This window comes from Perissodus microlepis, chromosome 4 (assembly GCF_051167445.1).
Source record: "Perissodus microlepis isolate ML-2025 ecotype Zambia chromosome 4, ASM5116744v1, whole genome shotgun sequence".
Lineage (NCBI taxonomy): Eukaryota > Metazoa > Chordata > Actinopteri > Cichliformes > Cichlidae > Perissodus > Perissodus microlepis.
Window position 1 is genome coordinate 22,946,118 of NC_140464.1, and position 139,541 is coordinate 23,085,658.

Sequence of the window (139,541 nt, forward strand, 5' to 3'; positions counted from 1 at the left end):
AAATTTACACATGATCCGGTAGATTTCTTTTAAAAAAAAAGGTAATTTACAAAAGTATTTTAAGCACTTTGGCAAAATTTGCTTTTACATATGAAACGACCTGTGTGTGTGTGTGTGTGTGTGTGTGTGTGTGTGTGTGTGTGTGTGTGTGTGTGTGTGTGTGTGTGTGTGTGTGAATGTCCGATTATTAAAAAAAAAAGCACGTGTGTGTGAATGGGTTGTAAGAAAGTGTTTTAAGTGCTCAAATTGAGTAGAGAAGCACCATTCTGATGTCACTGTGTTACAACAGGAGACCCCCGGGGCCGCCATCCCCCAGAGCGCAGATTGCTGCTCCTCGGGGGTCCACGGTCCGGTAAGACCTCCACTGCCAACAGCATCCTGGGAGATGAAGTCTTTGATGGTGGGACGGAGACTACACACAGCAACGTGGGCCACACTGAGATCTACGGCCGCCGCGTCACCGTGGTCGACACCCCGCCGTGGGCCATCCCCGCCAACCCGGGTGACGACGCCGAAGCTGACAACAACGACAACGCGGGGGCCGAGTCAGACAGCCCACACCGACCGCCGCCGAGCCTGGACAGCGAGGGCCCGTGCATGGGTGCCATTCTCTGCCCTCCGGGGCCGCACGCTATCCTTCTGGTGGTGTCGGTCACCCAGCCCTTCACCGAGACTGAGCGGAGGGCTGCAGAGGAGCAGCTCGGCGCCCTCGGGGGAGGGACCTGGAGGTACTCCATGGTCCTGTTCACCGGGATAGACAAGCTGCCCAAGGGGGTTTTTATTGAGGAGCACATAGCAAACACTGGAGAGGCCCTGCAATGGCTGGTGGAGAGATGTGGAAGCAGGTATAACGTCAGTTTGCTATCTTCCTGTTTTTCCCAGTGTCTCCTCTGGTTTCTCAAAAGATACTCAATGTTTAGACTGTGCAGCAGGAGTTTGATAGATAACCTAAAGGGAAACGGCTGCAGATGTTGTGCTTCAAACCTGATTTACGCTGAACATGCTGCCTATGGAAAAAACAGTTGTGCAAATCTGATAACATCTCCAGCAGTATCATTTCAGTCAACTTTGGCTGCAAGCTTCAATAACAATAAAACTGAGTGTATGAAGCTTCAGAGTGGATTAGTCACTACTTCAGGGTGGATTTTTAACTCTCCACATAGAAGAGTACCATGCTAAAACGTCTGCATCTGTTCACACCGGATTGCTTAGTTGGTGTTAAACATCAAACTGGCAGCACCAGAGACTGCTTAGCTTATAGTGAATGTAAGGTTCAAGATCTAAAGGTTCCTGATTTTCAGTTCAGTTATGTCACCAACCAACAGCAACGCTGTCAGTAAGACAACAATTCTGACATTTTTGAAAACTGTGGAAAGTTTCTTTCAGGGCAAAAGGAAACTGTATGCTGCAGTTGTTGTTATGTAGTTCTAAATAAATTTAATGTCATGCCCCTTTTAAAGCTGGTTTCCCCCCTGCAGGTACCACGCCTTTGATAACACTCGAAAAGAAACAGAAGAAAACACACAAGTACCCGAGCTGATGGAAAAAGTGGAGGAAATGATCACTGACAACCAAGGTTTGGCAGGATTTATTAAAGTAAAGACCATGTAAAGTTCATGAGTTGAGAAGCGTTTTAATTCTAGTTTTAATTAAAAACAGTAGGGAAACATCTCAAATGCTAGAAATGAAACACGTTTATGTTTTGTTTTTTCATGAATTTATATTAATGTTGAAGCCAGCGACACAAATAAAAGACGACACAGATTATTTCACCAGTATCCTGTGGTGTTTATGTTTGAGGAAGGAACTGCCGTCGTTTTATTGTTCAGAGTTTCCTTTGTTGTATTTTGTTCACAATACCACAAATGTTTGTGGTCAGAACTGCAGTCGGGTTCATTTAACACCGGTCTCTGCCTGCAGCATTCTGGGATGTTGCTGAAAATAAACATGGACTTCCCATGAAAAGGCTTGAATGGCTTTATATGTGGCTTCAAACCCTGAATATAATCGTAACAGAGCCAGATGTGCAATGTGCATTAATATTCCCCCCTCCTCACTCATGCTTGTTTATTTAATGTGTTCTGATAGCAAGCTGTGCAGTCCCTCTTCACTTTAGCCCATAATACAGAATGACGATGTCTGGATCCTCTAAATCTTTTATTAACATTGTGCACCATAGATGATAAAATCACCAAATTCTCAAAAGTTTTACATTGCTCTTATTTGTCTCACAGAGTGCTGACAATCTCATTTTGACCTGCTGCTTATTACGTGATGTATTTTTGCATTATACAGCTTTCTTGATAAAATTTCAGTCGAGAGATGTAAGTAAATAACTGTCATTTGATATGTAAATAATTTTTAAAAGATGCTTTTTTTGTAAAACAGTACATTTGAAAATGTATGGATAGCAACTATGATTATATTTTGATTTTAAAAATATCATTCAGATGAAAGAGCAGGCATGTACTGGTGCATGAACTATTACAGAGACATAAAAAATATTTTTTTATAAGTACCGGTGATGTTACTTTGTGACAGCTGTGGCATAAACGTTACACTGGCTAATCAGGTTTTTGACAGATTTCTGAAATATTTGTGTATTCTTGTTTTTATGATCCTATTTTCAGTTAAACACAGGTAGGTGTTTAACTGAAAATAATACTTTTTTAAACATTTAGAGCTGTGACACAGTAAATAATTACACTTCATGTGCTTCTCTAGCTCATGATTAATACTCCAGTTGTGTTAAAGAGCTGACACACAACAGTTCGGTGAATAATTTATGGGTGCTTTCATGCAGGATGGTACTTTGAGGTGAATGAGCTGATTTTACTGGAGGAAGAACAGGCCCGGAGAGCTCTGGAGGAAGAAAGGATGAGGATGGAGGAGCACGCTCGACAGAGGGAGCAGATGATCGGAGGACCTCCCAGAGGTATGAGCGTTTGTGTGTGCTGAAGTGTGTAATTGAGTGAGTCATGTGGTGAAGGAGAGTTGAATTCACATGTGTCACGGTTCTACCCTAGGGAAAACAACCCCCCCACCCCACGAAATGGTGTTGTAGCAAATTGCTTACTCATTCCTGTTGAGCTTGCATTGCTTTTTATTCAGAGTGTTTTCATTCTCTCCGCTTTGTTTATCTGATTACTCTTTCTCATCCTGTCCTCGTCATTCTGTTTAGAACTGAGGTTGCTGTTGCTGGGTTGGAAGGGTGTTGGAAAAAGCTCTGTGGGGAACTGCATCCTGGGCCGCCGCTACTTTGAATCAGGACAAGAGACAGAGCTGTGCCTCAGGCGGCAGGCGCTCGTGTCTGGTCGTCGGGTCACTATTGTAGACACGCCGGGCTGGGACTGGTTCTCGGTGAGGCGAACCCCTAAGCGAATCCGCCAGGAGTCCCAGCGCGGGGCTGCCCTCCTGCGGCCCGGACCCCACACCCTGCTGCTGGTCCTCCCCGTCGTCTCGTCCCTCACCGCCAGGAAGCGGCGAACGCTTGTGGCGCACATAGAGACTCTGTTTGGCGACAGCGCGTGCCTCCACACCATGGTGCTGTTCAGCTGTGGTGACTGGCTGGGACGCACGCCCATTGAGGAGCACATCCTCAGAGGCGGACGCGAGTTGCAGAGACTGTTGGAATACTGCGGGAACTATTACCACGTACTGGACAGTAAGACGCCTGGCAAAGACAGGAGTGTGTCGGTCCTGCTGGATAAGATTGAAGAGATGATCAGAGAGAACGGCGACAAGGCCTTCCTTCCCATACAGACAGAGTGGTGTAAGTCCTTTTTTTCTATATATTTTGCAACGATAGCTAATGTTCAATGGCTTTTGTCTCGTGTTGCAGTTGAAAAACACATATGCACACAGCTGATCTGCTTATGAAAATTATGCACACTAATAAAATGCTGTTGCATTTGACAGTGAGCGAGGAGAGCTCCTACTCCTCTGACAACACCGAACCAGAGGACGACTGCCGGGGATGCCAGCTACAGTGACACAATCAAACTAAAGGAAAAAGTCTTTTTCCTCCTTGTGAGCCTTTTAACGGGGGATGAACATCACCTCATAAAACTAAAACCTCATTGAGATATCCCTCTCTAACTCTCAAGAGTTTCAAGGACAACAAAGGGTTCAGATGAGTAGGTCTGGAGAGTGAGACGTTTAAGACGAGCTCCTCATGCCGAACAGCAGGAGAGATGTCCTGCTTCGAGCGACCTGAGCTCAAAAACACACCCCGACCCTGCGAGCATGTCCACAGAAGTCAGCTGCTGCTAATCTTTGTAAATCTTTATTCCGTCCGCACTGATCAACTTTGTATTACGTGTTGCAAAAAAAGGGCAAAATCCAAACCAAAAAAGCTACACGTTTAAAAAAAAACAAAAAACTGCAATGTCCGGTCAGATTTGAGGGTGGGATCACATGTGTCATTAGCAAGTTTTGGAAGATTGTTCCCTCTGATGTCAATCAGTTTGAATCAGAAAGGATTTACAAGCAAAAGAAAAAAGCTCAAGTGAAAGCAAGCTACTTAATACCAAATCCAAACATGGACAAAGTGTGCTGGAAATGCACGCACAACCTTCAGATGTTAAAAACAGGAGGTAACGCTTGCCTCTCACATTAGTGAGACTGAACTGATCTCCGTTAAAAATGCATTCGTCTCTGCTGCTCAGGGAGTCTGAGTTGGATTAATTTAAAAAGGGGCAAAATCTGGCACAGCCACAGAGACGCAGATTAATGTTGATTGCTTAAGTGTGGATGTGAGTCACATGTTAATCCAAATTTGGGCCTTTCTCCGAGTGTTTGTTTTAGTTTACCGGGAGCTTAAAGGGAGTGAGTCTTTAAGAACCAACTAAAAAGCGTAAGTCATTTTTATCACACCTCTGCATTCATGCTCAAGAGGAGCTGGGAAGACAGTTTAAAGAAGGCTGTGTCAAAACTTAGCGCAGCCTCAGATCCCCATGGAGCACCCGGGCCGGCTCTGCTTGGCTGCTTATGGTCATGCACTCAGTGCGTGTATTGACAAGGCAGATTCAGCTACGTGCCTCAGCATCAAAGCGAGACAGCAGGAGCACACCCTGCAGCAGTAGCAGCAGGGCAGTATCCTATAGGCTACATCAAGCTTTCGCATGCTACAGAAACAGCATAACCTCATGAACCACTCAAGCTCTCATAGGGCTCTTAATACCTTGTAACTTTTTCTACATCCTTGAGCTATCAAACATCAGTAGTTAAAAAAAATACATATATATATATAAATATATACAGCCATCAGAGGCATGTTAAGACATAGCATGTGGCAAAATGAGTGCCTATAGAGCTGAAGGCAACCTCACTTCGTTCTTCTTGCTTGAATAAGCAATTTCTTTGGTATCACATCACATCCTTCCACCTTTACAACTGCAAAAAAAAAGAAAAGAAGAAAAAGGAGGGGATAAAATAGAATTCACCCTCTGAAATAAAAACAAATACATAATATGTGACCGATAGCACTGCCATGCTGTAAAATGGAATTTTCTACAAATGATGTAGCCTGTAAATGAATCCGCAGCACTGCTCCCTCTCAACGCTTCAGCAACCTCTGTGCTTCATCTAGCCACATAGGCCACCGGCAGCACTTAAGTGTGACACGCATGACTTTCACATTTTAATACGAGGACGTCCCGCGAGTCCTAAACCACCTCAGTATATCAAAAGTGTAGTAAACAGTGTAAAATAATGTACCATTTTAGGCTCTTAGTGAAGCATTTTTGCACCGTGTAAGTTCTACCACTTTACTGTAGCCAAAGTGATGTCCCTTTCTGTGGTCCCTCTTTATGTGGAGATTGGAACATCAGTACTTTGTTCATCCTGAGACAATGATAATAAAAGATATGGATATATTGTTGTGTATTTTTGGCTTTCGTCTTATTATTTAACTGTCATTTCAATTTGAATGCAATTCCTGTCTTTGAAGACAAAAGATCTCACTGTTTTACCTCTGAGAGGATCTGGTAGTGTGGTGATAGCATCACTAGGTGGCAGTGTAGCAAGAAAAATACTGCATGTGAAGATGAAGGCAGATAAAAATGAGCTCTGGAACGGTTTGTTTCAACTTGAGCAATATTTGCATTACTGGGAAAGGAGATTATTCCAAAAATAATGCAAAAAAGGTCATTTCAGATCTGTTTTGCATTGGCAGACAAAAAGAGAGCCTAATAATTCTTGCTTCACTCTTGAAAAATGAGGGCATTTACACAAAGTTAGCAAAGGTTTTTGCCTGTAAGGAATATTTTGCCTATTAGTGCTGAACTGTTGTGACTTTGGCGCTTGTCCAGAGAGGTATGGTAAATAGTCCCTGAGCTATCTGGAAACGAGCCCAGGCCAATTACAGAGCGCACACCTAGGTCCCGTCGTAGGATGAATGCACACATTTCTGTTGGGTAACATTATTCGAGTTGTGCCTAGGTCAGCACTCTCACTTTTTTTCTCCCCCTCTCCTGTACACTAGCACAAATAAAAATATGCTCAATTACATGACCAGCATAAACTTTTGAACCACCTTAATGAGCTGCAGAGGGACTGAACATACTATTACATCTTTTGGGGTTGTATCATTAAGAGTATCCAGTGTAGAAAAATCTGCCCAATCAAACGTGTTGTTATCCACTGGGAAATAAAGCAGCACCCAGATGTTTTTCGGGTTTTTTTGTGAATGTGAAACTGTCTTACCGTGTACTTATAAATAGAATTAACTTCACATGACTGTCACTTGAATAATCATGCGTTTGACAACATGACCATCAGGCGGGCCCCATTATCTTCAGTTCTGCTTCAAAGAAAACCCTGAGATAGCGACCAGCCTTGTTTGGAGTTAATAATTTACAGTAAAGCTCATATTTGTAGTATTCATCCACATTACTTTCATGCTTCTGACTCAGGTCAAACTCATTAAACACTAACGAAGGAATTCTCAGAAACCAACACCAGTTCCTACTCAACATCTGGTTTATGTTAAAGCATTCTCTTGTCAACATAATGCAAAAAGAAAGAAACTGCCACAATTCATTTAAGCACTTTATTACTCTTTATTGAGAGAATACATGTAGTCTGGTTGTGATATAATATAGACAAGTTGAAAGGTTAAAAAGTCAGTACCGAGGTCCAAATATACGCAAATACATACAATAAAATATGTTTATACTGGGAGAAGATTACTTAATTTTCAACTACTTGCTTCTACTTCTACATGAGTATTCAATATTTAATACCAGTGTTGGATACATAAAAGGTGATCATCTGACAAACACTTTTCTTGTGCATCCTAGTCATGCAGTGCAGATGCAGCTTCAACTATACTGATATTCATTTTCAAAAAAATAAAAAATAAAACCCACGGAGCCCACTTTCTAGTCATCACTTCCTATCACGCATGATCAGTCACTGCTAGGTCCTGCCACTAGGGGTCAGCACTCAGACCCTTCTTGAGCCTTGCCATTCGAACTTCCTCCATCAGTTCTTTGAGATACTCGATCTCTCTGGCCATAGATTCGGCCTTCTCTGCCAGCTCTAGGTTCTTCCTCTCCAACAGCACGTGCTCGTCAGCGAGGGCGTCCTTCTCCGCTCTCTTCTTTTGTCTGTAGCGCGTGGCAGCAGTTTTGTTCTGCTCCATCTTCTTCTGCTTTTTGTCTTTTGGAGGCCTCAAAGCTGCACGTTCAGGTCCACCTGCACCGCGTGGGGACTTGACCTTGACACTGGTGGTGCTAGGAGAGGGCGGACTAGCTTTGTAATTTGGTTCCGGGTAGGGTCTGCTTCTGGAGGGTGTTTTTGGAGGGGAGGATGGTGGGAAGCAACAAATGACCTTTGACGTGGTGGCCGTGGTGATCCCGACTTCCTTTTTCGGGGCAAGCACGAGGACGATGCGAGTTGGTGAGAGTGAGAGTACAAGCTTTGGGACCTGAGGGACCACAGTGGCTACCACTGGCTTCACCTCACTCTCTGACACATCCACTTCACTGCCAAGGTCCAGGGTAAAGGTAGGGGAGGAAGGAGGCTCTACTACGGGGGATTCAGGGTCTGGGGAAGTAGGCTCTGATTTGATTTCGAGCTCCTCTTGAGGCTCTGGGATACAAAGTGGAGAAGAAGGAACCTCCTGCCCATCGATGCAGGATTCAGGATCATCCACAGTGATGACAGCAGTATCTGAACAGACAGTGGAAGATGAAGGGGGCGGTGTACTTGAAAGAGAAGCAGAGGGAGGATCCATGAGCACAGGAGTTGAGAGAGCTGGCAGGGGGAGGGAGTCGAGCTCCATGGGGCAATCAAAGGAGGCCAGGAGGTCTTCTGGAGAGCTGTGAGACTCTTCAGCAGGACTGCAGGAGCCAATCAGTGAGTCCAGGTCAAGGTCACTAAGATCCACCTTCTCAGCCATCCAGTCCAAGTCAGTGAGCGCATCCTCTGTGGAGGCAGAGCAAGCAAAACATGAATGATCTATTAATTTATACTTCGTTACACTCCGACATCAGGTGTCTGAACTTTTAGGTGTTACTCAGCAGTAAGTCGTTACCTTTGCCGTCACCTGAGAGTGCCTGGCTACACGTCAGCTGACCTGGGTGGGCCAATAAAGGGAAGAGCAGATCAGACTCCATCCCGACTTTGTCCCCATGGAGGAGGGGGGCCGGCGGAGAGGGAGGAGGGGAGTAGAAGGGCGGAGGAGAAGAGGAAGACGACAGCGATGAGGAGGTGAGGGGGGAAGCAGGTTCAGCATCCCCCTCCAAGCTTCCTCCTCCTTTCTGTTGTTCTTTGTCAGGGCGGAAAAACGGCGAGTCCATGGCGTCAGCCATGGGAGAGGAAGGCCCCCAGAGAAGGGCCTCCATGTCTTCCTGGCCAAACTGTGAGCTGGTCATCATCATGGTCATAATGGCTGTTGTTGGTCACAAATGGGGAGCGTGATAATGCTAGGGTAGCTTCGAATTCTATTATGCTGACGAATGCAGCAGTGCTGAGGGTTTCCACGTAGGACCTGAAGACAGAAAGATGAACAAATGTTTTTGAATGCCTGAACACCATTTTAGACACACACACCCTTCACATTTATTACAAAAAAGTATGTTCCAAGTACAAACAAAATCATCCTGAGTCAAATTCTTTTAATTTTTACCAACACTGCCCCCAAGACTGCAATACCAGTGATCTACATCACGTGTTTCCGCGCAGCTCCCAGTCTTATGACTCTGACGTAAGTCTGCTAGCAAGCGAGGTCAAAGAGTCCGTCTCCCTCCCCACAAAAAAAACAAAACAGCTACACTTTTGTTCTCAGTCCGCCTGCAGCGAGCCACCATTTTGACACAGAGGAAACGAACCATTTTCTGAGTGCCACGTTGGCGCTCGGAGGCCGGCATGAGAACAAAAGTTTGATTAATCAGTGTGAGAGAGGGTTTAGCGTTTTCACAGATACAATGTTAGGAGCTTATTTGCGAAAACTGCGTCAAATGTTACAAATCGTGACAGTAACACGTGTTGCGTCACTTCAGTTTTGTCGTCATTTGATTTAATATAGTTTCAAATAAAAGGTGTTTAGCGTTCTATTAAATAACTGTATGGCGTATTATATATATATATATAAAAAAGATAACAGCAGACTCGTCAGACCGGCTCCCAGGCCACACGGTTGTCCCCGACAGCTGGTATGTTAAAAATAATACTTACGACATTTTTGCTGAATTAGAAGTGACTCAGTGCACTGGCTGGATGCACTGTTTTGCTGGCTGCTGCTGGGTCGCGGCACAATTTCACACTGCCATTTCGGCAAATAGCGCGGTGTCCAACAATGTCTGCTCGTTGTCTGTTCCGCAGGAGGGAAAATGGCGATGCTTGTGAGCAGTTCGCGATACAGAGCTGATGCAAGGAGTGGCAATATCCATCCGCCGTGCCCACATTATCAATCCGCGTCACACCCACTGTCTGCTGGCTGTCTGAAAAAGTAGTCACTGAAAATAAACTTCTGCAAGTGACGCAGTATTTATTAATACCACATCTTCCAGTATATATAAGCGTAACTGCCATTTATCTGTATAGCTAGTGACTAACTGAGTAATTGTTATAATAACATGTTTAGCAATAGCTTTATTATAAAGGTTCCTCTAACAGCCCTGTAGGAAGGTTTTTTCAAAGAACTACTTTTGGGTGGTTAATTTTTTTAACAGAATTGAAAAGGATGAACTGTGCTGTTGTTACACAAGTGCCACTGGCATCCCTCCTATACCCATCAAAAAAGAATAAATAGTAACAAAAAAACCAAAACAAATAAATAAAAACATCATTATGCCAGAGGGTGTGATTATAGAGTGTAATAACAGTCCTGACAGTTATTATAGTGTATGTGGGATTGGGTGAGGGTTGCTGGAGGCCACAGCTCAGTGGAAAAGCAGTTCCTCACTCTGTTTGTGTTAGATTGCATTAGTCTGTATCTGTGTGTCTATGTGGTTGCAAAAAAGTTCAGATAGATAGTGTTTGAGGTGTCTGAAATGATGCTGCTGACCTTCTTCCTCAGATGTTTGTTGTAAATATCTAGGTGTGAGAGCTCCAACCATTCCACACAGTGTTCACCACAAGGTGTAGGTCCCACAGGTGGGACGTTTATGATCAATTATCTGGTTCACTGGTGTTAATGACAATGCTTTTCTTCTCATAACATTCAACTAAGTGTGCCACCTAAAGCTAGTAAGCTGTTATGTATTATGTCAGCATAAAAGGTACTCTATATTGCCAAAAGTATTTACTCATCTGTAGGGTTCCTTGTGACAGACTGGTGACCTGTGCAGGATGTACCCTACTTCTTATCCTATGGCAGCTGGGATAGGCTCGAGCCCTCCCACAAAAACTTGCTCATCCGTGTCTCTGTGGGCCTTGCTTTGTACACTGGTGCGCAGTTATGGAAAGGAGCATCCCCAAACTGTTCCCACAAAGTCGGAGTATGAAATTGTCAAAAATCTCTTGGTATGCTGAAACATTAAGGGTTCCTTTCACTGGAACTAAGGGGCTGAACCCAACTTCTGAAAAACGACCCAACACCATAATTACATTTGCAAACAGAGCAAATGTTTGAAGAAGCAGTCTGCATGCCTGGGTGCTTGATTTTATACACCTATGAAAATGAGAGTGACTGGATCACCTGAATTCAGTGATCCAATGGATAAGTGAATGCTTTTGGCACTATAATGCACATATGATCTATATTATGAAAATATTGAGATTTGAAATTGTTATATTTTGAATGATTACAACTATACAACTATCAGCCTCTTCAGCATCAGTTAGTCCTGCACTGAACTTTATAAAAGGATCTTGATGGAAGCATTTTAATAAGGTTCCTGCAGGAGCCCCTCAAGCATTAATGGAAGTTCCTCCAGTAACCTTTTTATTTTTCCTAAATTGAGCTATTAAAGGTTCCTTAAGAAAACTACAAGGTGAACAAGGTTCTTTGAATAACCCCAAGTTCCTTGAGATTATCCAAATTCTGAGTGAGTGCAGCGCTTAATGAGTCAAACATTCATCTTTTTTCCAGTTATACCATAACACAGGTGTAGCGAGGAGAAGAAAACAAGGTGTATGTTGTGAAGCTAAAGCTAAAGCTAAAGCAAGGAGTGTGATATCCTTCTGCAGCATATCTTTATGATTTCTGCCATTGTTTCTATTCTGCATTGCAGCCACTGTCACTGACTGGTGTCCTAAAAAAAATAAAAAGTAATTACTGATACTCAACTTTGCAGGTGATGCAGTACTGTTTATTGATACCACACTGTGATGGCATGCCACACATGGTAAGCTCCACACCTCACCACCAGTTGATTCACCTTAGTTTAATTTACAGTCACTACTTTAAAATATTCTACTTATTGTTCAATATTGTTTCTTTATTAAATTTATTTATTTTTCCATCACACCTTCCAATGTTTATATGGCGTGCACACATATTAACCTTGCAAGGTCAAAGTTCTGTTTTATGTTATACTAATACATCTTTCTTGGTTTGAGTTACCTGGGGGTTAGCTTCTCCTCCTGTCTGGCAAAAGGTGTGGCAAAGGGCTGGGAGACCTGAAGTACCACTGACAGCCTAATTGGATAGCACCACATGCTTCATTGCCTGGGGGGTGTTTCATATTTGTTTAATCGTTTTGTATTAGTTGCTTATATGGCAGCCATTTTGTTTTCCCCCATGTGTGTCATTTGGTTTAGCTAAACCAGTATTTAAGTTCCCCTGTGTGTCATTTCAGCAGGTCAGTTTATCTTATGTTTGTTTGAGGTTTTGTTAGTTATTATCTTAAGTTTAGTCTATTGAGTTGACCTCTTTTATTGGTCTGCCTGTTTAAGTTTTGGCTTTGTTAAATATATTTTCATATTTTTGGGTCAATAAAACCCCTTTTTGAATTAAAACACCTGTGTCCTTTATGCTTTACTGCTTGGTCCCTGACACGCACGATTAAATGCATACAAGAGTAACTTTTGTTAATTTATATAATTTAATCATAATTGTTATCAGGACTTCAGTAGTGACTCCAACATAAGCATTTCCATTTTTACAGTGACGTAAATGTACAGGAACTTTCAAATCAATCAAAAAGGAGTCAAGTCAAACACACTTCACATCTCTGTCACACTAACACACGCACACACACACGCACACACACAGGACAAACACAGTGTTCTTTGATTCAAGATAACTTTTTCCACATGTCAATCAGATAATCCAGTCCTTCCTGTAGACCATCAACCAGCAGGCAAACTTTACCCGAAAAAATGCTCTTATTTGACTTCAGCTTCTGACCGTTCTTTTCTGTAAAATAAAGATCCATTTCCTTGGTAAAAGCTTGAAGTAATTTCTCAGATGACGTCCCACCTGGTTGTGCAGCTCTCCCCCCATGAATGTCTGTGTTGCTTTTTCCATCACATAATATGTATAACATCCTCACCGCATCCAGATGAGCGCCTGCACTCTCTAACCTAGCAATGCCGTGCCTTCGCAGCTCCATCACTGTGAAGATAATATAATCTAGACAGCGTTCCAGATCAGCGACGCCTTCCATGTAGTCATTTACCTCGTCACCGTCTTCTTGCTGACTATAGCGGCATGAGCGCCCATACCTCCAGCAGATGCAATCATGCCAGCACCGACAGCTGTCGCAATCAGCGAGGCACCCATGGTCACCGGAGCTAGGACGATCCCCACCACTGCAGCTACCCCTCCCACAGAAGCCGTGGTCCCTCCGGCAATACCCATGTTTTTGTTGTTCTTCTTGATCTTGTTTAGCTTCTCACAGATGGAATGGAAATCTGTGATGATCTTCTGCAGGTCTTCTTTTCGTTTACTCATTAGAAGATTGTAGAGACGCCAAGCCTTTGCAACATTCATGGATCTCTGACTGATTGAGCTTCAAAGAGCAGTGACAGAAGAGACAAAAAGTTGTAGCTCATGTAATTAGGTACGCAACAGTTTATCTCGCTGACTTCCATCATCACGCTTATGCAGATTTTCATGTTTTTGGTTACCTCATTTCATCCTCTTTGCTGACACCATAGAGTGACAAAGACGAATCAGAGGACGCTGAAATGATTGCACAGAAATGAAAACGATAAACTGGACGTAACAATATAATAATGCTCTGTGTTACCAAGGATCATTTTTCACAAATCTTTTTCATGTTTTTTACATTAATTACTACTTCTTGGAATAAAAGAAAGAATAAAAATGCCTTTTTTCAAGGCAATTATGAAACAAATTTTTTCCTTACTTATCATTCTGTTGAACCAGGTCAATAGCCCGCTGAGGTCCTGAGGAAAACAGATCATTTTTATATGAAAATCACTCACTGACGAGGGAAAGATCACATTGTACTAAATCACAGTTAGATAAAAGATCAAGTAGACTTTACAAGAAAACCCTGATCTTTGTCATGCATTTGTCTGCAAACACCAACTTGTCATTTGTAAAAACAATGAACTGACTTACATCCATGTCCTTTTTACCGTAACAGTAACCAAAAGACAACTTTAATACATGTGTATATTATGAAGTGTGTGTGTCGCATAACTGCAGAGTGCGCTGTCTCTCTCACCAACTCATCTGAATCATCCTGAAGGATCTCGAGGTACCAAGGTGTCTCAGAGTGCACTGATCCTCCAGACACTGAATGTGATGATGGTGGGTTCAGTGGAAGCTGAAGTTGGTTGTCAGCTTTCCTATAACAGGAATACTCCAGTTCAGGTAAATAAAATAAGCCATTTCCATAGCTGGAAATTGTTATAATCAACTTCAAGATCATTATTATTCCCATGAGTTTCACAGGTGACTCTGCTGTGGAAATTTTGCAGCCGTGAAAGCCGCTTGGCTCTCGCAGTTGTGTTATTGCTAGTCACAGACATGGTACACAGAGGAGAAATCCAATTCAACTGATTTTTCCTCTTATGTCAGGGTTTATACATTTATGTCACTGATGTTATACAATGGGTCCAGATTAGGGAGATAAGTCTGTGTAGTCCCAAAAAGGTTGATTCTGTTCATCTGGACTTAGCGTGGGAGAAACCTTTTGTTTTTAAGAAGAATTTATATATACTACTAGATATAAAATCCAAGTGCCTTAGTTTTAAAATGACTTGGTGTTCAGGACTGGCAGGCCTTTCAACAGTACAGATCATGAAAGAAAACCCACTTCTTCAAAGAGGCCAGTTGCCTTGAATGTAAATGCTTGAAAAAGAATTTGTGGCTTATGAAATTCAATAAAAAACTGTGACTTTATAGCGTGATGAAACACAGAGATATTTTTTAAAAGTGATCAGCTGGTAGCTCAACGTACAGACTTGAAACTTGGACAAGTTAATCAGTGGACCGTCACCAGCTGTTGTGACAAATTTCAGAAATTTTAACTCACAAAAAAATTTGTGAGCTGCTATGGACCTGCATGGTAGAGCAGGAGGGAGATAATGTAAAAACATATAAACACTGTGTAGCATTAGTTTGTGAAACCCGAGAGAAGTCTGTATCCATATTGCATGACTTTTAATTTGCAGTTTACCCGTGTACTGTAGTTGTTTCCAGTGACGTTCAGTGATTCTTGAGAAGGAGCCTGTGAGACAGGAGTTAGATGCGTGGAGCCTGCAGGGGAAGGTGGGGACTGACATTCTGGCTTGTTCTAGTCACACACAAAAAGTTAACATAAGACAAATATTTCATATAATACTATTTTAACTAGAGAGAGTCAGGTCCTATTTATGTCCTCTTATTGTAATACTTATTTAGCTCCAGCTTAGAAAATATTACAATTCACATTCAGATGTCTCAGAGACGTCTGTCTTTACATTTATGACCTGAGGGAAATATCTTGTTGAGCATGGAGCACTTACCTCGTATCTCTGACTCGCTGAAGACTGTGTTTCATAATATTGGGGGGGACTTTGAAAACGATGAGGCCGAGGAGGGGGAGGAGGAGGCTGTTTAATATGCAGATCTGGATTCTGTGGCAAAAAAAATAAAGTGCAAATTACACATTTATTTAGCATTTAGCCAGAAGCAGATCTTTCAACAGATTAATCCTCCAAAGACAAAACCAAATCCAGAAAAGGGAATAAAAACAGAACTAATGGAAATAAAAAAGCATTTTTCAAAAGGAATAAATGGAACAGGTTGGATCAGGAAGTCATTTCTGGAACCAGTGGTATATTAGGTTTTTTACAGACAAGAAATATTTTATTACTAATCTTAATGCTTAAAAATAATCCCAAAAATTCCCTTTGTGGGTTGACCTTGATATAGTGTGCTTGTCAGTGCTCGACACGTAATATAAGTGTAGTGTAAAGCCTTTATTATCTGTCATTCCATCTCTTAATGATGAGCACATGCTTTTCTGCACTGTTAATCGCTGTGATGGCGTGCATCCAAGTACCAACTCTCATACTCGTAAAGGCGAAGAGTTTCTCCCTGAGATAGTGCTGCTGCTGGGGGATTCCTGGAGATGAGATGAAAAGAAAAGTTTGTTAGTCCGGTTTGTGGTCTGAGAATCAATGACCTACTTCCTCTCAAGTTGTAGTTGCATGATGTGCTTGAGTATGAACAAAAATCTGAGTGTAGTCCAACATTTTATAGAGCTGAGTATTCCTGCTGTTTACTGCTGGGTTGGACCAACATTACCACAATATTACTAAAACTCTGGTAAAATATTATCTCGACTATAGTTGCAAGCAACAGTGAATAGCCAGGCAGTTTAGCCGGTCAAAGTTGACGTGGCAACTGTAGCCAGTGATCAAGAAACAAAGTTTTGTGGCAAGAGATGTAAACAGTTGCTGAAATATAATCTCATTTCCTGTGTGAGGGTGTCTCCACCTTATTCATTCGAATTTAGTCAAACTGAAACTCGTTTGCTTCAAAAGGGATGTGCATAAATACAGGTCCAGCTTTGACCAGCTTTGGCTGGTAGCTCAAGATACTGACACGAAACTTGGAGAAATTAATCAGGGGACGGTCGCCAGCTGTTGTGCCAAATTTCAAAAATGTTCCCATACATTTAATGGGCTGCCGTAGAGTTGCATGGGGGAGCAGGAGGGAGATGAAGAACAGATCTATAAACCGGTGAAAACGCTATGTTTGCTTGTATAGGTTCAGAGAAGCTCAGAGAAGAAGCTTTCTCTGTAGTGCATCACTTTAAGTTTGCGGTTTAGTTTGCTTACTTACGTTTGGTGATTCCTGAGAAAGAGCTGGCAAAACAGGAGTTAGATGTGTGGAGCCTGCAGAGGAAGGTGATTGATGATCTGATGTGTTCTTAAAAAAAAAGAAAGAAAGAAAGAAAGAAAGAAAGAAAGAAAGAAAGAAAGAAAGAAAGAAAATGAAAATGCATAATACTATTTGATTCAACAAAGATTCAGGTTCCATGTATGTATTTTTGTTCTAATAACAATTTAACTCCAGCTTAGAAAATAATATATTGCACATTCAGATGTTGAAGAGAAGTCTGACTCTACGTTTATGACCTGAGGGAAATATCTTGATGAGGATGGAGCCCTTACCTCGTATCTTTGACTCGCTGATGAACACGTCTGGCCATAACTGCTGTGGGAAGCTGGAAAACGATGAGGCTGAGGAGGGGGAGGAGGAGCCTGTTCAATGTGTAGATCTGGAGTCTGTGGCAGAAAAATAAATTATACATTATGCAAATTATACATGTAGCATTTAGCAATAAAATTCAAAAATTTTCTGGACTGGCAGGAATATCAAAGTCAGTCAGATCATTTGAATTAAAAAGATACACTCTCCACAAACTCCAAATTTCATCACAGGATACATCTGTGATTATGTGGGAATGCTGTGGAAAAGCCATCGCTAGTGGGAAGAGCATTAGGAAAAACTTTCAGGTTAAAAAATTAAGCTTCCAGTCATTGAGTCAGCTGTGGATCATATCAGAGACGTATTGAAGAAGAGGACCTTTGAACAGGATAAACATTCAAAGACATTACCAAATTCACAAAGGAATAGCGAGAAAAGGACTAAATGGAACAAAGGTTTGGCCTGATCAAATGCAGATTGTGTTCTCCATTAGTTATTCCTGCGACTTTCTGGATTCTTGTAACTAGCACAGAATGAATGTAAAAGTTAGGCTTGGCCATGAGTTTGAAAAGTGAATACAACACATGGTATCTTAAACTTTCAGTCTTTCTAGGAGCCTGCATGTGGTGACTAATGTGGTTCCAAAAAGGCATGAAAATGTACAGAAATAGATGCTTGCTTGTTCAGTGACCTCATTAAACACCTCCCAGCTGAGTTTTTGGTCTTTACCAGTACTGCATGATATCTATCTTGATCAATTCTGGCACCAGCTGGAGTAAAATAAAACTAATGATTGATGTCACAATGGCTACACCTTTTCTTCTATATGGTCTGTGGTTTTAACACTGACCTGTTATATATAATACGTCAGCACAACTCTGAGAAGTTCACATTTAGTTTGTGTTTTTGTCTTATGTTCACGGAGCTTGTCTAACAACCATGAAAAGGCATTAGCTTCCTTGTCACAAAACCCACAAGGACGCATAGTTCCCCAAGTATTCTTTCTAACGATAAAAGTACTTTTCTACCATCACGGGTGAATGAGCATTTGAAGCTTGACCGTTTTCTGCGATTGCTGCTTTTTCAGCATGTTTTTTAGTATCGGTTGGTGGTTTGGGAGCAGGACGAGCAGGCTGAGGCCTCTTATAGCCCGCAGGGGATCCACTGGAAGTCTGGTCACAAAAAAGAGGAAATGAATCAATACATACTTATTAGTATCTGCTATCTTTATGAGCCAATATGTGATTAAGTGAAAAAAAAGAGCTCAACTTACCGCAGTAGGTGCTGTGCTTCCAGCCTTATTGGAGGACTCAGCTTTGTCACTGGTGCTATTGGTTTGTTGATATATTTTCATCCTGGGCGCTGGTACAGGCTTGACTTTAATTTCTGGTTGAGCTTCATGTGTGTAATCAGGCTGTCAAAAATAGCAGGCAATTAGCATTTTGTTATCTGCTACCCCAGTGCCAAACAAGCAGGGACGCTGTGTAAAATGCAAATAAAAGCAGAACACAATGATTGAGAAATCTCATAAAGTCAAATTGTTTTCAAACTGTTTAAAACTGTTTAAACAGAGAAATATACCATTTTTAAGAAAAAAATTGCGCCGTGTTTTTTACCAGCTCCTCTTCTTCATAAACGTCTGCTAGACTTTTGGGAACGAAATGTTGTCTGACTGTAGGCAGGCAAGTTCACAACCAGGACTCTTCTACTACTAAGTCATGGTACACTATTAGATGCAGTGCAATGTTGCTCTAAAACCTGTGCATCCCGTTCAGCATCGACGCTGTCCTTCTAAATGTGCAGACTGCCAAATCCATAGGCACTAATGCAACCCATTAGAAATGCAGACTGTTGAACTGAGTGCTGATAACAAGGCGGATGCTTCTGTTCCTCTTTAGTCTGGGGAACACGGCATCCACGTTATCCATAAAGAATTCCAAATTTCTATTCGTCTGACCACAAAAAGGTTTTCCACTTTGCCTCAGAGAAGACAGCAGCATGATAGTTTGCCCTCTTGTGAATAAAATATGGGTTCACAGGATTTGTGAATCATTGCATTCTGTACAAGCAACAGTTTAATTACAAAAATATTGAGTTTAATTAAAGGAAAGCTGAAAGATTTGTTTATTCACATACAAGGCCTAAAATTCAATTTTTTTATACCGCTATAAATGTTCAGAATTCTTCTAGTGAATAGATACAATGTTTAAATTAGAAGTGTGAACACCCAAAAAATAAAGACTCAGCAGTTCATGGACTCAGGAGGTTAATGTGAATCAGTTTTTACCAGTAAAGCATCCGGGTCTTCGTAGATGGGCTGTTGGATTTCATCTGAGCTGGCTGACTCCATTGTGTCATTTGTCCTTCAGGGACTGGATGACTTTGGGGTTTAAAGTGTGACAGAAATGGAAAAAAAAAACCTCATTCTTTTTGATAAGGGAAAAACACAACTCATAATTAGATATTACAAGAAATTCTTCTGTTAACCAGGAACTGCTAGGAAGGGATAAACCTACACATGTGCATATGATAGTATGTGGCTGTCTATGGATTGGATTTTAGCAGCCATCATGGGCCAGTTATGCACTTATGGCCCTCTCCAGGATTATTGGTTAGTTGATATCTCAGGAAAACACACTTATAAGAACAGCAGTGAACCACTGAAGGCCTTCATTCTAGATTTAGCGAGAATCTTAAAGACACGTGTCAAGATTAGAGATGAAAAAGTTTGTTATGTCATATTTTTAAGGACCTGATGTTCAGCCACACCTGACACTGCCGTTAATAATGGCATTAGACATTATTTTAGATGATTTTCTCTGACTTTATTAGCTCTGTTTCAGGCAAAGCTATTTTCAAGTCCAGTCTACTTGCAACTGGCCATCTTTACAGACAAATTGCAGCAAACCGCGGCTTTCCTGTAATTATTTTATACTTTTATACTGTCTTCCTCAGCTAGACTATAAATACTTGTTTTGTTTTCTCATGGGTTATAGCAGAAAAGTTGGGTTATGCAGTTAAATGATCAGATTCATGCAAGGAAAAAACAATACATGCCTAGAATGCAATGACAAGTTAGCTTATGTGTGACTTGCATCGCTGATAAGAACTAATGTGTCTTTCCTAACAGAAGCCTTTACAGGAAGCGTGCGACACCTGTAAACACATCTGCAGTCTGGTTAAAAAGATGTGTGAAATCTTCTTTGAATGAACAATTATGTTCCAAAACATAATTGGAACATGGGATCCAGTTATGTTTTACTATATCTATTATATCTTACACTAAACTGAGTATTTAACTGTATAAGCTACAGCATATAGGTGATAGCTCTTCAACTCATGCTCAAACTCTTGGTGATGGTGACATTTTCTTTGTAACATTATGTAGCTTTTAGGCCTTTTAATATTCTATAATATTAATATTTTCTATAGAATATTCTTTTAATTCTATAAAAATAAAATAAATAAACACAAGAAAAGGCCATTCTTACCACCGTGGTCCCGTTTAGAAGGTAACTTTATCTGCTAGTCCTTGTATTTTCCTTCATGACTCCAGTGTGTTAAAGGATTTTAACACACTGGATGCTGTACCGGTAGCACCTGTCGCGCCACAGTGCCTGCTCCTCCCACCAGCGTCATGATGGAGGCACAAATATGTGGGTGGATCCAGTTTCTAGACAGATGAAAAATTGGATAGTAACCTAAAGACAACTTTCAAACCTGTGTGTGTGTGTGTGTGTGTGTGTGTGTGTGTGTGTGTGTGTGTGTGTGTGTGTGTGTGTGTGTGTGTGTGAGTTTTCCATGTCTGTATACCTGACAGTCGATAAGACACTTGTCTGTGCAGGGGATTTAATCTAAAACTTGTTTGACAGGCCAGGTTATGCACCTGCTTTGACAGCAACTGCTTCTCATGCTTCATCGTGGGATCTCTCAGATTTCTGCCAGTTTGGAGAATGACCGACCTAAGATCCTGTGGGACTTTCAGATACAGACGGACAAAATGGTGGTAGACAAACAGAAGAAGACGGCCGTGGTGATCGATGTAGCGGTTCCAAATGACAGCAACATCAGGAAGAAGGAACACGAGAAGCTCGAGAAGTACCAAGGCTCAGAGAAGAGTGTGAAAAAATGTGGAGGGTGGTAATCGGAGCACTAGGTGCGGTAACTCCCAAACTAGGCGAGTGGCTCCGGCAGATCCCAGGAACAACATCAGAGATCTCTGTCCCGAAGAGCGCAGTCCTAGGAACAGCTAAGATACTACGCAGGACCCTCAAGCTCCCACAACTCTGGTGAGGACCTGAGCTTGAAGGACAGACCGCCCGCCGGGGCGAGCGGGGAATCATATATATATAAATTCCCCGCTCGCCCCTGTGGGCGGTTTAGCCTTCAAGCTCGGTGGTTTACCTTTTGACATTGGGGATATTTTCTTGGCACACTTTGAGTCCCACAACACCAACTGAGCATCAGTTAACCTGAACAGCCTGAGTAGTGTGCTGACCATGTCCATCCCTTCTTCAACACAGTCTATCGATCATCTGATGTCTGCTTCCAGCTGAATATCTATGTCATGGAGCTCAAATCAAATCATCACAAACTGGTTTCTTGAACATGACAATGAATTCACTGTACTTAAATGGCCTCAGCTGTCACTAAATATTAATCCAATAGCACATCTTTGGTATATAGTGGAATGGGAAATTCACATCACGGACATACAGCTGGTAAATCTGCAGCAACTGTGTGATGCTGTCATGTTAATATAGACCAAAATCTCTGAGGAAGGTTTCCAGCACCTTGTTGAATGCATGAAAAATTAAGTTAACGCAAAAGGGGGTCCAAACTGATACTAGTGAGGTGTACCTAATAAAGTGGTTGGTGTTCTGTGTTTCACTTTCTATATTGAGTTGTCTCTGGATGAGGTCTCTTTGTCTCCTGCACATTTCCCTGCCTCCCCTGGTTTTTGGACTGTTCACCTTTTGGACTTTGTGATTCAGGTTTAGATCACAGATCACAGCTACTTCCATTTTGTTATATAATTATCTGTCATATGACGTGCTGTTGGGCACTCTACACCACACATCATCACATCCCTGCCTATATAAGCAGTAGGGATACGTGTCTAATGCTACCCTTTTACTCCAATAATTACATGGATGTTTAATATATTTGAACATACCTAAAACAGTGTATCCAACCAACAATTTCAACTGTGAGGTAACAGTCTTAAGTGAAAACAAGCCAAAAGTGCAAATGTGCATATTCATATTTGAGTAGGGCTTTATATGGTGAGCTTCTAAAAGCAGCGGTCAGTCAGTTGGACACTGTGGAATTACTTTCTAAAAGCAGCAGAAGAAAAAAAAATAGAGTCCTTGTGGCTTGGGTACTTCCGTTTTTTTATCAAAAACCACAGGCTGAATACTACTCGCCATGTCAAGCATTTGTAAAAACCAACTATCTTATAAACACCAGTGCCTTTACCAAAGATGCAACTGCAGCAGGAGCCCATGTTTTTGAAACTCAATTGACACACACATCTCTCTAACTCTATTTAGTCAGGTCTGTGTTTGAGGAGCCTCATCAAAAGTAGCCTTTCACCAACAGCCAGTAACAAACTGCATGTTTACAGATTATTCACCGAGCTCTTTGTGGGACGTTTTCCATTATTTTAACACATCTGTGTAATGCGCAGTGACCAGAGTAGGACTCGTGACCCGTCACACACACCTAGTGAGCCTGTTTGTAGCTCTGAGTGACGGCCACACTCTTCAACCAATGGCAGCTTCCTTTTCATTATTGCCCTCCAACCGCGGAGCCGCAGAGCGGACAAAGCCGAGTGAGAGCGGATGTTATCGAAGTACTTTCACTCAGCTTTAGTGCGTCAGTTGAAGTAGATGGTTCCGCGTTTCTGCGTCCGCTAGCCTCGGAAATTAAGTGGACTTTTACTCTGGAGGTCAGAAATGAGTCGACTGCAGATACTTTGTGTGGCCGGGGTGCTGCTGCTAGCACAATGCACCGCCATCCTGAGGTAAATAACATTTATCTGCCAGTAGTGATGTAACTTGCGCGTGCTACTATTGCCGTCCGTCCCTCTGACTTTAAATAAGGATTCATGAATGCTCGCGTGCTGTTGTCCTTTCCGGTCTGAGGCAGCACCTGTCGCAGGTGTACTTAAAAATATTATTTACTGACAGTTTTGTCCACTTGAGAGGCTTCAGTGTGAGAAGGGTTTCCGTGTGGACGGCACCAGGAAGCTGCATCTTTGCGCGCGTGACTAAGGCGCGCATCCTTTAATTAAATCTCGTTTTGTTATGGCAGAGTTCCTCTTTATAAAACAAGGAGCCTGCGCCGCCTGATGAGCGATAATGGGTTGTCCGTGGATGAGCTGCGGGCTTTGGCGAAGAGCACCGGATCACCGGACAGCGCTCCATCCCCACAGCTGCCCGTGGAAAGGCTGACCAACTTCTTTGATGTATGTGTCACTTGCAGGACACTTCAGTTAAAAGTTACAAATTAACAGTTCATGCATGAGCGTAAATACACCTAATGTTAGTGTGCAGGTCTTATTCAAGGGTCAGTCGCATATTTTAACCTGTGAGAGAGAGATTTTAAATTAAGTAAATATTAGACTTAAGCACCTGTGATAACACATGTTTTCCCCCTTTTCTTCTTTGCCCTGTATTTGAAATAACTTGGGGGATGGAAAAAAAAAGTCTGAGATTAATGCTAAGATTAATTTTGTGCTGAGAACTAGTACAGCTGACAGGCAAACTGTTATATTGTCAGTAACTCCTGCACGATCCTGCTTAACTTTGTCGGTACTGCATTGTTTCCCGGTTTTGTCTCCTCAGTCTCAGTACTATGGGATTATAAGTATTGGCACCCCACCACAGAACTTCACTGTGCTGTTTGACACTGGCTCCTCCAACCTGTGGGTCCCCTCCATTCACTGCTCCTTGTTGGATATTGCCTGCTGTGAGTTTGAATATTTATTTATTTGTTATTTTTGGAAAAATGGACTTCAGATTCAAAAGCTTTTAGTAACTTCTTTAATGCCAAAGTTTGATGGGTTCTTTCTCTGCCCTGTGCACCACCTTTCCACAAGATGTTATGAAAATACACTGTGTGTTTTATCATAGCACTCAGAGACAGAGTGCTATTGACTTACTGGAACCACATCCTCATTTAGATTTGACAGCATATGTGGTGGATAATGGCAGGGGCCTCTCAGGGGCCTGGAAGCAGCTCCCTGGGCAGCTCCCCATGTATGCAGGAGTATGAAGTCCAACAAATCCATGAATTTTAAGTACGATTGATGGTTTTCTCTTATCAGGGTTTCATCACCGCTACAACTCAAAGAAGTCGAGCACATATGTCAAGAATGGCACAGAGTTCTCCATCCAGTATGGCAGGGGCAGCTTGTCTGGCTTCATCAGCGGGGACACTGTCACTGTGAGTTTGAGAAACACTCAGTCACTCTATCACTAAGCTCTTTGTTTGACTGCATTTCTCAGTTTTGGTGATCACACCATTCCTGGCATTCCTTCGAAGCATTTATTGTGTATTGACCATTCCCTCTTATTCCTTTGGCATGGATTGCAGGTTGCAGGTCTGTCTGTGCCTGGGCAGCAGTTTGGAGAAGCGGTGAAGCAGCCCGGGATCACGTTTGCCCTTGCGCGATTCGATGGGGTGCTGGGCATGGGCTACCCCTCAATATCTGTAGCTGATGTCGTGCCAGTGTTTGACACGGCCATGGCTGCCAAGCTACTCCCCCAGAACATTTTCTCTTTCTACATTAGCAGGTTGGTATGCAATTGACAGTTTAGCCTTACACTGCTGTATTATTTAAACTGTGTGGAGAAGTCAGCTGTGAAAATGTGTTTGGTGTTTTTTGCTAACACGATGGCTTCTTTTTACTTTTACCTTCCACCAGAGACCCGACCGCAGAAGTAGGAGGGGAGCTGACGCTGGGAGGGACAAATCCGCAGTACTACACTGGAGACCTGCACTATGTTAATGTGACACGAAAGGCCTACTGGCAGATCGGGATGAACAGGTGAAAAGGAACCTGAGTGGCTTTGTTCTTAAAAGCTGAATAGTCCACATGACACATGACAGACTTTCTGTTCCCTCTTTTCTGTTTGTCATGGATACTATCCGTGATGTCAAAGTGAGCGTGCATGCAAGAAAAAGCCATTTCAGATTAGATTTGGTTAGATTGTTATTATTCCTGCCTATAGAAATATATGTTTCCATAGTGTGGATCTGAGCACATTAAATGCATCAATGAAAAGTGGTATTCATTAAGTCAAAAGCAGCATAAAAGGGAGTAGAAGGGTGCAGGTGGGTAGCAACACAGCTTGCAGAGGGGCAGCAGCTGTGCGTGGGTTAAAGCAGTATAAGCAGTGTGACATATGTGAGATTTGTCAGTTGGATGTGTAGGCGAATGAAAGTTGGGTTTAAATGTGTGGTGAACAGCAGGTAGCGAACATAAGCTCATGCCCCTTCTTTCTTGGTCCCACTATGCTCGTTCCTTCTTACCGTCCCCACAGAGTTGATGTTGGCAACCAGCTGACTCTTTGCAAAGCCGGTTGCCAGGCTATCGTTGACACAGGGACGTCCCTAATTGTGGGTCCTAAGGAGGAAATCAAGGCACTGCAGAAAGCCATTGGAGCGATCCCCCTGCTCATGGGAGAGGTAAAGATGAGTGTGTAATTACAAGCCACCCACTGCATCTTTCCACCTTGATTTTTAACTTAATTTTGACATACATTTTCTGTCCCCTTCAGGCCTTGATCGAGTGTAATAAGATTCCAACGCTCCCCGTTATCTCTTTCGACATTGGAGGAAAGACGTTCAACTTGACCGGAGAGGATTATGTCGTGAAGGTATTGACTTAAACCAATAAGAATTGGTGTTTTTAAGTCATAATAAAATCTAATGACAGTTTTTGTAATTATTGCCCAAAAACTGTAAGGAAACAATCATCAGTTGTCACATGTCCTTTAGTGGTAGTGAGGTCAAAGATGATGATTGCTGAGGGTAAGGAGTAAAATCTTTCCCCTTGTTTGCAGGAGTCTCAGCTGGGTGTGACTATCTGTCTGTCAGGCTTTATGGCCATGGATATCCCGCCTCCTGCAGGACCCCTCTGGATCCTGGGAGATGTATTCATTGGGAAGTACTACACAGTGTTCGACAGGAATGCTGATCGCGTGGGGTTCGCCCCTACCAAGTAGACAATTAAACAGTGTAAGATATACTGCACTTCTCCTTTTTAGCAGTAATTTCACTTTAAAAGTCCCGCAATGCAACATTTCATCGACAGTCTTGCTTTATTTGATTTGCAGAGATACCTGACATTTGCATGCAGAAATGAGGTTTTCATGAATCACCAAATGATTTGCAGTGAGCTGATAGGGACGCTACATTAATGACCACAAATCAAAGGAGTGATGTGAACAAAGGGACTACTACAACCCATTTCTTACACTTGTCTGTTTAAATACTTTTGATTTTTTTTAGCTTTAACATATCATATTTTATAGAATACTATGCAAACCTGTGCATTTCAATGTCTTTGGATGGTTTAAATTTGTGTGATTTGAAGTGTGCGACACCTTTTGTACACAAAAAGCACAATAATATGAACAAAAGTACTGGGCTACCTACACATTACTCCTGCAGGAGCGGCTGGAAATCCATGCCATGAAGCTCCCAACATACAATTTTGGTGCCCATGTTAACACCAGCAGAGGTTTGGACCTCTACAGTTACAGAGCCAGGAGAGCAATGGCAACTTTAATGCTGTCAGTGACCCCATCCTATAATTTTATATGGTTTGACTCTTTGTGGCTTGTTTTCTGAGGTATCTAAACATTTCCACTTTGCAATACCGCTTATAACTGATTGTAGAATATTTAGGAGGAAAGAATTCCCCAGGCTGCCTTGTTGCAATGGTAGCCATCCTATTACAGCACCATGCTTTAAGGTGGGGCCTACTACTGTTGTCCATACAGTGTATATGAGGATTTGTGTAACATGCATTTTTGAATTTGATTACTGACTTTTGACAAAATAAAACTTTAAAATAAATAAATAAATATTTTGTCACTTTTTTTGGGAGACATGTTTATTAGTTTGTAACCCATCAGTGTGGAACCACAATATGCTTTAAGTCAAAAACAACAAGGTGCAGAATGTCATTTTCATTTTTAATGTAGTATACAAAGAGCTGCACTGTTCAATGTTCAGCTTGGGGGAAAAAAAAAAACAGCTGGGAAAAGTACATCGCATGCAACATGGTTTATGGCTAATATGCACTCCACAAGGTAGAGGTAGTGATCTACTTTGGGTTTTGTTTACGACATTACAAATGTGGCACAGTGACTCCCCTAGTTGTTTATAGCATAAACTAGGTCAGCAAAGGAAGACACTTAATTTGCAGAGAAAGATCTACTGTAGTCATTTTTTTTGTCCACACATCCAGATCAAAGCACTTAATGAAGCACAACAAGGAGTACATTACATGTTGAACCTGCATCAGTGCAAATAAATATGAAGCTCTTTTTGGTTACAAATGTACAATAAATACAAAAATATTTATTTTTTCCCCCCCTGTTACTGTTATCATCATCATCACCATGTAAGTGGTTATTAACTCGACGCATAACGGAACTATAAACGACCCCTCCATTATGTACACAATACAAATAGTGGGATGGGGACTGAGGGGACACTTACTCCATATCACTGCATTTTCTTCACTCTAAGGCTAAAAGTGACGGCAGACAGCGGTCATGTGATTATTTGGATGACATATTTTGAATACTGTTTTTGAGAGACACTACTTGCCAGTGAGGCAGCTATAATAGTTACTCTACCATTCACCTGACCATGAACTGGTAGAATAATTTCACTTTAGAAACCCTGGCTATTACAGTTGCTGTTACACAACTGAAGATCTATGGGTAGATCCCTGTGCATCAGATCATGAGCCAAAACATTAGCACCTGTAATCTAGTCAAATATAGGACGATCTGACAGGCACACAGATCTGTTATGTGTCACAGCGGCAGTACTGATAAACAGTAGTCGTCCTCTTGACCTGCTTGATGTGGACTTGCGCTGCTCTAATCTGTGTCTGGCAACTTACACAACAGACTGGCACCGACAAGTTAATCAGGGTTTATATGCAAGCACACAAAGACAACAGGCTCTACTCTGACTGTGATCTGAGGCTTCAGTTAATACTGAGACTAATACACCAAAAGGACAAACAAAACCCCCTGCGGGTTAAAACCATGTTTGTTGTTCTTTAACTCTCAAATTGCACGGGGACAAGGGCGGAAAAACTGCCAACACAAAAGAACCATCTCGCTACTAAAGACACGGAGGCCCAGATGGAGCAAGTGAATGCAACACATACTGGATATAGTTTAGAGCAATAGCAGGAAATTAAAGCAAAGGCCAAGAGATACTGCGCTTTCAGTCCTCCTGAATGCCTAACGTTGTTCCAAATTTACAGCAGGACACTACACATTTTTATAGTAATGAGAGAAAATGAACAAAATTAGGATTAAAGCATATCAGACCTGTGGATTAAAGAAGCAAACATGAGTCTGGAGATGAGCAAAAGCAAACAAAGAGCAACTTTGTATTCAATCATCACATGAATCCTCTTTTTTACTTCTCCTTTTGGGGAATTTCATCAACCAGCGACTACCCAGAAATGTCCCCTTTCTATTTATAGTAAACTTTAAATCAGTTACCTTGGTTGAACGGTGTGGAGCAAGACATGGACATACAACTCTGTGTATTTAAACCTGTTCCATATTAACACATGCAAGCAGCAGACGTTCCAAACACACACTTAATGACTGTTTTCACATACCCGAGGTAACGTAAAGCATACAATAAAAAAGCAGCCACTGTATTAATGAAGATTCCTCGCAGATGTCATTCAGGATGATTAACGATTTATTAACTTTTGAGTTGGCATACACACACGCAGCATTACACTCTGTTCTTTGAATCAAATCCCAAAAACTGAGTTAGCAATCGGTTCATGTAACCCTGACCTGCATCGGACACGTCTGTATTCCTAAAACACTGGACTTCAAGTGTAACACATTTCAAGTCTTCTGCAGGAACTCAACACTCGACCATAATGGTGTATCCATTCTTAACTTCATTAATACAATGGCCTTAGTGAGAGCCATCAGCACCAAAAAACCACCTCTGTTCTCTGAGATTAAAATAATATTTGGATCACAACGATACGTCTTTAATTTTAACATATCCCCAACATTTGAGTAACTGCTACTGTGTGTACGGGCCTCTGCATGTAGAGGAGGCCATGACTAATCAAGAGAGCATGTGTTGCACAAGAGAGGATTATTCCATGCACATGTTTTTATTCCCTCAACCTCGTCACAGCTCAGCGTTACCATTCAGAGGTGTGGTGGCTGTGTTGCAGCAGTTCTCAGCAGCCCCCCGGGATCAGACAGCGCACAGTAGAGGGTATACCCTAGCTCGTCCACTTCTTGATCAGTCAGCTCACAAAACAAGTTCACTTTAGGGCTAAGGGCACACGGCAGCTTCCCAGCCTCCAAGTGCCCCACTAGCGCTCGTAGCAGCTGAAGGAAGCGGTCGGCCAGCGCTTCCTGAGTCCAGTCACCTTCTTTTTCACTGAGCAACAGGATGGCATTAGTGAGCTGGCTGGAGTTGAGCTTGTGAAGGGCAGGGTTGAGCTTGCACACAGCCTTTGCCACTTTGAGGCAGGTGCAGCGGCAGCCGCCATCCTCCTGATCTAGTGCCCTGAGCCGCGCGGTCTCGGCCACGCGGAAGCTCTGCCGCCACAGGTTTTCGTGGCGCTCTGCAGCAAACCGGTGCGGTTTGGCAATCAGTGAGGTTCCATCCTCCATCACGAGCAAAGGCAAGAAGTCCACATACAGCTTCCTGTCCGTCTCGTACTGTACCTCCAGAGTCAGCGTTTCGGCGGGAACCACGGGACGGATGATATAGTCGAGGACACTCCCTATAGCTGGCCAGTTAATAGAACCTGCAACAAGCTTCTCAAAGACTTCAAGCACTGATTTCGGGGAGAGATAACCTCCGACCATGCATCGGTCCCAATAGCTGCTACTCCGAGGGAAATATTCCAAATTCTCCCTACGGACAAGCCAGAAACCTGGGACATTCATGATCGTGTCCTCTCCGGGGATGGACGACCACAGATTCTTCTCCAAGACAAGAGGCACCATGAGCTGGGCGTGGTCAGCTGTTACAACCTTGGAGGCAGAACAGGGGAGAATGGTTTCCAATTAAATGAATGTGTCATTATGAAAAAAACAATCCCCAAAAATAAGCGCTCTTACCTGAAGGTCATCGTACAGACTGCCACTGAGGTACATCTCTCTGAGCGGCATGTCAGGCAGTTTGGCATGAAGAAACACTCTGAGCTCAGCGCAGATGTCCAGCGCCGCCCTCCTGGCCATGGCCTGCTCCTCAGCAGGGATGTTGACATTATTTTGGTAGAGTTCCCACAGGTGTTCTTGCAAGGACAGACGCATCCGGGCCCGCATCATATCTGACCGGGTGGCATCGCTTCTTCCCACAGCAGCTCGACCCACAGCCCTTCGCAGACAGTCTGGGAAGAAAACAAGTTACAGATGCATTGTTTTAATAAGTGCAGCAGGATTTTGTGAGCTTTCCTCATCTGCGCTTTCAGGAGGAAGCGATGGGTAAAAGTGTAATAGGATGGGAGTGGCATGGTTATGTTCCCTAAATATTTGAATATGACAGAACTAAATCTATGAAGACTAACTGAAGGGGCTTCTACAGTTTCTATAATATTACAATTAAAGATTAGTATAAAACAGCTGGGTATCTAAACTTAAACGAGCCAGCACCCACTGTAAAGGAAGAGCAAGAATCCTCCAAACAGGCTGTCTGTCAGCAGATTAAACAAAAACATTTAAAAAAAAGATGAGAGCTGGCCGATAGTCTACCTCATATATAAGTTATAAATTAAAGGACAATTTGCTTCCCCTCACCTGGTTCAAAAGCATGTGAAGAAGTGGGCAGAGACTGCAGCGACCTGCTAACTGTGGACTTCATGTCATGGTTTAAAACCCTCGGGGACGACCCCATCCAGGCAGGCTCCTCCCAGCTTCTCTTTCCTGTCTGCTCCATCTTTGTGGGGCTGGTGGGAGCACTTATGGCACGATCATACATCTGCACATAAAATTCATTGTATTGGTATTAGTTATTCCCCCCCCACACACACACACACTTTTCATGATAGTACTCACTCTTTTGACGGCTAGTGTTGCAATGCCAAGCATGGCTGCCCCTCCCACCCCCAGCACAAGTTTGGCATTTGAAAGCATGAAGTCAATAGCTGTTCCAATCCCATTATCATCCTTCTTTCCTTTTCGGTCTCCGTTCACCCCCGCCATCCTGGCACTGGGAAAACAATTTTAAAAAAAGAAGTGGAGTCAGGATGCCTAGGGTGGGAAGAGCCGAGAAATCAGTGGATAGCTCATCACCATGTGATCTTGTTTACATCACTTCCTAAAAACTAAACCATTACAAAGAATGTCTGTTTACTCCTGACGTTTTACGTGTAAACCCACCTGGAAGATGGACCTTCGGACAACCTTTAACCCACCACCTGATGGCCCCTGATCCCCTTCCTCCTACATAAGCCCACCCAGTCGGCTGCTGAGAAAGAACCGGCCCCTTTTCAGGGCCTCCTCCTTATCTTCTGGGACCGTCAGTGCCTGGCAGCGGCGAAACTCGCGAGCCACGGCGCGGCGATAGTAATTCCGGTCTGTGTACTGAAGGTGTCGGCCTGCCCGGAGCAGCGCCCTGTAGAGCTCCAGCACGGCACTGCGAGACCAGCTGCCCATCAGGGATCACACATGGAGAGGAGGGGGATACCCTTGCTCCTGTGCAAAGGGTGAGCACAGGGTAGACGATTAGAGGACTGAAGTGACAGTTAGAAATGGCTTCATCCGTGTAAAAATCCAACCTTTAAAGTGGAAAACCAAACATGCCACACGCTGTAAAAACACAGCTGCAGTGTCAGCTCAGACTGCCACGTTAGCCTCTGTGTAAACCTAACCAAGTAAACACTAAAGCTCGCAGTCTGTTTTCTGGCACAGGTTATGGGATCGTTTCATCAGCGAAAAGAAAGCGTTGCCGTGTTACATACCGAGGCTCACTAGTCTTTAGAAAATGGCTGGATCAAGTCACATCTCTTTGTAGCACAACACGCTAACTAGCTGCCGAAGCAAGCGCTGACCTTACTTTCAGCCAGCTTTATGGACAAAATATGGTCATTGAAACGTTTGTGCGAGCGAGGATAAACGAGCCACACAAAGACACAACAAAACAAATCTAAGCCACCTACTTTTCAGGAAAAAAGGACCAAAGGTAGTTTGTCTTCTGGGGGAAGCAGACCTCTGCTCTAGCCGGGGGTCAGACTCGATAGTTGAAACCGGAAACAAATAGTCTGCTATTCATACAGTATATCCGGGTCAGTTTTTAGTGTTTTTACGCTTTTATTTTGAATTAATGACATTGTCCGTCAAATTATATTTTTAAGAAATTGTGCCTTAATTTCAATTCAGTTTTATTTTATTAAAATAGCGCCAAATCACAAAGACACAACATTTATTTATTTATTTATTTTTAATTTATTTATTTAATAATAATAACTAATTTAATACTATGTATCTATATTGAAATAAGGTTATGGCTGATACCTGTGTAGTACTGAGGTCTTAAAGTTCAAAAAGGTGATGTTTTTCAATTTTGTGTTTTCACTATTTTGCTGTGGTAACAGCAATCTCCAGACAAAGAACTTTTTCTTAAACTTGATTTGGAAAAGGGTTATATATAGGTCTGTTGTATCTAAACACGGGTAATGTAATGCACTGTACACCGGAGCTAGTCAATCATTTCTTATCCAAAATGCTGCAGCCACATTACTGACTGGGACAAAAAAAAAGAGAGCTCACATCACTCCGGTGTTGGAAGGCTTTTTGTGCGTTACAGAATCAGGTATAAATTGGCACTGTTTGTGTTTCAAGCCTTAAATGGTCTCGCACCTGCAAATGTGGTGGATATGCATCCCACATTTAAAGCTTATTTCAAATGGAGCTCATGCATTTGCTATCATTGCACTAAAACTCTGGAATTACCCTCCAGAGAGACCCTGGACAAGCATCAGCTGTGGCTGTTTTTCAAAAATCTAAGCCAAAGATATACTTTTTCTTTCATACTTTTCTTTCTTTCATACTAAACTGCTGATTCTGGAATTCTGTCTGGAGGATTGGTTGCTGTTTCATGTTAAAATTGTGAATGCATGTAGCATAATTTTTTGTCCAAGTGTCACTTATAGTTCTAATGCATTTTATTGGAAGGATGGATTAAAATTGACAAACAAATAAACATTTAATTAATATTAAAAGATGAAAACTGATGCACTCAATTTTAATGCAATCAAGAAAGAACTTTCTGTAATTTTTCTCTACTGTGGAGAACAGTGTGTGTGTATATATATATATATATATATATATATATATATATATATATATATATATATATATATATATATATATATATATATAAATATATATATATATATATATATGTACATATATAATATGTATGTGTATATAAGACTTTATAAGAACATCAAAGTCATGATCTTTTTAGTTGCATCAACAAATGTTTATTAAATCAACAATAAACCAAATAGCTCTGAGCAATGTGAGACTATTTGGAGAATCGGTGAATCCAACCAACTTTGCCAAATGACACTGAGGCAGCTGACACTGTTATCATTTTAAACAGTTGATATATATCATTAAGCTATCTTAAACGGGATTATTAACGTATTCTGATTTTGATTCTGATAAACTCCAATGGCATGAAAACATATATCTCTTAGTCTCAAGAATGTAGATCTCTTATGAAAAGGGTCAATTGGATACATCAGTAATCCATACAAATCTGTCACTGATATTTATTTTGGATCCAATAGTTCTTTTGAATATCGATAATACTGAGTGCAAACATCAGTGAGTCACGATCCATTTGACCTCGGCAAAAACATTTACATAAAAAGGTAATGTGATAGAAACAACAACAAAAAACACGACATCATGGAAAAAATATAAAGAGGTGACACTTAAAATAGTATACAACGTTTATGTAAAGTCATCAAATTATCACTCAATTAAAATGTATTTACTTACTACAATTTAAACCCAGTAAATAATGATTTTGTCAATAGTGAGAATCAGTCTTATTACAAGAACATGTATACATAATTCAAAATTGATTAACGGTTCATGCATTTCCACACACATTAATGCTGTGATCTTACCACTCTACATTTAAATGCATATTTTTTCTTTTACAGCTTCTGCTGGAGTTGTAAAAATTTGCACAGTGTCAATGACCAGGTTGCACTAAGGGAGCTCTAAGAGATTTCTTCTGTCCAAGACATATGAGGAAAATTCTAGTAATCTAGGGATTACTGAAACATTTTCATGGTACAATTCCACATGCATTATAGCCATTTTTCAAGTCAATTTCAATGGCTTGAAAAATGTGGAAAACTCATAATCAAGGCATGTACTTAACCCCTTTCATCCTGGGGATGATATGTATATCCCTGATATCATCATGCTGGAGCAACCAACACAAGTAGCGCTCGGTCCCCATACCCCATCCACTGGTGAGGAGTGGTTTCACTTGGCGCATGTCAATGTACCATTTATAAGATTGCTCTGACACTCCATGATGCCTCAGAGCCTCTTGTACGATCTCAGGAGTTGAATGGCGTTCACCAAGACCTACAGTCTCACCCAGCCCCAGCAAAAGGTCGGCAGCTTTGGCTTTGCATTGCCCAGTGCCCTCCACATATGCTTGGTAGAATGGAACTGCCAGATGGTCCATCTCGGTCAGCCAAACAGCTCCACCATATTTCTCAATTAAAACCCGCTCTCCTTTACGTGTTAACTTTCTGCCAAAATTCGGCTGACCATCTTGGACCCACTCTAAACAGTCAGCAGAGGGCATCATGGGGATGGCCTGGTCTAGAGAGACTCTTGAAAGTCTGGATTTCCCCTCCAGCTTACTGAGCAGAGCTGTGACATGTGCAAGGGTCCCAGCAGTGTTCAGGATTATATCTGAGTGTTTCTTCAACATGGACTTGGTGAGATGAACCAAGTATCCCTCTGCTATGGACATTGCATTGTCCATGTCACCCTGCAGTTCACACTCCACATGATAGAACTGGTTTAAGTGTGTGGCATCAGGATCTTCCCCTCTGAAGCTGGGAGATATGTAGTAGGTCCCTGGCAGGTTTTCCTGGAAGCGAAGGAAGTATTCCAGTACAAATTGCATTGAGTCAGCAAGGTACACACCCTGGCCCAGGAGATTGACAGAAACTGGCTCTGAGTCAGAACCCAAGCCCATTGGTGAGGAGATGGTGTCAGTGGTGAGAGGTGTCAGAGCATATGAGTACTGGCAGGAACTGTTGAAGTATTCCACTGTGCTGTGGAAAAGAGTGTTTTGGATCTTGAAAAGGTTTCGATACCACTGGCTCTTGATGGCTGCCATGGAGTGAGACTCAGGATCTGTCCAGGAACGAGCAGGCTTGCACTGGGTAATTTTCAAGTGGATGGTTTTGAGGGTTTCAGAGTCAGCGGGTGGGCCATTCAGTGATGAAACATATCCAGGGTAGCTTTGGAAGCATTCTGTTTGCAGCTCAGCAGGTTTAGTGCCATCTGGTGAAGGTAACAGAGGGATCAACTTGGCATGAGCATAGTCGATCTCAAATCCCTCAAAGATCAGTGCAACACTTGGAGCTTTCATCCCCTCTTCCAGCAGTCGAGCAACTTTGTAAGTGGCCAAGATCAGTGCTGTGTAGTCAGGTTCCTTCAGTTTGAAGATGTCACTGGACAGAGGTTTGCGTGGCACCACAACAGTTAGACCAGGACTGTTTGGATAAGGTGTCAGAAAGGCAACAAACTCACTGTCTTCCCACACTCTCCACTGTTGCTGCTCCCCACGAACAATGCGACTGAACAGGTTGTCATTGGATAGGTCCCCCAAAAAATCATAGCAAAAAGGTGCATTTGGTGTTGGCAGTGCACTTCTAATCTTATCTTGAACCCGAGCCAGTGTTTCATTATCCCAGCGTGGACCACTTTTTGAGGTGCAATAGCCAGGATTATAAGCGTGGAAGTCTTCTTCACTAGCAAGATGGGGCTGCCATTTTGGCTCTAAGCCATGAAGAGGGAGGAGTCTGATTTGTGCTGGCTCACCAGGACTTGGATTGAATACCAAGGCACAACGTTGCACTCCCAGTCGCTCACATAGCAAGTTTGAGACAACTCTTGCTCCTTGTAGCATAGCAACAAAATCAGCTGTAGCTAAGTGGAAGATGCTGCTTGCCCCACTAAGAGTTTTTCTAGTCAGAATCGTTGCTCCAGGGATCCAGGGTTTGGGATTTAGATAAGCAACAAGCTCATCTGTTTCCCAGATAACATTAGGGGGATCTCTCAGGGGTCTGAGGACCTCTACTCGTGAAATGCCGCAAATCATTGAGGCCACAAAGATCACACCAGCATTTGTCTCAATGACGGCATCACCTTTAGCGTCCAGAGCAATGATTCCAGCACAGATCTCCTTCAGATCTTCAGCTATCACTTCTCTGCACGCTTCCCTAAGGCTGTGGCCTTTATGATGGTATAGACTTGCTATTTTCTGAGCAACTGTGTTCCTCAAAAAAACATCCCCATCTCCAGAGCAGGTAATGGCTAACTTGTCATCAGCATATATACCTGCTCCTACTACTGCTGTGTCCCCAACTCGCCCTTTCAGCTTTCCTACCAACCCGCCTGTAGAGGTTGCAGCAGCCAATCTATTCCAGCGATCCAAGGCCACAGCACCAACTGTCTGTGGATGATTGTTTTTGGAGTTTTTTCCACTACTGAGTTTTGCAGTTAACTCTCTGTGACGTACATCAGTGTAGAAATACTCAGGGCCAACGGGCTTCTGCTTTTCCTCAAGCTCTTCAAGAAACTCTTCAACTCCGTCTCCCACGATCAGTGCATGTGAGCTTTTATCCATTACACACCTGGCTGCTTTTATTGGGTTCTTTAGACTTTGCACACAGGCAACAGATCCTGACTTCTTTGTACTGCCATCCACAATGGTTGCTTCCATTTCATTTTTGCCATTTTTGTTAAATACAGAACCTTTACCTGCATTGAACAGAAAGCAGTCTTCCAGAGCTTCCACTGACCTCTGAACTGCATCCAGACTACTACCACCTTGTTGAAGCACTTGGGATCCGAGAGTTAAGGCTGTTTGTAGAGCAAACTCAATGACCCCTATTACTTGGGAGTTCAGCATTATCTCTTCTCCAGCACCCCCATGAATCACTAGAGTGTAGTCTGGACTCATGCCAAGGGTACTACCAGCAGTGCGTTTGTCTGTGCTCTCTGGATAATGAATTTTCTCTCCATTAAGTTTCTCTCTTTGACCCTGCTGAAGTAGACACTCAAGGGCTCCCATTTCACTTGCAATGGCATATCTAACAGCTAGAAGCATCAATAACCTCAGGTTCATCTTGAGGTTTTGTTGGAGCTTGTCTAGTGCAAGAGCAAAGCTACCTTTCCCATTAAGCACAATGCGAACCTTGTCCCTCTTCCCAAGGTAGGTTACAGCTAACTGATCTTGAGCATAGACATTTCCTACTCCGCACTCTACTCCTTCCATGAGATCTGTACCTGTCAGATACACAGATGGACACCCAAAGGGGTCCAGGAACCTTTTCAAGGGATTTTCAGATGGCAAAGCTCGGCGCAGAGCAGCTAGGTGGGGGCCAACACCTTGACCACTTTTGGTGTTTTTTATTAGCTTCTTATGCTCCAGAAATGCAACATGGAACAACTGCAGTAGGTCAGTAGTGTATTGGATGGCGTTATCTGGACCAATGCAGGATGCCAGGGCACCTACTAACTGACGAGAATGCGTGGTGATTGAGTATGTAGGATCACAACGACCATGTTTGTAGTGGCGCATATGGGAAGGTGTGACAAGTATGTGATTTGAAGCAGCTTCCCCAAAGGTCTGCCTCATGGAGAGCTGCAAAGAGAAGTTGATCCAGGCATCATATAGACCTCTGTGCCCTCTGAGAGTAGAGAAGACATCAGGATAGGAGGAGATGTCAAAGGTGAGAACTGGGTGGTTTGTTTTTAAATCGAGGCTCTGTTGGGGGGTATTTACACCCTTTAAAGGGAATGTTAGAGGATGGGGACAAACAGAATTAATATTGTTTACTGCAACAGATCCAGTCATGTTTTCAGTGCCAGTATGCAGTGGGTTTAAGTCAACAGTCTCCGACAGATCATACACATGTTCAGTCACAAGCCCAGCCACCATCCCATCCACAGCACTGTGCTCAAACACCATTCCAGCTGTGCAGTTTTTGAACACAACCAGGTTCAACACCTGTCAAAAAACACAGAAAAGAAAGGGATTATTTTGGGTTTCTTTGCCCTCCTTGACCCTGAATTGGATAAGTAGTATAAAATGGATGGATGGATGTACTCTACAAATCAGCAAGCAATAAATAAATTATTTAATTATAACTCTTAATTACTACTCTGAGGCTTTAAATCTTTTAACAGTTGTTAAAACTATAATAAAGTTTCGCAGTAAAGAGCTGATACAGCTGAACTAAGCTTGTTTTAGTTTCCCTCCATTACCTTGTCATAGTATCGCAGAGATGGATTGTGTCCTCCTCCTCCCAGCCTCACTGCATTGAGGATATCAGCCAGTTCAGAGGGTGCATCATAGTCTTCCAGACAGAGCGTAAGTATAGCACTCTCCATCAGCCTTAGTGATGTCAGTGCTGTTCCTCCTTCCTCAAGGATCTTTTCCCTTCTCGCAGCCCAGGTCTTTCGCTCCAGAGCTGTGAGATTGCAAATGGATGAAGGATCATTTTGTTTCCCTGCCCTGGGTTGATCCATCACCTGAGCAAGCTGGTTATAGATGTCAATAAATGACCGCGCAGAAACTGGCCCACCAGTGCTCGGTCGCCACAGTATGTCAACAGGGAACACTCCGGCAACACAGGTAATGACAGCATGGAGGCTGTCAGGGAAGATCTGCAATTACAAAGACTACAGATTAGAAAATATTTGATATACATTCAGTAGGTTAGTACATCAATAGATAAAGAATAAAGTCTTTTAGGATTCATCAAGATAGTTGTACTGCTATTAATCTCACCTTAATTTCATCTTGAACCCCCCCAGGAATACGGGTGGCAGCGAATACTTCAGCCTGCTGGGTGTGCTCCATTGGAATATTGCCTTCCAATAAGACGGGCTCACTGTAAAGCTTTGCTGCTGCCCAGAGCAGAGCAGCTGCTCTACTAAGCTGGTTACATTTCTTTGCTTTAGATGGAAGAAGAACTACAGGGAGTGCTGTGGAGATGGGGAGAGGGTCAGCACAAGACAACAGACCTCTTTTGAACTGCTTTGTCACCCAGTTCTCTTGGCCTGCAGCACTGGTTGCTAATTTCTGCTGGGCTTCTTCAAGGAGCTCTCTTTGATGTTGCAACGTACTTTTGAACTCTGGGTAAAGATCGGGACCTAAAGTAAGCTGCAGAACACGGCTCACTTCTTGCAAGGTAACATCCAGATCTGGAATGGGGTAGTCGAGAAGGGTCATCCTGTTAATACAGAGGAGGCTTGACAAAAAGAAAGAAAAAGAGAGAAAGTCCATGACCGTTTCAGGTACTTTGTGAGATTTTCCAAGCATGCAAAGAACCAAGACAAACAGAACCAGATACCAATACTTGTGCACATTTATCAAGTCAGAAGACTGATGGATTTAGTTTAAACAAATGGGGCTGACGTAAAAGCTGTAGAACACTATTCTTGCAGCACAGTTACTTTGTAATACAGTATGTCTAAGTAATATGACAGTCAAAAGTCAAAAGCAGTTTTTAAATCACATTTTGTAAGGATCTAGAGGTTTGGTTTATAACTAGATATTTGTAAAAGTAACTAAACTATGCACTTTCTGGAGAACCTGTAGGGGAATTGTTGCTACTGCTGGACTTCTCCAGCAACACACAGCAGACCTTCAGTATGTGTGTTTAAAAAATTGGCAGATTAACACAATTTAAAACTGGGAACAGCAGCTTAAATACTTGAAGCTGTGATGATTTGTTTAAGCTGGAGTATGACCTGACCTGGGATAACTGTCCTAAAAGTATGTTTTTGTTCCCATACTGTAACCTCAAATGCAAAATCTCAGACAGTTCAGGATAATGACATGCAGATGGATGAACTGGTTTAAAGAGGGTGAAAATGTGTGTAGATTCATTTCAAGGAGGGCTCTATAATCATATTCAACTGTCAGTCTAAGAGAGAAGGACAAGTTGTAAAAGTATCCATCAATCAGATACAGAAAGAGAAGATTCAGATCCACCAAAATGTTAAAAATGTGGTCATAGGAGCAAGACAGGAAGAGAGGTCATTTCTGCTTTTCTCCAAAAAACATTGAATATCTTATAATTGGTCTCAGAGAGGCAGTTGGATAACATATTGATGCATGCTCAATCATCCAGGTAAGTAAATCCCCAAAAGTTGATTCTGTTCATCTGGACGTAGCGTTTTGTGGGCGAAGCGTGTCATCACTCATCCTTTTTTTTTTTTTTTTTTTTTTTTTTTTTGCCTGTCCCGTTTGGCTCTTTTGCCATCAGAATTATTGTCTAAAGGCAAAGAAAGATGCCCAACGGATTTACTTTACCAAATTGACCATCCCAGCCTTGCCGTAATGGTCCATTTGATTCACCTTTTATTGTTTATTTTATTTTCACTTGCTGAATACGGGACAGACTTGACTGGGGGAAAGAAGGGGAGAAAGAAAGAGGGAAAGAGAAACAGCTGAGAAGAGGGACAAGGGCAAAAAACAAAAACCAACAGAATGGGCAGAAAAAAAAAAAATGCATCCAGGTGATCGATTGATAGGTGTCATCACTCATCCAAGTGACTTCTTCAGTCTCAGCTGACTGCAGGTTTCCCCAATCTTATAAACTGTACATTTGCATAATGACTGAAACCAGCACCACTGAGGGAACAATGGACTGGGAGGTCAGTTCCTTGGGTCCTGGCCTTGCAGTCAGCTGAGACTGAAGACGTGAGGTAATACCACCTTAAATATGTAATCAGGTAAGGTTTTCTAACATAACATTTAACTACATACACATGTGGTATTAAAACTTTTGTAGATCAATGTATTTATAATTATTAATTACCAGTTACCAGTTCTGTCTCTCTATATTCACATGTTCCTATTTTCTGCTAAGCACTCCAGGGAACTATCTACATGAACCACGTGACCACCCCTGACATAACTCTTACCATTCGAGGGCCCTGCTATGGATGTAACTTCTATCAAAGCTAGCTAACATCCATAATGGTAAAATTAGGAACTTTAAACAGAGCTTGACAAACAAATATGTGACATTGCATCTTTTGTATAGAGCTTGTACCCTAAGCTGTGCCTTTTGTGTTTGTACTGATTAGAAAATGTTAGCTTATCAACATAGAATGATGAATATTCCAAAATATTACTCTATATATTATAATATTCCAATATATTACTATATTACTGCTGTTGTTAAAGTGAATTGTTAAATGTTGTCATTTTTATGCTTACCATCTCTACATTGTTTTAACTCTGTGATGAAACAATGTAGAGATGGTAAGCATAAAAATGACAACATTTAACAATTCACTTTAACAGCTGTTTTGTTCCACAGTTTTTATTGGCAAACTACACCTCAGATCTCACATGTAACACAAACCACACAAACCGGCACACCGCAGTGTATTTGTCCATATAGCTACTGTATAACAGAACATTTTCCCTTTACGGTTTCCTCACATGATGTCCAACCATTCTCACATTAGCGGAGCCTGTAAGTGAATTATCTGATTTATGTTTAAGAGCCTGCTGAGTGAAACACAGATTTCTTTGTGCTTCAATGAGGTGAACATGAATGGAATGCATCCAGATTTTACTTCTGTATTAGACAATACCCCCAGCACTCTACAGCTATACACACCCTTGTAATGGCTCATAACTAAGCTCATCTGCTCACACGTGAAAGCAGTTACTCCCTTTCCCTAACTTAAGTTGGCCAGGGTTTTTTGTTGCTGGTCGTCAAGGAAACATGTCCCTCGCCAAATGACTTTTTGGGAAATTAGATTTCTCCTGATTGGTCCCATCAGTTTGAATCACCCACACAATGCTGGCTGTCTGTCCTTTATCCGAATCTTGTGTTCCATCTGATGGATTTGGGTTCTGCAGGGAAGCAGGTCTTGTGATTCCAAAAGCTCAGCTACCAGAACTACTACTGTGTGTTACAGCATAGAGTAGAAATAGCCAACTGATGGGCAATAAAGCAACAGTAACATTATTTTTGAAAAAATCTAAACGAATTAAGAATAAAAAAATCTGTTATTTTAACCTCATCACATACTGGGTCACCAGCAAAGCTCTTAGAGGCAGGGCCTGGATTTCAGTTGAACCACAGTTTAGTTTAGTTTAAGAAACTAGAAAATGTTGCTTTTCAGATCAACTCACTTACAGACATTTTGGCCTTATAATTCATCTCTTATAAGATTTTCATTTGGGTATGCCAAATGGTGGGTGTTATTTTGTTAATATTTCTGCAGAGGAAACCAAAATATAACAAAGGTTATTGTAATTGTGTTAAAAAGATATTTTTTAAGCCTCTGCAGTACTATTTATTTCCAAAAACGTACAAAACTCATGCCACAGAAATAGTTGTCAAAAGCTTATCTGAAGAAAATCATCCACAAAAAATTGATTTTATAACATTTCTTAATATTGAAGTCTGTGCATTAAGATCACAGACACTGTGCCAGGGTCAGTACTTCAGAAATATCTTCAATTCACCTTAGACGTTAGTATGCTGTATGCTGTACATGTAACCGCATCAATACAAATCAAATCATTATCTCCTCATCATATTTGAAGGGCTTTGAGTGCAGTAACAGTAGAAAACTGCTCCATAAACACCAGAACATGAACCCTTTACCTTTATTCACCTGTACGTTTTATTTAGAATAAAATAAACTTACCTCACTATGAAGATGTCTCGAGATCTGGCCAGCTGGTAGGGTGGAAGACCACTCAGTGGAAATAAAACTTGGTTGGACTGGAGAGACAAGGCTTTGTCTATAACACACAGGCTGTGACTCCAATTAAGCAATTTAGTCTCTTGCCTGTCCCTTTCTCCACCTCTCAATGCCTCTCACTCAGTCGTCCTCGTGCTCTCTGCCCTCAGTGGTTCTTCTCTAGTGTTTTTTTTTTAAAATCCTCTCTCACACAATTTGGACCCTCACAATGCAGCAAAAACTGCCAAATACACTCAGGAAAGTAATTCCTGGAGTTTTATCAGGTAGCGTCTTAGGAAGTGAGAGATTCAGCAGTTTGTGTTAGTATAGCAGACAACAGTAGATCTGCATTAACGGTGTGCCCCTTTTTTATACGCCATGTGTGTGTGTGTGTGTGTGTGTGTGTGTGTGTGTGTGTGTGTGTGTGTGTGTGTGTGTGTGTGTGTGACTGTGTGTTTGCACTTTTCTGTTCACACGAATGTAATATATATGCAGTTTTTTGTAGGTCATAAATACTTTGTGACAAGTAGAGTTTGGGAAATCAGTACAGATTAAAAAATGATCACATATAGTCAAGCTTACAGGAAAAGTTATATGACTACTTTGTTATATTGCATGTGAAAATAATGTGAGGATATTTTTAATGCAACTAAACATTTACAGATCGTGTGTTTTTGCTTGCTTTGTGCATCATCATCCCCTTCAATCTTTATCCCTTTAGGAGTTTTAGGAGCTCTGATTTTCTCCTTTCAAATGAAAATTATAAGAGAAAATCTGCTTTTGAAAAAAAGTGACATTTTCTCACCAGACAAGATGTCACAATTTTGTCACCAGGTGGAACTACAGCATGACAAAATGATGACCTTTTGTCACCAGATGTTTTATCATCACATGTTTTGTCCGATGATTTTTGTCTTTGCGCAAAATGTGTTTGCATAAGAAGAGTTCCATCTTCTGGATAGAAATGATCCAGAGAGACTGTTGGATTTCTTTCACTGTTAAGAAACCAGCATAGATGTTACTAAAAAAAAAGGATAGTAACAGAAACATACTACTGTCTATGTTGCCATAATCTCACAAAGACAGCATTTCCATGCACAATTATGGATTATTTCATTGCAGTAAGGTTCAATGAAATGTGCATTTAAATACATCCCCTCGCCATGCTTTAGTATGTATTTAATTAGACCATTTTTTAATTAAATACATACAGCACAGCAGACAGGACTGAACCTGTGGACGACCTGTACGTAACAAATGGCTAAAAACAAAGATTGAAGCATAAAAACTGTAGAATAATACAAAAAGTCACCTGCAGTGTCTGAGATTATTAAAGTATTATTAAGTTATTGAATAAAGACACTAATGCTGCACTAGCATCAATCCTATGAGAAAAAGAGAGAGTCCCAACGAAGTCACCAAACTCTGGAGACTGTTCAGAACATGAGTGATGGAAATTTTCTTTATCATTAAAACTCAGAGCTCTTACTGTTGAATGTAAAAAAAAAAAAAAACAGATGCAGTGTCACTTTTGCAGCAATACCACCTACAATATATCAACACTCAACAAGACTGTGAGACATTCTGGAAGGGGAGCTACCATAAACTGTTTCATGTGATGCTGATTATGAAAAAGAGTTTGCAGGAAATGTAAAGTGTGTGGATGCCTGACTAAACAGCGCTACAGATGTGTGCAGAAATGTAAACTAGTGTTTTATCCTACAGGCGTCCAACCAGGTCGCATCCCAGACTCCAAATTCATGCATTTTTTTTCCAATTGCCTTGATAGTGACCGCATGATGCTTTCCACGCAGGAGCTAAAGCAGCTCTTTGAGGTCACAGGTGGACCTGAGTGAGCCGCTTTGTGGCTCCAGTGTGACGGCCTGTCACATGATGCTGGCTGCTCACATGATGCCAGCGCCATCGTGTATTTCCTCGTCTGAGAGGTTCTCAGAGGCTAAAAGCAAGCTTTTAGGATAAATAAGCAGTGACACAACTTTATTTAGAAATGTTTATCATCTTTATTTGTGATTTATGAATGATAAAAATAAAATCTGATTACAAATCTGACTATGAGGTTTTTTAGTTCATTGTGACCTCGGTTTTAAACTCAGAAAGCAAGAAAGTACTTATTGGGCAATTTTCACATGAATATTAGATACATAAGACGTTTTGTGCTTGATAAAGACATTTATTCATAACTCAAAAGAGAAAGATTTAAAGAGAATAAACATGTAGAGAACAGAAGAAACTGTCCCACCAAAGGGGGGAAATCTCACTGATGATGGTGCTGTGCAAAGTTTGAAAAATGCAGTCGAATCATTGATTCAATTGCATTGCTAAAAAGTACTAATATGCCAGTATTTATAAGAACTGATGCAATGAAAAGAATGTCTGTATCTAAATGAGTTATATAAATACTGTTGTTTCAGTGCAGAAACTCTACATGTGAATTTAGAGGTTCCACATTTCCGCTGTAACAGTAGAAAAAGTGACTTATATTTTTTTTAAAGTGCACTTAAAGATGTTCCTTAAGACATCTCAGGCTCTCCATCTTCTGTTCTCTCAATGAACTACTTGTTAAATAAGAAAAATACTTTTAAAAGAAATTAATTACATCTTCTAGCGTCTGGTAATTTTTTGATTTACTGGTCCAGTCTACCTGAGATGAAACTCAGCTGTTTATGGCCAGTGATCTAAAATGATTAACACTCTTACCTAACAGCAAGGGGTGACTGCAAATCAATGCAAAGGTGTCCTGAGTGGTCATCTTTGTCTTACATGATGAATCATTTCTATCCTGGTGGAAGCAATGTCTTCAACAGGTACAGCACGAGATGTCAGGAAGTGGTTTAATGAATATGAAAATTAGGCTTTTCAGTCAGTAGATCTCAGCCCAGCAGACCTTCTATGGGAGGACCATCGTGCTACGCAGCACTGCATCACCATCATCGACACCAAAATAGGAAATAGCTCTTGGAAAACACACTGAAGCTATTCTAGTGCTCCAACACTCTAATTTAAAAGTTACGACGCTTCTGATTCTTTGATTTAAGTCCAGATTTTTTTGTCCTTATTGGCATGATAGTGTCACAACGTTGCTGCACTTCCATGATGTGACCTTCCCGTTCCACCACATACCAAAGGATGTGATGACTTTGGAGTACAGTCAATGCATTATGTTCAAGAAACCAGTTTGAGATGATTTCGGGTTTGTGATGTGGTGCGTTTACTTGCTGTCGCCACAAGGTGGGTACACTATGGTCAAAAATGGACATGGTCAGCAACTGTACTCAGGTGGGCAGATTAGCAGTTTGTGAAATACTATGACCAACCAGTGTGTCATTAATGTTCAGAGTCACTTGAATTAAACGTTCATCCCCATTTGGCTTAGTTTGAGCATGTCTACATTACGTGCCTGTGTGCACTGAGTTGCTGCCATGTGATTGGATGATTAGATATTTCCGTTAATGAGCAGCTGAACAGGCGGTTAGTCTTAATTAACCGTCTTCACCTGGAGTGTAATTCGAAATTGCGACTTTATTCTCAAAATGATCTTTACGTGGCGAACTTGTTCGCTCCTCAAAAACAAAAGTGCACAGTGACTTCCCTCTAGCGCTCCGGGTTTGTATTTCATGCAGAGGCTCGTCATGGCGGCTCAGACCCGTGCTCTGGTGTCAGGTCAGTGGCTGGCAAATGCTGTCAGAAATAACCTGATCGGTCCCAAGCTTCGCGTTCTCGACGCTTCTTGGTACCTGCCGAAAGCCAAACGGAACACTAGAGAGGAGTTTGCGCAGAAGCACATCCCGGGCTCGTCCTTTTTCGATTTGGACGAATGTTCCGACAAGAACTCTGCGTTTGATCATATGTTGCCAACTGCCAGCTACTTTTCGCAATATGTGGGAGATCTGGGCATCGGGAATGACACGCACGTCGTCGTGTACGACACCAGCGACACCGGGGCGTACAGCGCGCCCCGCGTGTGGTGGATGTTCCGGTTGTTCGGGCACAGTTTGGTGTCGCTGCTGGATGGTGGCTTCAAGAACTGGCTGGTTGACGGCTATCCAGTGACGTCCGAGTACTTGAAGCCGGAGAGCAGAGAGTTTAAGGCCACTCTGAACCAGTCGTGGGTTAAAAGCTACGAGGACGTGCTGGAAAACATCAGAACCAAGCAGGTCCAGGTTGTGGACGCCAGGTCTCCTGGCAGGTTCAAGGGTACTGAGCCAGAGCCCCGAGATGGTGAGTCAGACTTTAAGCGTTTAAACTTAAACAAACTGTTGGCCTCTTCTTATCTGTCAGTCGTGTTAGTTCTCCAAGGGTTAAAAACAGCTTTGAACATAAGTTACAACATGTAGGGTTTTGCATCAAAACAAGAAAGATGAGACTGCTTTGCATACTTTACATGTTGCTGCTGTCGTTTATCGTGTACACAGTGTTGTGTGCAATACTCCAAAGTGAACATGCTTTCAAAAAATACTACTATCAGCACTTTTTATATAATAGCTACTTTTACACAAAGTGCAGGAAAAGAAATTAGCTTCAGCACTCTTTGCCTTTGAAACAGCACTGAGTTTTAGAGGTACTTGTACTTTGTTTTTAAGGTACTCCGTATACACTGGCTGTTATCTTGGAAACCTTTGGCTGTTATCAAAGGCCGTGCCCTGTGGCCGTGTTCTGTGGTGGCCTTGCCCTCTGCTCCTGCTTTTTGTCACTGAACATAACTCTTCAGTAAGGTTACTATAGTGAACTTAAACTAAAGTAAAATCTGAAGTAGGTACGGAATGTGAAATGAAAAGAAAAAAAATCTAATGATAATTGATAACTAAAAAACAAATATTATTGAAGAGTCTCTGTAGGTTTTTTTTATTACACCTGCACAAAGTAAGCATGTGCCAAAACGAGCCAGTTGGGGTGTTTCAGGCAGCTGGTTGGGATCCTGTAGTTTTCCATTTGGAAGTTTTCCAGAAACGCTGCTCCACCTGGTTTGGACACCCCAGACCCAAAATCAGCTGGAGAGATTCTATATCCCCTATTGCCTGGGTACACATTGGGATGCTGGGAACTGTAAAGTGTTACTGGGGAGATGAGCAGATGGATCTTAATCGGCACCCGGAATGTTTCCACGACTGTGACTAAAGTGCCCATTTGTCCTTTAATATTTTTCTTAACTTCTTGAATCTCGCCCACAAAACTATAATAACCTGGATACACTGTGTGATAGGCACAAATTTAGCCTTCACTGACACTGCTGAGCTTAGAACATGTGATATTCCCAAGCCCGACCCTGCTCAGCTTTGTCTGAAAAACAGATGAGATCCGTGTGCTTGGGGCAGTGTGGCCATAAGCACAGTGGAGCAGTGGTTAGCACCGTTACCTCACACCCTGCCTTTTGCACTGTGACAGCTGGGATAGGCTAAAGCCCACTCATTGGAAAAAGTAGAATAAAATGGCTGGATGGCTGATTGGGTTGACGTGGCTGCCTCAGCTCAGAGATGCTGGGACACAAAAAAGCTGCTGATAGAAACTGTGAGCCGTGTAGAAAGCCATCACCCAAATTTTATTTCAGCTGCTAATTACAGCTCTTGAGTCACGTGCAGATAACCAGCAGATACTGTGTGCTCAGCTAATATCTTGGTGGTTCTCACTGAAGCAAACGTCCACTGATGATGTCCAGGAGATGCTGCTAAAAGCTATGGAAGAAATTTAAGATAAAAACCTGTCACATGTTGATACGTCCCCTAAATTTCTCACTCTTCTTTCTCCCGGTCACAGACATACTGCCTGGACATTACCCCGGAGCGATCAACATACCATATACAACTTTACTGGATCCCTCTGGAAAGGTGAAGGATACCGAGAGACTGGCTGAGATTTTCAAGGATGCAGGGGTGGACATGACGCGACCATTCTGGGCTTCTTGCGGCTCAGGCGTCACAGCGTGTCAAGTCATTCTGGCCGCCCATCTGCTCGGGCATCCCGGGGTTTGCCTTTATGATGGTTCCTGGTGCGAGTGGTTTCAAAAGGCATCACCAGAGCTTATCATCTCAGAAGGGGAGGGAAAGAAGGCGTGAGGGGAAAGTCACTTCTTTAGAGGGAGCTAAGCTACAGGTGTATCTGACCTGACCGTGTTGGTGTTTCTCCCACAACATCACAGTGTTGCTCTAGGACTGTGATCGCAAATGACCAGTTGCATAGATGTGTGAGGTGATTGCTTTCAGACTTTGGCTTTCAAAAGTCATGTGAGGTGACAAAGAGCAATCTGGCAAGTTGGTTGGCTTGAACTGTTTAGTTAGGGGAGACAAATTGCTTTGGGTTAACAAGAGCCTAGGTGTCAAGACAAGAAGCGGAAAGAACACCCTCGATAGGTCTAAGGCTAAGCAGCACAGACGGCCAGTCATGTTCGCACCGGCACATTTAGAATTGCCAGTTAGCCTAGGACTGTTGGACTGCGAAAGAAAGCTGGAGACAACCCACAAAAACAGGTGAATAACACCCAAACTCCCCCAGGAGGTCGGTCCAAACCCAGGACCTTCTTGTTATGTGGCACCAATTCTAACCACTGCATCTCCCCCATGACACACCCATATTTGTTTTACACAGTTTTAAAGGTTAGAGTTCAATAAAAAATGTTGTTTTTTTTCCCCCATCTTATTTCTCAAAGTCGCAGAGCTGTAACTGGTCACTTGCGCTGATGGTCCTCGAGCAACATGCATTATTATGCTGTAGGAACAGCACCAACACGGGGACAGCAGATTGTGCCTGAACTTTAAACCTGCGCCTTAACATCCTTTTTTTTTCCCCGAGTATATTATACACACTACAGGTTGTAAGGTTCCTCAGCTGTAAGAAACCTTTCAAATAATTTAATAATTAATGTTTTAAGCAAATGTAACATTGTAAAGTTTCACTTCATATGTATTGTTTTGGTTCTTTCTTTAACCAAAAGTGATGCATTAGAATTCCATTACAATCACCTGAATATGTTATGTGCTTCCGTTTTGATGGGGTGCCACCACAGGTTTCTTTTTCTTTTAAAAGTAAGTCTAGCTCACGAGGTGGAGGAAACCAGTAACTGGGTAACCAGTAAAGTAAATATTTAGCTTTGTTAGAAGGCCACACAGGGCAAAATTCACTGTTGATCAGATATAGCTTCCTCAGGTGACCTCGCAGGGTTGTAGGAAACATGTTGTTTCAGATCCTGTTTTTTGTTTTTTTTTTTGTTTTTTTTTTGGGGGGGGGGGGGTAGGTTAAAATGTCTTGATGTTTTGCTTTCACTTCATGGGACTGTGTAAAAGTTGCAAGTTTTGAAAACGTAAGTCATTGTAATTCATTGTTATTGTGCACCCAAGAAATAATAATAATAAAAATCTAATTAAAAATACTTAATACACTTTTTCTAAAACATGCACAGCGTTTTTGAAAAAAAAAATGGATTGCTGACACAGAGGAAATGGAAACCAGTTTGAGCCGGTTCCTGCAGTTTTATATGAGGTGTCTGGAAAGATGCCCGATTTCCAAAATAAAGTTTATGGATTATAGCTCACGCCAGGATGAGCTACGTGCAGCTGTTCTGTGCACACCATGTAGGTCATCAGGAAGTGTAAGTGCACTAATACGCATTTACAGTTTGAGAAAGAATCAGTAAATCAATCATGAGGACTGCTATTTTGAAAGCTTCATAAAAAACTGATTAGAGTATATATTTATTCCAACTCTATTCTTCCTCGAGTAGCACTTTGTTTCTCATTAACAATGTAGCAAAGGGGTAATCTTAGCCACTCTGTATGATGTCAGCTGTTGCTATGTCTCATTGAGGTAAAAAAAAAAATGCAGAGTCCGGAATAAAAGAGCGCTCCAACTGGGCGAAAAGGAACGAACAGCTCATTTCAAATGATTCTTCTCAGGCTGAAGATGAGGCAGCAGCTGAACACATTGTCTAAAAATGAATCAAACTTTCCGCTCTGCAACTGGCAGCAGATACATCACTCTTGCTCTTTATTTTGACCCTCATTAATATATATTGACCTAAAAGGTATGTTGTGATGTAGATTACAGGCAATCATATGAAGGTTAAATGAATTTATTGTAAAGATTCATAAGGAAGGAAAACAAAATTTGCTAATTGGATTTCTGCGGGGAGTCTTTGGAGAGCCTACAATCAACTTCCTAAGTGGCTGACGTGTTTGTCTTCATTTATGTTCATGTGTGGTGCATTACTTGTTAATTATTGTGCGGTTGTCAGGTTTTTCCACTTCTTTGTACCTTCCTTCATGTGCATTCTGGATCTTTCAGCAATCTCCCTCCAGGAATCTGATATTTGTGAGTCTTTTTATCAATGCTATGATTATTCTTCATACTGCAGCAAATTACAAGCTGGAAATGCTCAGGAGAAGTCAACAATGCTGAACAGGCCAATCACAGTAGTTCTGGGCTGCATTAACTGGAACTGTAGCTACATTTTTCAGGAGGTGAACGTTAGGTTAGATTTTACATTACAATATATATTTCCCGCTGAAGCATAAGCATAATTTTTGTCCATAGGATGAGGAACTCAAGAGCTTGTGCACTGAAAGGTGCCAGCTTTCCCTGGGACATTTCCTGGGCATGTAAAGATTTATGAAGACCAGTAGGTAGAGACACAAATAGCAGGTTTCACCTGTCCTGGAAGGATCTTCGGATCACACAAGATAAAACTGGGAGAGGTGCATCTGCAATACCCTGCTTATCATGCATCAGATAAGCAGATATGAATGATGGACTGGTGCACAATAAAACTATCACTGATAGTAATGATGCTATCCAAGTGATATGAATATCAGTCAGACAAAGGTGGGTTTTTATTAAGGTAAATATAAAATTGTGACGTGACTGGTGATACATTTTGGGTTTGGACGTGACTCAAAAGGATTAAATCACTAGACGGCTGTGAACTACGCATCACGTCATCTCTGACGTGTGTCACTAGGCTGCCCGTTACGCTGCCTGAAGGTCCTAACGAGATAAACAAATTGGGGTCCTTCCTCGCGATAGGCTAGCAAGTCGAAACGGTTTTCAGACTCACATTGTTTTACAAAACTGTGGGGAAAATTCCTTCAGTGTAATCTGAGTAAAGTGTTTTTAGTAATGTTGATAAAAGAAACTGTTCTTCCGGTTTGGTCATTAGTAGCCTAGCTAGCCCGGTTGTATTTGTTTTTTCTTTTTTTACCGTCGAAGGGTGTGTTTTTTTCGGTCGCCGTCGTAACGGGGGCAACGTTAGCATTAGCGAAGCAAACAAGCCACCTTTGAGACTTTTATAACTTCACTTTTGGTATTTAGTCAAATAAAACACGAGGTGAGTTTACTAGAAGTGATGTTATTAGACAGTGGACCCACAGTAATGCGAGGTGATTCATGTGTAGCGTTTGTTAGCATTGTGGGAGCTCACCTGTACTTACCGTTGCATTACAGCAGGACTCATAAAAAAGTCATACTTGTGGTAATAACAAGCTAAACATGTGTCGCCGTTTTAGAAGAAACAAGGACATTACCCGCCTGTTAACGATTCGCCTTTAATCAATTTGGTTTGGGGTTGATTTTCCACAGGGGGGCGTTGATGAGCAGCAATGTCTGGCATCGCTCTTAGCAGACTGTCCCAGGAGCGCAAAGCCTGGAGAAAAGACCACCCTTTTGTAAGCATCTGTCATCTGCAGCAACTTCATGTCCAGTGTTTTTTTAAACTAACTGTTGTGAGTGTTTCTAACACAAACCAGACTCTGGTTGGCAGCTGATGTTTTGCGTGTCATGTAAACCACACAGGGATTTGTTGCTGTTCCCACTAAGAATCCAGATGGGACCATGAACCTGATGAATTGGGAGTGTGCCATCCCAGGGAAGAAGGGAGTAAGTTACCTGGAGCTGGATGTAGAGTAGGAAATAACCAGCAGGAGGCCTTCGAAGATGCTGGAGTTTAAGCACAAACTTTGTTCGCACACACATAAAATGCAAACCCCATTTCCTTCAGCAACTTTATTACCCAACCTGTCTGCACATTAGTACTAAACAGGATCACACTGAGCCGTTTGCTCGTGCCCATGCATGTAAGCACCAGGAATCCTAGTTCAGTGAGAGCAATTACAGTCTCCTCTTTTATTTGTCTGAAATCTCTACATGTTCTTGTGTTTTTGATAAGTAGAAATCTGTGCTATGCTTTAGTATAACTACAGTTTTGTATGCAGGACAGAAACCTGCTAAATTACAAGATGTCTTCATTGCTGATCACATAGTTTACACAAAAACTGAGTAATGTGCTTCTATTCGAGGTTCTCTTTGGAAGTATTACACATGGGCTAAATCATCAAAACAACTTCAAGCCACTCTTTTCTCAAATAAAAAGTAACATTGCTTTTCTTCACAAGCTTTAATAGCAAAACTTTACAGTCAAGAGTATTGCAAGTAGTGGCGACAATTACTGTGATGGCAAAGTTAGTGTTAACATCTAGGAAATTATGCTTTTAAAACATTGTATGTATTTTTCTTGTACTCCCGAAGAATGTGGATGAAAAGATGAGCTGAACGAAAACGCCAGTTTAGAAATTTTTCGTTTATGCAGTTACTTTTGTAACGCTCCTTTGCTGTTGTTAAATAACCTTGGAATGTTGTTAGTTACTTTGCTTACACAGTTGTTTTCATTCTTCTTCGTTAGACGTTGTGGGAAGGAGGACTGTATAAACTCAGAATGCTGTTCAAGGATGACTACCCTTCATCTCCACCCAAATGTGAGTACCTCTTATCTCTTCTCTCCACTCTCGGTATGTAATAATAATAACAATTTTATTCAAACAGCACCTTTAAAAACAGGGTTTACAGAAGCGAGTGAAAAAAGCAGAACATTAAATTCATACAGAAAGTCACACATTAGAGACAAAAAGAGAACAGGATTAAAGGAAAGTTTATAGCGATGGCACGAAACACTGCAAACAAATAAAATAACTTGTAGTTTTCCTTTATTTGAAAATATAAAAGCTTTTGTAGCAGAAATAATACATTAGGACAATGAAAAAGATACATGGTTAGAAAAAGGACGGGCTCGGTGTAATGTTTGATGTTGGAAAGTTACAGACAGCAGAAGCAGAAACATTAAAAACAGCGTCGGGCTACGAAGCCGGTGTGGTCAGTAAACTGCTTTGGTCAAAGCATGACTCTAAGATAAATAACTATCATCTCTACATATATAAGACAGCGTCATGTTTTTAGTCACAACATAAGATTTGAAAGTGTATAACCAAAGCTCAATCCCAGAATTCCCTGGTGTCATTGTACTGTTAACTTCTGAATCACATGTTGTATATTATATGCCTGAATTTCCCTCTCTGATGTTAGGAAACAGTGCTACGATAGCGCTACAATCCCATGATTTACTCAAAGGCTGAGACAAAATTAAAGGAAAATAACACTATTGTGTAAATTCACTTTCACACAGCCTCTTGTGATTTTAGTTCCAACTAATGATGGTTTCTTATAGTGATTCTAATGTATTTTGTGGTCAATGTCGTCAGTGTTCCCGTGCTTCATTGTACGACTTTGTCTTCAATAATTTGTCCTCAGGCAAGTTTGAGCCACCGATATTCCACCCAAATGTCTACCCATCAGGCACTGTGTGTCTGTCCATCCTGGAGGAGGACAAAGACTGGAGACCTGCTATCACCATCAAACAGGTTTGAAGGCTCCTGTGTTCATAGTCCCGTCCTCCATACTTCACTGCGAATGCAGCTTTGTTTTTGTGACTACTCCAATTACTTTCACAGTGTTGGAGCATAAAAGGAGTGCATCTATAATTTCTCTATACAGCCCTCTGTTCCTTAGTAATGATTCAATTTAATGGCATTGGAGTTGGCTGCTTTGCTTTTAAGTTATATGTATTTATGGTTGTATTGCTGTGTTTTTTAGATTCTTCTGGGAATCCAGGAGCTGCTGAATGAGCCCAACATTCAAGATCCAGCACAAGCGGAAGCTTACACAATTTACTGGTAAGTGTGGTTGTTTGATTTACTCAGTGGATCCTACAAAAAAAGAATCAAGAAAGAAATGATTTATTTTTATTAAGCAATGTTGTGATATTATTAAGTAATGTCATGTGATTCGATAGCGACATGATAACTACTAACAACCACATTTGCTTTTTACGTGATTGCGGTTTGCAAATTAGCCTAACAAGTGACTGATCCCCAGAGATAGACATTCTTTTGGGGTTGCATCAGGAGGGGCATCCGGCGTAAAAATATCTGCTAAATCAAACACAGAGAGCTACCTGCTGTGGCGACCCTTTGTAAAGCCAAAAGTCGCCTGAAGTTGAAATGCTAGCTCTCTACATTATCAGGTGTGCACGTTTAACTGCACCAGCCTCTTTACAGGAAGAACAGGCCTCTATTTGCCAAAGGCCACTTATGTATTCAAGTTAAAATTAATATATTAACACTGTTATAAGCTTTAAGGGGAAATCACACCTGTTTTTTAAACAGTGATGTGTTATTAGTATGGTTGCAAGGCTGTTGTATCACTTTCTTTTCGTTTGATCATTCAGTCAGAACAGGATGGACTACGAGAAGAGGGTAAGGGCACAGGCCAAGAAGTTTGCCCCCACATAGAGCGGAGAGGTGGCCTCGACCCAGCCTGAGCAGCCTGAACCGAGAGCTCACAAACAGGTGGCAGGCAGCACCTGAAGGACCACTCCAATAAGAATCCACTTTTAAGTATTCTAAATATATTCTAAATATATTTTTTGATACAGGCTACAAGTGAGCCTGTTTTTCTTTTCCCTTCTTTTGACAATTCAGTAATATCATACATTTTACCTGTCCTCAAAAGAAAATCCAGTTTTTATGCATTTTCAGTGCATAACTGATAATCCTGCTGTCAGTATGACATTTGTAATATGTGTACTATCCATATCCAGTTTTGGTCATGCCTCCAATAAAACTGCGTGTGACTAATGTGCTGACAGAGCTGTAAAAGTAAGACATCATGTCCAACCCACTCAGTGTGATGATCAGCAGAGATTTGCCCTTTTGGTAACCTTACACGCTTTATCAAACCATCAGAGGCCAGGAGTACTGTAGATAGTGTTTCATGAATGTGGGCTCTCACTGTGACAAAGCAGAAGCACAACAGGAGTCTGTCTGTTCTTCCTTTGTTCTCTCTGCCCGCTGTTTCATTATCATGACAAATACACAGGCATACCATCTGGCACAAAGCACTTAAAGAAAACTGACAGTGACCCATCAAAAACCATCTAAACGTAAATGCACCTAAAAGACAATCCTGGCATTTCTTATGTGCTCAGCTAAGCCGTGCACTTAGGAGAGTAACAAGAAGCAACAGGGGGGGAGAGAGTGCAGACTTCCACCAAGGCCACTAAAAGTATTTGGAGAGTTTTCCCAAAACAAGTTTGATAGGGATCAAATACCCCCTGTTGAACACTGAAAACATAACCTCCATGGCTTGACTTTGGAGTAATAAGGCACTTGAGTCAGGCCTTTGGTTCTTCCCTTGAGCCTTGATAATCTTTTATTGCAGTGAAACCACATGGTGTTTAAAAAAAAAAAAAAAAAAAAACACCTGAAAGAGAAACTGTCACCATACCAAACTTTACGCCCATCTGACATCAGTGTGTCATCACCTTCCAAACATGCTGTGTAGAAAAGTTGCATCGTAAAGGTTATAAACTACTGCTGTGTGTTTGTTTTTGGCCCCGTCCACCCAGTTATTTTATGGCACAGTGCTCACAAAAAAAGTCCAAACTCAAGTCCACGTGGAAAAACTGAAGCTGAAGGATCCTCATTGGAATGGCCTCTCAGCCAGCAAAGAAGATAAATGAAAGTGCACTTGAGAGTGAGAGATGGCCTGAGATATTTTTCTTTCTTTGCCTCTAAATATATGAGTGCATGTACATAATATAAATAACGGAAAATTGTGGAAGTTATGTTTTATATTGTTTTAGCCAGTTGACATTTGTGTGTGGTATTATAACAAAGGACACATTAAATGCATCAAATTGTGAAATAAAATCAAAGAAAAACATTTCTTTTGCAGATCTCTTGTTTGTTTGTTTTCGGGGAACGGGGGGTGTCTGGCCATTTATTGTCTCCGTATTTATGAAATTTGTTATTTACTAGTATTTTAATTTGTATTCATCTGGCTTTAAATAAAGGGAAAATCCAGCATGAGGCTGATCTTTGAGCCGTTGCACACCTTTGCAGCCATTTCCCAGACATGGATTAGCTTGTAACCATCACAGGCTGAAAGAAAAATGCAGTCTACTGAAAAATGATCAGGAAAAACTGAGGCGTGGTGCTTTAGTTGTCAAAGTTGTTCTTTGGAGATTTGAAAATAAGTGCCTAAAGGGATTATACAGATTCCAGCCCGTCTCATTGGTTCTCCGGGCTCATTTCTGCTTGCAAGGATCGTTACCACTACAGTTCAAAGTGAATCTGGAGCACAATTCCTTTGCAGACCAATATGTTTTTCTTATTATCGTCAGAAGGTGAAAGGGTGTAATGTCCTCGGATGTCTTGCATGATATTCTTAAGAAATCTAACACCTTTTGTTTTGCTTCCCCTCTGCTGTGGGTTTTTTTATTTTTATTTATTTATCTCTGAATGATCTCATCTGACCAAAAAAGGAATCAAAATGTTGCGAAGCGTTTTTTTTGTTTTCTTGTTTGTTTCTTCTGACCACACTGCTACAGGTTTAGGGCAGTTAAAAGTTGAAAGCTGTTATCACATCGCCAAGTTTGTCCTTGATCAACCTTGTGTCACCACGCCTGTGGCAGCTTGGACCACTTTGCGCCTTTCTTTCCTGCTTTGAAATGCATTCTCAACTACCAGAGGTCTTTTCACATCTGAGCTAAATTTATGTTAAGCACATTGCTGCCAGTTACGTGGTTAACTTCTAAGCATTGGACAACCTGACCTTGGATTGAATTTGCTGTGACATCCATTGCTGGGAAAATTGGTAACTGTCAAGTGTTTTCCACTTGTGAATAATCTTTCTCACTATAGTATGACCGACTTCACATTGTTTGGAAACGTCCATATAACCTTTCCCGCGATGATGGGCAGTAACAGTTGCTTCTCTATAATCATGGCCGATGTCTTTCCTGCTAGCCATTGTGTCAACACAGTTGGATATCCCCGTGATGGTGATGGTGTTGTTTCCACATCATAACAATGTTGGTCCAGGAGAAACTGACCAAGGACATTGTGTAATCTGTTAACATTAGCCAAGACATTAGCTAATTAGCAGACTCCACCACACAAGCATTGCAAAGCCAACATGATTGGTCAGTTGCAATGTTGATCCTGGATCAGCATTATTATGATGACCAACACCAACACGGGGGCATGACATTCACCCTGTTAACACACCTGAATGCTCCAGAACAGCAAACTGTCGAAACCTCTGCTTTTATAGAGGCGCTCCGCTTGCCGATGATTGCTGCTAATCAAGTATATTTGATTAGCAGCATCTGGCTGCTACTCACCCTCTTAATTCCCGTGTAAGCAGTAAGGTGGTACCTTTTCACACCACTGTATGAGTATCAGAATAGACATGTCCACTGCAATATGCAACGAACCGAACTGCCTGACACACTTGCTTATGACTCATTTGTTTTCCTGTATCCATGTTAATGTTTGACCAGCATTTAGAAAAAAAACCCAACACATTAGCAAAAGAGTGCGGTCTTTCTCAACTGAGGTTTAACTCCAAGGTTTGTTTAGTGTTAGCAGTTAGTGCTGACCATAGTGGGGGGAGTCCTTTGAATTTCAGTAACTTTGATCCGTTCACCACTCCTAGACGATCAGAAGATGGTGAAATAACATTATTTCTCTTTTTCTTGCTAATGTTTGCTAGCAGAAATTAATTTAAGGATTTAATTCACATAAGAAAATTATCCAAACACTTCTTCCATCTTCTTCAGTTCGGCTTTCTGTATTTTTGTCAGAGCCACACCATACATCACAGAAGGGCTCCATCTTTTAAACCTTTGCTTTCACTCTTGCTGCTATCCTCATGTTAACACTCATCTCCACCCACACCCACTGTTGCTTTGCATGGTTGACCCCAGGTTTTTAAACTGATCTACCTTCACTAACTGTACTCCTTGGCTCTCCACTTTTCACACAAATGTATTGCTTCTGCTTCTCTCCAGGTTCTCTTCCAAATACTGTTATCTTAATATCTTAATATCTTGACATGCCAAAATCCGACGTTTCAATGGAATGAACTAAATCTCTTTAGGTGTAGGATATATATACGTGAATTTCCAAATTCAACAACCTACCAGTTGATATTTTTTTTGGTCCTCAAGCTTTAGATACACGTTGATGGAAAACAAATATTTTTTAAGTTAGTTAATATCCTTAATGGCTTTCTGCTTGTAAGGCTGCTAAACTGCAATTTTACCTTCAATCATTTCAGAGTTTCGACCACAAATTATATCCATGTCATAAGATTCCACATGACTAGTTTTTAGTGGTGTTACACAGAGCTCTGCCTTGGTCCCCCTTATATTTATCATTTCTTTTACCTTTAGGTCACAGTTGTAGGTAATTTGTCATACTTTTTCATTCTTATGCTGATGACACGCAGCTCTGTCTCTCCACTAAGTCTAGTTCCACTTTCCTGCCTTATTCCCTTGCTGAATGTTTACGGAAGATTAAATTGTGGTTGTCAAATTAAACAGTGACGAAATAAAGGTTCTTCTGGTAGGAACTGTTTGGGATATATGTGATAAATTCTCTCTGTGCATGACTTTTCAGTTTGCTTACTGTGGACGCAGAGGTGTCGATGATGCAAAAATCTTCATCTTGGACTCCATCCACAAACATCTGGAGTTCCCTGACTCCTCCGCCAGACTTCTATTTGCTGATTTCTCATCAGCGTTCAACACTCTGCAGCCTCATATCCTGGCCACTAAACTTTCCTCCCGATTTCACCTGGATGATCAGCTAATCCTGTGGATATTGGACTTTTTGACCAACAGGACTCAGAAAGTTTGGGTCAACAACTCTCTTTCCGGCCTCCGTTCCAGCTGTGGGCGATCGTGGCTCAAGAGTTGGGAGTTCGCCTTGTAATCGGAAGGTTGCCGGTTCGAGCCGGCTCGGATACTCTCGGTCGTTGTGTCCTTGGGCAAGACACTACCGCCTACTGGTGGCGCGATATGGCAGCCTCGCTTCTGTCAGTCTGCCCCAGGGCAGCTGTGGCTACAACTGTAGCTTGCCTCCACCAGTGTGTGAATGGGTGGATGACTGGGTGTGTAAAGGGCTAGTAAAAGCGCTATACAAATACAGGCCATTTACCATTTACCTCCACTGGCTCCCCCCAGGGCTGTGTGCTCTCCCCCTTGCTCTTCATCCTCTACACCGATGACTGCAGATCCACACAGCCCAACTGTCACCTGGTGAAAATGCTGACAAGACAGTTCTCCTGTCACTGCTGACAGGCCCCTAACAACACCATGGGCCCACTCTGCAGGAGTTTTTAGAGTGGTGTAACAGCTCTAAACTTGAACTGAACGTGAGCAAAACCAAAGAGATGGTGGTGACCTTCTCCAGTAGGCAGAGGGATCTGGCTGCTTCAGTCACCACCACCATCCATGGGAAGCCAGTGAAGGTAGTTGAGGAGTACAAATACCTGGGAACCATCTTTGACAACCTCCTGAAATTCTCTAACAACACTGAGGAGATTCTCAGGAGGTGCCACCAACGGCTATACCTCCTTAAAAAACTTAACTCCTTTGGAGTCAGCACACCCATCACGATGACTTTTTACTATGCCTTCCTTGGAAAGCATCATGACCTTCTGCATCACCTTCTGGTTCCACTCCCTCAGCCTTTAGAAGAGGAACAGACTGAAGAAACATAAACTACTCGACACTCTTTTTATACTGCCGACACTTTACTCACTTTTACTCACTTACAGTTATTTATTCACCTTTCAGTCACTTTAATGTTAATACTGTGTAATTTTAAAACTGTGTATTTACTCTATATTGTGTGTATTTATTATCTCACCCCTACTGCCTGTTTATGCCCTGTCCTTATCTTCAACGTCATGCTGCTCTGTTGTATGTTAATTGGCCCTTGGGGATAAATAAAGTCTTCCTGATTCTGATTCTGATTTTCTAATCTCTCCTTCTTCTTTCCTCCTTTAATGAAGCACGCATCAATATCTCCACTTACATAATATTAATTCACCCATTCATGACAGTGCCTCTATTCTCACTCATGCTCTGCATTACTTGATTAATATAATTCTGTCCTCTCTGGGTTACCGCACAAAAAACTGGTTCAAAGTATGTGGCTGCTTGTGTTACCAGACCCTCTTCCATAGACCATATGTGTGATAAATGTCACATTAATTTTAAGTGTCTGCTTCTTACTTAGTCTCTCTATAACCTCACACCTTCATATCTCTCTGATCTTCTGCACAGTGGCACTCGTACTTCCCGTATGCTGAGATTATACTGCCCTCTTACCAGACCACTGTGGGCTTTACAGCTGAGTGGCATGTCCTGCACCACATTTACAATATTGGCTTTAAAGGCAAGCCTTTAACCTCCTAGGACCTGGCGTCCACATATGTGGACATCACATTTTGGGTTATTTAGACCAAAATACTCAATTTTGCTCTACAGGGGCCTGATATCCACTTACGAGGACATTATACTGCTACTGTTCTATCAAAATTTTAAACAAATATTTTCATATGTGGCTCTTATTTTTCTTAAAAACAAAAATAAGGTAAAAAAAAATCTGGTAATTCTTTGTTTTTACATTCATCGGGCCCCAATATGCCCAGATATCAAAGAGAGTTTAAAGCCCGCTTATTCTGTTTGATTCTGCATTGTTGTTAATTTATGAATACTGTGAGTTTGGTATTTAATTAATGTAAGATGTCCTTGAGTGTGTTGAAAGGTGCCTATAACTAAAGTAATCCGATTACTTTTTTCAAATAACTAAGTAATTAATTACTTTTGAAAATAAGTAATCAGTAAAGTAATGGGATTACTTTTTGGGGGAAGTAATCAGTAATTAGTTACTGATTACTTTTTTCAAGTAACTTGACCAACACTGCCTATAACTATCATTTATAATGATAATAATACATTATTATTGAAAATATTTTTATACTACCACCTGCATCCAGAGTGACTTAGATTTAAGTCACCATTTACTCATACACTTAAAATACTAACAGGTCCAAATGACTGTCTTAGTCAGATTTTCTCTTAATTATGTTACACAAAATATTCTGTCCTTAGACTCCCCTGTATCATAGTAACTCGTCGATACTGCCCTGTGATTGGCAGACCACATCTGTGGTAGCGTCACAAGACAGATGAAGTCGGTAGAGACATTCTCTTCCTGTTCTACTTTGTCGCTTAACATATATTTATTTGACCTTAATTTTCTAATTTTTTTGGTTTACTATTACACAATTTTCTATTTTTAATATATCGTTTGTTTTGTCTGTATAACAGAAAGAAACAGCAGCTCACCAAGCATGTGATGAAAATGGTGAAAAGAAAAAAAAAGGGCACTGCAAAACGAGGTCCTGTTTCCTACTCTGATACCACAACACACACACCAGTCTTATGACTCACTGTAGGTTACTTTGGAGATGGTGCTGCTTGCACTTTTAGCGTGCACAAAACAGAGATAAATATTGCGCTCGAAATAAAAGCTTATTCAGGGGAAGTTCTGTAATATCCTGCTCAATTAACATAAGTTATTTTAGTTTGCAGAACAAAAGCAATATGATTCATGTGCACATAAAGTAAACAAAAATGAATGAATAAAATAACCGCTTTTGTAAAATGCAATCCCAATTCATATTATAACTTGGAGAACTGGGTCTGTAAATGGCAGTAGTCGCTAAAGCGGTTATTTACCTCTTTGTGTGATGTGTAAAGGCAGTAGAATGGAGGTGGTTTCAACACAAACCACTGAAACTTGTGTTTTTGTCACAACCTCCTGCCTCTCCTGTCAACCCAGACCTATATAATAAGTATCTGTAGTAGCAATCTGATCCTTTACTACACAAAGATAGGAGGTGGAGGGGTCTCTTTGAAGTTGCATATGCTGACTAGACAATGCATAAACTGTCAAATTCAGCTCTAGCTGAATGTGTTAAGTGTGAACTGATCAGCAGATAGTACAGCTTTCATGTCTGAGCTCATCTGTTATGAAGCCTGTGTGAAGCTAATTTGACGTTTTTGCAGAAGTTTAATGTAGATACAAAATGTCATCAGTTCACTATGATGAATTAAAAGTCCAGTGGTTCATGCTTTCAGTGTGTAGTTCCGTGTTGTGGTGCCATGTTCCCTTTTACAGAGAATCCAGCATTGCTAGCTGCTAGCTCTGGTTTATCACAGCAAGCTAACATGTTTTACGGTTTGTTTTTTCTCTGTTTATTTTAAGTTGCATATCAATTTTGTGTATATACACACACACACATATATATATATATACTTATATATGTGGAAACTACACATATATACACCATATACATATGTAGTGCATGAATTCTGACAGGATTGTGCTATCTTTGGCCCAACACATTGGGTTGTTCACTTGATGGAAATACAGATAAGATGGCACTTATGCTATCTACCACATTGTTTTGAACATTTGCAACTTATCTAGTCTTTGGCCCCACACGCTGTTGTTGTTCATCAGTGAAGTCAATAGTCCAAAGCTTGAATAACGCTGCAGCACATTTACCATCAATGTCTGGAAACATCTGTTAGTTGGGGATGTTTTGCATGGACCCTGCATTTTTTCCCTGTCCCAACAATATCAAATATTTCTCCCACAGCCCACCAGTTAGGTTAACTGGTGAGTTTAGCTCTGTTAAAGCATGTACAACAATGCTGTATATGAATGTATGCATCTGCATAACTTTGTGCTGAACATTGTTGGGGGTCACGATCTCTGTCTAAATAAATAAATACATCTGGGTAAATTCCAAGATGATCAAACATGCAACTATTTTGCTGGTAATACCTGAAATGAGTAAAGAAAATCAACAGCCTATTTATGCAAGATAATTCATAATTTTATTGGGGGGGGGGGTATATTAGTTGAGTCTGATTGTTGGGGGGGATGAGTCAATAAATGATGTATTTCTGGCAGTTAGGAGAACTAATCTTGAAACAGTGTTAACCCACTAGTTTTCAAGAGCAGCACTGTGCTTTGTTTTATAGAGCTGTAGGGTTCGTATTATGAGTATACCCTCCCTTGTTATTCTTCTCACCTTCTCGCCACTGAACATTTCCCCACTATGGTTGTGGTATGATGATTTTGTTGCCTTCCGAGCACAAACATCTCTATGGTCTTTTCGACGACTTCCTGCCACAGGCACAGCGGACTTTGACCTTTCAGTGAGTGTCATATACGCTCACCAACCCCCCCCCCCCCCCCCCCCCGCTCCTTTGCACATTTAAACCCTCCCCTGCTCTCGTCTCGCTGGTTCTAACTGATGCCGACACCTAAGTAACTGCAGGAACCCGTGGCGGCTGCATCACGCCATCACCCTCTGGCCTACTACTGCAGGCCTAAGCCCACTCAGGCAGACAAAGTATAGCTGAGTTCAAAAACACTGTGTCGCAACAGTTGTAATGTTCTGCATGAAAGTGTTTTTGTGCGTGTGGTTTGTAGGCCTATATGTTTAGTATAAAGGCAAGTTACACAATGGCCTCCAATGACCTTTAAGACAAAGATGAACAAAAACGTTCTGCAAACTTAAATTGATCTCACTGATTTGGTTTGCACAATCACTGTGCTCGCAACCTACAAACCTACAAAAGTTTGTGTGTCTTGTTAAACAGGAGATTCTCTGTTTCTTTTCTTTTTTTCAACTTTACCTATCACGTTTAGCTTGTTTGGTATTGTTTTTATATATTTCGGATTTTACTGGCAATATGCACAAAGACAAATTCTGTTTTTTTATGGTCACTTTTCTTGTGACAACCTTTTGAGGTGCAAATTATCCAAATTGTGCTGTATAACAAGTGATGCCCTTCCAGCTCGTCATTTTGTATTTCTAGAAACTCCCTTGCTTACCGTTTTGCCCCATATCACCATTAACAACTGCCACATAGCCCTCACTGTAAGGGTTAACGTTTGACACAGTGAGACGGAATAACAGGTGGCCTTTGACTACAGAAATGCCTGGTGGCCACTGACTGAAGAGCTGTCTGCTGCTTTAACTTTCAACCTCCTTTACTCTCTGTCTCTTTGGAAGTACTTAAGTATGTGTCTGCAGCGGTTGCGGCTGTAACAGCAGCGGTTTTCATGCACAGCTTCTCGCGTTTGCATTTTTAAATAACCCCACGATTCTAAATCGGGTAGCTTTAGCCTATATAATCCTTTGAATGTCCTTTTTAAGATGAGTTTCATTGACATAAACCACTTCATAGAGCAATTCGCGAGTTTCTCTTTATACAACCCACTTTACAATTGTGATTGAAACAGGATGCGGTTGGATTTCTTGTTTTCGGTACAATTATTATTACCTTAAACAAGGCAACGGGGCCTCAGGTAGCAGTTGCAGCTGGTGGCGAGCAGAAGGAGGTGTTGTACAACAAGCCAAGCCCCCACCGCCCCCACCACCACCATCATCATCTCACTCTCCACCCCGGCCCATCGTCTCTCATTATCACTCACCGCTGCACGAAGCTTCCTGTAAGCCCCTGTAAGCTGTGGTTTCAAGTGGAAAATATCACTGGGCACTTAAGAGAAGAGGGAGGGGTGAGGAGGAGGAGGCAGAGGGATGACTGTGAGTGACAGAACGACAGCACCAGAAAAGACGACGATGTTCAAATAGAAAGGAACAGAAGGAAATCTTCTCGTCAGTCCAAAAGAGGAAGCAACAATGTGTTTCCTGACCACCTGCTACCAAGACTCATGAGGTAATTTATTACTTCTTCAAACATTTTTTATTAGTCCTGTTTAAGGGGAGGGGGGGAAATTACTATGTTAATTAATAAAAACAGTCATTTGCTGATGTAATAACTTTAAAGTACATACACACAAACACAAGTGTGTCTTTCAGCTTGGAGTTGATGATTTTTTTCTGTACTGGATAGTTTTAGTGAGTTTTTGGAGTCAAAACAGCGTGATGGGAAGATTCATCTCTTTCAGGTCACATAATGTTCCCCCGAGGTTTTTTTTAGACTGGTTTGTTCATTTTCTCTCATTTGTTTCATTAGCATAAAGCCACACACACTGCAAAGTATGAAGTCAGCTACTGTAAACTAAATAAGGTGTTGCTTGCATTAACAGTATGGCTTAGAGGAGGTCCTTACTGTAAAACACAGTTGATATATTGCCACAGCTTTTCAAGCTGTGAATGTTGCCCTTCCTAGAAGCTTTGTGGTGATTATATTTAGCTGACTTCCAGGTCTAAGCTGGTGTATTTACAACTTTTTATTCCTCTCGCCCTTCTAACGCACAGTGCATGACCACTCTTCTCTGCCTACAGTCATACCACATTCACGGCGATGGAGGTGCTGCTGTGTTCACACCTCCTGATAGTTATCATTTCAGTGCATGCGGCCCACTCCCACAGACTCTCACATGGTATGAGTGTATATATCTGCAACTTGAGTGCACACAGAGTTCAGTCTACTCTGAATGTAAAGTCTCGTGATACTGATAAAGCAACACTATCCCAACTCCTGTTTTCTGTTGTGTCTCTGTTACTCAAGGACTTTCCTGTGCAAATGACTTTTACAACAATGTCAGCTGCACGCTGAACAGCTCTGCCGTGGGTCCCGGTGCAGACTGTTGGCTTTCGGGTGTGATGACAATCTGGACACATGGCAGTCCTGCCCTGTATATGTAAGATATTTCTGACATACTGAAAACTGTGTGTATTAGTTGGGGGACAAAGGTTTTAATTTTACAAAAAGAAACATTATGGGTCACAGTTTGGCTACAAAACGTCAGTGCTAAGTGAAGATTTTGCCCTTTTTTTTGTCCTTTTCTCATCTAGCCAAAAATGCAAGCTTGAACAACATGAGAACTCTCTGTTTGGCTGCAGTATTGTCTTTGAAAACGAAGTAAGTATCGGACACATGCAAACATGGCAAACTGGATTACTCACACAAGTTCTATCCTCATTGTTTAATGGTTTATTGCTTTCTTCCAGACTTTAAATCCTTTTAAAAGACTGAACTTTAGTGTGAATTGTAATGGAGTGTTAGTGGAGGCCCTAATAAACTATCGCCCACTAGACTGCAGTGAGTAGCTCTGACTTCTATTCAAATTGTTGTTGATACACCGCACAGTTGGAATAAGTTACAACGATGGATTAATAACTGCAACAATTACCAACATTTAATAATCTGCCTTGTTTATACGTCTGTGTATGCAGTTATAATGAATCCTCCAAGTGCTCCCAATGTCAGCATCAACGGCACAGACCTCTACATAACGTGGAGCCCAGGCAAAAAAATCTCAGTGTACTTGTCACCCCTTTACTTCCATATCCAGACCAAAACCAGTGACCAAGAATGGACGGTGAGCATCTACATACATGCAGTAACAGAGTTTTCCATATTTAACCATATAATGCCATTTGTATCATATTTGCCACATGTTCATCAGTTTCTGAGACCTCTGTCTCATCAACATTATTAATACTTGCCATGATTTCAAAACGTTATGGACAAAACTCTTTTTTTTTGTCTAAAATTAACATTGTTCTTAACGAAATGTTGCTAAAAATGCCCAATGTATGAAATGCGATAGAAAAAATATATAATAAATAAATTATAAAAATATATCATAAACAACATGATACAGCAAAACATGTTTTGTAGATTTTGTTATAAGGATTATTAAACATCTCAGTTCCAAAAAAAATCAGAATTTTCTGGCTATTTTTTGATGGGTTGGGTCTTAAAGAGGACTTGAGCAAAGTTTCCCAGGCTTTCTCAAGATTTTTCAGGCTTTTGCTTTGGACATCTGCTGCTTCTTCATTCATTTTTAGTCCAGTCCTTGTATTTGATCATGTTCAGATGAATTTGGCACAAAAAAAAGTTTTAAATGGTGTATTTTAGGCACGTTGTTGCCACCACCCTGTTACAAAAACACATCAGATAATACGGTAGGACAAGAATAAAACCAAAGACTCCAAAAAGCCATAAGCTTAAAAAACTGATAAACGTGTAAAAGCAAAGGACAAAAGAGGAAGTTGGCAAGCCTAAATACTATCTGCAGTAGATGAAGACATTCTTAACAAAAGGGAAAAGGGAGAAAATTTGAAATTTTTAGATTCAAAAAGGATGTATGGAGGAGGTGATCTGTAAAACACAGAGGAGGCTCTGTCGTGGATTAGGGCTGCTTTTCAGCCCATGGTGTTGGAGATCTTGTCAAACTGAATTATCAACAAAGAAAACCACCATCAGGGTTTGATTCACCATCAAACACCACCTGAAAAGTGTCTGATTGATTTTTCAGCATGACAATGATCCCAAACACACTGCCAATGCAGTAAAAGCATACCTGATAGAAAAAACACACACAATGGAGCATCAGTCATGGATTGGCCTCCCCTGAGCTCGGACCTCATCCTGACAGAGAACAGAATAAAAGGCAGCAAACATCCAAAGAAGAGCTTTGATTGTCCTTTAGGAAGCCTGGAGAAGTATTTCTGAAGACTACTTAAAGAAATGACAAGAAAGCTGCCTAAGAGAGATCAGACTGTGAAGAATAAAGGTGGTCGTACCAAATACAGATTTTCAAGCTGGTTAGAATTATACAAATACCTCATAACTGATTCTACTTTCAGTTAAAGCAAAATTCTTTGGAGACACACCTTTATTTTGACCCTGTCTTGAATTTTCTATTTTTCAGGAGGCCAGAGATTTCAAAACACCAGACAAAGAGCTGAGATTAGCTCTGTCTGAACTAAAAGGGCATGGGGACGTCAGAGTGAGAGTTAAAACTGAAAAATCTGGATATAACGGCCACTGGAGCCACTGGAGTCGAGCGTCATCCTGGAAAGTGAATTCATCGGACAACCTTGGTAACAACACAAACAGTGTAAATGGTGAGCTTGGTGAACACTCTGCTTATCTCTTGTCAGTCTTAAAAGCATCACAGTTCAACTTTTTCATTGGGAATAAGTGCAGCTGGAAAAAAGGATGCATCCAGTCTGCTTCGTTATCTAGGCAACAAAGTAAAGGTCGACTGAATATGTACATTTGTACATGTTCAGTCTGTCTGCTCTCTGTTTCAGAGGGATTTAGTCTGTCTTCACTGGTGAAGATGGGACTGTTCGGCACCGTGTGTTTCATTATTGTTGTTGTGCTGGTCGTTTACAAAAGATGCAACACCAGGGGGTGAGTAAACTGTGACTTTGGCTGTTATCGGAGTGCGCATATGTTTGCATGTATGTGTGTATATCTACACACTCTGTATATCTGATATACGCGCTCGACCCCGTGTTGTTTCAGGCTGCTCGAAGGGAAGGCAGTACCGAACCCTTCAAAGTATTTTCAGTCGCTGCACTCTGTCCACGAAGGAAACCTAAAGGTAAAAATAATAAATGTTCTCGACTAACAATCCATTTATCAAAATATCCAGCCGCAAGCAACACAGACCGCTTCACTGCAGAGGTGTCAACACACAACAACACAACTTTTTGTAGTATATTATGTGGTATTCATGGGACCTTTAACTGTTTAAGTGTGAGGCGCTGTTCGCTGGCTGAATTTGTTCACTTTAGACGTGGATCAAAACGACATATAAGCATATAATGCAAAGGCCATGGTGTTAGTTTCTGACCTGCTTCTCCTTCTCAGTAATGTTTATTAAATGAAGACAATGAAGTTTGATTAAAATGATAAAATGTCATAAAGTTAGCTCTTCATCAAAGGCTCTGATTCCCACAGCCCACAACAAAGGGAGAAAGACCTGAACCGCACTCCCGTCAGTTGTCTGTGGCAATGGGTTTGGATTCCCGCCACACCTGAAATAGTTTGTAAAGTTCTAGTTTTCTGCTTTCTGGCACATTCGCCAAGATTCAACCAGTTAAACTGTCACTGCGCATGTTCACTCTGGGCTACATCATACAAACTGTAAGGCTGGTATCCCAAAAGAGAACTGCTGACATCCTTTTATGGGAAAAAACGAGTAATACCATCACAGAAACATATGCACAACTTAAATTCTGCATTCAAAATCTCACACAAACTTCTACTGAGCAAAGTAACTTCATAAATACATATAGCATTTAAATAAATGTGAGTCTGAGCATCCAAAAAGCACCATATTTCATAAAATAATCATTGATGCATACAAATCATTAAGAATGAGACATTTTTAACAGTTGTTCTCAAACTGAACAAAACGAGAACAGCATTTTTATTATTAGAGCAGTTTTTCCCATGGTGCTGTAACTGTCTGTCTGTCCTACACATATGCTTAAACAGTGAGTGCAGGTACCAAGAATCTTGGATTGCAATTGGTTTGAAGCCTTTTTGTTAAGTGGACAGCCTAATTTCTGCAATGAAAATGTGAAATTCAAACAATTTGAGGGGGAAATTAGAACAGATGTTAATGGCTGCATCAGTGGGAGCAAAAGATAAGTTTTCCTAATCCCTCCTGCTCTGTGATTTTGACCCTTGTTCAAGCAAAATATTCTAGAAATGCACTTAAGCTCACTCGTGAAACCTGTCCTTACTATGCAAAGTGCTAATTCACCTTTCAGTTCATGCAGAGTGTGACGCACATACACACATTCTGATACTGTTGTGTGATTCTTTGGGTGAATATTATAGTCTGAGTGTTTTTCCCCCCACAGAAATGGCTGAATCCGCTCTCAGTTTCAGAGTCGTTCTTCACAGCACAGCCCATCGACCAAATCTCCCCCGTGGAGGTGTGTGAGGACTTTGATGTAGTCCCATCCACCTCTCCCTCCTCCAGCTCCACCAGCGCCCTGCTTCACTTCCAGAACTCAGACACCAGCGGCATCATCAACAATTCCGCCTCTTCGTCCATCTTCTCCAACCGGAGCTATTTCACCTCCAGCTCCTCCGGTGGCTTCGCGTGCATTGACCCCACCCCGGCCTACTTTACCTACCACGATGATTTTCACCCGTCCCTCTGCCCTTCGCTCTGCGGTTTTCCAACCTACGAGAGTTTGAAGAGGGAGCCGCAGAGCCCAGACTCGGGCTTCGGAATCGAACTTGAAGCTGACAATGAGGAAGAAAGGTACATGGAAGGAGGAGAGCAATTTCTCTTGGATGATCACAACATTCCTTTCCTTATCCTTCCTGTACGCTTTCCTCCACACATATGTCCCACCTTCTCTCCTCCAACACCTCCCAGCCTCCTTGTTGAACCACAGATGTCCTCTGACAACCATCAGGAGGATACACCCATGACAGCTGCTAGCGATGATAGCTCTTCAGCCTGGCTCGTGCCTGGCGCCATGTGCAGATCTTCCTCCATGCCCGTGGAGCCCGGTAAAACCGGCTACCTGACACTGAAAGAGCTGCAGGCAACATTCAGCAACAAATCCATCTGAAAAGTTTCTGTGCAGTCAATTAAAACTTCTTCTGTTTACACAACAAACAAAGTGTAACTTCTAGTCTGACAAAGAAACGAATTCCACGATCGCCTACATGATTTATTCGTGTACGAGTTATTTTGCAGACATTAGAGCACAACAGAAAATGCAAAATTGACATATCAACAAAGATGTTGAGCACAAGCGGGATACACGGCAAATCGCCGTGCAGTTTTGATTACAAGTGCCTAAATAAGTGCCTGAATGTGTTTCAGCATGGCTGCTGAGTGCTTAGACTTGCTTCCAGAAGCAAAGCGTTACTTTATAAAGCTTTATGGCAAGTGTGCCGGCAATCACCCAGTGTAATCATGGTGAAAGCGAGCGTAATACTCTTTCTATCGTTTCCTTCCATCAAACATGTAGCTGTATAGCTGCTGAATGCTAGTGGTGAATGCATTTTTGTTGGAAAGCTCCCATTCAGCAAGCTGATCTGAGTTTTGGCATTAAGGAACATTAATAAAGAAAAAAAAAGCTACATAGGTCTAAGGGGAACTCCAGTGATATTTCTTTGCCAATAAACTATGACAAAGGCCAATTTTATATAACATATATAGTCATTTAATCAGCTGTTGCTATAAAAGTAGAGAAGCTTTCCTGTTTACATGCTAATCGGTTAATGTAGGTTTCACTTTCACACTTCTGGTCTTTTGTTTAGATGGTTTGGAACCTATAACTGGTATCATAGCAAGAAAAATATGCACATAAATCAGTGTTTCTGACAGAGCATGCTAACCAGCAACCTGCTCCTGAAAGCAGTACAACGCTGCACAGTTAACCAGCATGTAGGCTGCAGCGGGGGCATCATTTAGCCTCATACTTAGCATCTCATCATCATGTCGTACTTTTAGAAAAAAGCCTTAAACAAAAAAAAGCATAAATGCCACAACAACACATAAATGCCCTTTTAAAGTTTGCTTTTTATTACTTTAAATGAATTCCAAATAATCAAATAGTATGAGAGTGCTTTAAAGCTACTTCTATTTTTGATTTGTTGCTGCAGGTTGATTTTGAACTTTTGAAGTAGTGAAATGTTCTTTTTTTTGGTGACGTATTGTGTGTGCTTATTATGGTAATCATGATGCCTTTCGGCTGCATAAAATTGAAAGGGAAGGGACCAAGTCTACACCAGCAGTAAGCATTATGTTGATTCGAGTTAACACTGACCTGTTGTTGAGAAAGAAAAAAAAGGCAGCTGGTTTGCCTCTGTGTTGTTTTTAGTGTGTATTTGCTATTGTGCTGATATAGTCTTTATTCTTCTGTCTGTAATGATGAACATTTATAATCACTCAGAGCTGACATCTGCCAATAAATCTAAATAAACTTTACAGAGTGAGTAATTGTGTTTGTGCTTACAGTACACGCTTAGCAGATCTGCTAAATTCATTGGACTGCTCATTGTAGATTTGTGTAAGCCGTTGAGGTCAGTGTAAAATGTCGCCTTGCCTCTACGCGTGCAGTATGTTTCCATTACACTCAGTGGCATCTGTACAGACGCCAAACAAAGTAAAAGCTCTAGTAGAAATGGGTCACCCTTTGACTTCCTGTGTCTCTGTGGAATGAGGGCTGAGGGGTGGGCATGTACCGACTTGAGAAAGAGTGTGGGAGACAGCCTGTGTGTTTGCACGTTTCTATATATATGTGTGTGTGTGTGCCTGTGTGTACTTTTGAGTTTTTACATGTCCTGTCAGGTGGTCCTGGTAGTGTATGTGTGAGTGAGCGTGTGTATTAGAGTGTGGTTTGACATTTAACTTTGACACAACAAGCAACATCCGCTCACCTCACACAGAATTTACAATATTTAGCCATGTCAGTGCTGCCGTGCAAGACTCTGCTCCTCACCAGTTTGTCTGCCTCAGAGTCACAGCAACTTCAAACGTATTATATCAGGGATAAATTACATTGAGCCCCCTGATTAAAATACACAGAAAATAGTTGTTTTAAAAAGAGCAATTTGTGTCTGTATGTTTTTAGTGTTGCTCGCTATTAGGTAGCCTGTTATGCTGACCAACAGTAATTCATTATGCAACTAAAGCATCCAATCTATGGTGAAGATACAGACACACTAGAGGCAAATACTCATACATATTGTATTTACATGAGTATTTATATTTCACACACCTTAGGAAAGGCAAACTGTCACAATATGTGATGATTTAGTAGTATTACATAAAGACACGCAGTTGCACATCCATTCTTTTGGAAAATAATCAAAGAACAATAGAAAACAGCACTAATGCTTGGGTAAAACAGGACAGCTCCTTGAATTGATACTGGTTACCCAGTAGTTTTATATCCAGTGACTTTGTGCATGCTGACAAGATTTATGCCCAGTTTATTTTTAGTGTGCATTTCAATTCTCATCTACAGTCAAATGTAAAAAAAATAAGTTTTCACCAGCATCTTTGAGCCCTCACTGCTTCCATGGAAATTAAGAGATTAAGTAGCAGCCGGGTGCTGCTACCAATCAAATGCATTTGATTAATTGATCATGAGCAAGTATGAACAAATCTGCTGGTTTGGAGCATTTAGAAATGTGTTAATGCAATCCCACAATCTTCCCAGGAGTGGACGTCTGAGCAAATTCACCACAAGGTCAGACTGTTCCCACGAGCCACATCTCAGAGTCTACAAACCTCAGTTACCGTGTTAAATGTCAAAGTTCGTGACAGTAGACTGAACAAGTGTGGCTTGTTTGGAAGGGTTGCATGGATAAAGCCTCCTTACACAAAAACATAGCAGAACAGCTTTGAAGGTTTGCGAAGTTGCATCTGCACAAACCACAAGACTTCTGGAACGTTGCCCTTTAGCCAAATGAGAAAAAAGTCAAGATGTTTGGCCATAACACACAGCACCATGTTAGGGGAAAACCAAACACAGCACATCAGCACAAACACCTCACACCAACTGTTAAGCACGGTGGCTGAGGGGTGATGATTTGGACACCTTTAGTTATTCTCACAGCAGACTCAAGGTGCTGCAATGGGCCTGTCAAGGTCCAGACTTCAACCTGAGTCTGAACGCTGTGGTTGGGCCCTAAGACAACTGTTCATAAACAAACCTCATTAAACTGAACGAATGGTAAAGAAAAGTGGGCAAAAATATCCTCAGCAATGATGTGGGAACCTGATAAAGTCATACAGAAAACCAAAATGTTTTGTTGATATTAGAAAACTGATGAAAAAAGAAAAGCGATTCCTTCCTCTCCTTTGAAGTCTGTTGGGTTTTATCGTTTCCAAAGTGTCTTTGTCATTATTCATTAACTTTTATTAAAAAACAAAATTTATTTTTATGTGCAGAGTATGCCAGGAGTATCCATTTGGCATTCAGCTAGGAGTCTTTATGCGTTTAAATCCACCTCGCTTCATTAAGTTTCGATTTTCAGCTGGCCAAGATTTTTTTTTAAAAGCAAGAGAGAAGAGCGAGATGTGTGCAAAAACATAAACCGAGAGATTGAAAAAGAACTGTAGATTCTGCTGAAAAACCACTGGCTGTTTTATGTTTTGGATCTAAGCCACAGTGAAATGGGAGGGTGCGAGGTCGAGGTGACCATGGGTTTCACTCTCCTCACGAAGCAGCAACAGAAACCAGCAAATGCACAGGAGTCGTGATCACGTCCGAGGCCAAACACTTTCTTAACAAATACAAGTCGTCCGTTAAACGAACACAGCAGCATTGCATTCCTGCTTTTTAAAAATTGCTTCCCCGTATCGTTAAAAAAATCTGAAAAAACACTTTGAATAGTGATTAAGCGTCTTCTTATAAATCAATAGGGGTTTGTTCAAAATAGCAATAGTGAGCTTTGTCACCAACTTTCTTTGTTTTTCCTGAGCTGAACCACAAGAATGCTTTGAGGTCTGAAATTTCGACTCTCTGTTGGTTTTCATATTTGAATGCAGTTCCCCATAATTATGTCAGAATGAAACAACAGGTTTTGCAGTCATCTTCCTGGTTGCCTACACAACTGCAGTCGCTGTAAAACAAATGCAGGTGCTTCCACATAGGTGAGCTGCACGCTTCTAATCCTGCTCTGTGTTGTGGATGAAAGCGTCGAGCAGTCAGATTTGGATTTTGTGCGGAGAGGAGACGAAGAGGAAAAGAGCAAAGGGGAGAGACATTGTGGAAAATGTAAATATTATCAGAATACAATGATGTGCAAATCTCACAAACCCATATTTTACTCACATATACAGACATGTAAAACATATCAAATGTTTAAAGTGAGAAAATGACTTTGCAAAGACCGAACATCTTATCATCTACACTGCGTAGTATCATCAAAAGATTCTGAGAATTTGGGGAAATCTCTGTGCGCAAAGTAAAGGCTGAAAATCATCATTAGATGTCTGTGATCGTCTGGCCTTAAAAAAACAGGAATTATTCTGTTATGTAAATCACTGTTTGTGAGCTCGTTTACGGCGACACCCACACATTCAGCTTCAAGCTCTATCATGCAAACAAGAAACCAACATGATCCAGAAACATCGCCATCTTATCTGAGTCCAATTTCGTTTACAATGGACTGAGTCAAAGTGGAAAACAGTTCTGATGAGTAAAAATAAATCAAACAAATCAAAATTATTTTTGCAAAATGTGGACTCCACGTCCTCCAGACTAAAAACATCCAGTTTGGTGTTAATACTCGATTTAAAAAACCTGCATCTCTGATCTCCAAAAAATACAACAAAAACGACTCGGGACCGTTGAGCTGCTAAAATCTTTCATCAGACATGAACGAGACAACATGCCTCCTCAGTTCCCACATGTTTACAGACTGTTAAAAGAAGATGCGATGCTACACGGTGGTAAACACGGGACTGTCCCAACTTTTTTGAGACTTGTTGCTGCCATCGAACTCAACATGAGCCGGTACTTTTCTTTAAACTGTTGCAGTTTAAACGTTTGACACATTTTCTATCTGCATCAATAAATGATGGGTTTATGAGATTTGCAAATAATTGCTAGTAACTAGTAAGCGTGGTCGGTGAACGGTGACACTGAGAGGAAAGTAGGGTTGCAATGCATAAAGTCCTCATTACAAAAACATCAACATTTAGGCAGCAAAATAGCAGTAAGGTCAAATAAAGTATCTTTCATATTTTAAAGTATATTTTAAAGCTGGGTGTGTGTGTGTCTGTGAAGGTTCTCAGTCATCCAGGTCATCGTAGTCTAAGGAGCTTGCAAAGAAAAGCATCTGGACTTCTTTGAGTTGCTTGAAGACGTTTCACCTCTCATCTGAGAAGCTTCTTCAGTTCTAAGGTCAAATGGTGGAGAGTCCCAGATTTAAACCCAGTGGGCGTTTCCTCCCACTTCTTAGAACTGAAGAAGCTTCTCGGATGAGAGGTGAAACGTCTTCAAGCAACTCAAGCTCCTTAGACCCGGGTGTGTGTGGTTCACCTGCAAGGCCAAACGTCAGTGGCATAAGATATTTATCACCCCAGCTCCTTAGAGGATAAGCTGTGTGCAGTAGCATGCTGCTTCTGAGATGCTCTTCCTGCTGCTTGAAAAATTAGAGTTTTTATTTAAGACCAGATGCTTCCAAATAAAATATTCTCTATAAACAAAAGTCTACAGGAAAATACTTGATGCAGCTATCAGAGAGACACCAAAGTGAGGAAATGTGAGCTGTGCTGGGATGTCAGTGTCTGATTACTCAAAGACTGCAGACACTAAATGAGATGCATCGGCTGATTTCAGATGTCGCTCTTTATCAGTCAACAGTGGCCGGAAAAAGCACAGGAATTTTCTGCGGGCGTAACCAACACAGAAGAACAGTCTACCTCAACCCTCGGGCCCCACAGGCAGTAATGCTCAACAGCTGTTCTCATGCCACGTGTGCACAAACCATCCCTAACCTCCTCTGACTTTACTTCTAAATACAAACCAATGCAACAGCAGTAAGGTGCTGATGTTTCATCCTCCTCCACATCTGCTACAATAGATAATAAGGTATTATTATTATTACTACCATCACTGTTTTTATGAAGGCATTGGTATTCAGGCTATACAGTGGCTAAATGCCTGCTTGAATGCACATAGCAGGGAAGTTAATGGCAGACAAAGACATTCTTCTTTGAAATTCTGGATTGCATCCTTGTCTTTGGCTAATGTGTGCTCAACATAAAACAGATCACCTTGAGGTACTTCAGGGACTCCACGGGAGTAACTGTAAAAACAAAATAAACACAAATAATTCAGTGATAAACAGTGTTGGGCAAGTTACTTTGAAAAAAGTAATTAATTATAGTTACTAGTTACTACTTCAAAAAAAGTAACTGAGTTAGTAACTGAGTTACAATATTCTAAAAGTAATTCATTACTTGAAAAGTAACTATTGCATTACTTTAAAAAAACGTTTAACCCTCTGGGGTCCAGGGTATAATTGGCCATTTTTAACTACTTTTGATTTTCCCTCCACATTTCACCTTTAAAAACTATTTACTTTGCCTTGTTTGGTATCATCCTTTTCAGCACAACGTCACGTGTCTGAATTTACAGTCACGTTTTCATTTTGACATACTGTATTAACACAATTGATCTAAAATCAGACAAAAAACATAAAATCCGAGTAGAAAGTTATATTTTTTACTGTAACAACCACAAACATGTTTATTGAATCATATTTCATAACCTTAAATGCAAATATAAATTGTCAATTTTAAAATCCTATGCACAAGTTTTGCAAACAACAAAGTTATTTGCATCCATTTACCTTTTACCTCGATTTTTTTAAATAACCATTTCAAACTATTTACAGAACAATCAGCTGTTCTGCATTCAATAAGATGCCACAGAAATTATTTGTGCCACTCCAAAAAAATTATTTCTGTCCACTATAAAGGAGAACATCACAGCCTGATACCTGCAGGTCTGACAGCAGCAGGTGTATCACTCCTGTTTCTACCTGGAGACAGCAGTCGCCTCATTGTTCTGACACACAACACAATACTATCCACAACACTACACACTAACTACACAAGACCACACATTAACTACACGCTCCAAACACGCTAAATGTCACAAATCTCTCACATCTCAAAACTCGCTCTCTCTTTTTCTGCTCTCTCTCTCTCGCCGTCACTCCTAACTTCCCCTGTTTTGTTTTTTTTGTTTGTTTGGTTTTTTTGCTCATAAGCAGAGAGTGCCTGCTGCGCTGTCCTTAGACAGTAAACGTGACGAAACTATTGAGGAAAAAACGCCGCATATATATTGTTTATCGTCAAAGGAGCTTGCAAAGAAAAGCGTCTGGACTTCTTTAAGTTACTTGAAGACGTTTCACCTCTCATCCGAGAAGCTTCTTCAGTTCTAAGGTCAAATGGTGGAGAGTCCCAGATATAAACCTAGTGGGAGTATCCCCCCACAGAGGGACAAAAGGACCCCCTGATGATCCTCTAATCGCCTAACATTATAACATTGCTAAACACCTTGCTACCATCCTTGCTCCTCTTGTGGGGAACACCCCACACCACATCAAGAACTCCACCGACTTCACTGACAAGGTCCAGAAACTTAAAGGTTGGCTACAATAGGTGACACGGGGGAGCCCATGGCACAGCCATGTTTTTGTCTGTAAAAGCCTTCGTTGTATTTGAAATATGTAGTGGTGAGGCAGAGGTCTAACAGTGTGCAAATCTGATCGGGTGTGAAGTTGGTCCTGTCCTCCAAGGAGCTGTCTTCTTGTAGTCGTTTTCTGACAGTCTCCACGGCCTCCGTGGTGGGTATGCAAGTGAAGAGAGAGACTACATCAAAGGACACCATGGTTTCATCTGGATCCAGGGTAAGTTTCTGGACCTTGTCAGTGAAGTCGGTGGAGTTCTTGATGTGGTGTGGGGTGTTCCCCACAAGAGGAGCAAGGATGGTAGCAAGGTGTTTAGCAATGTTATAATGTTAGGCGATTAGAGGATCATCAGGGGGTCCTTTTGTCCCTCTGTGGGGGGATACTCCCACTAGGTTTATATCTGGGACTCTCCACCATTTGACCTTAGAACTGAAGAAGCTTCTCGGATGAGAGGTGAAACGTCTTCAAGTAACTTAAAGAAGTCCAGACGCTTTTCTTTGCAAGCTCCTTTGACTACGATGACCTGGATGACTGAGAACCTTCACAGATATATTGTTTATCATGACTGTGGTTTTACGTGGCCTATCAACACAATTTATAAACTGGTATATATCACCTTGTTGCTTTATCTTGAAGTGGTCATGTGATTGGCTTACCACGACTACTTTATTCTTCCTCAGTCAAACAGCAGCACTCGTGTGATTGTTTTGCCCCCTTAGCTCCAGGTGTTGTGCCAAAAAGTGATCGTGATTACCACCCGCGGGAGCGCGCAGCTGCTTAAAGTTGTAGCGTCCAGATTACTTACAGCTACTTCCGTGCAACTGATATAAGATGCTGTAAGCTGAACACAGCTTCAACCGTCTGTTTGTTGAAAAATAGTAATGGACCGCATTTTCTTGTTAGTAACTGTAACGACGTTGTAACGATAGGAATAGTAATTAGTTAGATTACTCGTTACTGAAAAAAGTAACGCCGTTAGCAACGCCGTTACTTGTAACGCCGTTATTCCCATCACTGGTGATAAATCACCATGAGCTGCATTGACTGTAAAGGTATTTTAAAAATCAAAAACCTTTGACGTAACATAGCATGTCGTCTGAAACTGAAGGGACATGGACTTGTTTCCAAGCTGAAGAATGAGGCTCAAACATGTAATCGTTTTCCAAATTTGGTGCCATTTTTCATTGTGCGCATGAAATGATGAAAAAGACGAAAGAAGAAAGTGTTGTTTTATTTCACTTTGAATGTTAAATCAATCCTATATTTAAAAAAAACAACTTCAATTAACAGCAAAGTGGTCATTTTAAGCTATAACTCCAGTCGCTCCTTCACTGAGGACTCTCTGGTCAGCACCCTTCGGGCTTTGCAGCCATTCTGGGATTCGTCTTGACAGAAAGTGAACTGGCTCTGGCAGATAAATCCAATCTGTCCAGAGACTGCAAAATCCACCTGCTTGTACCTGATAAATGTTATATTTTATGATGTTTTTATTATTCTTGGTCCTTATGAAGATAACAGAAACAGAAACTGTGCCTGTTTTTATAACAACGTGGTGATGTCTGACCTTTTGACCTATGACCTTTAAGCATTACATACTAAAATGGTGTATTTTATTATCTTTACCCATATGATTAAAGCGGGACTGGCTGAAATCTTTAGCTTCTATAAGCTGTAAAAACTTGAGACTTTAAGATCTATTCATGCCGTGTGTAATTTTGAAAAACTTTCTGGTGTCATTGTAAAGTTGAATATATAAAAAGTGTGTTGTACAGCTCTCTCCGTGCCCTTTCATGTGATATAATACACAATATGACGGTAGGTTACTTAAGCTTTAGGACATTCCTTCTTTTTTTATACTCCTGCTCTCTCTCTGCTCCCCCTCTCTTTCTTCTGGCAGCTGCGCCTGATGAGAGGTCTGGAAGTTTGCAGACATTCAGCAGCGGAAGCTCACACCCTAGAGGATATGAAGAGTTTTCCCTAAACATACCAGCTGCTGGTGGTGGTATTATCATCATTAAGTTGTGCTGCTAAACTTTAACAAGGCGTGTTGTTTGATCCTAATTAGCATCTGGCAGATTGGGGATACAACTCTGAGCAAATGAAAGGCTTTAGGTGCTTCACATGTTCATCAGTTTTATGTTTCAGGGGGGAAAAAAACTCAGATCCGGATCACTGAGCATCTTTCACTGTCAGATAAATGGACTGATACTTGCTCCACGAAGGAGGGGTCAGGGAGAAAAGAAGGACTTCCTTTCTATAGGAAACTTTCAGACAGAGGTCCAGACAGAGAGAAAGAAGGAGGGAGGGAGCTGCTGACTCAGGACTTTCCCCCTCCTCCGTCCCCGTCTTCTGAGTGGGGTGAAGCGGCAGCGCAGACGTGAACAAGGTGAGTCATTCAGATAGAGATCAGTCGGCTGCATGGGAGCGCTGTGGCAGTGATGTGAGATTGTGATGCATGACAGTCTGCTAGAAAGCACGGAGGCTTCACTAACTACAGTTTGGCTTTAACTTGTATAATGCTGCAGAAAACCCTTTAATGTGGACTACACAGCCAACATAATAACTGCATGTACTTATGGATGCTATGAAATAAGGAGCATCAGTATGTAAACATGCCTTTCATCATGATATTAGGAGAAAATCCCGTTTGATTTACAAGTTTCCAGTTCAAGTAGAGATTTCTGCAAGAAAGAAAAAAAGAGAAAATCTTATGTAATACCCTTGGTCAGAGCGTGAGCCATGTCAAACATCTGGGTAAATCCCAGAAGGACCCGAATACAAGCAAGCAGCGCATTTCCACTGTAAGAAAGGAAGAAAACACCATTCAGGCAGTCGGGGTGAGGGTGGGTGGGGGGAATCATCAATCTATAATCACAATCAATTATTATAAATTCAAGTTTAAGCACAAATGACCAATAATGTAACCTGTAACCTGGGAAAGGAGCGTTTGTTTTGTTTTTTGTTGCTTTCTACTTTATTTAATTTGCAGCAGCAGATCAGCAGAAATTATGTGAGACTCCTAAAGATCTGCAAAACAGTGCACATTTACCCACATGCACTAAATCCAACCCCTGATTAGCATTACATAACTATGAATTGCTCCAAACATATGGTGCTTTCTGCACCTCAGACAGACGAACTGTAGGATGGAGTCATAGTTTTATTGTTAGAACTCCTGAAGTCAGCTGACCTCACACCATGGGGATGGTTTTTATTGGTTTTATTAGACTGCTCACAGAGGTGGTCTGAGAGGATTTTCCTCATCGTGTTTGTTCTGGATTTTGAATTCTCCGTAAATATATTTGAGTTCAGGTTATCCTGTTATTGTTGTGCTTTGATTTTTGTGTTTGGACTTTTCATTCCTGCTTTTCATTCTCTATTCTTTATTTTTGCTTCTGCTCTTGATCTTTATTAGGGGTACTTTGAGTGTCCTTGGTGTTTCTCTGCCATTCCCGCCCTCTGGCTCATCTTTCTGTGCTAAGTTTTGTCCTCCAGTGTTTGCTTGTCTCATGTTTAGAGTGAGTCATCTTGTTTTGGCTGAAACTTCCAGTCTGTCCTGGTTGTCTTGATTACATTAACTTGCGTCTCATTCCCCTCCCCTCTTTACCTTCTCCCAATTAGTCCTCGGTGTATAAATAGCCCTGTCCTCCTTATTGCTCTTGTCGTGTCATCAGTTTTTGTTCCTGTTTTGTTCTCCGTGTTCTTTTGCTTCTTTTCTTCTTTTCATCATTTTACCCTTGGACTCTGTTACTTTTTGGATTTGGTGAACAAAAAAAGATGACCTTTAGTTTGAATCAACTGCAACTCAACCATTCAAACCCTCTCAGAGCTGTCTGTAGCACAAAGGTGGACACATAAGTGCTAAAATATGACTCAGACACAGAAAACCTCCTGCTTCTCTCATTTAGGAAAGTGTCCCTTTGAAATGGACTGTCAAAGAAAAGGAAACAGAGTTAGACACAGCTGAATCCTGAAAACGAAGTCCTTGTTAGGAATAATTCAAGGCAAAAACATAAATAAATAATTGGGGGAGGGGTTTAAATACCATTTTCAAATTATTAGTTCCGTTTACAAAAATCCTGTTTTTGTTGTGAAGTCTTAATCCAAGTCTTCACCTTAAAAACATGCATTTTATACACAATTTTGACTCTGCATCTGATAGTCTCCTGATGTTTTGATGGCATTTCTCAAGTGGTTGCGCCTCTATTTTGCCCCTATGATTATTAAGAGTAATGTCCCATAGATATATGCAAATAAATGTGAATGTAACATTTCAGGAAAACCCGTACAATGTGATACAGCGTTACACGAGAACCCTTTCCTGAGGGTGCCAAGTAAACATTCGGAAAATATCGGCCGCTGTGAAGGTGGATACCGGCATTTCATATTAGCTAAGGCGCATTACAGACTTACTTTGTTTCATGGTGGCTCTTACTTTGTTTCTTCTCTTGATTATAGCAAAACAACAAGAGCAAGTTATTTTTAAGAGTGTGCAGAGGTTGCGTTCGTGGTCTTTAGCTGAGCAGCCACCTGTGTGTAAAGGATGCAACTGTGGGTATGGACCGAGCTGTCCTATAAACACAGCAGTACACCCTGTTCTGAACACAGAGAGTTTGGCAGACGGCCATCACCTATCCCCCAGTTCTCCAGAGTTTGCTATCTGAAAACAAAAAAAGCCCAGGGTCATTTTTCAAGCAATTTATGGTCCTTGCAGTCCAGATTCCTTTTCCAATGTTAAATCTCTGTGGATAACACACAATGACTAGGTTAAGCAGCTGGTTCTCATTCATTTGCTCATTTGCGAGTCTGTCATGGAGGAAAAATGTTGGGTCTGGTGACACACCACAGACACTGTTTGCGGTAGTTCCTGCTACATCTGTTTATATGTAGGCCAGTCTGTGAATAGAGTTTTTTCAAGAGAAATTCTGCAGCTGTGGATGGTACAGATGGTGAGATTGAAATAAAAACCAGCTACAAAGATTGGTTTGTAGAAGAAGTGAGTAAAGTACGCAGGAAGTAAGAGGAGCAGGTGTTTATGAGGCAAAACCAGCATGCCCAGTCTCAAACTCCTGTTGGCCACTGTCTAGCTGGCTGTGCAGTCATGATAAAATATGGCCAGAGAAACATCTGGTTTGGCATGACTATACCAGAAAGCCCAGTTTTGTTTTTATTATTAGCATTATTATTATTGAGGTATACTCTCAGAATCACATTTAACTGACCATTAAAAGGCCGCTGGGCTGCCTGGTCAACTCATATTCAAACTTACTGACTGTCTTGGAAAAAAACAAAAACCTTTACTTGATTTTTTTTTCCACAGTTCCAGTCTCCTGATTTTTCTTCCCAGGTTGATGCATGTTTTTGCTGGCTCACTGCTTCAGATTCCTCTTTCTTTTTCCAGCTCCTGACATCATTATCTCACTTTCAAAGCAGCTGTCCAACAACTGACATTCCACATATAGGCCATCTCGCTATGTGATTACACCACTTGGGTTTCATTTTGATTTCAGCTACAAACTGGTAAAGTTTCATGACTTTATCTTACATGCTTTGTGCGACTTATCGTGTTCAGAAAGCAGACAGATAGCTAGAAGTGCAGGCTCAAGTTCCCAGACGTGGAATAATCCAGGATTAGAAACCTTTCTCGCTGAAGGTCTTTGCTGAGTCTGAGCCAACAAGCAGACTTAACATACGTCTGGGAAACTGGATGATGAAACTCTGCTACAGTGAGTGTCACTAGGACACAGTTTCGCTAATGATGACACACAAATTCCAGATAATATAGAAAAGTCTCTCGAGTCCCTTTTCAGCAGATATTAACTCTCTGCTCTCACCTTAGTTACAGCCATGTCGGGCATCCTCTTCCTGCTCCTGTCCTCATCCTGCCTGGTGGCCACGGTGCCTCCTCCAGTCCCCTGCAGACACTGCTGTGATCACCTGGAGCCAGCAGAGGGCAGCGGCGCCCAGCCAAGTAGTTATGCCCCAGAGGTCCGCACATACATCAACATGACCATTCTGAAAGGTAACACATCTATAGCAGCCATATGAGGAGTCAAGTCACCAAGCACCAAATCATTTTTCTGTGTGAACCTGTGTAATATATGTAGTAGAACATCTGCAGACTCACAGGTTTTCACAATAAAGCCAGAATTCTTGGGGAAAAAACAGTTTTAAACATATGTGTATTTGAAATTTAAGGAGAGGTCTTGTTTTATAAAGAGTTATGTTGGAATGGAATTTATGGCAACAAAAAAGGGTGAAGGCAACATGTTTATGAAGCCATGCAGGTCATTGGACAACCGAGCCAAAGACAACACAACAGGCCCAGTGTTTCTACACTGTATAATGTGCAAAAACAGAAAGTATGGCTGTGCTGAAGTATTTGGTCGTGTTTGAGAATATAGATAAAGATGATGGACGAAGAGGGAAAACTATTTATTTCAATACTTTATTCAACAAAAAATATCAGCAAATATAGTTTTTAGATTAGAGGTGAAAAGTCTTCAAAAACTTAAATAAATCCAGTTACCTGTTTTTTGTTTGTTTTTATTTTTTTCAAGCACAGACATCAGCTAATATGATGCTCTTTGTTATGATAAAGCAAGCTGGTCATTGGCATCAAAAGGAAGCATCACACCACTCACAGAACGTATTGCAGGTTTTGGATGATTATCCGACAGCCTCAAAGACAATTTTAGACCAGCTTTCTTTGCAAAGCTCTTTCATTTGCAAGATGACAGTTTTCTTATATGTACTTTTAGTTCAATTCCCCCCCAACAGCATTCATGTTAAAAGCTCTGCTTCAACTTCACTGGCCACCAGGTTTATACTGGTTTGCCCTTTTCCCTTCAGAACTGCTTTAATTCTTCATGACACAGATTCAGCAAGGTGCTGGAAGCATTCCTTGGTGATATGACAGTATCACACATATTATTTGCTAAAGTCATCCACACCATTTTTCTGAAGGGCATGATTCTACCATCTATGGGTAGAGTTTCAAACAGGATCAAACAACTGTTCTGAGTTTTGGACTTTTTAAAAATGATCTCATACTGTTGTGTAATTGTTTTCACTTTAGGTGACAAAGGAGACCGTGGTGAGAGAGGGACACCAGGCAAAGCTGGACTTGAAGGACCTCCAGGCTCTATTGGGCCAGCGGGATCAAAAGGCTCTAAGGGTCAGGCTGGTCTCCCAGGAGACCCCTGCAAAGTCCAGCACTCTGCTTTCTCCGTCGGCCGTCGAAAATCCCTTCACAGCCTGGACTCCTATCAGGCGCTTGTGTTCGACACGGTCTTCGTTAACCTCGACGACCACTTCAACATGTTCAAGGGAACGTTCGTCTGCCACATCCCAGGGATCTACTTCTTCAACGTCAACATCCACACGTGGAACTTCAAGGAGACGTACCTCCACATAATGCAGAACGACACAGAGCGGGCGATTGTGTACGCTCAGCCCAGCGACCGCTCAATCATGCAGAGTCAGAGCCTGATGCTGGAGCTGGAGTTGAACGATGAGGTGTGGGTCCGCCTGTACAAGAGGGAGAGAGAGAACGCCATTTACAGTGACGATGTAGATATCTACATAACGTTCAGTGGATACCTCATCAAGCCCAGTGAAGAGAAGGAATGAATCGGCTGAGGATTACTGTACACGGTCGAGCTCGAAAGCAATTTACAACAAAACTGTCCTTGTAGATAAACACATACTCAACAAGATAAAAATGTTTATATAAAAAGAAAGACTCCTAGCTTTACCAGATTTCACTGGTGGGCTGAAAAAAAAATCCACACAACACTGTAAAACCCAATAACACTTTGTTAATAGTATAAAATTAAAACATTTGTTTTACTAGTATAAATGTATACTACTATACTAATTTTAGGTTCAAGAAGAGCCATACACGCGCATTCAGATTCAAAATTTCAATATTAATATTAAGAAAATATGAAGTCGTCACCGATTTAAGAAAACAAAACAATACATTTAACGAAATCAACAAATAATGAGTTAAATATTACATAATTTAAATACTGCACAGCAGTGAGTGGCCTAACTAAATAAAATGGGCAGTGTGCTTTCTGCAGTAAGTATAAAAAAAACAATCACCACATGTTCACACGTCAACTGCACAGAAAAAAGCAGCAAGATCTGTCAAGAAGTCTCAAGTGGCCTCTACCGCTTAGATCTACTACACTGCATGCAAGAAGCAGTGAGAAAAACCACACCAGCTCTCTGCAGCGCTTCCACCGTCTAGTCAAACAAACAAACAAACTGGCTCTGGGGCCAGAATCGGCCCAGCGAAGACTCGATTCCGGCCCACTGGACAGCTTTAGTAAATGTAAGGAGTGAATAAATATTTAACTTTTAACTGTATTTCCATAAGTTTTACAACTTTTCTTATTGATAAAGACTGGCAATGGGGGTGGGCAGTCTTTATCAATAAGAAAAGTTTTTAACTAACAGATAAACAATTAAATGACAGGAAAAGTTCCTGTTGTCCCACTAAGTCCACTCTAAATGAATAACAATAATTATAGGACAGTGTGTGCAATGAACTATCGTCAAATTTTGTGTCATTTTACACAATTATGTCGTTTGACTGCTCTGACCCAAAGATCAAAGCGGGCTGTATGTGGCTCAATAAAATGAGTTTGATATCGCCGGTCTAGAACCAAAAAAGCAAAGAAAAAAAACAGGGTTTGGCAACCCTAAAACCACACCAGATTGGTATCTACAAGGGCAATGCTCTGTATCACTATTTTAAAAAAAAAGAAAAACTTGAATTAAATATCTTTATCTCAGGGAGGAAAAAATAAAACCATTTAAAACAGGATACATCAAACAATAGGTGTGCAATAGCCTAGGCCCTGAAATCTGTCTTTAGATTAGATTCACATTTCAACAGGTATCACAGGATAAGGTTGCAGGGTCTGCTTTGAGCTTCTGACAGGAGTGTAACATAAGCCCTTCTTTTCTTCAGCCGGGGGCCCAAAGCCAAAGTCAGTCTGACTTTGGAAAACCGAGACGATCAGTCGCATCACCTCCTTGCACCAACGACTCTTATACACTGATCCAGCATCAATCAAACAGAGTCATTGCTTTCAGCTGTGCTCATAAAGGGGGAAAAATGACTGCCCACACCTGCCTGCAAGAGATGGTGCTTAGTCTTAGCTCTCACAAATGTGAAACATGCACATTAGTTAGCTTTACAGGTGACTGTGGGCAGATTCTGTTACTCTTACCTAAAGGTGGGGGGACTGTTTCCACTGTGCTGAGCTAAGCTGGCAGCTGTAGTTTCATATTTGCCAAATGAGAGAGGTAAATATATTCTTATGAACCCCACAGCAAAAAAAAAAAAAAAGTTTGCATTATATAACATTTTTTACCCACAAAGCAGTTTCATTGTGTTTCTCAATCGCAGACATGTTTTTAAACCATCAAATATCAAACAAGTCTTGGTTTGGAATCCATCACTCCTGCCCCTGATGTGTAAAACTAGATGCATTAAACAAAGCATTAACTTTACAAAGATGCAGGCTCAATCTGTTTATTTAACATGAAAAATTATCTGTATTTGGTGTTCAGAAGCATTTTATATGACATTCACTGGGAAGAGAGAATAGACCTCTCTGCATTGAATCATATCTGTTATTAACCTCTGTCTCTCTTCCACAGCATGTCTTTTATCCTGTCTTCCTTCTCTCACCCCAACCGGTCGCAGCAGATGGCTGCCCCTCCCTGAGCCTGGTTCTGCCGGAGGTTTCTTCCTGTTAAAAGGGAGTTTTTCCTTCCCACTGTCGCCAAAGTGCTTGCTCATAGGGGGTCATATGATTGTTGGGTTTTTCTCTGTATCTATGAAGCGCCTTGAGGCGACTTTTGTTGTGATTTGGCGCTATATAAATAAAATTGAATTGAATTGAATTGAATTGAATTGAAGATTTGCTGTTAGTGAGTTTTGCTAAAACACGGTGCTAACTGAACTCCTGAATTTGGGTTTGGGAAATGTATATTTTATAAAGTATTCTCCTTTCCTTCTAAGATTTACATCTTCAGCTAACTTTAATCTTTTATGCATGCAAAACCAATAAATTAAAAACACAGATAGCTAAGCTCTGGCAGTCATAGTTTAAAATGACTCGACACTCTAACGAGTGAGAAAACTGATTCTCCAGACAACAGCAAATGAATAACTCTCTCCTTCTAATCCTGAGTCGTGCATTAATAACAGATAAATAACAGCCAGAAAAGTCTTTTTGTTGCAAAACTGCGATGTCACGGTGAAGTTTAACCTTCATGATGTCATCATTTCATCTGAGTAAACCTTCACCTCTAACCACTGAAAACGTTTTAAATCGTCCTGGATTCCACATAAACATTTGTGTCAGTTTGAGGAAATTCCCTGATAGCATTCGTGAGATATTACAAGGAAAGTGCAGACACACAACCCGACAAAGTTATGTCACTAAAGCTGTGAAGGAAACTGAAACTACACTAAAGATCACACATGGACTGCAGAGCTTAATGCAGCACAAAACACAAATACTAATCTGATTATTAAAATCACTCCAAACATTGATACATAATGTAATATTTAAGAATGTGAAGCATTATTAAACTGTATACACTAAAAAGTGAGCCATTGCCGTATTGCTTTAAACCTGCATTCTTTCTAATGGCCAGCAGGGGAGACTCATAAAAGAAAAAAAGTAATGTTACTTTACTTTCCCTGTGACGAGAATAAACATTTTCATGATGACTTTATGTGCTCAGTTACTAATTTCAGGTCACAGTTGGGTTCACATTGTAAATATGACCATTATTAGAGTCACAAAACAGGATAAATCAGCGTATACTCACGACTCACAAGTCATAAGGCAGTGAGCGTGCCGTGGGCCTCAGTTTCATGGTTAAATCTAACAGTGCGCTCCATTTGAAGTTGTGTATACACTGTTGTGTATTTGTGACTCACTAAATAAGCCATACATAGAGCACTGACCAGCCAATATCCATGTAAGCACTGCAGCGATGTTTTGAAGAGCAAAAACAGGCGTTGTGCTGTTTTTCCACACTTGTGTCAAATCACTCCCAGTTCTCACTTCTGAGACAAATGGAACGCAGCATGACCCCCACTCACCATGGGTGACGTCATGGGGGTTGCATCCATCTCTTATATACAGTCTGTTCCACCTTTAAGGTCGTGGCGTTGATGATCTAACAGCAGTGACTCCTTATCCAGCTTTGGTTATTCCGTGACTGGAATAAAAAGTGAATGTTGTTTATAGTAGTCAGCAACAATAATGATAAGAACGTCTTTTTGGACACGTTCAATGTAATTCTCACTGTGAGCCCTTCTTATTTCATGTCCACTCATGTCAGTCCCCACAGACTGACATGAGTTATATAAAATAAATGAAAGAAGCAGATGTTTCTACTCATCTAAAGTATTTATTTTCTTCCATTCACTTGTTCACATTACCATCATGTGTCCCTAGGGTCAGTCCTTCAGCTGGAACCTGCATCATTAAACTTAGATTTGTTGTCAGGGTATATCATCAAGGTGGGTTTCTAGCCAATCACACATACATCACAGCACCTTATCTGCCTGACATAATCTACTGGGCATAGTCAGGAAGCATATTTAAGCCATGCCATGTTTAAGGTATACATTTTGTCTTTTCAGTTTGAACTAAAGCCACGATTATTTAGGTTTGCTCTAGTATATAGGTGCCCAGATCAGCACTACCAGCCACGACAAAATGACTGGAAGATGGTGATAAACTTGTCCACACTGACACCTTGAGGAATAAAAGTAGAGGTGCTTGATATTTAACTATATTCTTGATGACTAGAATTTTTGTCCCACCTGTGATATGAATCACAAATATATACAAGCATAAACAAACTAAAGCAAGTGGCGAGCTGAAGTGTTCACACTGGAGACATGGTCAGCATTTCCTGTTAACATTTTTGTGGGCTGCACTGGTTTCCTGTTATTCTCTTACAAGCCATGTATTTTTCACCACGATTCTCAGCTCTCATTCCAAGTGATAGTTGTGCTTTACATTGCGTAACCTTTCGCAGTCTGGTAGATTAATGTTAGTATTGCACATAATCACACTAAAGAAGAGCAGATTAACCTTTCCTGCCCCGCAACATTATTTCTCTGAATTCCAGCTACATGAATACTTCTAAAATGTGCCATCAAGTTCAAATATGACATTTGTGTTTTTAACATCAGTTGAGATGAAGTAGGCTATGGTTTTTGCACTGCCGTTTAAACAAAGTGTTCAAGGCTCCCTTTGAAAAAAGAAAGTAGCATTTATTCATGATTTTTATTTCTGCCAATAAATAAAAGTCAATTCTTTGCACTTTCACAGAAATGAAAAATATCATTTTCAACTGAATGAATGTGGACACTCACATAAAAAAAAGACCAAAGAACGAAAGATTTGTTTTTTCAAGATGACTGATTTACAAAAACAAGTAAGGTTGAAATGCAGTTTTTTTTCCATTATCTTCATACAAACAAGCTTTTTTTTGTATATTTAGAACAATGATGTTGAGATGACATTAGATTTTTAATTATTTTGTTTGGTTTTTTTTACAGTAACAACACCCCACAGTTGCACAAAACAAACCAAAAAGCATTGAAACGACACTGACTCAGTGTGTGTTTGTGAGTGCACACACATAAGAACGTGCAGAATAATGTCGGACAGAGCATGACCTCACATACAGTCTGAACCAAACACAGGCACACTGGAGAAACAAATTCATACAAATTCACACATAAAGACATTTACGGTTCTCCTAAAGGGCTCCTGTGTTTCCTTTTCCCCCCCCAAATGATGATTGCACACGATAAACACAGGCCAGCACGTCAAGCATACTTTGCTGTGGCTTCATACAGCTCTTACTGTATTTGGATTTAAGTAAAAATTAAGTCCTACAAAAATACTTTTTTTTTTTTTTGCTGTGTAAACTTTTGCAACCAAAGGCACTGTCTTCCCTTTGCACTTTTCCCCCTTAAAATTGACCCAGCCTCATGCTGCGAAGCTCCGACTCTAACCGTGTTCACGCCTTCGCCTTTCAGCTAGCACTGAGTATAGCCTCATTATACGTTACAGTTGTACTTTGATGTTATCATCAAACCAACTCGATGCATCTCACAGCAGCGCAGTAGCGTTGCACAACTGAAAACTGTGTTTTGCTGGCTTCATATAATGTGCTCAGCTCATTTGCTACAAAAACAATGCATCCCATGAAAATTCTGCCCTTAGATTTTAAAAAATGTAAATAAATTACTGCCTATCAATGCTCCCCCTCAGCCTCCTATTAGATGCACCTATGGTATCCTTCTTCAGTTATCACATTCACAAGATTTTCAGAACTTGACCTCTGACCTTAGAAGAGGTCAGTTATCACCTATGGTATCAATTTGAAATTCCCAAGTTGCCTCGTGTTCACAAAGTTGGGTGTCCACACCACCCCAGTTACCCCCCTCAACCCCATCAGCCTTTTATGGCACTGTTGCAGTCTTCAGGGTTACCCAGCATAATTAAGTGTTAAAAACTGTACACTGTGCATGGAAACATCAAGCAAGCATTGATGGCAACAACATGAAACAAAAGAAAATGTTCCCTTTACAAACTGTTTAAATACACAGAGGCACGTTTGAACAAGTACAACTATGAAGACCAAAAAATAAATAAATCCTCACGCCAGGGATTTATATTTTAAAAGACAAGCTGAGACAAATCCCACTAATCTGCCTGCTGTGCTGCCTACTGGAGCTGCTGTGCTTCTGTACGATGAGGCTACATCATGCTTTGAAACTGCTAAAATAAAGCAAGCAGCTAAAATGTTGTCAGAATAAACTGTTGGTATCATTTAATGGGCCATGCAAATGTTCCAGGTGTGAAAAAGCAGCAGGGTTTTCTCTGTAAGAGTTAGCAACATGAACATATTCTTCATGTCCGTGTATGAGGTATAACTGAACTGTCATTAGTGTGCATTTTCAACAGAAAAATCCCTTTCATGCTTAACATAAACGTTGCACTTTTACAATGTGAAATAAATAAGCTGACCTACAATTAAAGGAACTACAATTAAAACTAAGCAAGCAGACTTTTTTTTTTTAAAGCAGGCCAAAATTTCCAAAACTGCTGCAGCCATGCTAGCATCACAGCGAGCATGGTTTCCGTGCCCCCGCAGAGGTGGGATCTTTCAAACGTCGCACTACAGAAGTCTCTCTGATCATCACAGTTAGTCACAACACAACTGTGGCCACAAATGGCAGGCATGAAGGGGACATCAAAGATGAGACTGCAGCACACGCAGCATGGAGTTTTGAATTAAAGGGGACATGTTACTGCCACAACTACGCACGATTCAGAGTTTTAAAAAATAAAAAAAAAATAAAAAAAAACCTGGGCCTCGGTGAAGAACCTCAGCTCATCTGCTGTTCACCTCCTTTCACCTCCCTTTAAGCCAGCTTTCTTCTTCTGATTGGTTTTCCCCTTTGTAGACAGGAGGTTCGAACAGCAGAGGGGTGGAGCAGCTGGCTATGAGACAACCAACATTAGGAATAGCTGCTCCCACTGATGTCATTCAGATTCAAGAGTAGGAAAAAGAGACAAAAAACACAGTTTGAAATTAAACATTAGGGCTTGAAAAGGGTTTGAAACTTTGGCCACGTTTCGTATCAGCATCCACCACTGTAACAGCACATATATGAAAGAAAATAAGGAGAGAACACAATAGGTCCTCTTTAAGGACTACACTGAACACACTTCATCTGTTTGTTCATGTCTAACCTCTGTGCTTCTTGTTAGCTTTGTTAAGAAAAACCATAACTGATAATGGCTTTGACTCAGTGTGCTTCCTCAGAAGATTGAGTGTCTAGACGTTTACTTTAGCATAAGCAACACTGGAGAAAACATCTGCACAACCCAGAAGAAGGAGGGATGTGTCACTGTGGTTGGGGTCAACATTTAATAAAAAAAAAAACAACACATCTTGTCTGCGTGGCTCCATCAGCTCAGTAGAATCACGAGTCACTCATTGAGGAGTGAGTCTGGTTTCTCGTATCCAAACAGCCTGAAGTCAGGTTCGTACAGCTTGTACAGTTTCCTGCGTGCCTCTACTGGAACTGTGCTGAACCAGTCCGACTCCCAGCTGCTGGCTGTAAGGTTCCTGCTGGAGGTGGGAAACTCCACCACGTTGTCTACCCGCAGCAGTCGCAGCAAGTGCTCAGCATCTTCCTCTGCCGTCTCTAAGTGTCCCACAAAGTCATACTGAATTTGACATGGGTGACAAAGTCGATACACTTGCCGCCAGTGCTCATTGAAGGGCATGTCCTTCTCTGTCTGAGGGTCCAGGAGATACTGGATGAAGTGGGAGAAAGAGGGATGGATACCCAAAGAAAAGGCTTCATCCACAGAAGCAGGAGGCGTCGGCTGGTTGGCGTAGCGGCGCAGCATGACCTGCGCAAAGCGTCGGTAGAAGTCCTCATTGGGTAACTCAAACTTATTCCGGTAGGCAGAAATGAGACGGACAAAAGGGTCGCGCACAAAGAGGAACTTGGTGTACTTCTTCAGCTTCACCTGGGAAAAATAAATTACAGTTTTCTTAACATTCAATTATTGAATACGCACATGTGCATTTCAAAACTGTAAAGGTGAAAAAAAAAAAAAAAGAACAGAGCAGAGAGCAGTATTCATCTTCCTGTGCTGCATCAATAATGTCTCAGTGAGAGGTCAGTCATGCATCCCCATAACATTGAAGGGACTTATATAAAACAGAATAAACATCTAACTGAGGTAGAAGGTTCAGAACACATTCCAGGTAGCTCAAAGCAAATTCATCAAAAGATAAAAAAATAAATCAACAGCATATTTACCAAGTTAAATTTTATTTTTTTACTACCATACAGAGAACAAGAAGGTGGGAAATTTGGACAGACCTTCATGAGGTGCCTTGCAAACTTGCCATAACGTTTCCAGAACTTATTGAAGGTGAAGTGCATGCTGCTGTTGTGGACCAGGTCCCTGGGGATGGCCAGGGGGTCTCTCTGAGGAACGCCCTCCTGCAGCAGGCTTTCACTGAGAATTATCATGATGCGCTTCCAGTTACTGCACGCTACCTGAGAAGGGAAAGTTTATTGTCCACTCAGATGTCACAGTGAAACAGGCAGATACACACCGTCTATGAGCGTGTGACCACTGACAGGAGGGAACCATGTATGCGGTGTTACATGTGCCTTATTAAGTTTTACAGGAGCATGTGTCTGCATACCTTGGGAACATAGCAGTAGATAATGCCATGCCTGTCATCCACGATTAGATGATCCAGCTCCTTGTTGGGAATGTCGTCAAATGAACGGTTTTTGCCATGAAATAAGATGCTGTCATTGGCGCACATCTCCTGAAGCAACCTCCGCCTCTGCTCCTATCGTTCCATTCGTGAAGCACAGGAAAATTAACAATTACCAACCGAGGTTATAAATACTTCATTTTCAGACATTGCTCACTGACTGGGGAGCTTTTGCTCCTTCATTTACATACTTAGGGATATTAACCAAAATTATAGCTACAGCAAGGAGTATCAACAGGTTTCCAGTAACTGTTTTTGTTCCTGACGTTAAAGGCCTCTGTGGGTGCCTTTAAGGTTACCGCTGTCACACGTGATTTCGTCATCTCATTGAAGAAGCAAGAAACCGGCACCCAGAATATTTTATTTTTTGTGCAGCAACTGTGCTTTTCCTGCTAAGACATCTCAAAATGTCAGCAGTAAAACTTTTAATCAACTAGTAAACATTTACTACTACTAACAACAATAAAAACTGAGTTAACCTGTCTGTCACGGAGCTCTGGAGCCAGTGGGGTCAGGTGAATCTTCCACTCCCGCCGCGGTATATATCGTTCCTCTGCTTTCTCTGACTGGTTGCTTGTGTCAGCCGGGGCAGCGTCAGTGGGCTCACCAGTTCCCGGCTCTAAGAACTGGTTAACAAAGGCATCGATGTCCGACAGGAAGGACGGGGCTCGAGAGGTCTGTGGCCTCTTCTGGGGAACGGGGTGCGGGACTTTGGGGCCCGGGGAGACAGGAGTGTGCAAATAGAAATGGGAGGCACCGACATCGTCCCAGTAGATGATGATCAGAAGGATCATAAAGGCCGAGCCCAGGACTACAAAAATGCGGAACATCCTGGACGTTCCCATGGTGACTGTTGCTTGCTACAGGGTCACCATGGCAACAGAGTCAAGGTCCAGGAGCGCTCTCTCTCTCTCCCTCCCTCTCTGTCTCACCATGGCGATAGATGCACGGAGTCTGTGGTAGCATCAGACTTATTGTGGTGCTGGTGCATTGCAGGAGCGCGCTGCACAAGAGAAGAAGTGGTCAAACATCAATAAACTCACCTCTGTGTCATACCTGCACACACACAAACACACAGAAAGCATAGTCGTGTCTTTAATGTCCAGCTGGAGTACAGGGTTCAACACCTGTTCTGACACTAACACAGAAACAATAATTTATTCAATTAATTACTTTGTTGCTTTGCAAATTCAAAAAAGAAGTCTGGTTAAAAAGCACAGAACCGCAGTCTGGATGACAGAAGCTTTCTAATGATTTTACTTTCATACAGTGAAAAGATTCAAAGTATCTGACAAAAAAAAAAAAAATCTGACAATTTTTTTTTTTTTAAAATGCAACAATAAATCTTTCATAGGATAATCCCCTTCCTTTTGTCTCTCTTTTCACTGTTTTTCCACTTTTCCCCACATTTAAGCGCACCTACTAAAGCATACACGTTGATGCTAAAGTAAAATGACAACCTACTAAGGTATTCTGGTTCTCCTATTAGTAAGAACTTGAAATCTAAAGCAAACTCAAGCGAGCATGACAGTTTATTGAGTTTGCTTTTTTGACGAGGCGCGCACTCAATCTCTCTGTCAGTGCTCGGAGCTGACCTCACTCCCACTCCCTGCAGTAAAATCACAAGTAGTTGTCAAATATTTCCATTTTAGGAGGCCCTGCATGCCATAAAAGTTTTGCACTGCACAAGTATCCAGCTGTATCCATAGCAGCTTTCCAGCTGATTAGGGCACAGCACGTTAATAGTGAGTAATGAAGTAAAAGCCCACAGTGAAAAAGGTCAACACCAAATATTTTACACACCCGACCACGATGTAGTCTGCATGTACAAAACACACTGAAGCCCTATGTCTTCAAGTGATGCACAAAATGGATTTGTTTCTATAGCTACAGGAAAAAAAACAGCCTGGAAGTGATGGAATACGTAAAGGATCTGTCCTCCCTGTGACTTAATTCAGCCGCAATTCATGTGTTTTAATCCACCGCCAGTCTATCTGCTCCTTCACGTTCAGTTTAAAAGTCGCAGGGCGTTACTTTCCATTCCTACGCACGTCTAAAATTGGAGCTCTCTGCAACAGTCCTCATATTATTTCCTCTTTCCTGAAGCTAAGAGGGGTCCATTGACATGGAAAGTCATCATCAGCCTACTCGGCGGCCTGCAGATGGCACTTCTCTGTGCACAAACAAATTAACTGCTGTTCTATAATGTACCATATGCCCAAATGCATTAAGTTCATCAGTCACTAAATGAGCGTACATTAATTCCGCTGAATAAGTACAGTTCTGACATACTTCTTCTTTTTCCCAATCAGTATTTCTGTCTCATAGCACTTTACTTCTGCTGCACCACATATCAGAGGCACACTTTCTGAAACCACAGCTACAGTACTTCTAGGTCTAGATCTGACACACAAAAATATATAAAGGTCTATCAAATAATTAAAAAAAAAAAAAAACTCACAACTGATCGAGCACATTAGAAAAACCCTGCTCCCACAAAAAAGCACATAAATTAATAAGCCACACAGGGTTATCATCATCATTACTAAATAATAATAGAAGAAATAGCACTTAACTTTCTTTGTTTGATAATTTGTTAATTTTATATGTATTGTTATGTTATGTTTTCATATTCCTAGCTTGCCTACTTTTCTAGTGACATTACTCATATGCGTTGTTTTTGCTGTGAATTTTGTAAACGTTGTGATTTATTATTATTATTATTATTATTATTATTATTATTATTATTATTATTATTATTAGTTGAATAATTAATCCGCTGGATTTTCTTCATCTTCTTGCGCTGTATGTTTGTGTGGAATTTTTTTGGTGCATTTCAAACAGCACAAGAAATTCACATTCAAATTCACATTTATACGAGTACATTTACCAAATCTTTTCTATTAGATACTGAATATCAAGGAGGCCACGATTTCCACATAAGAACTCACATATGAAGCTTATGCTATTTAAACTACCCAAATCTGTTCATTAATATTATATTTCCTTCATTTTTATGCCTAAACAAGTTGGTTAAGTCTAAGAAAACTTGTGAAAAATATGTGTGGTTATTTCTTTCATTCAAGTCAGCACTGTTATCCGTGGACAGGAGGCTGAAGCTTTGGATTTTAGACGGACTTATTGGAAACATTTCCTCTGAGCGATTTAAACAGTCGCTTCAAAACTCTTTCGCGTTTGTTTTATTTCTCGGCACGTCCCCGCCGGTGTAACCCCGCCGGTGTAAACCAAAGACAAAGCCGTGTGCCGGTAGACCGAGCGGCAGATAAATCACTCCGTCCTGTCCGCAGCCGCCTCCAGTGGATGCCAGACCGGACACAATGTAGCCTTTGACGCGAAAGCAGCTCCGCGGGAACGGGTTGTTCCTCGCGCCGGGAAGCTCTCCGCCAGGGGGTTTCGGTTAATTAAAGCGTCGCGTGCAGCTGTTTGTCCTTTATCGGGTTTTTTCGTGGGAAATAATGAAGAGAAGCCAAAGGCAGCAACGAGCTTCCGTACACCCTGTGGGTATATCAATACGGGCTGATAGCGTGCCTAGCGGTGTGTCTTGGTGTTAAAGTAGTCCTCGGCGTTGGAGAAAAGGTCAGCGCAAAACTGTTTAGCTGCTTAATAAGAGCCGACACGTTGCGTTACTTTAAAGATTTCTATGTAACGACAGGAACGACGTGGGAAAACACACACATTTCTCACCTCGCTCTGTGTCCACTAGCTCCCAGCGCCGCGTCAGCTGAACCTGTCTGTGCTGCCAGCCGCTTTTTCTTGTTTTGTCCTCTTGGAGGAGCGCGAGCACCCAAAGCACCGCGAGAGTTCACAAGCTGAGCTTTCTGCAGATTGAGCGCACGAAGGGAAAAATTCACTTTTCTGGGTCAGCTCCAGCATACCGTGTCTCTGCTCGGGGATGATTTATGAAGACAGCCTCTCCACCCTCCCTCCCAACCTCCCACAGGAGCAGAGTACTGAAAATAACATATTGTACCTGCAATCCTAAATGTCACCCTCCTCTCAAACACACGAAATAAGACCCTAAGAATGATCCTAAGTAAATGTGTTCGTGGGTACGTGTGATTATTTCCGTTGCCTCGGGCTGATGCGGTTAAAATCCAGTTATTTGTGAACTCTTTTCATCCTGTGACTTCCAACGTAGCAAGGAGCCCCCACAGAGCAGCTGATTCACTTTGCATCCCCCTCACACACACACAAAATCATCTGTTTTCAATCAGCATCACATATTTCACCCCGCTCCTAGGCCCCTGTGTTCTCATAAATGTACTTAATATAACCTTGTACTCTGGCAGTATTTATACGTTGGACACACGCACACACACAACTAAGATTATATATAACATCACTCCTAAGAACAGATAGATGCGGATTATAAGAAAAAAAAAAAGAAAGGGGTGGGGGCACATCCATCCTGATTATTTTTATGTCAAGCCATGTATTCCTTCTATACATTTTATAATGTGCATGTATGTTATATGTTTTTAATACACTGGAGTTAAAGTCTGGTGAGCTTGTTATGTTCAGTGTGTGACCGTTATGATCACTACTGTGGACACAAGCATGTCTTTTCACGCAGATGAGGAGATTATCCTGCATCCATGTGAAAGAGTTTACTCTAAATCCCCTTCTGGCAACCTCATTCTCACTAGATTGAATCCAAATGTGGTCATTAAAAAAATCCCAAAACATCCAGACACTGATTTTAAGCCTAAGAAAACAACATGATAAACATTCAGTGAGTTAAAGAAGAGAAGTTCTTTTCACGTGGACCTGTGAGCAAGTCTAGAGCCACTCTTTATGTCTTTGTAGTTTGCAAGAAAGCTTTTATTTTTTTCATTACAATTTGTTACAATTACATGTTTCAGATCATTAAACAGATTTTCATATTCGATAAAAAAAATGTGTTCAAACCTATCTGGTCCTGTGTGAAAAAGCAATTGCCCCTTAATCCTAATAACTGGTTGTGCTACAATTGGCAGCTAAAACTGCAATCAAGCATTTGTGATATCTGCCAGTGAGTCTTTCACATCACTGTGGAGGAATTTTGGCTCATTCCTCTTTGCAGAGTTGTTTTAATTCAGACACACTGGAGGGTTTTCAAGCATGAACGGCCTGTTTAAGGTCATGCCAAAGCATCTCAATCGGATTTAAGCCCAAACTCGGACCTTCTGGCATGTTTTTCCTGCTGCATAAGTGAAGCACGGTTGAGCTTCAGGACACAAAGTGATGGATGCACGTTCTCCTTCAGGATTTTCTGGTAGAGAGAAGAATTCATTCAGGGGCTGCTTGTCATCAATCACGACAAGCAGCCCCTGACCATCACACTACCACCACCATGTTCCACTGTTGCTGATGATCTTTTGCTGTGTTAGTTTTACGGCAGATGTAATTATTATTCAACACAGCCTGATCTCTCTTAGGCAGCTTACTTGTCATTTGTTTAAGTAGTCTTCAGGAATAGTTCTCCAGGCTTCGTGAAGGACATTCAAAGCTTTTCTTTGGATGTTTCTGCCTTTTGTTCTGTTCTCCATCAACATGATCAAACACTGCTTCAATAATTTTGAGGTCTGCACTCCGGGGAGGCCAATCCATGACTCATAGTGTTCCACTCTGTGTTTTTCTATCCAAGTTTGATTTTACTCCACTGGCAGTGCGTTTGGGATCATTTTCATGCTAAATGAATGAAGCTGCTTATCGGGCCGTTCCAATTTTACTCACTAGAGGGCAGCACAATCTCATGTAGGTCCGGTCTCACTCTTATTGAAAGTACAGCTCAGTTTCATTTTTTAATCTTATTTTTAACATGCAATTCAAGGCAAAGAAAGGATTCTTTTTCATGTTTTCAAACTGTTTATTTTTCTAAATAAAAGACATATTTACAAAATATATAATGCATTTATTTATTTAACAATTTCCACACTTACATTTTTGAGTTTCACCATAAATATAAACGCAGGAAAGCATGATATAGAAGGCTTTTTGTGTTTTACTGTGTTTAACGCCACGTGTACAGGCTATTGCGTGTATCTGTGTTTGCCTACAGCAGGTCTTGCTCCACCCAGATGGTTTTCTTCTGCTCGTCCAGTATTCGGTCTTTGATCACCCTGATGAGGTCCTCCGTCCCTGCCCAGGCCTCCGGCTCCAGGGTGGCATACAGACATGGGATGCCCTCCAGCTCCTTCTCTTTTGCGCGACACAGCTTCACAAAGTCTTCCTCTGACTCCACGCGCAGAGGCAACTTCCTGTGTGGAGAGGAAACAGGAAGGAAGCAGCGATGAGGTGGTGAGTGTGGTTTAGAACCCAGTGTTTCTGATGAGATCCTGTCGACAGTCTGCAACAGCGGTCTGCATGCTTTTTCTCAGAAAGATAAGGCTGACGGTAATGGGTTCATGAGCTGGACTGCTATTTAAAGACACAATCCACCATAACACACGTCAAACATCTGGCTTCATTTAAAATCACGTAACGGACAATTGAGGGGATCACGCACACAGATATTTTAAGTAAGGATCTAGATCTTGGTACCTTTCTGGGCAGGACACACACAAAAAGAAAGGTAATTGCAACCAGCTACGATTAAAAGTTCAAAAGCAACAACAACATTAAACTGACATCCTCGGCTCAGCGCCAACTCTTATCTGGTGTCAATATATCAAAATATCAGGGACTGTTTTTTTATTTTTGCTTGTTCTTGGAAAAAAAGAATTGCGGTTTGCAGCTGTGTGGTTTGAGTCACAGGGTAAACATGCAAGATTAAACAAGCTTTGCTAGGTCTACCTTAATTTCTTGACATTTTTGTCACAGATCTTGACGTAGATGATGATTGGGTAGATTTCTCTCCGCAGAAGGTCCTTGACGCAGCTCAGCTCAGCCTCCAGCAGGCAGTGTTTGCCCTGGTGACGGGTGGAAAAAAACAGCCTTTACAGACAAATACAGATCTACTACGTACATACATGAACAAGGAAGTCTCATTAAAAGATTTTAAAGTTAACTGCTTTCACATATATATCTATTTATTCTTTTGAGGAGTTAGGTGAGGACTTGGTCTTGCAACCTGATTTCTCTGCACTACGAATAAATTAAATGAGGTCGGCCTTGAAGGCTTAACATCTTGACACCGCTGTGTTTCGGCCTTTAACTGCAAGACGCTGTCAGCTGAGGTAGGCCTACCACAGGCTCATCAGACCTAAATGTGTGTCTTGTGGTTAGCCTTTAGATAACGTCTATTTTTTAATTAGCCACAGCCGGTGACAGCTCATTCAGAGGGCACTAGCTTCCTACAGGCCTGCGTTCTGACTCACACTTCCCTCAGAAGCATTGTGATTGAGAAGCCTGCACCCCATTTCCACTGGACACACTTTTTCCATTTTAGCTCCCCTGCTTCGAGTATTACAGGTGTTTCCGTGCTTCAGCATATGAAGCACAGGTGCAGACAAACTAGCACTACTTGGACCTCGGGACTACAGCCAGTCAGTCAGCATATTCGCCTGGGAAATTGCACCACTTATTCAACTGTCATTACTGTGGGATCATCACAGAAATAAGGCAAGCCAGTACTTGGCTACAATCTTTCTTTCTTTTTCTTTGATATAGACTCATCAAAACAGAAATATCTTGTCAGTCAGGAAGCTTCACAAATCCCACTAGTTGGGTTTGGTACACTCTGGCAGAGCCAGGCTTGTTGCTTTACATTTCCGCACACTGACTAATGATAGTATTAGTCTATTTGGCACAGATTTCCATTCAGCCACTGAATACCTTTAGAGTATGTGAAGTAGACTTTTAACTTTTAACTGTATATTCCTATAAGTTTTACAGCTTTTCCTAATGATAAAGAGCTCCTCCATGGCTATTCATACTAAACCTAAGTAATTAAGTAAAAGATAAGTCTTGTTGTTTCACTACCTAACATCAAAATATGTGCTTTATTGTTTTGTTTTGGGGGGTTTTTTGTTTTTGTTTTTTGTTTTGTTTTTGTTTGTTTTGGGGGTTTTTTTGGGGGGGGGGGTTCATACTGTTGAACCTCCACCTCTTTTTCTCATACTAACATATGAGGGAAGGGGGGTATCACTTAACTGACCCACTTTATTTCAAAAGGTATGAGTAGGACTGACAAACAACGATGTCATTTTTAGAGCAGTTGACTTTCTTTGACTTTTTTTTTTTTTTTTAAAGGAGAAGAAAAAAGACCGAGACGTGCACTGAACAACTACGCTTTACATCTTTAATGTTTCCTTATTTTGCATATTTATTTATTGTGTGTCTGTGTTTTAATATTGTGTGCATCGTGTCTGGATGTAGAAACTGGATTTACCAGCTTTTAACTGTTTTTTTACAGCAGATGAAACAGATTAAAGAACACGTTTTATTATCAAGCCATCAGACGCCTCTACAGCAACACCCAACTGCTGCTTACAGTTGTCAGTTTCCTCATGTGTAACATGCTGCATATTGCACCCCCCCCCCCCCCCCCAATCCCATGTACATTTATTTATTCATTACTTTTTTAACCTTATTTATTACTACAGTAAAACTTTACTGTTTAAACAAGCTTTCTGTTGACCAATGCTTTTTACATTTTTATATTTTTAATTTACATTTAAACTCTATATTGTGTATATCGTGCATTTTGCTATTTATCGTACTGTTTATTTTAATCTCTGTGTGCAGCGCTTTGTGACTACCTGTCTATGAAAAGCGCTTAATAAATAAACTTTACTTACTTACTTACTTCTTTTATCTTAATTATCTTGTTTTTCATCTCATCAAACACATTTCATTGTTTGTCGTAAATCACACATGACAAATAAAAGTAAAACTGAACTGTAATATTGGTTTGTTTTTTATATGTTTTTAAATAATTGTGCTGTATAGAATAAAAGATATGTAATACCATATTGTAGGATGTTTGGTTACCATTATACTATTATTTTAGTTCCCCCCTGTAATCTCTATGAACAGTTTATTACTGTAAAATGCTGCGACTCTCATGTCCTCAATTTATTTTATTTTTTTTAAGTTTTCATATTATGACAGTATATCAGTGTTATCCTAAGAAAGCCATAGGTACACTTGGACTGGTTGCCAGTTTGTCACAGGGCTAACACAGAGAGCCAGACGACAGTCATTCATGCCTTTAGCCAGTTTAGAAACTCGAGTACCCAGCATGCAAAGTCCATACAGCTCCAACCAGCCGGGCCTTTCTTACTTTGAGTTAACAGTGCTAACCACTGCACCACTAAACACAAAATAACTGAAATAACAAGCAAAATATTTATAAATGAATTATTTAACCCTTTAAACAATAACCCGTCACCGGTGACGGTTAGCATTTTTAGCAAGGTTGGGCAACTCCAGGCCTTGAGGGTCAGAGTCCTGCAGGTTTTAGACCTCACCCTTGGTCAAGACACCTGAATCAAATGATTAGTTCATTACCAGGCCTCTGGAGAACTTCAAGACATGTTCAGGAGGTAATTTAGCCATTTAAATCAGCTGTGTTGGATCAAGGACACATCTAAAACCTGCAGGACACCGGCCCTTGAGGTCTGGAGTTGCCCACCCCTGGTTTAAAGGATAAATTAGTTTAGGGTTTAAAGGGTTAAACTTAACTTTTGAATTCCCGTAAATATGTGCGCTTACTAAAAGAAACAATATTTCAAAAAATATCTATATCTTGCTGTTAATATATTCATCAGGATTTCCACTGTACTCACATAGACAGCTACATTACTATAGCATGTTTACTACATTTTTACAGCTATTTCTTAAAGGGTGAGAAGTAGGGGTAAGTTATATGATTGGGGTTAGGATGATAGCACATTTAAGGCTTGTTTGTTTCAGTTTCATCAAATAAAGCCTTGTAGTTTCTATGTGTGCGATAATTAGGCCTGTGAATATGACAGGTTTATCACTGGTTACATTTGTTGTATGTCTTTTAATGTCAGGTTGTCTCGATCATTATTAACTTTACAAATCTGAATAATTACATTGGAATAACATTCCCACAATAACGGGAGTCATGTCAGTCTTCCGCACTCCCCTTTGACTAAAGTGTTCCCTTAACGTTTATAAAGGAGTAAACGCATTAGAAGACGTTGCAGTTTCACACACACACAATATAAACTCACTTTTGCAGCGACAGCCTCTATGTTTTCTCTGGTGATGCATTCAAAAGTGGCTTGTTTCTCTTTGTAGTGAATGAAGGGCTCCACGTTCTGTTTTAGATGAAACTCCTCCTTGGTCAAGCTGTCTGCTCAGCAGGATGCAAAGGAAACAGGACAAAAAAAGAAAAGATGTCAAGTCTGTTTCTTGTCTTGTCAAATTGTGGCTCTAAGGGCAGAGAGATGAAACCGTTCATTTGTTAACAGTCACCACAGCACATTTAGCACAAGGAACAGAAACCTTTGTGGTTTTTGCCGTGGGGAATGTCGACGTAATTGAGACTTCAAGCAGTCTCTTGAGTTCGCCAGATGTTCAACATTTTTTACACCGGCAACTTGTCGCGCCCCTGGTCCACTGGGACCGGTCGGTTTGTCATGTGACCGGAGTGTTAATTCTCTAAAAATCTGACGGGGCCGGCAACGTTTTCACATTACAGTGGGTCAGCTGAAGTGTCGCAACTAAACTATCGGTGTCATCTCTGTGCATTGTCATTCTAACTATCATCTGGGTCATCTTAAATCCTGCCTCTGCTGTCTCTTTGGTTATACTCCTTAACATTTACACACAGCACAATACCTGACCTACATCTGAGTAGTTGCTTCCTCTTCTCTCAACGACTCGTCTATAGTTTATATACTTCTTATCTCAATGAGGTATAAAGATTCCTCATTGTGAGCCTTCAAACACTGACCTGGTTTGCAGATATTAAAGTCCATGGCTCCCCCCATGTTAAGTATTTTCTGGATAATGGTTTTGGCGAGAGCAGCGGGCGTGAATAGGACCGGTCTTCTTCTCTGGGTCCGCTGGAGGGTGACGGGACTGTAAGGAATCAGGCTCAAGCTCCTGCTCAGCTCACCATCTCCGTCAGCGGCATCTGTTTGCACCAACAGCCACAGCGTGCAACGAGAGGTATAGCACAATTATGACTCAGTTTGAGAACAGAAAGTGAAGAGCTGCCAAAAATAATTTTAGCAAACGAATATCTAAAGTCTGAATTTGAGCAACAGAGTGAAAAGAGAAAAAGCAGCCAGCAAAAGAAGGGCTTAGTGCAGATAAAAGAAACTAAGCACTGCATTGTACACCTTCAGTACTCTTTTTAAAAATTAACATGAATCTTGTGAAGCAACATTTCCAGTCACAGCCCCACCCCCATGTTCTATTAAAACCTTTCATTCATGCTCTCACCTAAACAGTTAATTCCGCTTTATCATATTTTTATAGTGTTACTGTTATAGCAGTTTTAGTTTCATGGCCTTTTCACACCTCGCTATGTAATTTAAATGTTTAAATTGCTGCTTTGGCTCACACATGTTATGCAGAGCACACAGTTCAAGCACTTTCCAGTCTTACACTTGAGCACAACTTCCAACCGTTTCCACCGCACACCCGTCTGTGTTTACATCAAGTGACATTTCACACACTTTCATCTTACTCTTCCAATGACTCCTTCAGCTCCTGTCAGGGCTTCTTATACAACTGACACTTCACACCCTCTGAGCTTTTTGACAACAAAAACCATCAAAACAACTTTCCACAACTTTTGCTTTTTAGACGCGATTTACTTCAGTTGCTCTCTGTGCTCACGGTGTCCTCAATCCTCAACTCCTTTCAGCTTTTTTTCTTCCTTTTTTTCATGCTTTAGCTTCACCAGAGCGCTTGCATGGAAAATGGCACCTATGCGTCCTTTAGCAGCTCTTTACCACTGCTGCTTTCACTTTCTGCACTTTTGACAGCCACTTCAAATGTTTCAGCTGTGAATTTTCCGTAGTTAGCACATGTGCACCGTCTTTGTTTTGTCTCTCCCCCCCAACCGACCGACTGCAACGCTTTGTGCTCACCTTCGGGTCGAAGCACCTCAAAGCCTTGCCTGGGTAGTGTTGTGCTGCCTGAGTTGATGATCCTCACACGCTCATTGCTGTTCATTCGCTTGTACTTGATGTCCACCCTGCTCACAAACTGCAAATCAAAGCAGACATAGAAAAAAAGGCCCGAGTTACTGACACGTGGAGGCAGTTGCGCATCGGTTTTATGGAAAACGAAGAGTTTATTAGGACCAATCTTAATTCATTGTCTTAAGTTTCTACACTGCCGAACAACTCTCGACATCGCGACAACTGGAGGTTTTGTTTGAACTTTATTACCTGCAGTATTTGAGTGAGGAAGATGCTCGCTCTAGACAAGCGCGGGCTGGCTCTGGGATCAGGAGAGTGGCTGGTTTCTTCTGGTTGTAAATTATTCTAGGCAGAAATGAAAAGCATACATGAATGTTGTGATCCAAACTGTAACAAACACGCTTTTGTGAGCACAACATAGCAGAATAACGCCCTAAAATAACTACTTACTCAACTACTTACTCAACCAACCTGACATCAATGTAAACTGATGCTGACCCAAGCTTAAGCAGGAAGCTTAGTTCTAGCGTGTTATCAAAGAGCACTCTAGAGTGTTTTCTTTTTGATTGCAGATGCATGGGCATGTATACGGCTTGTTTATCATGCAATGCAAGTACCTGAAAGGGTCTCTCATGGATGAATGCAAAATAAATCCAATCTGGAATGCAATCTGGAAACCCATCGCCTAGTCTCAGATTATTTGGAAATGCATAGAAATTTTTTTTCGGGGGGAGGGTTGCAACTATCATGCAGGCATGGTTGCATGCAACCTGCTTGCAATCAATATTGGAAAGAAATATCCAAAATATACAGAGATGGCTAGGATAAGAACTATTAAATGGTCAATTTTTTATTGGGAAATAGTTGGATATTAATCATTTCTGGGAAATCTGCCTTTGTTGTTCCGGCTGTGCACATCAAACCACCTCCCCGCCAATCCAATGACCTAGGAAGGATTTTCCCCCACATTACACGTTAGTTTGCAAACCCTTAATTTGCAACCCAGGCTATAAGACTTATTTACGCATCTTTGCTTTAGTCAAATACCCGTATTCAAATTTTCAATGTACTTTTTTAAACTAAGTGAGAGAGCGAGAGGGAAAAAGAAAGAGGCTGAGGTTTCTCACCCGGTTGTTCCGTTGAATTTCATTCTCTTCTTTCCCCCCTCGATACACTAACTTCTGAATCTTTACCAGGAGCAGCTGCTGGGCTCTATTCACACACGTAAACACACAAAAACACACACACATGCACACTGAATGCTTGTCAAAATTCTCACTCCGTGTACGAACTCGTCCTCCCTCGGGCTTCTTTCTATTGTGCTCTGAGGTTACAACAGGCTGTTTCTGCAGATGTTTCAGGTTAATGCTTCTTTGGTGTAATGTGTAATCTTTTAGGAGATCAGTGGTAATCAGCTGCTACTGCATTTTGAAAATCTGAGCTAAAACTCACTCACAAACTTTAGTTTAAAAAACAAAAGCATACAAAGTCTGTACCGTGAGTAACTGGGTATAGTGCCTCGCTCAGCCAGGTCAGAGCCGCTGTAGGGGTCCACACGGGCGCACTGCCACTCACAGCGGCCCTGGTGCCTGGTGTCCAGCACGTGCACCACCTCATCGCAGCGCACGGACAGAGAGCAGCTGTCCGACTGTCCGGAGATGTTGAGGTTGACACGTATGTAGAATGAGTCGCCGGATGCTAAAGTGCCATCTGCTAGATTGCTCTGGAGACGGCGATAAGCTGCAGGGCGAGCATAAATTTGAGTTCACGTATGCAGTGGAGCCACATTAAACAAATGTTCCAATATAAACATCACTTACAGTCGTGGCTGGCTCGATAGTGCAGGGTGATGGGCCCAGAGCAGTGCTGCAGAGTCCAGTGGGCTTCTTCCTGAGTGCTCGTCTCCAATGAAATGCTCTGGTTTTCCCCACGTATGCACCCCTCAAGCTGGATAGCCAATCACAGCAGAAACAAAGATTACCGATTAGTCCCTTCTAAAAACTGTCACAGGAAAAGGAACAGAAATAGAACAAATAAAACAAGCAGGTGTCTAAAATTATCAAATCGGCGTGTTCCTCGTTCCTCTCTAAATGTCCATCCACGTTCCCGGTTCTCTAAAGAGCTTTTATTTTTGCACATCCAGCTGTTTTAACTGAGGTCGTCTTACTGCCACCATGAATCTTTTCACGATTAAAACATTCAGGAAGTAGATGACATACAAACATGAGGTGGTGGCCCTCTCGTAGCCCCGCCTTCTCTGCGTTGGACCCAGACTGGACATACGAGATGAAGATCCCGCTGTCGTTGCCACCGATCAGCCTGATGTCCTTCAGCAAGTTGTCACCTTGCAGCGACAGCTCCTGCACCGGCTTCAGGGACCCGCTGAGTCTGGAGAAGGAGGAAAGAGACGGGCGAAACGGCCTGCACGAGCACGCAAAGACACAAAGCAGAAGGTGTTTGTAAGTCAGCATCACTTTTCGCTTTTATTCCTGTGTGCGTTTCTGCACGAGCGGCCATGCTGTACCTCTCCAAAGAGAGTTTCCTGAAGATGTTGTTGACCTGCTCCAGGTCATAAGTGTCCATTCCTTCAGACTGATGGGAAGAGGAAGATGAGTGCACAGAGGGAGGACCACGCTCATCCTCTGAGGAAAGAATAGAAATAGATGGATCATTTTTTTTCCTCCAAAAAGAAAAACCAGGTCATCTGAAGGTAAACATAGTATCTCAGATCACAAATAGCAGATGTTTAAAAAGTGCATTACCAAGCTCCATTTCCATGTTGTCGCTGTCAAAGTCAGAGATGCTAAAACAGACAAAACAAATCAGATTGAAGGGAAGGCAAACCAGCAGAAATTCTTCAAACTTTACTGCCATGAAGTTCAATCGGTTGTCTCTGTGACGTTTATTCAGTACCTGCGGGGGTAGAAGTCATGCTCCTTCTCCCTCTCTCGGCGGTAAAGGGACGCTTTCTCAGGGGGTTCAGGAAGAGTGGACAGGATGCTGTCGTTACGGCAACGCAGCTGAAAGGGAGAAGTCGGCATTATACGCTGGACATTTACGTCAACACCGCATTAGATTCTGGATAGACCAGGATTTCTACAAAGAGCAGCCAGGATGATTATTTTTACCAAAAACAGAGCAGCGCAATTTCACTGGTATTAAAAGTAAGCAAAAAACAACTGAGTCGCACCATGTGCCTGATGCTGGGTGAATCCACCGGGCTGAACATGAGCTGGGAGGTGGACGAAGAGCAGGTGAGCGGGGGAGCCGACGAGGGCGGATATGTGAGGGAAATAGGGATGCTGGGTGAGGGAGGGAGAGAGCTGCTGTTGCCATAATTTGGCACGTTGATCTCCAGAAAGTTGCCTCCGTTGGTAGGAGCCGAAGCTGGAAGGTGGAGATTAACTTTGATAAAGCTGCACAAAAGGATTGGTCACATGTTGCGGTAGGACATGCGGCGGTAGGTAGTGTTACCTGCAGGGTGACTGTTCTCTGAGTTGATTGGAAAGTCTTTCAGTAAAGAGACTGGAGACTTTACTCTATTCTAAAAGACAAAACACAGTCATTTTGATCAGTTTGTCATGTGTATGAGAGTCATTTGATTAATCTCTGCTCTGTGCATTAGAAGGTATTGAGTTTGGTCTTTGCTTCACATGATCTATAAGGTTGAGGAGAGAATAACTGACCCCCGCTTTGAGGTTGAGTCTGCGTCTGAGTCGGGGCTCCTCGGAGAAGAACTTGTCGTCAGGCGACTCGTCGCTGGAGCATTCAGACTGTCCCTGTGCCAGTTTACAATCATCTCCCTGAGAAATGATGGACGGAGGTAAATCCCTTGGTAGACTCTGCAAAAACAGTGAAACGGTTAAAGGGGATGAATGTTTGGCGAAAACTTGAGCATTTTTTAAATCGATACGTGAAGAAAAGAAACAATATCCCTTCGCACTACTGTGTCTGACCTGGTCTAGGTTGATGTCTTTGGACATTCGTCGCAGGCGAGACTCCAGAGTGACCAGCTTAGCGTCTTTGCGTACAATCTCCAGGTGGAGTTCATCGCTCCTCTCCTCCAGCTCTCTGATCTGCTTGCGATACTTGTCCTTGTCGATGAGACACTGGGAGAACTGGTGCTGGGCCTCGTCTCTGGCTCGAAACGCCTGCAAGCAGCAGAGGAGTTAACACAGAAGTATGATTTTGTATGTATGAAATCATGTGTGTTGTGTGTGTTTTCACCTGGTCTCTCTCCTTCTCCACCTCGTCTAGCTGTACAGCGATGGTGTCTATGCGGTTGCGATACATCTCGCAATCCTTCTGCAGTGTGGAGCACTTCAGTTCCAGGTCCTCCTTTTCTTCCAGGTACTGCATACACGCACACAGACACACACACGCACACAGACAAAAACTAACGGTTATTTATAGTTAGACAAAAACAGGTAGAGAAATACAGGAAGAGAAACAGCGGGAGAGAAATAAAGAGCCACCAGATTATGCAGAAAGAGGCCTGAGATGGGGCTTTCTTCAAAGGTCTCATGGGGCACTGGTTTAGGTTTCTAGGGTGTGTTACTGCAAAGCCTGTTTGTTCAGTGTGCCACTCTGCACCACACTGCTACATATTCACACATTTAAACACAGATGGAAACAAGCTGCCAGACAGAAATACGACTGCTAAACTCCCATTTAGCCCACTTACAGCATACAGCCATACATTCTTATGTGTGTGTGTGTGGTTGTAACCTTATCTCGTAGTTCCTCTGCCTGTCTGATTTCTTCATGCAGGTTGTAGAGGCGGTTGACCAGATCCTGTCTGTCTTCTAGTGCTTCCTGTCTGTCGTGCTCCAAAATGTCAAGGATGGCCTTGTCTGACTCAGGTAAAGGGCCGGGCTGGGTAAGAAACACACACACACATTAACACTGTTAGATATGAAATCATATGACTGGCTGCAGTTGTCAACCTTTCCTTTTTATGCTTATCAGCAAGGAAATAGTGAGTCAACCAATAAGTGTGAGTTTATTGATAGAACACCTCATCACATTTAGACCTTCTTCAGAGTAATTTATAGAGCAAAGTTAAGAAAAATAAAATGATGCATCTATTGTCCGTTCCCTTATTTCATGGCACACTCACTGGACACTTCAATGGGTACAGCTTTTCAACTGTTTATTAACAAGTCAGTGCGTGTAGACACGGTCAAGACGATCTGCTGAGCATCAGAATGAGGACGAAAGGTGATTTAAGGGAGTTTAAAAGGTGGCGTTGTTGTTGATGCCAGTCGGGCAGATCAGTATTTCAGAAACTGCTGATCTACTGGGATTTACCCACATAACCATCTATATAGTTTATAAAGAGAATGTCCTGAAAAAGACAAAACATCCAATGAGCTGCAGTTCTCTGGGTAGAAATGCCTGATGGGGAGTCTGTGACCCTGCGTTTTGAGTTTCACGTTTTAGTTTCATTTAATATTTTGCTCTTTACTTAGTCTGTTCTTGGTTCTTTAGAGGTTTGTATTCTAACTTTAGTTCCTGTTTGGTTTTCCATGATGTTTTCAGCTCAGAATTTCTTTTCTTTTATATTTTGTAACTATAGTTATTGTTTACCATTAACCCCTTTCCCATCATTATATTAGACATCCATTGTCTTTTGATTCCTGTTTTATTTTGCTAGCCTCCTGTCCCATGTATGTGTATTTAGTTTTGAGTCCAATGTCTTGTTTTCCCAGATTAGGAAGAGTGAGGAAGGCACCAGTAACTCAAATAACCACTCATTACAGCCAAGTTATGCAGAAGAGTTGATGGAATTCATATTTGCTCACCAAAAGGGGAAACAGACAACTGAAGAAACATGCTTGGTCTCAATTTCTAGTGCGACATTCAGATTACAACATGAAAGCATGGATCCATCCTTCTTCGCCTCAGCAGGTTAGGCTGCTGTTGGTGGTGTAATGGTGCAGGGGATGTTTTCTTGGCACACTTAGTACCAACTGAGCATGGTTTAAACGCTACAGCCTACCTGAGTATTGTTGTTGACCACGTCCATTCCTTTTTGGCAGTCTTTAGTTTCTTCCAGCAAGATAAGGTATCATATCACAAAGCGAGGATCATTTAAAACTGCTTTCTTGAACATGACAATGACTTTGTTGTACTCAGATGGCCTCTAATAGAGCGCTTTGAGATGTTGTTGAAACGGGAGATTCACATCATGGATGTGCAGCTCGCAAAACTGCAGCAACTGTGTGATGCTATCATGTCAATATGGACCAAAATCTCAGAGGAATATTTCCAGCATTTTGTTGAATCTATGCCATGAGAATTAAAGCAGTTCTAAAGACAAAAAGAGGCCCAATCTGGTACTAACAAGGTGTACCTAATGAAGTGGCCAGTGAGCGTGTCTACTGTTAAAGATGGTGGATGTTCATATTAAACATGACCAAATACTCTTAGCTCTCTATGATGTCAATGAGAGCAGATTTTCCCAATATGGTCATCTGAGGCAAACAGGTTTGTCGGTGAGCACAGAAGCCACACCCACTTGTTTTCAAAGCCTTCTGTTTATGAGAGGCAGGCAAGAAAAAAGTAGGCTTAAAGGTAGATAAGCTAAAAATGCAGAGCAGTTAAAAGTTCCCACAGCAAATAAACGAAGGCCCACACATAGACCAATGATATAAGATTATTTTTATCTGTGAATCATGCAAATAGAAAACTATGCAATTGGAACTGAAAAATGAATGAATAATAGGTTCTATTATTAGTTAGTCCAACCCAGCTCAATAGCTCAGTCCTTTGGTGTCGATGGTTTTTGTACCTTACACTTTTGTTTTGCACTTACAGCAGCAGACAAACAGCAGTTGGGCTGCAAACTCAGTGTTGCATTTAGCTGCTAAGATATTTTTACACACATGCGGAGATAAGCATTTGACAGCTCACGCTAACAGCTTGTTGTGCTGCTCTGAAGTGGTGAAAATGTATTTATTACAGTAGGTTTAAGTTATGATAGCAGAGCAGGCAATGTCAGTGCTTTATTACATAATGCTCAAGTACCTGTATGATGGACTGTAGCTCCTGCAGTTTAATCTTGAGCATCTCGTTCTCTCTTTCCAGCTCAAAGATCTGCTCTCTCTTTGGCCGATTCTCAATGTCGTTCTTCAGCTTCAGACTCTGTCTCCTCTCCATCTTACACTCTTCCTCCACCTTGTTCAGCTTGTGCTTCAGTTGGTCAATCTATAACGCAGACAAGACAGTGATCAGCATCGAGCTAGAGGAACGTTCTTACTGTTTTTGTTTTTTGTTCATTGATTATCATTAATACACAGAGTGATGACGGCGTTTATCTGCATGTGCTTTAATACGTCTGGCAGTACCTCCAGCTGCAAGTCTCGGCTTCTCATCACAGCCATGTTCTTCTCCTCACTCAGCGTGGCGTACCTCATGGCCAGCTTGTAGTTTTCATCCTTTACTCTCAGGAGCTCATCACTGTAGGTGTTTCTCTCCTCTCTCAGCTTATTGTACCCTAAGCAGCAACCAAAAATGTGAAAATGTAGCTTTACTAGATCCTTCTTCTTTATTCGCTTTGCTGTTGGGCAGCAGTTGTTTCATTGGTGGAAATAAGGAATATGGCTTCCCTTTATGTGTAAAAATTAACATCCTTTTCTGTTTTGCAGCACATTACATGACATCCAAAAACAAGCTCAACACTGATATATTAAAAAATAATAATAAAAGTCGCAAAGCTAATTATATGAGCATGCAGTGAAAGCCTAAAGAGTGTACTTGCACTATTTTTAGTATTTATTTGTTTGTGCTTGGTGTTCCAGCTGCAGTGTTTAACTGCACGGGGCATAAAGACCACAACGTCCTAGTTTCACTGGTAGTCTTTGATAGACAACAGAGTTTATCCATATCGAACCCGAATGTGGTGCACCAGGCGGGGCAAACCAAGCCTGTGTGGTGGGGTTGCAGTTTCAGCAAATCGTGGTAAGCTTTTGGTTTAGATTTTATGTTTAACCATTTGAGACAATAGTCATCTGTCTTTACTGTCTGCAGCGAGTAGGTGTGTGTGTGTGTGTGTTTAAGCATCCAAGACATCAGCAGCAGTGGTTGGAAGCATTATCTTTTCGGTAAATGCATCCCAGTAAACATAATAATGATATACTGTAAGTTATACGCTTTGTGAGAATGGCTTCAAATTTGGTACCGACTTTTACTTTTTAAGGATTCAATGATTTGTTGTCCATATGTTATATACACAATACACATGAATGTATATACGACTGCTGACAAAACTAACCTGGACTAGGATCAAATTCTGAAGCGGTGATATTTTCTACACAACAGGTCAGTCTGGGTGCACACATACGCGTGGATGCAAACAACACCTTAGTGCAGCCACGCAACTGCATTGTCAGTCTTATTAATACAAATTCAGCGTAGAGACACAGATGGTGGGAAGCTAGTAAACTGCGGTCAGGAAATATATCAAACAAAAACAAAAAATCTTTACTCTGCTGGAAGGCCTGAAGCTCCTGATTGGCCAGCTTTAACTTCCTTTTTTCATCTTCCAGAGTGACGAACTTCTTGTTGAGCTCAGCGTGCTGCAGGGTCTTGACTTTGGACTGCTGCTGCAGCTTCGTGACTTCATTCATCAGAAACTGCGTCAGACCCTCGTGACCCTCTTCCACTGCAGGAGAGCAGAGGAGGGAAAAAAAACAAAGTATATTATACACCTCTGACTTTATAACAGGATTGCAAAGTAAGCTGATTTGGATCAGTTCAGACTCTTACACTGCATAACTGAAGTGACTGCTTTTGCCTGAACAGAGCTATAAAGCAGCTACAGAACAACCAGTTCACACAGTTTCCTCCCATAACTGGAGTTATGAACTGGAGCTATCTACTCCATTTGAGTCAAATACTCCTGGGCAACTTTGGATTCAGCATCTTGCAGAAGGAGCAGGCAATCACCAACCAACCTTCAACTCACACATGTCACGCTTCACTTCAGAAATTTTCTACACTTCACTGTCCATCAAAGCCTGTATGAGTCTTTGTAGTACACGGAAGATGTGTGTTCATGCATATATGTGCTGGATGCAAAGATTTTTGCCTCACCGACAATGGTGGAGAAGCGTCGTGTGGGTTCCTTCCCCGTGACCAGCTTGTACAGGTCAGGGTAGTAAAACTCCAGACTCTCCAGGAAGGCCACGTACCCCCGCTCGCCTTTAGTGTGGAGGATGTCAAGTAGACGGCCTGAGAGAGGAAGGGTTAACATGTGAGAGGTCAAAGAAAAAGAAAGCAAAATAGGAGTTCTGCCTTTAAAAATTAACAAATGTGGAAATACGCCTTTCTACCCACTTGTGCGGTTTGTTTTTGTGGCAAGCACTAGTGAGTTGAGAATCTCATCCTCATCCAGTTCATCCAGGACTTTGCACTGACGAAGGTAGGGCGTGAGCTTTGACGGGGTGATCGTACTACACAGGTTGTAGCGTTGGCTCTCCACCTTCTCCCACAATGCCTCCACATCATCAGATGTCCCATTTTCCATTTCTTACACCCTTAAAAAGTAGGAGAACCCACAGGGGGGGTTAGCTGTGCAGCATGTTGTCTGTTTTTACGTGTCTCTTACTTGAAATGAACTTCTCAGTTTGCGTATGCGAGTTAGCTGAGGACATCGCAGATCTGTGAATGCTCCCTGAACAGTTATCAGGCACAAAATGGTGAATGAAAAAGGAGAAGGAACTGAGAGGACATATTTGTTAGGTTATGAGAAACCACATTTGAAATATGATATCTTAGTTTACTTTCAGACATCAACAAGACTAAGAAAGATGCACCAAATTAAAAGATATACACATTTATATGATCCCAAAAGAAGTTTCTACTTTGGTAAAAAAGAGAATAACACAGTGTTTTTAAATATATAAAACAGTTGATTTTGTTTGTGAGCCACAATAATTTCTGTTTATGAATTTCATGCTACTTATTTCTGTCATATGGATGGAATCTCTTTCCTTCTTTGGTCTGATGGGTTGCCATCAGATAAAATCTGGGGATGCATGTTAATGGTTCTGGGAAGCTGATTGAACTTTTAGCCTCCTAGTTTTTCCGTTAGTACCCCCACCAACTATTACCAGAAAGTTGACATTTGTGGTTTTCAATAAAATTTCCGAACAGACCACCAAGTGACACATAATACACACATCTCATACAGAGGGAAGTGTATCAATTTTAGCCACCAGCTACGTGCAAAAACTAGCTGCATGTTTGGCATCAATTAGCAGATGTTAGCATGCTTACATGCTAAGCTAAATGCTAAATTAAAAGAAACCTTTAGTGCATATAGTGCATATAGTTACTGCTGTCTCATAGACAAATGTCTAAATTATTACATTTCTGTATTTAAATATGAAAATACTCATTTATATGCATCAAGTTTTCGTCTAAGTGGTCAAGGACAGAGCACCTGTGGCTGCCCTACAGAACCAGAAGCTATGCCAGGTAGGATGTATATACTGATACTGCTGTAATTACATGAAGCCACTCCTTTTTTTAAAGCAGATTTTTTTGTTTGTTTTTATTGCTGAACCATTTCAGTGCCGCCATTGTTTCCATACAGAGAGAAACCACCATTTTAGGCCTTGATTATCTTATGGCCTTCATAAACAATGGTAACAAAGGAAGCACAATAAGAATTATATGCTTCTGTGTTGCTACATTGTAAGCAGCTTAAGTCATTCTCTAGCTCCTCCGTCGTTCTCCGAGAGCCATGAGGTATAAGAACTTACGTCTGGTAAATCCCTTGTCCTACCCAAAACTGCATATACTGACATCACTCGAGAAAACACATCATTATTGACTCATTTTCCTATCTGAGACTTCCAACTGATCTCATATTTACTGTAGTACCTCCAAGGTGTAAAATCTTTTTTTATATTTCCCTTTATAGCTGATATGGTCCTGAAATATGATAACCGATGCATATAAAAGAGCCGCTTCATGCCTTACTAAGTATAACAGAACTTTGGTCCCACACACTCTTGACATAGACTTTAGTTGCCTGACATCTTTCCATTTGCCTCTCCACTCTTTTAATTTTTACTTTTCCAGAGACAAATTGGTGCTCTCTTGATCTTCCTCTTACTCCCACTTGGTTTCCTCTCTCCATCTTATACAGGCATGCACACTGTCCATGCACTGCTGGCATTTGCATGCTCTTTGGGTAGTGGGTGTTATCCTACAAGCCCGCTTTGTGACTTGAAGCCAACAGTTAGGCAAATCATGGTTATCTGATGCCGCAGCACATGTAAACACACACAATCACGCATACTTTTGCATACTCTAACTGCATGTGTAAAAACTGGAGCTTGTGCTTTTGTCCTGCTTAGAAATTACACATGCTGGTTATAATGCCAGAGCAGCATCTGATGTACCCGGTTTAATCTTTATTGTAAATGTGAAAGTAAATTAAAAGTGAGATCAAGCTCCTCTCAACAGCTTTACCTCTATTATTTTGTAACGGCCTTCAGATATTTGTGCAGACAGTGAACAAAATCAATGACAAGCTTCTCCGTAGTTCGATACAAGCACAAATATCACACCCTCTCAACTCTTAAGCTATTATTTGTATCTACAGCGTGCATACCCTGCCACAGTCACTGCAGATGATAAAACCACAAACACTCAGACCAACACACACACAGAGACACACACACCCCTGCAGTTGTGCACATGCACAAATACACAGTGCATGCAGGCACATTATAAACACACACAAACACACATGCACGCACAGACCCCTTCAGTAACCACACACATGTTTCCTCTTCTCTCTTTTCTTAATTTGGACTTGATTACCGAGAAAGCTCATCCTTGCTTCCTCCTTTTCAAACCAGATGTGAGTAGCTGCTCCCTTCCTCTCTTCTCTGTTCGTCTTCACAGACAGCCACTCTTGTTTATAGTACTGCGGTCAGAGGAGTTGATTGTCCATTTTAAAGCAGTGCGCAGACGCGTGCATCTGTGTGTGTGTGTCTAACCCTCCCTTCCTTTTTGTTAATGTCTCTATACTTAGAAAACTCCGTTTGACTTTTTGCAGGTGAAGAAATGCACTCACACACACACCCACCCAAAGAAAAAAAAATTTGAATTTCCTTTTTGGAGAAGTCACACTACATGTTTTCGCTTCAGTATTTCCACTCAGTGGAACACGATAAATAAAGAAACCTCCATTTCAAATGCTTCTTTAACGTTGCTCTACATCAGGACCTGTGCACCCAAGTGAAAGACTTACTTTATATGGTTTTCAAACGGGATTTCAGTTGCTTTGAGCGTCAGTGTTTCACCTCAAATACAACGGCATCAAACTCATTCTGAAACCATTTTCATTTTTGTGCATCTGTAATGGAAAGCAGTAAAGTGTCCTTAAAATGGTGATCCTTTGTCTGCAGTGCACTGACTATTTAGAAAGCTTTTCTTTCAGGGCCGGGTGTGAACCGCTTTGGAAACACACCAAACTGCTGTGAAACCAGGTTGTATCATGGGAATCAGTTTGCTCGAGACCACTCTCTGACAATCAGAGAATATGCAGTCATTCTGAGACTTACATGACACTAGTTTCTGCAGGTCCATCTAAGATCAGAGCATATAATGAAAGCTGAGATTAATTTTCAAATCAACAAGAAAAAGTCAGTGGCAGGGGGGGTGTTCACTGTAAATTCCAGAGAACACAAATCTCTGTATAAATCCCTGCAAAATCAGAGTGCTGAAAGAATTTAATTAGGAAGATGCAAACGGTAAAGACGCACAGATATTCCTCTCTAAATAAAATAATACAAATAATTCAAATTTTGATCTAATATACAGCTTAACAGTGTTGCAACTCATAGACGCACAATGTGTGACATAGGATGACAGTGCCATTGATCCGCACATGCAATTTGTACTATTTTCTGCTTTATTCTGTTGCGGATAAATGTTTTGCATTGAGTTTTCAAATACAGTCCATCCAGGTGCACGAGATCAGGTCATATGATCCTACGTGGAGGGGGGGGGTCAAGGCTTACTGTCAGAGTGTTGGCCTCATACAGGCGGGTCAGCTAGCTGATAGGCAGATTATGATTGGTTCAGGTGTACAAACCATCATAAAGACTCCATTGTCTGGCCGAATAGCTGAAGCTATAAGAATTTGATATCTGGGTTCCCTCTGTGGAGATCGGTGAAAGAACACAGCAGACAAAGGCGGACGTCGAGAATCTCTAAAAGATTGATATGCACTGCTTTCGTAGTTTAGCAGAACAAATAAATAAGCAAAAAAATACTTTGCATCTCACTTTTAATTTAACTGAAAAGAATGAACAGTTGAGCCCAGAGATGACAGGCAATAGGCATGGCTTCCCATGCCTGTTAGACCAGCTTTGACAACAAGTTAATATTACTCCTTTTTCTGCTTACAGCATTTGAAAAGGGAGTGCATGCTGTTGGTGGGGTGGTGTCCCTTTTTGTGCACTTTTTAAAATTAGATCGTCCCATTTCCTGACAAATATTACTCAACACTTTCAGCAAACATGATAAGGTTTTTGGTTTTTTACAAGCCGACGCCAGTCACATCTCGGTGCGCTGTCCGTGACATATGTGTGTCCTTGCGTCTCCCTCACTCTCACTCTCACTGGATGTCATTGTTTCTCCACCTGCTGCTGGAATCCCAAACATTTGGATATTGCCAGATAAAGAGCAGACCATGACAGGATTGCAGATATTATATTACACATCTAATAGCCTATAAATTTTCTAATGTAAGAGCCAGAAAAACAGGTGAACGGAGTCATAAATGCAGATGACAGATTTGCCATCATCTTTTATCGAGTGTCGTTTCTTCTGAGAGAATACCTGCCTTGTTTTCAGAAGGGTGGTGCGGTCTATATTTTAATCATAGCTCTAATCTAGATGACACACAGCACGATTTAGAAAGTCTGTCATCGCTGCGGTGATATGAGGTGTAAAGCCTGTGTGACTCCTCGCTTTTTCCACTCCAAAAAAGTGCGGCACGTTTACAAGGCTGTTGGTGAACCTTTTCCCTCAATAATAAATATGAAAAGTTTTGACATATTTATGAGGGAAAGGGAGGGGAGACGGGCAATTCTATACCGGCCATTTTTTTTGCTTACCTGAGATGCGGCGGATGTGAATTTCAAATAGTCGCAGAGACGGTAAAGCTGGCCTCTAGCTGTGGTGTGGAGCCTGATTCTGTTGTTTTTCTTGCCTTGTTAAAATCTAAACACCGGTTTATCCACCATGGATCCTAAAAGCTCAGGTTGTCTCCATTTATCCGAAAGAATGAGAAGTTTCTTTTTAAAAAAGAGAGCGGAGAGCGCATGGGAGCTGCGGCCCCGACTCACTGCCTCAGATAGAGATAGAGAAACAGAGAGAGAAAAAGAGAGAGAGAGAAAGAGGAGGCGGGCGATGTGAGCTCGGATGGAAATAACAAGCTCTGCGCACGAAGGTGAGGAAGAGCGCAACCCCGCAGCAGCCGCCGTGACCTGCAAGTGTTTGCGCTGTGGCTGTGATCAGATACGGCATCACTGCCCTGCCATAAACCCGTCCACTCTAACAGGGACCTGTGAGTTTACAGTGTATTATATGAGGATTGTTATGCTTCTTGTCTAACAATCTGACGTAAACTCAGCTGGGTGATATCAACTTAACGGCAGCTTCTTTTCCCCCCTTTTATTTCACTTCATTATCTTCGTCTGATGCTGTGCTTCAGAAAGAGAAACACTTAAATGCATTCCCGAGGATCAAGCTTCACCGATCATAACGTGAAAACACCCTTTGGCCATAGGCACCCGATAGGTATTTGTATTTTTATGGCTTTATATGGCCTATATTTACTTTACGTATTGTTACATTGATGATGGCAACATTTCAGCACCCTGACACTGCATAAACTATTTATCTGTTGCTTTAGTCCATAAGAGCCGATGTGCCATTCGTCTAGATTTTACATACAAGTGAAGTTTCAGCCACAACTAGCTAAAAAAAACTTGTCTTTACACGCGAGCAAAATGCGTATTAATAGTGCGCAATTTTGTAATGTCTTTCACGTCTGAATAGGGGAAGAAGAGGTTGTGGTGGGATTATGCGACTATCATTAACCTAGAGAAGGAGCTGTATTCTCTTCACTGGAGAAAGAGCACACGGCTAGGGGCTAATTTGCATTAAAGAAAATAGAAGTGTTACTTTGACCGATTCAGAAACAGTTAAAAAAACAACAACTGTGTGCAGACAGACTCATAGAAAGAATTCAACACAATGAGCGATCAAAACTAAAGAAAATAAACACAATTTATTTTACATAAGTTATAGTAGTAAATGAAGAGTAGTCAGGAGATTGGTCCAGATGACATGGAGATAAGGAGAGAATGGAGTGTGAGGATGCATGAAGAATGAAGCTGATGAGCCGTACTGTGAAGCTGTGGGAAAGAGTCGTTATAGCTATAGGTTAAGAAGAGAGGTGACGAGCAGTAGGCAGTAGTGTGGCTTCATGATGAGAAAGAGCACTGCAGATGGGATGTTTGTTTTGAGAGTGTTGATGGGAAAGCACAGAGAAGATTAGAAGGAGTAGTATTGTGTCTTTGTGGATTTAAAGAAAAATGAATATGATAAGGTGCCAAGAGAGGAACTGTGGTACTGCATGAGAGACGTATGAGGACAGCGAGACAGTAGTAATGGAAGAGGAAGTGCTGACAGATTAGCTCAGCCAGGAGTCTCCATGGACTGTGATGTTAAGGGACGCCATTGTGATCTGTAGTGAGAGAAGGGAGTGGGTGGAAAAGAGGTTGGAGAGGTGGAGGTATACACTGAAGAGAAGAAGAATGAAAGTCATTAGAAGCAAGACAGAATACATGTGCGTGGATGAGAGGGAGACAGGTGTAACAGTGAAGCAGCAAGGAGTAGAGACAGTGAATGTGTGTGAGTTTAAATCCCCCGGGTCAACCATCAAAACCAATGGACAGTGCACAAGAGAGGTGAAGAAGAGAATGCAGGCTGGGTGGAGTGAGTGGAGACAAGTGGTGTAGGTGTTTTGTGGGACAAAAGCCTAAGAAGGGAAGGGTGAAAGCGAAGGTTACAGAATGTGAGGGTCCGCAGATCTATAGTATTGATACCAACACTGGTATTGGTATCAGATCGATACTAGCATGAAAGTTGAAAGTATCGGTCACAGTATTGATATTGGCATTACTGGCTCTGTATTAGTATACACACTACAAGTATCAGCACTACAAGACGGTAGTGAGACCTGCTATCATGTATAGAGGCAGAGCTAAAGACGCTAAGTTTCTTCAGGATGGACAGGATTAGAAACGATCACATCAAAGGGACAGCTCAGGTTTAGTAGGACAAAGCTGGAGAGGCGAGAGAAGAAGAAAAAATGTATTTCTAAAAGTAAGAAACTAAGTAAATGTTTAAATATAAAGACATAACAAAAGTAAAAGTTACAATGCAACCTATTAAGAATTAAATTTACCCTTCTATAATTGAGAAATTCGTTGTCATCTGATTGCAACGTATTGTGTACGTCGAAGGACTGTCGCAAAAACCTGGAACCTTTTCAAATACTTCCGAAGAAGGTTTGTAGGCACAGTCATTTTTATTCGGTTCGTCCGTAAATATGCCTGCCACCGTGCACTTTTTCTTTAAACTGTTTGAATACAAACGGAGTGGGAGGGTCCGGCAGTGGTTTTAGTTCATTAGCGGAACTAAAGTCACGTCATGTGATTCCAGTCAGGACTCGATTAGCAAACGGACTGTTTACCTTCCGCTTCAGACAGATGTGGCAGAATAATATTCTTTCAAAATGTATTCTCACGCTTCAGAGAGTTTAATTAAACAAGCAAGGTAAGGGCAGAATGAAAGGATAGCTTTCTTTCTTTCTACCCGCATTTCGCTTTCCTTTAATCTGTTTAGCTACTGAAACTAAAGCTAGCTAGCATGTTGAACATATCTCCATGTTATTCAAACGCACTTTAAAGATACATTCTTCTCAGGGCTCTTTAAAGCGTTTGCGACTTTAACTTGAGTAGAAAGAAATGTGTTCGCTGTCACATAACTCTGTCAGGGTTTTATTTTTATTTTTTTCAACGAGTGTTTAGCTTCCGTGAGATCTGTCAGGGGTCTTTAAAGAGATCAAAACCAGCCGCACTCTGTCGTTTGCAGAGAGATTCAGGAGTCTGAGCTGCAGAAGTTTTACAGCAGATTAATGAAGATGCTTCAGGGCAAGGAGCTCGGTCACGACACAGTGGACTCCCTGCAGAGGCTGCACCTCATCCTTTCTGCCACCAAGTACACCCGAACGTAAGAACTCCCACCCACGCCTCTCATACTTCATGTCGTGGATGAGCTGATACCAGTTTTCATTCTCACTGCTCTACATTTTAAACTTAATGATTCATCTCCACCTTTGTGTATTCATTTCTTATAACTTAAGCTACTTATCTCTTTCTCTAAACCCACTTTTTTCACTCCCTCCTCCCACTCTTTCCTCATTAGTGTCAGAGATTCAGGGTACGCAAACACCACACTTTTTTTTAATTGTCAATTTCAGTAGCACTTCCTGTGCATGATGTCTGTTTCCTTTTGAAAACTTTGGGATTGTGGTTTAGTCAGGACGCCTAGAAACTGGGGGCGGAGTTGAAATCGGTGATCAGACACCCACATTTCCACACTGCCGTGGTCTCCTCTGCTCTCAGCGCCTATCATCTTATCAGCACCTATGTCAACTGTTTGCTTGCAACAACCTCTAAACTATGTTTCATCCACCGTGACCACCTAAGAGTTAAGAGTTCCACTAATCAGCAGGTCAAACGAATGAATGTGAGGTCTTACATTTTGCTGTTATGTCTGCAAGTTGCTGTTCCTTTGCTCTGTGTTCTCAAAGGCAGTGTTTTCAACAGTTCAGCCTCTCACTTTCCATGTGGTCTTTTTTCACAGTAAAGAGCAGCTTCCCTTTCTTCCCACACTTTTAAAAGTTTTTTAAAGTTGTAATCATGTTTAAAACTATCCCTTAGCTTAATATAATTATTAAAAAGCAAGTCAAGCCAAATGTCATGGGTCTGCATCACTGTGGGATAAATAAGTGCGTTGTCTTATTTCTCTTCTGCTGTCGTCAACCCAAGGCTGCCTTTAGAGCTCCAGAAGAGGTTTGTAGCGCTTCTCTCATCACCTGCGGAGCAGCATCAGGTGCTGAGCGCCGCTGTGCTCAGAGAAACGCTGCCCCTCACTGGTCAGGAGCTGAATTACAACCAGGACAATCTCGGTCAGCTGAACAGTCACGCTGCTGGTCTGCTGCTCTCACAGGTGGGCACAACTGAAATTGTGTGGTTGAGCCTACTTCTTCATTACTGTGAGACATGTATTTATAAGACTCACCACATCATTTTGCAGCTCAGGATATTGGGAAAATAATTAGCCAGTATTGTTGTAATTTTAAATATAGAAGACATTTAGTAACACAGTCCCAGTTTGTGTTGTGTGTCTTACTTGTTGGACTTTTTTAAAGGCATTATCTAATGCAATCCTCTTTCACACTTTTAATCCTGACAGGCTGTAGCCAAGGGTGATCTTTCATCTCTCTGCACTCAACTCCTTCGCAATCTGGAGAATCGACCGTCTGAAGGGCCAACTCACTCGCTCATGCACACCCTGCCAGTCCTCAACAAGGTCCTCACACACAGCCCAGAGTGCCTCAGCGAAGGTAGCGGGACATACAGATACAGATCTGGACTTTTATCAAATGTTGCAAAAAATAATTCCACATCACTTCCTGCATCTGCTATCTGCACCAACTAATTGTTCACCCAGTGTAGAACACACCGTGTTATGATGTTTGTTGGTAATTTCATAAAATTAAAATGTATATAAAGAAATTTTTTGTGTTTTCAAGCCTGTTTAGTCCTTCAAAGTACAGTTAATTTGGAGAAGAGTGATAATGAGGGGTAAAGGGAAACCTCTGGATTCACCTCCATGTGTCTTATCTTATTGCTTTAAGTTGTTTGCACTGGAGAGAGCTGCACTCAGATCTCTCTCCAATTCTGACTGTCTGCAGATCAAATGACCCTTGTAAGCAAAAAGCTTGTTGATTGGCTGCGTTATGCTAGCGTCATGCAGGGAGTCGGGACTTCCTCTGGAGGATTCTTCACGGGGCCCAGATCCCGTCAGGTGAGCAGTTAATTTTCATATTGAGCAAGTATTAGGTAAGTTAGGTAAGTATTATTAGTATTAGCAAGTATAGGATTACATTAAGCTTGTGACTCTTCCAGGAAGGTAATGAACTAGTGAATATATAAGTTAGTAAAGCTAAACTGGATTACTTGTGGATTTTTTCCCTTCTCCCACTGTCAGCCGGTGCCTATAGCAGAGCTGGATGGGTCTGTGTCCGGAGATTTCTTCACTGTCCTATGTGTGGGTCAGGGCTTCACTGAAGACCAGTGGATGAACGTCTACTCCTTTTCCATGCTGCGTCATTGGCTTCTCACCTACCATTCCAGCTGCAGCACAGTAGATGCAGGTATGACAATTTGCTGTAATATGCTAGTGACACTTTTATGTGTTTCTATTTACAAACAGCTCCACAGTTCTGCTCATCTGAGCCATTTTTGCTTCTATTAGTTATAAACTAGCTTAAATGGCAGGTGTTTGAATGGCCGTATAATACTTCTCCAAGAATGACTATTCTATTTTTTGAGGAGCCTTTGCTTCAAGGTAGGAGTTATTAGGGCTGTTATTGCTTCATATGACTAAGTCTCAGATGACCTGCTCTGTGTTTTCATCATCTTCAGCAAACAGGCTACAACTCAGCCTGTCAGTCTCCCACTCCCACTCCTTTTCAAATGGTAAGACATGAGAGGTTGTGAACCTTCCCTGCATGTGCCTGATTCTAAGAATTAAATAAGCTGAACTCCCCCACTGTTCTTTAACTGGAGGCGGTATAGATCAACTCACAACTCTAAACTTTAACTAACAAACAAGTCTCTAATCAGAAATCATAATCTCTGACTTTTAACCTCCTCTTTCCACAGTCATTTGCCTTCCCCTAATTTTTCTTATGAGGTCCTAATCATGATCAAATATGCTCTGACAGCAGCCACTTTTAAGGGTGAGATGCTGAACTGCAAATGCCACACAGCCACACATTGCATGTGTTGTGTAAAGTGTGGGCGGCAAGTTCGATTTCATCTTGAAACTTCTGTGTTTGGATGTTTGTGGTCTTTGACCCTAATTTGACTGTGTTGCTTTCTTATAATAGCATTCTGACAATTATTAGTCATTGTGTCATCAGTGATAATCGTCACTTTCTCAAACGTGTATGGTTACTTACATCTAGCCCTCGGTAGTGAGCTCATGTTAAAGCTAAAGATCTTAATGCGTCCTGTGTGCGCAGAGGGCCAGTTCATCAGTTTGCTGTTAACAAAGTGAATTTGTTCAGTTTTAACGTAGACGCTGTTTTGTTTACATTGTCAGTGTGACTCATCCAGTCCAGTTGGCCTCATACAGAATCCACTGATACAAACAGATGCCGATATGAGTGATTTGGGTAAATCAGTGTCGCCCACAGACTGGCTCGAAGATACAAACAAAATATGAAGCTAGTATTAGTCATGTAGTGATGGTTCGCCTTTCTCCACACGGTCAAAACATGTTTTTGTAAGGATGAATTATAAAACTGTAAAACTGTAATCTGATGGCGTTTTGAATCTTTTACCAAAACTGTAAAGGATTTATGTGAGCTTAATATTCTGATCACTCTGAACTGGCATACATTTTTCGCAATGATTTAATTGTATAATGTGGCATGGAAACAGGTACAGATTACCAAAGAAAGTTCAACAGATCCCTGAGATCTGTTTTACTACCTGGCTATACCATAGTTCTGCTGAGCAGCGTCAGCTTGACAAGTCAGCCAAGATTTTCCAAATCAAGCTAAAAGCTGGTTAATGTAAAAGAGGCGTGACCAAACGCAAACATGGATACGGCTAAACCCATAAATGTCCCACAAGAATACAAATTTGAGGAAAATGAAAAGAAAATCGAGTCATTTGTGGAAGACGGAATCGTCAGGACGCTTCAAGTTTACAAGACTTAGAAGTCAAATAACAACTCGTTACAACCAAAATATGCAGATGAGATGCAGCAGCACAAGAACGTATCGAGTGCCACTCTTGTCACCTAAGAACAGGAAAGTGTGGTTACAATTCACACATGCTCACCAAAATCGGACAAAAGATGATCGGGAAAACATTGCCCGGTTACATCTCAGTTTCTGCAGCAACATTCAGATGGTCAGAATTTGGTGTAAACAGCACAGAAGCATGAATCCGTCCTGCATGTAACAGCGGTTCAGGGTGTTGCTATCAGGGAGCTGATCTGTTATGGCTAAAACAGTGAAAATCCAGTGTCCCCTTTTCTTTCAAACCTGGACTGGAATAATGCTCCCTCTGTTGAGAATTTGTGTCTCTTATTGATGCTTGTCGGGATTTAGACGGTCTCTAAAAGGGAGATCCTGTCACTGCCTGTGCAGCAGGGTCAATAGGTGGTGTTTTGGTAGTCATGTCGATCTGTCCTGGAGCAGGTTGTGCTGTGGGTGCTATGATGGTGAATCCCGGTAAGATGGGAACGCCCTTCATGATATTGAAATCCAAGGGTTAGCTCACAGAGCCTCAAATCCTGCTTCACAGTACTGGTGTCTGAAATATGAGCAAAGAAAAAAAGGTTCCTAAAATGAAAGTGTATATCAAAGTTATTACTAGCTAATGTGGTCTAATAATGCTTCTTTTGATCCCTTGCATGGTACACTTTAAGAATACTGTAACTAAGCTTTGATTAACATCACAAAAATATGAGCACATTTGTGTTGATTTCTTTCATTTCTGTGTGTTCTAAGAGGTGAAATTAGAGACTGCAACAGTAGGTTTCAGTCGAGGCATGAGGCATTTTACTAACCTGTAGTGATTCTACTTAACATCATCAGAAACACAATTTAACTCTGACTCCTGATGTGTTCGGAGCAATCGGATATAGACCTTAATCACGAATCATTATACCGAGAAGGTCACGACCTCTAATTCCCGAGCCGTTACACGTTGTCACAGATGACCGATCGGAGGTGGACGGGTCCGTAGTTTCTATGGTTTCAGCGACGTCCTCCTCCAGCCGACTGCTGCCTCCAAAGGAGCGTCTCAGAGAGAAGGCTTTCCAGTACTGCCAGCGCCTCATCGAACAGAGCGACCGCAGTGAGTGTGTGCGCATTAAATTGCACCGGGTGAGAGAAAAGTGAGACGCGTAGCAGAATTCCTCATGCACGGATCTTTATTTGTTCTCTTTCCATCAGAGGCACACAAGAAGACCGATACAGAACTGCAAAAAGCGGTGAGTCTGCGGATCATTTATTATCACTATGGAAACACATTTCATGGTTCAGTTTGTAAAACTGAGGGGTTTAAATCACTTTTAGATACTTGGCACTTAAACAGCCCGACTTCCTTTAATGCTTAAACTAAGAGCCACAGTGTTGATGTAGATAACTGTAGCTTTTCCTGTTCACTGTGTTGTAGTAAAGAGCGCCTCCTGGTGTTCTGTTTAAGAAATCAGGATTAAAGAAGGAGACCTAGATAGGATGCTTGGCTTAGTCTGGCTCAGTTGCTGATCTACACTGTCCCTTTCTGCCCCTAACCCCCTAATTACATTTTACATTCTTTGCGTTACACTTCCACACAATGGTGTTGTAAGATGCACTGCTGTTTGACTTGTTTTTCTGAGTTGTGTGGATATGTAACACAGTTTGGGAATGACTCACAGTATAATGTAAATAAATAGAAACATGTCAAAACAAAAAAGAGCCAAACTATGTGAATTAGTGACTCAAAGGGAAGGTGGAATGTATCCCTCTGGGGGTTGTTTACAGCTGTTGAGTGCATAAAGTGCTCAGTCATTCTTCATTTGGGGATAAATGTTGCTGAACCAGACATCAAGTCTGGGCGGTGACATCACCCCTTGAGGTCACAGCCCACTCTGACCTGAAAGGGGCTGTGACCAGAGAAAACTCCCCTTCCTGTGTCGTTTAACTGCACCGAGTCCCTCAGATAGCTTCATATAAGAGAAAAGAAGTGCAGTTTCAACAGTGCATCTCTGATTTTTGACACAATGGAGAAATGCAGCTGCAGTAAGTGGAGGAAACCTGTCAGCATGATTAAATTTTAAGGAATAGACGTGTACAGAAAATCTTTTTTTAAACTTCAGACCCACTATAAAAAAAGACATTTCTGTTGTAGATAATAAAAAAGAGGAACTCTTCTGTCATTAAGATGTTTATCTATTACTTTGGTTTTTTAGTGCAGTATGATTGGCCATGACTGAGGTTTTTATCGGTTGGAAAAGCTGTAAAAGCTACGAAAATGTAGTTAGTGTGTAAAAACTAAGCCCTCCTTCACATTTTCTAGTGGGCTGGATTGGATTCCTCAGCAGGCCGATTCTAACCCTAGGGCCTTATGTTTGACACCCCTGCATTAGAGAAACCACTGGTGTTAACCAAAAGAAAGTTCTGCAGTGTTATCAAGATTTATTCTGCTGCCCTTGTGTCCTGTTTCCTGTTTCAGTGTCTGGTGGAGGCCGTGTGCATCCTGGACTGCGTGTGTGTTGAGGACGCCTCGCTGGTCTACAGGACCTTCCCCTGCATAAAGGCTCTCTTTGGTCGCCTCAGCTCAGAGCTGTCGTATGCCAGAGTCCTGCTGCCCATAGCACAGTTCTACCTCAACCACGGTGCGCATACACAGCAACATGTGCTCGCAGCTGCCACAAGTTTAGAACGGAAAACAGGGTCACGTGTGTTCACTGTAAATTGGTTGCTCACACGATGACATCATACATGACCCCTTTTTCTGTGCGTGCAAGGTTGAATATGTTTATTTATATCCGATCAGGCGAGATGGCTGCAGTGGACTGTGAGAACGTGTGGAAGGTGGTGTTTGGTCGGTTTCCTACGGAGCTTTTCAATGACCCATTCCTGGCACACGAGCTTCTACGCTTCCTTCGACTTAACCTGGAAAGCATAGAGCTTCGGGTTCCACAGTACACGCGCTACTTTCCAAATCTGTTGAAGGTGAAAAGCTGAGAAAACATGTGCAACAATTGTTAGATTGTGGATGTGCGTTTTATTCCTTACATGTTCTCTCTTTCTGTGTAGTTTTTAGCATGGGACAGTCCAGCGATGGTGGATGACTTTGTGGATCTGCTGCCCTCTATGGTTACAACTGGAACTGCGGTGGAGCTGCTTCACACCCTGCTTGACCTGCCCTGTCTCTCTGCCACGCTGGTCCTGCAGCACAGGTTCAGGCACATGCAGGAGAAAAACTGCTTCCCACAGGGATTTGGTTACATGCAGTTTTTATCCCTGTCTCACTGGGTCTCATGTGTCACAGGTCCACATGTTTGCCCATCTCTGAGCCAGTCGGTCGCAGCTTCGTGTCACTGGATGCATTTCGAAACCCTTCTTTCAGAGGGCTTTTCCTCTTTGTGCTCCGAACGGAGGCAGGCTCAGGTAGGACAAGTCACAGAACAGAAGGAAATCAAATAAGAATAAAAGGCCAAACTGTTCCTGTAAGAGGCTCAGGTCTGCTCTGACCCAAGGCTCCTCCCTGCTTTCCTGTCTTCTCTTCACTGCACTTACGATAAAGGCAAAAAAGCCCCAAATAATAATAACATTTCTGATCAACACACAGTGTATTTTCTTTTTGTTTCTTCTGTATTTCTGTTTAAATCTAAGCAGCAGGGGGAGGTAGCTTCTTAAATTATGCTCTAGCCAATGAAATCATTGTAATTTTGTATCTCCCTGTTTAGGTGACACAATTGACCGACTGAGCACGCTCCATGAGCTGCTGGTTGAAGCTGCTGACTGGCCAAGAGTCACTCAGTGTGCTCGGACGGTCCCCGTGTTGTTGCACGTTTTCTTCAACACAATTGTTACGGTGAAAAGATTCGACATTCTTTACAAATTCGTTGCGTCTGTACTTGCTGTGTTGCAGTTTACAATATGCACCTTATTAAAAAAAATATGTCGCGCGTCTCTTTCAGATCACTGACGAGAAGCTTTTGGCTCATTTGATTCTGGTGATGCTGGAGAGAAGCAGCCTGCTCCTTAACATCCCTGCGTACATCAAAGAGATACACCGGTACACCGAAACACTAAAGCACTGCTGCCTGCCTCACTCTCATCCTCATCTCCTCACTCACTCGCTCCAACCACTTCTCACTGTTTCTGCAGGGTGTTCAGCTGCCACCTGTTGAGGCTGTGTAAGCTCCACCCCTCTCTGGTCGTGAACCAGTCCCACGAGCTGCTGGAGTTTGCTGGAAGCACAGCCAACGTCTACAGCAAAGAGGAACTCTATACACATGTGGTAAAGAGAGTGCTGACTCTTCTGTGTATCTTGGGTTATGTGCAAAAACCCAGTGCTTCTCACATTTCAGCATTTGCTCAAAACCTGATGCTGAAACAGCACTGAGCTTGTTTGTCTCTCAGGTGTGGGTGCTGGGAGAGTACCTCTCTGTGTCATGTGACTCTCGCTGTTCCGTGAGCCTCATCACTTCCTGTTTTGAAGCACTGGAGGCGGTGCTGTTTGAGATCACTTCGTCTGCCCCTCCAACTGGAACGGTTTGCCCGGCCCCTAAAGTCATCAACACTTTAATGAGCGCTCTCGCTAAGCTGGCGTCACGGTCACATGACCTCATACCTCGGTAACAGACTTTTTTTAAAGATGCAATATTTTCTTTTCTTCATCCAGGACTTTGTAATGTTCTGATATCGTTTGTGTGTGTTTTGTTTTTCTTTTTAGGGTGTCTCTGTTTCTCTCTAAACTAAGGACTGTAACTAGAAGCGGATCGGTTGCCTGGTGCTCTGATGAGGAGGACCTCGTTGCTATAGTAACACGAGGGGAGGAGTTGTGGTCGCTGCTGAAGGCCCCCGGCGTAGCTCAGAGTGTCCTGACACCACCTCCCCATGTCATCGCACCGCAGTGGCACAGAGACACTAATGTGGCATTGCCGCTTCAACTGCGAGCCCTCACAAGCCTCACACACTCACAGTGACACAAACACACACTCATGTACAAAACGCAACATCATCCTGCGCTGACAATGCATTTTTGTAATTGATTTGTTTGATGTTGACGCTGATATGATTTTCATAAAACACACAGATCCCTTTCAGTGTAATATTTTTCTTCTTTATTACAGTGATTTGACAGAAATATCATTTTACAAAATAGATCATCTGATTAAAAAAAAAAAAAGATTAAAAAATTGCTAATTTCCTGAGTAGGTGCTCTGTTTTCAAGAATTAAAACAGAAGTAATGAAAGTACTAGAAGTTAAGAAAATCTTGAAATGTGGAAATAGAAATTTGCATTTACGAGCTACGTTGATTCTGTCGTAGTCAGAGGACTGTAGCAAATTCTACGTTACACATCAGTGTTGATAGAAAAGTGCTCAGAAGTCAAGAGCGCACCATTTAGACAAAACAACTGGCATTAAAAGTCCCCCGAACGGGACACGAAATGCATTAGACCTTGACATTTTCATAATGAGACGGACTTCTTTGTCTTTTAAATCAAATTACAGTTTTAGGAAAATTAAATTTGAACACAAGTCAAAAAAAATAAAACTCAAAACTGAGTCATAGCCACACACGAGTAGCTGGTTCTACTCGCGTCTGTTATCATCAGGTTGATCATTTACAGTCTGGCTACAGTGTGTCACACAGACATATGTGACCTTAAAGTCTGTCTGCAGATTGCTTAATTCGGTCTCAGTCGGCCAAAGATGAGTATGTTTAATTACGAAACCAGGGGTCGTGCATGTACTGTGAAAATGAACAGAAGTCAAATGCAGATCCTCTCAAGGGGTCACATAAGGTGGTAAAAATCTGTAACAGCTTTTACAGCCAAATCAATATTGAAAGCCTGTCAATGGCAGCTTTGTTGGGCGACTTCCTGACTGTCATATTTTACCACCGAGCAAGGATGTAGCACCAACAGCAGAAAGGGATGCCTGCGTAGTGAGTTTTGGCACATTAGTTGTGGTTGGATTACTGAAAGTAGGGAGTTTAACAGCTTAGGAATGCTCAGTAACAGATATGCCTGTAAGGAAAGCTTCATTATTTTGGGAAAGTGCATATATATTCTTGTAAAGACGAGAAGATCGATAAGACTCTTACAGTTTTACTAGTCTGGCATAAAAACAGTGATACTCTGGTTTCTTTATTGATTTTCCAGTAACCTCATGCTTGTAAAATAATGCCCAGAATTGTCGTGACCGACAGTTGAGCAGCTGGTGTGGACAAAAGGAACACTTTAAAATACACAAAATATCTCAGTGGGAAAGAAAACCATGGTCGATATCCACACTGATATGGAACAGGTAATGAGGAACCAAAAGATGACACATCGTTTGAAGGAAATTAAAATGATCAACCTACAGAGGGCTGAATTCAAAGATACCCTGATATCTTTATCTGGACCACGACATCACTGAGCTCCTGGACAATCTGAGGTGCAGCCTGGTGGCGTCGGATGGACTGAAACACGATGTCCCAGAGGTGTTCTGTTGGATTTAGGTGAGCATTGCGGGTAGTCAGTAGTATCAAGTCTTTCATCCTCCAAGAAACTGCCTGCATACTCTTACTACATGAGGCCAGGCATTGTCATGCAGCAGGAGGAGCCCAGTACCCACAGCACCATTGTAGGGTCTGTGGGGTCCAAAGGTTTCATCCCAACACCAAATGGCAGTCATGGTGCCGTTGCCTGTAGAGGATATGGCTCCCCAGACTATGTCTGATCTACCACCAAATCAGTCATGCTGGACAATGTTACTGGCAGTCTAATGTTTTCCTCTGCTGCTTCAGGCCTTTTCATCTCTGTCACTTGGGTGAATCTGTGTGAAAGGCACAGGGTGTCAGTGGTGGACCTGATAATTCTGGTATTCTATAGAAAATATTAATCAGGCTCTATGTTTCCAGGCAGTGAGCACAGGGTCCACTAGAGGACATCGGCCCATCAGGCCACTCTCATGAAGTCTGTTTCAAATTGTTTGGTGGCCTCCAGGGGGTCATTTTGTGGCTCTGGCAGTGCTCATTATGTTCCTCCTTACACAAAGAAGCAGATGCTGATCCAGCTGATAGGTTAAAACATTACCCAGTTCATATCAGCACAGATATCCAGCATGACTGTCTGACACTGACCCTAGCCAAACGCAAAAATAGTGGAAAAAAAGAATCAAAAAAGATGGAGAGGGAAAAATGGCCTCCACCTGTAAAACCATTCCTGTTTTGGTGGGGGTCTCATTGTTGCCTCTCTAGTGCACCTGTTGTTTTTCATCAACACCAAAGCAGCTGAAACTGACTGAAAACACCTTCTGCTAGAGACCAGATCAATACCCCAGCGGTTTAATTGACTTGATGCTATAATCTGATTAAAAAGTGTTTCTTTTTTTATAACAGTGTATTTTGGGAAGTAAATGTCTGTCAGTGCAATAGCATCAGCAACAATGAGTCAAGAAACCTGAGTGGTGTGCAGGGGTTTAAAGCTAAGTGTACTGTGAGTGCTTGTGTAGCAATGGAGTCGTATCTCCTGATTGCTTACATATTTGCCGGTAAGAGCCCATCAAAAGATCCATCCATCTATTCGCTTCCGCTTTTTCCTTTTCAGGGGCGCTGGAGCCTATCCCAGCTGTCATAGGGCAAGAGGCGGGGTACAACCTGGACAGGTCGCCTGTCTGTCGCAGGGCTAACACATAGGGACAGACAACTATTTGCACTCACATTCACTCGCACATTCACACCTAGTGGCAATTTGGATTATCCAATTAACCTAGCCCCACAAACTGCATGTCTTTGGACGGTGGGAGGAAGCCGGAGTACCTCGAGGGAACCCACGCAAACACGGGGAGAACATGCAAACTCCGGCCTGATGGTGGAATTGAACTCAGGACCTTCTTGCTGTGCGGCAACAGTGCTAACCACCGTGACACCGTGCAAAATAGATGATGTCTATTTTTTATAATAGGAATGAAATGCTTTAAATAATTCGGCGGGGTTTACAAGTGATGGGGCAACACCTCCAACACCCACCAGGCAAAAGCAAACCTCCGAGCAGGCTGTGACGCACCAGTGCACACCGCTGTCCAACCTCAACGCTCAACCGCAAGCCGTAACAAAACACTGAGCATTATTTTCAGGTCTGAATTTGCACCCGTTCTCCTTCATTGCACTTGAACCGTGTTTTTCAGGATGCCCGTCACTGAGGATGTTTGAAACATGGTGAAATATAACCTGAAGCTGTTGCTTCTGTTCATGTGATCCCAAACTGATTCCATGATGTCTGTCTGGGACCAGGGCTCTTTGAGGGGTCAGATCGTTGACGTGATCAAATGTCTCTCTGATGGCGCGATGTAGAATCTGTAGATCTGAACATGTCTGTGCACAGTATCGTGGTTACCACAAACATTATAGATTGTTATCAATCTTCTCATCTACCTCTGACAGAAAATAAACACATTTCCCAAAATTAGAAACTTTTCCTGTAACTGACGGAGATAAGCAGGAATGAAGATTTCATAATGCAGGCCTGGCACTCGGATCTCGTCTGAAACACTACAGATAGTCAACATGGCACACAAACCAGTGTCAGTGTTGCTAATTACGTCTAAAAGAGCAGAATTAGACATTATAAATTAGCGTCAATTTGGTGTAGTGAGGCTAGATGTTATATAGTCAGCACACAGTACAAAAATTGGTCCCAGGTGCCACAGCTTCGTAAGTGAAGCTTACCGTAGTCAAAACACTAACGTCCTGACTACATGAAACGCACTTTTGTCATTCAGCCTGTCGGCATGGAAACGCTTAACGTCAGTATGCAGCCGGTCACCTCGACGTCTGCAGCTGTGTCCCCGGTAAATACAGGTACCTCCAGATGGCGTAGTAGTGAATGCCTGCTCCAATGGCCACAAATAGATGCCAGATCGCATGGGCGAATGGCACAAGGCCATCGCTCTTAAAGAAGACCACGCCTACTCCATAGAAGACACCTCCCACGGCCAGTTCACACACACCTGTGCGCTCCACCTGGAACATAGGAAAGTTTGCTGGAAATTAATTTAAAGATGCTTTAACTGTATATTTGTTTGCTAAAGATGTATCCAGTTTTTGGTTGAATTCATCTGAAATAAGAAATACTCTTATTTAAAAGAGGTTTCCCATATTTTTGAGAAATGCCGTTTTATATGCCCACTCCATAAAAGACGGAGTAGCACTTCATCGAACAGCCCAATACTTGGTGTCGTTTTCCAACATTTGCCATGGACTTTTTCACAGGTTAGAGTGTAACTTTATATACCTAAAATTCCTTACCTGTAGGTACAGCATAATAACAAAGCTTTAAAAGAAAGAAGCAACAAATTATACTGAGTGATGAGTAGTTTTTGGTTATTTTAGAAGATCAGACCAACAATGTTTCTTACGTTGACTTATTAAGGGCCCAGGCTGTATCACGGACTATCCTAACCACTTATCCTTACATTGTAATAACACGTGATTTTGAGGTGCATGTTGGAATTTGTGCGACCTACCGCTTTGTGCCTGAGTTGCTATCGTTTCCTGTCGCTTCCGTTTTGTTATAATACCACTAACAGCTGATTGTGGAATATTTAGTAGTGAGAAAATTTCATGACTGGGCTGGACTATCACAGTACCATGCTGGAATTCACTGATTTCCTGACATCTTTAGAAGCAGTCTGCATGCCTAGATGCCAGGTTTTATACACCTGTGACCATGAAAGTGATTAGAAAACCTAAATTCAGTGATTTGCATGGGTGAGTGAATACCTTTGGGAGTATACTGTATATCAAGTCATGCCCTGCCTGGCCTAAATGATTTCTGTTTCTTCTGTCCTTCATGTGTTTTTATGCACTGAAATCTGGAGCATGAATTTTCAAATAGACATTAGAAAATTGCACCATAACTATGAAGTGCTACGAAAAATAAGGGCCTGGAGCTCCATGTGGGTAAAAAGAAACCCAAAGGAATCAAATTCAGGTTCTGAGCACATTGTTTAAGGCCTTTTTATAAAATATGACTATAAGATTTATGCCAGCTTTTCCCTTTAATAAAAGAGATGTTAAGAAATACAATTTCTCAGACGTGAAACTAAAACACAGCATGATTTATGGAGCCAAAGAATGAGCTACGTTACTACCTTTATCTTCAGGGGGACATGAAAAAAAATCACTCCATAACGGCTCGGGCTGTAAGTGAACGTGGCAGCTACTTCAGTAGGTGTTGACTGTCTTACCCAAGAGAAAGTGACAATTTCAGGCTTCTATAAGTTGAATTCAAGAGCGTAATCAAATGGAATCAGTGATTCAGTGCAACAGGGGAAGTCAATGTAAGACTTATGCATTGGAAAATAGTCAGCAGTTCTATTACCAGCAATTAGACGCATCTGTGGGTTATGGGGCACTCAAACAAAAGCCGCGGTTTGGTTCTTTAAATAGTAACGGTAGTGGAAGGAAGTCTGAAGGGGGGAAGG

The 139,541-nt window shown here is 41.6% G+C and overlaps 14 protein-coding genes and 1 pseudogene across 22 annotated transcripts in view; 7 read left to right on the plus strand and 8 right to left on the minus strand.

Moving 5' to 3' along the window:
- LOC146388932 (GTPase IMAP family member 8) overlaps positions 1-5,886 on the plus strand; it is a 7,769-nt gene extending 1,883 nt beyond the window's left edge. The window contains exons 3-7 of the mRNA XM_084926515.1: positions 290-845; positions 1,479-1,576; positions 2,804-2,935; positions 3,182-3,772; positions 3,919-5,886. Coding sequence (XP_084782641.1) covers positions 290-845; positions 1,479-1,576; positions 2,804-2,935; positions 3,182-3,772; positions 3,919-3,992 — 1,451 coding nt within the window. The 3' untranslated portion in view covers positions 3,993-5,886. The remainder of the gene's footprint in view (positions 1-289; positions 846-1,478; positions 1,577-2,803; positions 2,936-3,181; positions 3,773-3,918) is intronic.
- Positions 5,887-7,037: 1,151 nt separating this feature from the next.
- On the minus strand, positions 7,038-9,879 carry atf4b (activating transcription factor 4b). The gene is made up of 3 exons (XM_084926516.1): positions 9,682-9,879; positions 8,540-8,995; positions 7,038-8,430 (listed from the first exon to the last, which is right to left on the minus strand). Exons 2-3 carry the CDS (start codon positions 8,889-8,891, stop codon positions 7,433-7,435), a joined length of 1,350 nt encoding a protein of 449 aa, XP_084782642.1. The 5' UTR covers positions 8,892-8,995; positions 9,682-9,879; the 3' UTR covers positions 7,038-7,432.
- A 2,546-nt stretch (positions 9,880-12,425) lies between these two features.
- On the minus strand, positions 12,426-19,440 carry LOC146388934 (uncharacterized; annotated as a pseudogene). Its single transcript, XR_014800107.1, has 12 exons — positions 19,353-19,440; positions 18,339-18,479; positions 18,094-18,237; positions 17,029-17,142; positions 16,697-16,783; positions 15,924-15,974; positions 15,373-15,483; positions 15,027-15,161; positions 14,088-14,189; positions 13,764-13,803; positions 13,522-13,576; positions 12,426-13,403 (listed from the first exon to the last, which is right to left on the minus strand). The product of XR_014800107.1 is annotated as an uncharacterized LOC146388934 (transcript).
- Positions 19,441-22,887: 3,447 nt separating this feature from the next.
- Positions 22,888-27,160, plus strand: napsa (napsin A aspartic peptidase). 2 transcript variants are annotated; one of them, XM_084926519.1, is made up of 10 exons: positions 22,888-23,090; positions 23,381-23,534; positions 23,914-24,037; positions 24,396-24,514; positions 24,665-24,864; positions 24,996-25,118; positions 25,615-25,759; positions 25,852-25,950; positions 26,137-26,311; positions 26,410-27,160. In XM_084926519.1, exons 1-9 carry the CDS (start codon positions 23,023-23,025, stop codon positions 26,296-26,298), a joined length of 1,194 nt encoding a protein of 397 aa, XP_084782645.1. In that variant the 5' UTR covers positions 22,888-23,022; the 3' UTR covers positions 26,299-26,311; positions 26,410-27,160. The 2 variants fall into 2 exon arrangements, with proteins under 2 accessions (XP_084782645.1, XP_084782644.1); XM_084926518.1 differs by having other exon boundaries at positions 26,137-27,160.
- A 99-nt stretch (positions 27,161-27,259) lies between these two features.
- mief1 (mitochondrial elongation factor 1) lies at positions 27,260-31,521 on the minus strand. The gene is made up of 4 exons (XM_084926517.1): positions 31,375-31,521; positions 31,117-31,297; positions 30,439-30,710; positions 27,260-30,351 (listed from the first exon to the last, which is right to left on the minus strand). The coding sequence occupies exons 1-4, from the start codon at positions 31,519-31,521 to the stop codon at positions 29,512-29,514; spliced, it is 1,440 nt and encodes a 479-aa protein (XP_084782643.1). The 3' UTR covers positions 27,260-29,511.
- A 240-nt stretch (positions 31,522-31,761) lies between these two features.
- LOC146388937 (mitochondrial ribosome and complex I assembly factor AltMIEF1-like) lies at positions 31,762-32,578 on the minus strand. Its single transcript, XM_084926521.1, has 2 exons — positions 32,478-32,578; positions 31,762-32,013 (listed from the first exon to the last, which is right to left on the minus strand). The coding sequence occupies exon 2, from the start codon at positions 31,972-31,974 to the stop codon at positions 31,762-31,764; it is 213 nt and encodes a 70-aa protein (XP_084782647.1). The 5' UTR covers positions 31,975-32,013; positions 32,478-32,578.
- Positions 32,579-33,797: 1,219 nt separating this feature from the next.
- On the minus strand, positions 33,798-43,639 carry LOC146388938 (uncharacterized). The gene is made up of 4 exons (XM_084926522.1): positions 43,279-43,639; positions 39,386-39,848; positions 38,860-39,261; positions 33,798-38,602 (listed from the first exon to the last, which is right to left on the minus strand). The coding sequence occupies exons 2-4, from the start codon at positions 39,827-39,829 to the stop codon at positions 34,703-34,705; spliced, it is 4,746 nt and encodes a 1,581-aa protein (XP_084782648.1). The 5' UTR covers positions 39,830-39,848; positions 43,279-43,639; the 3' UTR covers positions 33,798-34,702.
- A 3,163-nt stretch (positions 43,640-46,802) lies between these two features.
- mpst (mercaptopyruvate sulfurtransferase) lies at positions 46,803-50,695 on the plus strand. The gene is made up of 2 exons (XM_084926523.1): positions 46,803-47,553; positions 49,087-50,695. The coding sequence occupies exons 1-2, from the start codon at positions 46,950-46,952 to the stop codon at positions 49,383-49,385; spliced, it is 903 nt and encodes a 300-aa protein (XP_084782649.1). The 5' UTR covers positions 46,803-46,949; the 3' UTR covers positions 49,386-50,695.
- A 1,606-nt stretch (positions 50,696-52,301) lies between these two features.
- LOC146388940 (SUMO-conjugating enzyme UBC9-like) lies at positions 52,302-57,369 on the plus strand. Its single transcript, XM_084926524.1, has 7 exons — positions 52,302-52,645; positions 52,897-52,982; positions 53,110-53,193; positions 53,996-54,068; positions 54,898-55,007; positions 55,240-55,319; positions 55,874-57,369. Exons 2-7 carry the CDS (start codon positions 52,917-52,919, stop codon positions 55,935-55,937), a joined length of 477 nt encoding a protein of 158 aa, XP_084782650.1. The 5' UTR covers positions 52,302-52,645; positions 52,897-52,916; the 3' UTR covers positions 55,938-57,369.
- An 8,664-nt stretch (positions 57,370-66,033) lies between these two features.
- Positions 66,034-73,259, plus strand: il2rb (interleukin 2 receptor, beta). 3 transcript variants are annotated; one of them, XM_084926526.1, is made up of 10 exons: positions 66,034-66,265; positions 66,811-66,935; positions 67,064-67,196; positions 67,351-67,417; positions 67,507-67,597; positions 67,732-67,877; positions 69,216-69,411; positions 69,580-69,703; positions 69,818-69,896; positions 71,167-73,259. In XM_084926526.1, the coding sequence occupies exons 2-10, from the start codon at positions 66,857-66,859 to the stop codon at positions 71,890-71,892; spliced, it is 1,641 nt and encodes a 546-aa protein (XP_084782652.1). In that variant the 5' UTR covers positions 66,034-66,265; positions 66,811-66,856; the 3' UTR covers positions 71,893-73,259. The 3 variants fall into 3 exon arrangements, with proteins under 3 accessions (XP_084782652.1, XP_084782651.1, XP_084782653.1); XM_084926525.1 differs by having other exon boundaries at positions 66,838-66,935; XM_084926527.1 differs by lacking the exon at positions 66,811-66,935.
- An 8,468-nt stretch (positions 73,260-81,727) lies between these two features.
- c1qtnf6a (C1q and TNF related 6a) lies at positions 81,728-90,253 on the plus strand. The gene is made up of 3 exons (XM_084926532.1): positions 81,728-81,875; positions 85,329-85,511; positions 86,568-90,253. The coding sequence occupies exons 2-3, from the start codon at positions 85,337-85,339 to the stop codon at positions 87,119-87,121; spliced, it is 729 nt and encodes a 242-aa protein (XP_084782658.1). The 5' UTR covers positions 81,728-81,875; positions 85,329-85,336; the 3' UTR covers positions 87,122-90,253.
- Positions 90,254-90,917: 664 nt separating this feature from the next.
- Positions 90,918-99,753, minus strand: LOC146388943 (carbohydrate sulfotransferase 12-like). 3 transcript variants are annotated; one of them, XM_084926529.1, is made up of 5 exons: positions 99,572-99,753; positions 96,346-96,869; positions 95,789-95,941; positions 95,457-95,636; positions 90,918-95,097 (listed from the first exon to the last, which is right to left on the minus strand). In XM_084926529.1, the coding sequence occupies exons 2-5, from the start codon at positions 96,709-96,711 to the stop codon at positions 94,549-94,551; spliced, it is 1,248 nt and encodes a 415-aa protein (XP_084782655.1). In that variant the 5' UTR covers positions 96,712-96,869; positions 99,572-99,753; the 3' UTR covers positions 90,918-94,548. The 3 variants fall into 3 exon arrangements, with proteins under 3 accessions (XP_084782655.1, XP_084782656.1, XP_084782657.1); XM_084926530.1 differs by having other exon boundaries at positions 96,346-96,922; XM_084926531.1 differs by lacking the exon at positions 99,572-99,753 and having other exon boundaries at positions 96,346-99,563.
- A 1,652-nt stretch (positions 99,754-101,405) lies between these two features.
- On the minus strand, positions 101,406-122,469 carry card11 (caspase recruitment domain family, member 11). Its single transcript, XM_084926533.1, has 25 exons — positions 122,082-122,469; positions 117,277-117,476; positions 117,034-117,171; positions 116,426-116,602; positions 115,287-115,435; positions 114,967-115,146; positions 112,666-112,812; positions 112,165-112,290; positions 111,894-112,088; positions 111,624-111,779; positions 111,412-111,481; positions 111,128-111,324; positions 110,851-110,957; positions 110,700-110,740; positions 110,462-110,579; positions 110,157-110,358; positions 109,758-109,884; positions 109,434-109,677; positions 109,065-109,149; positions 108,187-108,282; positions 107,884-108,001; positions 106,737-106,919; positions 106,012-106,133; positions 102,662-102,777; positions 101,406-102,126 (listed from the first exon to the last, which is right to left on the minus strand). Exons 2-25 carry the CDS (start codon positions 117,464-117,466, stop codon positions 101,922-101,924), a joined length of 3,489 nt encoding a protein of 1,162 aa, XP_084782659.1. The 5' UTR covers positions 117,467-117,476; positions 122,082-122,469; the 3' UTR covers positions 101,406-101,921.
- Positions 122,470-124,676: 2,207 nt separating this feature from the next.
- ap5z1 (adaptor related protein complex 5 subunit zeta 1) lies at positions 124,677-134,175 on the plus strand. Of its 2 annotated transcripts, XM_084926534.1 has the most exons (18): positions 124,677-124,812; positions 125,131-125,268; positions 126,090-126,270; positions 126,517-126,667; positions 127,019-127,131; positions 127,315-127,480; positions 127,752-127,805; positions 130,062-130,202; positions 130,301-130,338; positions 131,565-131,727; positions 131,889-132,067; positions 132,152-132,294; positions 132,387-132,505; positions 132,805-132,932; positions 133,039-133,136; positions 133,229-133,361; positions 133,484-133,698; positions 133,797-134,175. In XM_084926534.1, exons 1-18 carry the CDS (start codon positions 124,772-124,774, stop codon positions 134,047-134,049), a joined length of 2,454 nt encoding a protein of 817 aa, XP_084782660.1. In that variant the 5' UTR covers positions 124,677-124,771; the 3' UTR covers positions 134,050-134,175. The 2 variants fall into 2 exon arrangements, with proteins under 2 accessions (XP_084782660.1, XP_084782661.1); XM_084926535.1 differs by lacking the exon at positions 127,752-127,805 and having other exon boundaries at positions 124,678-124,812.
- An 83-nt stretch (positions 134,176-134,258) lies between these two features.
- Positions 134,259-139,541, minus strand: part of mmd2a (monocyte to macrophage differentiation-associated 2a) — a 15,186-nt gene continuing 9,903 nt past the window's right edge. The window contains exons 7-8 of one of the 2 annotated variants that reach the window (XM_084926537.1): positions 137,882-138,078; positions 134,259-135,890 (exon numbers count right to left, since the gene is read on the minus strand). In XM_084926537.1, coding sequence (XP_084782663.1) covers positions 135,785-135,890; positions 137,882-138,078 — 303 coding nt within the window. In that variant the 3' untranslated portion in view covers positions 134,259-135,784. Of the gene's footprint in view, positions 138,079-139,541 lie in introns of both variants that reach the window. The other variant, XM_084926536.1, reaches the window with a different exon arrangement.

Bases quoted from the DNA above. Each gene is read 5' to 3' on its own strand.
- atf4b (XM_084926516.1), bottom strand. From the start codon at position 8,891: ATGACCATGATGATGACCAGCTCACAGTTTGGCCAGGAAGACATGGAG. The intron at 8,431-8,539 runs GTAACGACTTAC...CTGCCTCCACAG, and splicing joins ACTCTCAGGTGACGGCAAAG to AGGATGCGCTCACTGACTTG.
- napsa (XM_084926518.1), top strand. From the start codon at position 23,023: ATGAGTCGACTGCAGATACTTTGTGTGGCCGGGGTGCTGCTGCTAGCA. The intron at 24,038-24,395 runs GTGAGTTTGAAT...TTCTCTTATCAG, and splicing joins CTTGTTGGATATTGCCTGCT to GGTTTCATCACCGCTACAAC. The intron at 24,515-24,664 runs GTGAGTTTGAGA...CATGGATTGCAG, and splicing joins TCAGCGGGGACACTGTCACT to GTTGCAGGTCTGTCTGTGCC.
- mief1 (XM_084926517.1), bottom strand. From the start codon at position 31,521: ATGGCGGGGGTGAACGGAGACCGAAAAGGAAAGAAGGATGATAATGGG. The intron at 30,711-31,116 runs GTGAGGGGAAGC...TTTTCTTCCCAG, and splicing joins TTCACATGCTTTTGAACCAG to ACTGTCTGCGAAGGGCTGTG. The intron at 30,352-30,438 runs GTAAGAGCGCTT...TCTGCCTCCAAG, and splicing joins GTCTGTACGATGACCTTCAG to GTTGTAACAGCTGACCACGC.
- LOC146388937 (XM_084926521.1), bottom strand. From the start codon at position 31,974: ATGGGCAGCTGGTCTCGCAGTGCCGTGCTGGAGCTCTACAGGGCGCTG.
- LOC146388938 (XM_084926522.1), bottom strand. From the start codon at position 39,829: ATGACCCTTCTCGACTACCCCATTCCAGATCTGGATGTTACCTTGCAA. The intron at 39,262-39,385 runs GTGAGATTAATA...TTGTAATTGCAG, and splicing joins GGGTTCAAGATGAAATTAAG to ATCTTCCCTGACAGCCTCCA. The intron at 38,603-38,859 runs GTAATGGAGGGA...GTTTTTTGACAG, and splicing joins CTCTGCGATACTATGACAAG to GTGTTGAACCTGGTTGTGTT.
- mpst (XM_084926523.1), top strand. From the start codon at position 46,950: ATGCAGAGGCTCGTCATGGCGGCTCAGACCCGTGCTCTGGTGTCAGGT. The intron at 47,554-49,086 runs GTGAGTCAGACT...TCCCGGTCACAG, and splicing joins TGAGCCAGAGCCCCGAGATG to ACATACTGCCTGGACATTAC.
- LOC146388940 (XM_084926524.1), top strand. From the start codon at position 52,917: ATGTCTGGCATCGCTCTTAGCAGACTGTCCCAGGAGCGCAAAGCCTGG. The intron at 53,194-53,995 runs GTAAGTTACCTG...CTTCTTCGTTAG, and splicing joins CCATCCCAGGGAAGAAGGGA to ACGTTGTGGGAAGGAGGACT. The intron at 55,320-55,873 runs GTAAGTGTGGTT...TTGATCATTCAG, and splicing joins GAAGCTTACACAATTTACTG to TCAGAACAGGATGGACTACG.
- il2rb (XM_084926525.1), top strand. The intron at 69,704-69,817 runs GTGAGTAAACTG...GTGTTGTTTCAG, and splicing joins AAAAGATGCAACACCAGGGG to GCTGCTCGAAGGGAAGGCAG. The intron at 69,897-71,166 runs GTAAAAATAATA...TTCCCCCCACAG, and splicing joins TCCACGAAGGAAACCTAAAG to AAATGGCTGAATCCGCTCTC.
- c1qtnf6a (XM_084926532.1), top strand. From the start codon at position 85,337: ATGTCGGGCATCCTCTTCCTGCTCCTGTCCTCATCCTGCCTGGTGGCC. The intron at 85,512-86,567 runs GTAACACATCTA...TTTTCACTTTAG, and splicing joins CAACATGACCATTCTGAAAG to GTGACAAAGGAGACCGTGGT.
- LOC146388943 (XM_084926529.1), bottom strand. From the start codon at position 96,711: ATGGGAACGTCCAGGATGTTCCGCATTTTTGTAGTCCTGGGCTCGGCC. The intron at 95,942-96,345 runs GTTAACTCAGTT...ATGGAACGATAG, and splicing joins CAGAGCTCCGTGACAGACAG to GAGCAGAGGCGGAGGTTGCT. The intron at 95,098-95,456 runs GTCTGTCCAAAT...TATTTTTCCCAG, and splicing joins TTGCAAGGCACCTCATGAAG to GTGAAGCTGAAGAAGTACAC.
- card11 (XM_084926533.1), bottom strand. From the start codon at position 117,466: ATGGAAAATGGGACATCTGATGATGTGGAGGCATTGTGGGAGAAGGTG. The intron at 112,813-114,966 runs GTACTTGAGCAT...TTTCTTACCCAG, and splicing joins AGCTACAGTCCATCATACAG to CCCGGCCCTTTACCTGAGTC. The intron at 111,325-111,411 runs GTAACACTACCT...TCCACCTTCCAG, and splicing joins AGAGAACAGTCACCCTGCAG to CTTCGGCTCCTACCAACGGA.
- ap5z1 (XM_084926534.1), top strand. From the start codon at position 124,772: ATGTATTCTCACGCTTCAGAGAGTTTAATTAAACAAGCAAG. The intron at 130,203-130,300 runs GTGAGTGTGTGC...TCTTTCCATCAG, and splicing joins CATCGAACAGAGCGACCGCA to AGGCACACAAGAAGACCGAT. The intron at 133,699-133,796 runs GTAACAGACTTT...TTTTCTTTTTAG, and splicing joins TCACATGACCTCATACCTCG to GGTGTCTCTGTTTCTCTCTA.